This window comes from Limanda limanda, chromosome 12, assembly GCF_963576545.1.
Source record: "Limanda limanda chromosome 12, fLimLim1.1, whole genome shotgun sequence".
NCBI lineage: Eukaryota > Metazoa > Chordata > Actinopteri > Pleuronectiformes > Pleuronectidae > Limanda > Limanda limanda.
The window spans coordinates 9,783,921-9,905,816 of record NC_083647.1 but is presented as its reverse complement, the minus strand read 5'-3'; the positions used below and the strand labels follow the sequence as shown (position 1 = coordinate 9,905,816).

At 43.2% G+C, this 121,896-nt stretch overlaps 4 protein-coding genes and 1 long non-coding RNA gene across 5 annotated transcripts; 4 read left to right on the top strand and 1 right to left on the bottom strand.

Annotated features, from left to right (window-relative positions):
• Positions 1–948: 948 nt before the first annotated feature.
• Positions 949–9,112, bottom strand: qpct (glutaminyl-peptide cyclotransferase). The gene is made up of 7 exons (XM_061082710.1): positions 8,928–9,112; positions 6,272–6,418; positions 5,628–5,909; positions 3,291–3,458; positions 2,733–2,832; positions 1,762–1,878; positions 949–1,674 (listed from the first exon to the last, which is right to left on the bottom strand). Exons 1-7 carry the CDS (start codon positions 9,057–9,059, stop codon positions 1,457–1,459), a joined length of 1,164 nt encoding a protein of 387 aa, XP_060938693.1. The 5' UTR covers positions 9,060–9,112; the 3' UTR covers positions 949–1,456.
• A 1,013-nt stretch (positions 9,113–10,125) lies between these two features.
• mocs3 (molybdenum cofactor synthesis 3) lies at positions 10,126–18,152 on the top strand. Its single transcript, XM_061082645.1, has 13 exons — positions 10,126–10,351; positions 11,272–11,404; positions 11,519–11,611; positions 12,624–12,744; positions 13,585–13,663; positions 13,869–13,982; positions 14,050–14,158; positions 14,734–14,796; positions 15,306–15,469; positions 15,566–15,613; positions 16,160–16,256; positions 16,954–17,061; positions 17,966–18,152. The coding sequence occupies exons 1-13, from the start codon at positions 10,259–10,261 to the stop codon at positions 18,121–18,123; spliced, it is 1,380 nt and encodes a 459-aa protein (XP_060938628.1). The 5' UTR covers positions 10,126–10,258; the 3' UTR covers positions 18,124–18,152.
• A 1,081-nt stretch (positions 18,153–19,233) lies between these two features.
• On the top strand, positions 19,234–66,044 carry prkd3 (protein kinase D3). Its single transcript, XM_061082685.1, has 19 exons — positions 19,234–19,419; positions 20,546–21,165; positions 42,570–42,708; positions 47,891–48,022; positions 48,951–49,108; positions 50,247–50,442; positions 50,542–50,619; positions 51,274–51,460; positions 52,336–52,459; positions 52,688–52,765; positions 57,150–57,426; positions 59,050–59,102; positions 59,498–59,570; positions 59,674–59,780; positions 59,915–60,076; positions 61,268–61,366; positions 61,453–61,720; positions 62,843–62,928; positions 63,825–66,044. Exons 2-19 carry the CDS (start codon positions 20,899–20,901, stop codon positions 63,996–63,998), a joined length of 2,658 nt encoding a protein of 885 aa, XP_060938668.1. The 5' UTR covers positions 19,234–19,419; positions 20,546–20,898; the 3' UTR covers positions 63,999–66,044.
• Positions 66,045–77,446: 11,402 nt separating this feature from the next.
• Positions 77,447–80,145, top strand: foxa2 (forkhead box A2). The gene is made up of 2 exons (XM_061082393.1): positions 77,447–77,809; positions 78,521–80,145. Exons 1-2 carry the CDS (start codon positions 77,738–77,740, stop codon positions 79,697–79,699), a joined length of 1,251 nt encoding a protein of 416 aa, XP_060938376.1. The 5' UTR covers positions 77,447–77,737; the 3' UTR covers positions 79,700–80,145.
• A 1,703-nt stretch (positions 80,146–81,848) lies between these two features.
• LOC133015286 (uncharacterized) lies at positions 81,849–97,448 on the top strand. Its single transcript, XR_009681526.1, has 3 exons — positions 81,849–82,134; positions 93,877–94,084; positions 95,633–97,448. It is a non-coding gene; the product is annotated as an uncharacterized LOC133015286 (long non-coding RNA).
• Positions 97,449–121,896: the final 24,448 nt, after the last annotated feature.

Sequence of the window (121,896 nt, the reverse complement as noted above, 5' to 3'; positions counted from 1 at the left end):
CTCAGCTGTTATTAAACTTCCTGAGCAATGCATCTGTTTGCCGTCAGGCAAAAAGTCCTGGAAGCCATAATAGAGTCTAGGCCTATTACATGAAGTCCTGTTCAAACACGCTGTTCCTCCCCCTGGTTGGTCTTTGCCTTAGATTAGAGTTAATTAGAGTTTTTTTTTTAATAACCAAAATTTGCTAAACTGATGTTTTCTTTACAGTCTCTGAGCCAAGTCTCACTGGTGATGACTGACAGGTAAAGGTTGAAGCTAGGTAACACAAAACCTGTACTTAAAAGAAACAAGAACAAATGGAGTGAGAGTTGGATCGGCACAAAAGTATGGAAGTATAAAATGAAGATTAAAATAAACAAATGAAATGCTTCAAAGCAAGCGAGTAACATTATTCTACCAGGCAAAGGGAGCATGAACACAACATGTTGAACCATGTACTTTTAGTCTCCTTTAAGACAGAGATATACTGTATGCTGGTGTGCGTTGTTTCTAGGCTTCATAAAGATTTCTGATCGCAGCAAACGGGGGAGTCCGACCCACGTTCAGTTCTCATGGGAGGGGGCTGGATATGGAAGGGGATTTGGGTGGTGTGGAATTCAGGGGAGGTCCTCCCTGATAGGATTAAGTGAATCATGGGATTGTTGTTGTCGAGGTGAGGCTGAGGGATGGAGGGATTGTTTGGTCTGCTGCTAGGAATAGAGGGCCAAAGCTTCAAGGCTGAGAGAGAGGAACTGTACCTTCCATTCTTGTGCTATGAGGTCAAAATGACAGGAAAACGTTCACACTTCCTCAAAGGTCACCTCTCTGTATAATAATGACCAAGCATCAGAGCAGGATCAGCGTCTTTGCCCCCAGCGTACTCACATTCAAACAAAGACTTCAAGAGCAAAATTCCTAATACAGAGACGTATAAACAAAGGCAGGCATGTGAAAGATCAGCACAGGAAGTTATCCCCGTCGCTATTGTAGAGATGACAGGATATGAAGTGTTTAATATGTTGTGATAATACAAATACACCCACTTCCTGCCACTGACAGGTTTACAATCCAACACTGAGCTGATTTACAGGAGGAGAAGAGATGTCACATACCCTGGAGCTGAGGCACACCTTGTGACACATGTGCGTTGCCACATACTGTAATATTTCTTACATGTAAAATTCATGTGAATGACCTAATGCAAGTGTTCCCAGTCTGTTCCCATTGCAATTGTGGTAAAGCACACGTGAGCAGCTTTTGACTTGCTAGGCAATACTTTCATATTTTCAAATTGTTTCCTCAATATTGGAAAAGTATCGAGAAAAAGGAAAGACTTTTTATATATATACTAAGAAAAAGTCAACTTGAACATGGATTTGGAATCATACAGGGGTTTTTATACAAACACATTCTCTGTGGTAAAGAATGCAGTTGGCTGCTCTTTTCTGCATTGAAACATCAAAATAAACTTAAGCTTTTATGGAGCATTCTGTGGATTTGAAGGTACTGATGGTGCTGAAGTGATGGAAGTGATGGAAGGGACAGCTGGTCTGGCATTGAGGTACTCCAGGACAAAGACCTGCATGATCTTGTTGAGATTCTGAATGGCGGAGCGATCCAGGTTCTGTTCGTTGTCGTCGAACGTGTGCCACACGGACGGGAACGGTGAGGGGATGAGGTGGAGGACACGCACGCCTGAAAGAGGAGCACAGGATGAGAACCCAACAGATTTTACACGTCATATGAGATCATGTTTAAATGATTGTGTTAATGAGTGTGTACCTCTGTTCAGGAATGGTATATGGTCGTCTTGTATGTGGCCGACTGGTCGATCAGGCCAGAAATACTCCTCACTGTCAGGATGATCCGCGAGCTGGTTCATGGAGTGGAGACGCTTTTCTGAGGATACAGGAGGCAAATAGTGAAAATTTGTATCTGTACGTTTAGTTTCATGAAAAAACCCCACTATTGGTTTGGTTTGAGCAGTTAGTAAACATATTCCAGCATTCACAAAAGAAGGCACATTTTCGGTTCAAGACCAAATTCTGATCAGATATATCAGCTGATATATTTCTACATTTGTAAAAGAAAATTGGCAAAGATCCCTAAGAAGTTGATACGCTTGTGAAAAGAAATACATTAAGTCTTGATATTTTACCATTGAACCATAAACTTAATACTTACGATGAAAAATAAAACACAAATACCAAACCAAACATGGAACTTGTAAGTTTAAAAAGTGTAGATATAAATCTATTCTGCATCTGCTATTGTTCAATATATAAAATGCTAACAAGAATCCTCATACTGTATGATATATATGGTATGAGGCTTGTATTGTCCGATATGTCCAATGGGTGACACTATCCGCTTCAAACCAATGAGAACTACAGCGATGATAAAAACATTAATTAAAAAAGTTGAAATAAACTTATATAAAAAAGATTCTGATTATGCCAACCATTTGAATCTAGAAAGAAGCTGTCAGGCCCTTTAATGCTCAGTTACCATTTTAAATAAAAATGTAATGTCTCTAGTGCAGTCAGAGAGGAAGGGAAAGTTACAGGCTAATTCCAACACTTGAACTGTCAGCAGATTGGCACATTGGCCTCCGCACACTGACGACTGTCTGTAATGTGACTGGAAATTCATAACTAGTAATTACAGTACAATGACTCGTGGCTGAATTAGGCAGGCTGCCTGGCACATCTTCATCGTGCCAGGCAGCAATAGAAGAATGTTAGATCATTCACCAATGTTCTGCAGTCTGGTGAGCCAGGGCGTTGTGCTGGGGAACTGGTTGCCAAAGTGAGGGCTGGGAGCTCCGATCAGGTCCAACAGCATGAGCAGATCCTGGAGGAGAAGAGTCGAGGGGGGAGGACTGTGAACCATGCTGGGGAGAAACCTTTTTTGACATCCTGATGATAAATCCACACTCCACACTGTCCGATTTTATCTCTGTGTCTCCACACTGGATTTTCTCAATGTTGTGATAAACAGTAGCAGTATCTGGGTAGAGCCAGGATACAGAAATACTGTACATACCAATGAAAGATAATACATTATCTTTGATACCAGGACACCCAAGACTCCCAAATGATAAAATATGTGTCTTTGTGAGCTTAGGAGAATTCCTCTAAACCCACAACTGTATTAGACAATATTGTGTGTGTGTGTGTCTGTGAGTGTGTGAGTGTGTGTGTGAGGAGATCAAGCTCAAGCAGATTGTCCTGAAATTGATGAGGGTGAGCGAAGGGATGAGATTGTCATTAGGTGTTAAGACAGAAGGGGTGAGTAGAGGTGATTTGTACTATGCCGTGTAGCTGGTTGGTGTGTGTGGCGCCGGCCGGGTGTGGCGTGCTCTCCATCTTCTGGGCGAGGTGGCGGGAGCCGTAGAGGGAGTCCGTGGGCGTCCAGTGGAACAGGGCCTCCTCTCCGTCGAAGAAGATCAGCTGCAGGGTCAGGTCGGGGCTGGAGCGCTACAGTGGGAGGTAAAAAGAAAAAAGTTGTACAGCAATGCCCCAAAAAAGTATGTCACCACAGCTTTATTGAGATTTCAAGAAACTGACATCATTATCAATAGAGTTAGTTTCCTGTAGAAATAAAAAAAATCAATCAGATGTTTCTCCTTACAAAACAGAAATATTATCTTGCCCTTTGTGCTGTTCCTTGTTTAGTAACAATCACGGAAGTGTCATAAAATATATATGCACAAGGTTAAGGTAGATAGACAATATCCTTCTATAACAATTAAAGTGTTACCAAACAGCTCGTACAAGGAAAAAAACATGTGATTTAAATCTGGTTTTTCAAGGGTGTAACTTTGGGTTGAACATTCGGGGGGGTGGGGTGAGGTGGGGGGGCTTATGGTCGCTGCCCATTCAGCTTTAGTTTAGCTCAAACTAAGCCAGTTCCTACAGATTGAAATGCAGTGGTGAAAAAACGTGTAGGTATGCACTACAATTCTGTGGAACCACAGAAAATGAACGCACAATTAAAGTGAATGCAGATACTTTTTCATATTTTTCATTCTGCATGGTATTGAGATTATGGGGTTGTGGTTATAACCCCACATCCCTCCCCAAGCTTGTTTTGTAAATGTTCCAGTTCAGTTTTTAATACATTCCATTGCTGCCCTCTAGTGGCCATTTTAATGACAGCGACACAAAAACAGCTGCAGGGTTAAAAAAAAAAAAGTAGTTTTTATGGGGAACATTGATTTCATTCTTAAGATTTGTTACACATGTGCCTCTGTAATGCCATTTTAACCACGTCTCCAATGTGGTGAATCAGCTGCGCCTGATTCCGTGTCCTCCTCCGATGTGTTTGTATTCAGAGTGATTCCTATTCCTTCAGTGAGTTTTGTGACAGACAGCTGAGGCCGAGGAACATGTCCCTTGGTTGATCTCCACGTCACAGACTCTGTCACTGTCCGCCCAAGACTGGACTCTCAACTGTCACACGGGAAACGTTCAAGGCAGCAGGCTACATGAATGCTAAGTGTTTTCCCTCTGCATCTCTTGTACATGCAACTAAATATTGTTGGTGGCAAATAAAAGTTTACGACTATAAAAAAGAAACACTCATTTCAATGTGGGTTGTGTTTCAACTGAAAATGAGATTGAGTGTGGATATTTACGGAGGTTTGTTTAAATAATCAAATTTATACACAAAATTGATAATCTCTTATTGAATGACTCATTGCAAATGCTTAGAGGAAAAGGCTGGTGAAAAGAAATCACCATTTCCCCACAAATATCTGCAGTATTTTGTAAAGTCTTCCTGCCATAAAAACATCAATCATCAATATATTTATTTTTGTCAATACTGGTCTTTCCTTGTGATTTGTCAAAACCTAAACACAAAAGTCATCTTTTGTTGAAGCCTGCTAAATGGTGGCTTAATCCTCCATTGCGTTTTTTAAAATGAGCTTTGTCTACGGGGAAAGGTATTTGCTTCTGAGAACATAGGGACATGGACTATGATTATTATTATTAATATTATAATAACTATCCTGCAGCTTTAAATACTAACTGATGTGCCAAATGCAAATAGGTCCCAATAAATGTGCTATACTTACTCCTGTTTGAGTACTGTTTGCTACAACCTACAATTCCCAGGTTGTTAAGTAAATGACTTAGCCCTTTGTTAAAATGAAGCTTTACATTTGTGACCTATTTTTAAAGACAGACAACGATTTGTGTGATGGCTATGGACACTTGTTGACTAGCAGAAAAATATAGAGTAACATCGCAATAACAAAAGTCTTATCTACGAAGCTCAACTTTGTTTTCATTGCAACACTGATAAAGTGTCTTCTAAGGACGCCTTCTTCTTCTTACTCCTCAGCTTAAAGTGAAAGCTGTTTCCTATGTTTGCGTGTAAAAAAGGGATGTTCACCCAGTTCTAATAACGTCTGCCATGTTTGGCCTTGTTATTCGAGAGCTTACTGGTGTTGACTTTGTGTGTAGCACTTTGCTGTGATTCATAGCTACAATTCAAGTTATTACGACAGAAACAAACACACCTCTACCTGGCCTGCCTGTCACTGAAAATAATAATTAATGCACTCTGGAATGCGTAATGCAAAAGTTGTTTGACTTAATGTAGTGTGTTGGATATGTAAGTCAATTGTTAGCCCACTATACCTTCTGAGTCTTCAGTTCTTTATCCAGGGCTCGTGCCACCTCCAGCATCATGGCACAGGGAACAGCAGAGTCGGTGGCGCCCTGGAACTCCCGCCCGTGCCACTGTGGCGGGTAATACTTGGAGTCATAGTGACAGGCCAGAACCAGGCGGCGCTGGGCTGACGGGTTGAGGGTGGCGACCAGGTTGGTGAAGGGCAGAGGGCCGTAGGGGGTTTGTGACCTAAACTTGTCCTCTGTGACCTCCCAGCCTGCGCTCAGTGAACCAAGGGTGGTTTTGATATGCTGTAAGAAAGATGAACACACACATTGGGAAATATTACTAGTGAGCAAAGAGTAGTCCATCACTTATCACCACATGAGGAACTAACGGATGTATGTCTGTGGCAGATAAACTGTGAAAAGGAAGAATCGTAGATCTGTAGTGTTTGTAATGAAACAGCATTTTGTGATTATTGCAACAACAATAAGACATCAAATGTGTTTAAAAAAACAGTAAGATATCAGCTGACATCTGCTGTCTGTAGTTGAAGTAAAATAAGGCGTTCTCCACAGTCTAAGAGATTTTTCTTTCCAATTACTATCAAATATCTTTCACAACAAACTGCATAAGGTTGTGGTCTAATTCCTGCAAATGATGAACCCACCTCCTGCACAGCTTGGCTGCCTGAAGAGCCCGGGTACCTGGTGACCAGCAGCGGCCTCAGATCCCTCTGCCACATCTGGTCCAGATCTGTGTGAGACAGCGCCGTGAGAATCTCATCCTGCGTTAGTGTCACTGCTCGGTGATGGAGCTGAACGGGACCAGAAGAAAAACAACAACAAGTTGAGACGACATGGACGAGAAGAAGCATTTGTTTCAATTATTATTTAAAGAGGAAATACAGGTGCATATAGAGGATGTATTTTAAGAAAAAAGTCTGGTGTGTGATCTCGTTAATCACTGCTAGAATGCTATATAAAAACATAATCATGTTTACTACTTTCTTCCATTAGCGTTCAGTTCAACAACCTGTTACTAAGGGCAGTGGAGGTCTTCCTGTTATGGATTTAAATGGAGCAACAATGTGGATGACACACGGTGTGAATAATCACTAATGTTAGTGACTCACAACAGTCAAATCACATGTTTATTACTGGAAACCACAAATAGGGGAAGATTTATTTCAGTATTGAGGATTTGATGGTGACACTCAGGAGAATATCCATTATAAAACTGAAATACTTACAGTTGGCCACTACAACATCAACTCTAACAATGTGCAGAGAAACCAGATGGTATTTTCATGTAAACAAAAGCAATAATTAGAATTCACTCTAACATCTCCTCAGCGAGAGACTCGACAGCTAATTAAAGTTGTGTGAAATGAGACTGATTGGGTGGCTTCAAATACGCACAATGGCTGCTTTACAGAATCAGGGATCCACAGAATAATGAGGGGCTCTTTTTCTCTAAGACACAGACCCTTGCAAATGCAAATCAATGCATTTGTTTATCTTAAGCAACACAATATGGATTCAGATTCATGTTTCAAGCGGAGCGTCAGTCCGCTGTGCTCATGATTACGGTCACAGGTTTAAGAGAAAAAAAAACATATCGATCCTTCGATCCCATGGCTCTGTTTTCATTTGGTCTCAAAGTTCAGCTGCTAAGCACCACGGTTGTCCGGGTAACAACCTGAACTGACAGGGAGGATGGAGAACGGGGGGGGGCCAGAGCTGATTGTGAATGTCAAAGCACTGTCAATGCATGCGTGTGTGTTTGTGTATGTGTGTTTGCACAACTCCAGCCTCGCAGATAACAGAAATTCTGGGTAGTAGTGGTGGAAATGACAAACATATAGTGGAATTATCCAATCCAGATTAACAAACCCTGTGTGTTTGGTTATGGGTTTGTTTGTTTATTTATTTGCTTTTAAGCAAGATTACACAAAAATAACTAAACTGATTTCCACGAAACTCGGTGGAAGGATTCGAAATGGGTCACAGGAAGAACCAGATACATTTTTGGTGTGGATCTGGATCAGGTGGTGGAACATTTTTTTTTCCACTCTCTTCAAAATTGAGGGTTATTCGACATTTTCATTTATTTCCTAGGAATAATATCGATTAATCTGATTATTGGCAAGTTCAATTAATCATTTAGTCTTTACCGTTTCAGAAAACAGTGCAAATATAGTGAGCATATTTCCAGAACACGCAGGTATTGTCATTAAGTCCAAAACACAATGATATTCAATTTACAGTGAGAAAAGCAGCAAGTTATCACATACGATCGGACGGGAATATTAAATGTTTGGCAATTACGGAAAAACTTCAACAATGAACTGATTAATTGACTGATTGACTGACATCACATTGTAGGCTTGCTCAAGATACGTATGTCAGCTAAATTATCTTCTTTCAAAGGGAAATAACAGTAACACACGTTTGTTCTTCCTCCTCCACGTTTGTTCTTGTTCTTCCTAGTTTGTTGTGACTATCCTATTGGGGCACATTCCCTCAGTCTGTTCATTGACAACAGTATAAACCCTCACCTGCAAAACTTGGACCACACTACTGGCTGAATCTGAGTCCTGTTATTAAACAGTGGCACAAGCACAGTGCCTAAGGTGTAATTATGTGGTCGTGTGATCCAAAGAGCTGGTGGGGCTCACTGAGCTCAGAGAGGGTTAAATTGGGGGGTCCACTTAAAGGTCTATAAATACCTCAGACCTGCAATTGGAGGATCAATGATGAGGACGGTGCTGCCATAGCAACCAGGCAAAGAGAAGAGGAGGAAAACACAGATGAGGGAACATGAGTGGCCAGGCATGTACACCAGGTGCATCTCAGGAGGATTACACAAGCAGTGCCAATTATCTGAGCAGACGACTGATGGGATATCATGAATATTCATGTTTGATTCATGTAAAAGATGGATTCAGACATGTTATTGCCTATCTTATAATAAATAAGAGTAAGCAATGGTGATATTTCTCTAAAAAGGAAATATGCACAGACAGTTGCAAAATATCCACTGAAATTCATTGCATTTCCCCAAAGCTATTGCAAAAGAAATTGAGTACACATATATGGTATGAGTACTCAATCATATAGTATGATGCAAACTGCAATATAATTATCAAATAATTCAAATGTATAATTGGGAGTTAATCAAGCAACCGATCACATGAGCCTCGTAAAAAACACTGACTGTGGCAAGTTCAAAAAAGAAATGGCTCCACTTTTACAGACACTTATCTGATTGACTGAATGTACAAATGTGACTGAACCTGGTGAAGTGTTGAGAGTAAGTCTTACCTTTTCCTGTGTCCAGGGGATTGCAGTGGCGCAGTGGATGAAGGTGAAGCAGATGAACACAGTGTAGAATGTGTGCATTGTGGAGGCACCGTGGCTCCGCTCGGCCATCGCTGCTGTGGCTCCTCTGCACATTCCTCTCCCTCCTGTGTGAGAGCTCACAGGGCTGCAGTCATGTGAAGAGCAAGAGGGAGGACCTGAGGCTCTTTACACCACAGCGTCACCATACTGCTCTGTGTGTGGGTGTGTGTGTGTGTGTGTGTCTTTGTGTGGGTGGGTGTGTGTGTGCGTGTGTGTGGGGGGGGGACAATATTGACATAGTGATACAAAATAAGATAATTGCTCGTTTTCACCAGCAAACCAACAGTGTAAGGTCAAAGGACTTAATCCAGTGAGACTCATCGTGTCCTCTGATTATTGGACAACATTTTAAATGGGACCTTAAAATTTGACAAAATAATGTACATATTTGTCTCATAATGAATTAACTAACTAGCTAAATAAATAACTAACTAACTCTCTTACTTACCAACTGAATAAAAAACCTATTACCAAGTAATAGGTCGTTTAAAAAAAAAGGTTTTACCAAGAAATATATTACTGTTCATATTTTATGTTTCAAACAATTACGGACGAATATTTCGAAAATAAGATAAAATAAATAAATAAATAATCAAATACCCCATTACTAAGTCATATATAACTTTTTGGATCAAATATTTTCTATATATAGACATAATAAAACAAATAATGAATTACTAAAGTATTATCTTACTATTATGGACTTATTAGGTAAATTATTAAATAATATCTGCCATATGTAATTGTGAGGGTTCTTATACTGGAAATACTTATTTATTATCTATTTTCTTTTCTTTGTTTGACAAAATCTTGGTTCAACATTATGTTATTTTCAAGCAAATTAAAAAGTTGGGAACATCAACATTAATGTGAGGTAAATATAATGTAATGACAAACAATCAAGATGATGATAGAAAACGTAAAAACACAGTAAATTAAAATAAATTATCTACAATAATTTAACAAAAGAGGAAGACATTAATTTCGATTTATGGGAATTATTTATTTCATCAAATTTATTTTATTTTTACCTGTTAAATACATTTTCCGTTTAAGCCCCATCACAGCGCCTCGACGTCATCCACCACGTGGTCCCTTATCACGTGGTCTAACCCGGAAGTACGTTGCCTGGTCTGCTCCACACTTCAGACATGTCCACACTCTGATCGCAGATATAAAGTCTGTCCTGGTGACACGTTGTTGATAGTTTCCTAACAGAAGTGTCGTGCTTGTGTGGAGCAGCAGCAGCAGTGATGTGTGAGGAGCTGCGCAGTTTGAAAGCTCAGCTCAGGGAGCAGGAGAGAGAGCTGGAGGCTCTGAGGAACAAGCTGGCTCAGCTGGAGAAGGTATGGAAGTTTCATGAAAATTACCATTATTTAGACACGTGTTAAATCAAGTCATGCAATGTTTAAATTGTGTCATAGAGCAATAGTGCAGTAGTTTAGTTTGGTCATTTGAATAGAGCTACATGCTACAAAAAGTTAGCAAAACAGCTCGTTAGACCCAGGTTCTCCTATGTGTAGTAGAACATGGATAATCTAGCTAGCTAGTTATCATATGAAGTTCTCATACAGGTGGCAGTTCAGTGAGATCAGTTCTGGTGATGCTGTTCTAATATTCTCCCCCTGTGTGAAGAGGAAACTTAAGTTATTGTTCTCCTTCAGAAACCCACCTTCAACTAAGACCCCAGTAATGATGGATATTCACATGTTCAACCATGTCAACAAAATAGATCATTATCAACTGTGGGAACATAGGATGTTTTGAAGACAAGGTTGAGGGGAAGGGTATTCTACTGCAATATGCAACTTCACCAGTAGATGTCACTAAATTCTCCACACTGAACCTTTTCAAAGTGTTTGGAATAAGACGTCACATGTCATAATGAATGAGATGTGAGGATAATGAGCCCAGTTCTTTGAAAGGAGGCAGTGGTCACACAACACCCATGTCACATCATGTGATACATAAATACTCAATGAAAATAAAATGAGAATGTAATCTTATACTAATGTGATATAATAATAAATAGACGTGGTTTTTATCTAATAAATAAAAATATACTTTATCATAAAGGATAGAAAATAGACTCTCAAGTCCTAACTGGATGTTTCCGAATTAATAGGATGCAGTTACCAGATCAAATCTTGAGAAATAATCAAAGCTTGTGATGTTGTAGAGGTAGATTGATGCCAAATGGACCAAAGCTCCCGAACAAAGACGTGTCCTTTATTTTATCTAATAATTGTCTTGTGTTGTAATTCAGAGTCCTACCCCAGCACTGGAGCTTCACGACAAAGTGACGCCCCTCAGCCCACTGGAAGCCAAACCGGCCCTGAGCAACGAGGACATCATGCGGTACAGCAGACAGCTCCTGCTGCCCGAGCTGGGTGTACAAGGTATGGATGACCTGCAAGTGTCATTCTAGGACACAGCCGAGTACACACTCTGTCAAGTCAGCTCTATTTTATGGTGTGACTCATCACAACAGAGAACGTCTGGACTGTCCACAGGTCAGCTGAACTTATCCAAGACGTCAGTGCTGGTTGTTGGCTGTGGAGGACTCGGTTGCCCCCTGGCGCAGTACCTAGCAGCAGCAGGCATCGGTAGGTGGTCTACATGTGATATCGTGTCCAACTGATTAAATCATAACCCTTCTGTAATTTTCATTTTATACTAAATGTATACATTTAGTGTTATGAAATCTTGAGACATCAAGTGTTTTGTCTTGATCAGCAGAATCTAAAATAAGCATTCTGGTTCCACGGGCTGAGGATAACTGTTGGAGTTTGTGTACAGTTATGTTAATAACAGCATGCTGGTTAACAGTGATTGGATGTTACAAAGTACATTTACTTCCTCACTTTCCTTAAGAACATTTTTCCTGTGCTTTATTTAAGTAGTTTTATTTTGGGGTACTTTTCACCAAATATCTGTACTTACTACTCCACACAATTTTTATAATGCATTACGTTACATGTTCTCATAGTTTAAAAGTAATCAACAGATAAAGGGGAATTGATCCACTGATTCAACCAGAGTGAGCAGATATCATCAGAGCCTTTTCAATGAGAGCAGCAGCAGCATCACTGGCGAAGAAACATAACAAAGTATTTTTAGAAGTATTTTTAGTATCAACATCTGCAGCATTCTTTATTAATATGACGTCTGTGTTATTCTTGTATTAAACAGAATGTGTGGTAGACACAGCTGATGATGTAGTTGAGTGATGCATTAGGAAATAAGCTACTCTAGGCATTTACTTTTAATACTTAAAGTATATTTGAACGCAAATACATACTTACCTTTGCTCAGGTGGAAAAGTTAATGCAGTACTTTAATGCACATTTTTTTTATGATTTGTACTTTTACTTGAGTAAAATGTTTGAGTTCTTTCTCTACAACTGCTGGTTAGGGACAGAATCACTGGATTTGGTAAGCACATACATATTCTGAGAAAAGGCAAAGACCGAGTGCTATAGATAGAAAGTACCAGTGAAGTCTGCCAAACACATCCTGTTCAGTTTGACTTTAATTGTCACGATTCACAAGCGTTATCAGGGTTTGTCATTAATACTGAAGCATTTCTCCCTGACCGGTTCCTCTGTGTCTCTGCAGGGCGTCTGGGTCTGCTGGACTACGATGAGGTGGAGCTCAGTAACCTGCACAGACAGGTGCTGCACGGGGAGGAGAACCAGGGCCAGGCCAAGGCTCTGTCCGCTGCCAATGCAGTGAGAAGGTACTGACTGGTTCCTGTGCATACTTTAAAAAAAAGTGATCCTACATCGAATTACACATAGTGTCGTACAATATACAGTACATAGAGGTCAATCCTACCAATCCTCTAGTAGATTAAAAGTGTTTGACATAATGTATTCCTGCGCACTTGTGCCAAATCTTACCTGAAAGTATTATTAGTAAATTAAATATAAGTAAATACTCAGTAACAAGGATAATTGGTGTATTTATATGTCCTTGGGTTGCTGTGTAATGTATGCTGGCGCACTCCAGTCTCACCACAGATTATATTTGGTTGTGTATTCCTCCCCAGTCTGCAAATATTGTGTAAACATGTTATTTCAGAGGCAGCTTTTCTCCCTCACAGTCGGCCTACTGTGGTTAGCACACACACAGTGATGACTTACGGCCACAAGAGGGCGTAATTTCACTGACTTGCAAAGAAAAGGACAGTGTTTTTATGCTGCGTTACACGTACACTACAAAGTATTCCTTCTTTTATTGTTCATTGTTCATTAATGAGTTTAGCTGCATTCATAGTGCATGAGTCTTTATTAGTTTCCTCACCTCTTTGACAGCTGAGAGATGAACAGCACAGATTAACAGAGGGGCTGGGGAGGGAGGCGGCCGTCATGTGACTCAGATCCCATGTCCCATTCAAAGCTCACATGTTGTTGTTTTGTGATCTGTTCTTGCTTTAACTGAAACACCAGCACCGCCCTGATATGGGCTTTGTTTTTAAAGGTCAATAGTACTCATATAATACTGATCTGTCTGTGATGAATCAGACAATTATAGACGATCATAACCGACTTCTGTGAATCTGACTTTTTGTCTGCAGGTTGAACTCCACTGTCGAGTGTATTCCCTACCACCTGCAGCTTTCGCCGGAGAACGCCTTGCAACTCATCCAACAGTATCCTGCCGCCTCAGAGTCCTCCACCTACATCTGTTCCGCAGATCTGCTGCTGGCTAATTCTTTGTCATGAATATTTCTTACAGCTGCCAACCGCTATGTCCATTTCAGGCTTATTGTTTCCTTTTGGAATTTAGCAGAAACCTACTTAACTGATCTTGTTTATCTTCAAACTCTGGTGACACCTTAACTTTGCTGACGTCATGTATGACATCGTGGCCGATTGCTCAGACAATGTCCCCACTCGCTATCTGGTGAATGACGCCTGTGTCCTCAGTGGGAAACCTCTGGTGTCAGCAGGCGCTCTGAGAATGGAGGGACAGGTGAGGCAGGAAGCCTTCAGAGTCGTCACACTCTCTGATTTGTAAACCAATTTGTGTGTCTTTCTAGTTGACAGTATATAATTACCGTGGAGGCCCCTGCTACAGATGTCTGTACCCAGTGCCCCCTCCCCCAGAGACGGTAACCAACTGTTCCGACGGAGGGGTGTTGGGAGTGGGTGAGTGTTTTACGCCTAGGTCGCACTGGATGCGTGAGTGGTGCACGTGCGTCACTGAACATCTTACTTGTCATTTCGGCGCCCATGTTATCAGGTTGGAGCTTTTACACTGCCTGCGTGAGACACATTTCGTGCTGCTTCTTCAATAGAGTCGGGGTCTTACCTATTTTCGCACTACGCGGTTCACAAAATTTACAGTGATCTTTCACCACAGTGTCAATGTCTAACCGTCTAATTTGTCACAAATATTTAGCACACTTGCTGGACCTGTTGCAAAGTAAAAGCACTTCAGTGTTTCTGTTGACTGAATCCGTTCACTTCAAGTTTTTATTTATACTGCAGAACTAGGAGATGCATGGCTGTAAACACGAGTCTTGGCATTTTTGTTGAGTACTTATATTCAAAGAAATACTGCAGGCAAAGCAGAAACCACATGTAGCCGCTCCGCATTCGTGATGCAGCAGATCAGCTCCACAGCCGGAACACGCTGCACGTGCACCCAGTGTGGCCCGGACCTTACTTGTCATTGTCACAGTCTTTGTTGTTCATAGTAACGTTTTCCACTCTTCTTGAAGTTCCAGGGACAATGGGCTGCTTGCAGGCCTTAGAAGTCGTGAAGATCGCCTCTGGACAAGGCTGTATCCTTTGCTTTTCCATCACTCACTCCCACGTTGCATGCAGAACCACCCTTGACCAATTTGTTCAGTCGTTGCGATGAATCAGCACTCATCGACTGCCAGAAGGGATTTCATTGTATCGAAGACAGTAATGAGAAATGCTGATTTGTGCCGCTCTGATGTAACAAAACAAAAAAAGGAATATTTTAGTTTCCCTCCTGTGGAGTCCGCTCACTACTCGTGGGCCATTGTCTCCTGAAGCCTCTGTGGTTTCAGCGCTCACATGCTTATACGGAGACTTACGTCAGTGAATAGACTCACTCTGTCGGGCCTTCTGATCTGCATTGTGATACTCGCGCCAACACCTGGCTCTGATGCGTCAGCCCGGGGAACAGTACAGTGTTGTGTTCATACAACGTGTTGCTATGGTGTTCATACACGAATGGGACACACGCCTGCTGATTCTCTGAATCAAGCTGCGTGGTGATCCTCTTAACAAAGTGGCGTTTATCTTTGACTGGGCGTTCCAGCTTCCTGCGGCCAGACGCTGCTGATGTTTGACGCTCAAGACGCCAGATTCAGGTCCATCAAGCTGCGGCCCAAGCAGGCCGGCTGCGCAGTGTGTGGAGAGAAGCCCAGCGTGACCAAGCTCGTGGACTATGAGAGCTTCTGTGGGTCGGCCGCCACAGATAAGGTTGGTCATGAGAGATGAAACAGATGTGACTGAATATGTCATTTTCCCTTAATCATCGGAAAATTCTCTTATTTGCTCATTTTCCCTGTGTTTCAGTGCCGCAAACTCCACCTCCTCTCCGGGAATCAGAGGATCACTGTACAGGTAGGGAGTATATCCTACGCAGCAGTCAGCCATTGCGTGACTTCCTGTATTTAGCGCTGTTTATTGTATGATTACTCACACTTTTCTCCGTTTTCATTTGCATTCATAAACTGATTAGATCTCAGCTCTGACCCAGCCCCAAATGGGAAATGACTTAAAATGTGCCTGTAGATTTTCTATGGGAAAGAAAAACATGTTCCATTTGGCAGCAGGAGCAGCGGCGGTGGATTGCATCTGTTTATATTTCTGCAGAATTGGCACTTTCAAAGTCGCTGAGTCATTAAACACAGAGATGGGGATCGTGATTGATTGGGCTGTAATCGAGATTGGGCAAAGGGCCTCCAGTCAGAAACCATGTTGTTTCCTGTGATTTAAGGAGAGGCAGTTAAAACGCTCGTATTACTCCACAAATCCAACATTAAGCTGCAAGTCATTTTAGTTTCCCCGTTTAGCTGTGGATATTAATCAATGTCTTTTTCCAAAAATAAAGCCACACCTCTCCCCCTCTCTCTCTCTCTAAATTGTGCTGTTTTGATATAATTCCAGGATTATAAATCGATATTGGACAACGCTGAGCCCCATCTTTTGTTGGACGTGCGCCCTCTTGTGGAGGTGGACATTTGCCACTTGCCCTTCTCTCTCAGTATCCTTTTGATGATGAAGCCACAAGAAACTCTCTCACTGTGTCAAAATTCTGTACTTTGACTTCATGTTTATCAGAGCCTGACTGATACTTATATTAAGGAGTAAAATATGTCCTATATATATATTTGATTTTCAAGATTCTCAAACCTCTGACAAAGCAAAGTAACTGCGGTTTGATTTTTCACAGTTTCAACCATAAACCTTATTTATTATAATTAACTATAAATAAAAAGAAAACATTAATAATGAAACTAATATCTAGAGCTTTAATTAAGCAAACAAACTGTAAACATAAATGTTCATTATTTCCCATGAAGCACCACTAAGTAGGCGTTACAGGTTCCAAAGGCGAATGCTACATTTTTTAACATTTCATTTCAGAGGAACGTGTGATTTATGTTGGTCATTGTCCTTTTTGTGCTGGTTGATAGTTACAACCATTAGTGCGGTGGCTGTTACATTTCTTCCCTCAAACTGGATTTGCAATTGGTTATTTTAAAGTTAGCGTCTCCAAAGTCAGTGATGCTCTAAAACTTCTAAATGAATACATCGGTGCAAATTGGCAAAATTCTGACTGATGCTAATTGTCACCGACTCTGAGAGGTTAATATTGTCAAACAGATAAATTGGTCCGGCTCTAATGTTTTATCACCTTTTTTTCCCTGTTTGATTATATCCCTTTATATTCCTGTCAGACATCCCACTCTCCCGTCTAGAGGAGAGAGTGAGTGGACATATGCAGTTATTCCAGGAGAGAATCAGCCAGTTGAAGCAGCAGACGGCAGGTGACCGCCGGCCTCCAGGTAACGAGTCAAATCACCATTCAGGCTCCGTACCTGCTGTTTGAGATGAGCAGACACGTAGAGACCTCTGTGTCCTTTTCCCTGTCCGCTCTGTCGTCTCACACTGTCGGGCCAGAAGCTTATGTTGGACACCCAGTAGAAGGTTGTAATGAGGTTGCTAGGTGACCTCTTTTCCAAAACAAGTGGTCAAACCTGAGCAGCTGGCCTGCCAACGAGAAATAAATATTCAAAACGTTATTTTGGTGGTGGTGCTCTGGATTCACTGTGTGGAGCTTTCTGTATCAATGAGCTAAATTTAGGTTTGGGGAGTTTTATCTTTAATACTTCAGTCTTGATTATGAATTATTCATATTCCCATCTTGTTAACTCAGGTTTTATAATTTGTATCTTATCTGCTCATAAATGAAACACAGAATTTTTTGTGCAGCTTTCTGTCCAGGGTGCAGAATGGGTCAGGGAGGAACTCTTAAGATATTGGTCAAATCCAGGAATATCGTTTTTTACTTTCTTTAACATTTTGACATTTGTCAATTTTTTTAAGAAATAATGAGACCTTTATGTAAAACTTAAGGCGTGTTTAGAGTTCTTATATCTGTGAACAGGTGAAATTGAGATTTTTTCATTGAAAATTTAGATTTTTTATTAGGGATGATTTTAATTCTGTTTCCATACGTTAAAAAATCTGGCCTGTGTTTAATGTGAGCAGTTTTCAGAGGTTTCTACGTACATGGTATATGTATCTGATCTCAATTTGCTGAATTAGTGTTAAAGATGCTGATATGCCATGGCATAGTCTCTCTGTGCTCTTTCAGTTTGGAAGTTGAATCGAAAGCAAATTCACTTTATAATTTAGTCCCATCACTGTGACCAGACTGTGACAGATCTGTGTGTTTTTCTCCCCCAGTGTATGTGATCTGTAAGCTGGGTAACGACTCTCAGAAAGCAGTGCAGCTGCTGGAGGAGATGAGTGGATCTGAAGTGGACAGTATCACAGTGAAGGACATCCGCGGAGGCCTCACGTCCTGGTCAAAGAAAATCGACCCCACATTTCCACAGTATTGATCCATCAATAAACTTTTATTTGAACAATCGCTGCATCTCTGTTTTTTTCCCCCTCCTCTACAGTGGAGGGTAGGTAGATTGTGTTAAATGTCATCGCCGAGTTACAAAACCTCACATGTCGAGCGAGCAATTGACCTGTTCCTAAAATGTGTTGTGTAATCTGCTGTGTGTGAGGTCATCAATAACATGAGCGTGAAGTTAGATAACACACAAGCATCCTTGCAAAAATATTCCTGTGTTTTCTGTCATTTATTTAAATATGTATAACATTACACTTATACTTTCTTTTTTTTCTAGAACTGGATACTATTCTGAACACAATAAATTACAACTGACCCAATTTGCTAATTTAAACATCAGTCTAGAAAAACAGTCTTGCCCCAAACCTTCTGGGTCTGGGCTGTCTAGCCTTCACTTAGGCTCTGCCTCACTTTCTGAAATTGAATGCACTGCAAATTTTGGATGTGGCATGGATTCCCATGCAAAGGTGCATTTGTTGTGTGATTTTGTAGTTTGTTTGTTTTTCTGTTTCGTTATCTGTGTCTTATCTGTTTTTGTGATGTAAAAAGATTAACAAAATATTCAAAAAAAGAGTCAAGCTGTTTGCAGGATGATAGATGACACAGAAGAGTGAAATCTAAAATCAAAATCCTTCTTTATTTATTGTTTATGAGTGAATCAGTGTATTTCTTGTCATCCAAGGGGCCACGTGGATCCCTTCAGGGGCCCCTGCACACGCCTGGACTCCACTGTGGAAAGCTGTGTGTTTCAAACTGAACCGGGTCGTGTGTGGGATCGTTTTTTTTTTCCTCTTGGCATGACCAAGTTGAACTAACGGAAAAGAAAAAAAGCACATGCGCATTCGGTCCGAGCTCCAGCGGAGTCGCCATTGCCTCACAGGCGCTGTAGTTCAAGTTTTCCTCCCCACACATGGAAAGTCAGTTATGCGGAGATAATAAAAAGACTTCAAGCCCCAGCGACGGCCGCGGCTCTTTCTCCTCGTCGAGCAGAGGAGGAGGGGGGGAGTAGTCCCAGCTGGAAGAAGGATAATAAGATGCGCATGAATTTACAATCTGGAATAAAAAGATAAGCAAGACAAATAAATGGACGGCTCGGCTCTCCTCCGCGGTGTTCGTTGCGTGTAGGCGACGCCGCTGCGCTTTTGGCGTAAAACTACCAGAAGAAGAAGAAGAAAGGTGCAGGATAGTAAAAAAGTTCAGGCTCAGTTGATGGAGTTCAAAAGTTTCTTCAGTCCGCTCACCATGGAGAGGAACGCGCCCTTCGCTCACTGGGAAGGTAAAGTATCATTTCTGGATCATTTCCCCACTCGACGCGTTCGCTGCTTTGCTTTTCCTAACGGGTTCACTTCTACTGGGATGTGCACGTTGGGCTCTTGTATAACTTGTTTTGCTGGAGTTCTCCACTCGGCTCGTGTTCTGCCAGCGGAGCCCGATAGAAAGTGGGAGGGGTGCAGATGTGGAGGAGCCGCGGTTCCAGATGTTTGTGCAGTTTGACCCTCGTGTAAACACAGGAAAAGATGCGCTTTGTCAACTTTAACGCATCGGTGAGGCTTTACGTGTCATGTTTGACTCACGAGCATGGGTCGTGTAGCAGTTATACTTGTGACATGTTTGTTAAAGTCACTAAGAGCTCGATAATACACTTCAGTTTAAACTGTGGCTGCTTTAGCATGGCTCATTCACTTAAAGGCAGTATGGGTTAGCTGAAAGCTAACACTTGGAGGTGGCATGCACACAATAAAAACAATGCAAGGACACAACACAGCACAACATAGCACAACACAGCACAGTACTATATAGAACAGCACAACACAGAACAACACAACACAGCACAAAACAAGACAACCTAACTCAGCACAACACAACACAGCACAAAATAAGACAACCTAACACAGCACAACACAGAACAGCACAACACAACACAGCACAAGACAACACAGCCCAACACAGAACAACACAACACAGCACAACACAACCCAACAGCACAACCGAACACAGCACAACACGCCACAACAAAACAAAACATAGGACCGCAAAACCTAATTAAACCTATAAGTGGTTTAAGAGAGAGGTTATAATTGTGTTTTCAACCTATGACACAGAACACAGAATATATCTTGATAATTATACTGGAGACTTTATATGAACCCATGGCAGAGTGCCACGGACCCCTGGGGACCCGGATCCTCTGTTTGAGAACCACTTTTCACCCCCTTTAAGTGAAAAGCTGTTTTTTTCACAAGTGTTCACATTGTGAAGAGAAAGATCTGATTCATTCATACATCTGAGCTCCACCAGTCATCACTTTCTCCACTGTATTCTGAAAGATGAATCGTTTATTTCTTTGTGAAAACAGCTCTCTGTGTTTGTCCCTGTGTGTGTGTGTTTGTTTGCGGTGACAGGTTTCCTGTGGTCGGAGAGGATTACTGACTTCAGTAAGGAGAGGGAACACCACTGCAGGGTATGAAGCTTGTGGCGGAGATTCTACTGCACACGCCCGCGGATGGTCCCGAGACATTTCCTCCATCACCCTCCCACTTCATTGATGAGTGTGTGGTGTGTGAGCCCAGGTGGGCGGATAGGTCACTACCCTCTTCCTTTCTAAAAGAAACAATGTCACTTTGATAAAAAAACAAACATCCAGTGCTCAGTCACTGCGACTGATGAGGACCAAAGATTCCCCCGGACCAAGAGTTTATCCCCACTCTGAATCCTCCACTATTCAGCAGTTCACGTCGCCATTGGAAGAAACCCAATGTCTGCCTCCTCTCCCCCGTCCTTACCTCGAGCCTACCTCCACTCTCTCCAACCGCACCACCCGCCCTCGTCGCCTGGACCGCTCTACACGCGGCTGTCCAACGGCAGCCACAGCGCCCCGAGCCCCACCAACTCCCGCAGCTCCTTCCACGGAGTGTCCTTCCTGCTGCAGATCGGACTGACCAGAGAGACGGTCAACCTGGAGGCCAGTGACCTGTCGCTGTCCGCCGTGAAGGACCTGGTGTGCTCCATAGTGGACCAGAAGGTAAGGACGCCTTTATTATGAGTCGCACCGTACACATTTTCTTCAAATCCATGGAGACCCACAACAGTTACTTTGTTGTCGAACACTGGCATATTTTGGGGCTTCTGGTGTAGACAACAGATATCAAGGTCAGGATTTCAGCTCGCTCAATACTGTTTACAGTCAAACTTGTTTCTTTATTACATATATAATGCCTGGGTCGTGTGATAGGATCCTGACAAATCAACGAAGGCTACAGCATGACCGAAAAGGCCTGGTCAGGAAGCAAATGCAAGTGTTTCAAAACATCTAAGTTTCTTGCCGTCCAGACTAAAATGGTTTGTTTGGTTGTGTATTTTGTATTTATAAAGCGTTTTTCTAGTCTTGATGACCACTCAAAGCTCTTTACAGTACAGTTTTACATTCACCCACACACACACACATTCATACAGTGCATCTATTAGCAGCACTTTTGTTGTTCTATGAGGGCCAATTCAGGGTTCAGCATATTGCCCAAGGACACTTCGGCATGCAGATGGGAAAGACTGGGGATCGAACTACCGACCTTCTGGTTGGAGGACGACCGCTCTACACCTCAGCCTCAGCGGACCAAAATTCTACCCTGGACTTTTCAAAGTAAAACCAGGCCAGCAGCGTTTCCAAACTTCTCCTTTTTAGGGTCTCTAGTAGGAGAAGGGTGAACACCGGGCGTATCCATAGCAAAGATTGATGTGTTTTCTAACAAAAAAGTATCGTATTGCCTAAAAATTCAATAGCTAATACATTTCAGTCAATGTATTAACTCACAGGAAACCGAAGCATGTTGATCAAACTAGAAACAGAAACCAGGAAAAATACCAGCCCCTAAAATATTGTCCCTTACCTAAAGATTCAGCATTTTCAGTTGCAGAATCAGTTTGTAGAGATGCTCCTGACGGTAACAGAGGCAGAACATGACGATGCACTCTTTTTCTTTTTTTTGCCATCCTCTAACCTATTCATCGGTTAAGGTTTGTTCCCAGAGCAGACGTCCGGGCCTTGTGCCCCAAACATGACTCAGATACCGCAGGAGACACAACAGCACCGATGATCCTCAGGACACCATGTAGTAGCCGCAGTTATTTAGATTGCGGTGTAATGTTGCTGGACTTAACATAATGCAACTGCTCGCATACAAGCTCACATGCACAGAAGTACTCTGTGGTTTTTGCTCGGCCTCCTGTGCGATTTTGGAAGTGCTTCATTTTCCATAACAATTATGATGTGTTGTACAACCTCGGTATAAGAAGTGGCTTTAACCACATGTATAGGCCGAGTCATTCCAGATCATTTGCCATCTTGTATTTGGCCGTGTGAGAATATCTTAAGTCTAAATCAATGGCGCCAGCTTTAATTGGCAGGTTCTTGCTGGTTGGTGCTGAGTGTGGCCTGTGTCTGAGTTTGTGTGTGTGTGTGTGTCTGTTTATAAGTGAAAATAGGGATAAAACATTTACATTTTTGGTTTTCTGATTTAAAGACGCCCCACGCCATGACAGCACAGATGTAATGTCTGATGGGTGGGTGGCTAGCTATATAGGTAGGTGAGTAGATAGGTAGATAAAATGATGGTTGGATGATAGATAGACAGACAGACAGACAGACAGACAGACAGACAGACAGACAGACAGACAGACAGACAGACAGACAGACAGACAGACAGACAGACAGACAGACAGACAGACAGACAGACAGACAGACAGACAGACAGACAGACAGATAGACAGACAGACAGACAGACAGACAGACAGACAGACAGACAGACATATAGACAGACAGACAGACAGACAGATAGAGAGATAGAGAGATAGAGAGATAGATAGAGAGATAGATAGATAGATAAATAGATAGATAGATAGATGGATAGATAGATAGATAGATAGATAGATAGATAGATAGAGAGAGAAAGATAGATAGATAGATAGATAAATTGATAGATAGATAGATAGATAGATATTTCTCTACTTATGCCGGTGCTGTAAACCTGTGACTCAGTTATTTTGAGCCCATGGATCGGCCCTGCCCTTCATAGCTGTGTGGGATTAATGGTGTGTAAAGCCTGTTGGAATAATGAAATGGCTCCTGTGTGCATCCACACGTCGCTGTTTTAAACGCTTGTGAATAATGATGATTGCTCCACTTGTGTCTGTAATTATCATTGACTGGATAAAAAAAGAGGGTGATTAAACAAAGCACTTTTCATCAGCCCCCCAGGATCTGAACATTTAGGTCGGTCAGAGCTGCATTTGCTGCTTGAGGGTGCTTAAAGCATAAACAAGGGGAAAAAAATGAATGAAGCATAAACTTGTGCAGAGCAGCAAGTGGAGGATATTGAAGGAGCAGTCTGTGTTCAGCCTGTGTCCTGTGGTTCCATGTTGTCCAAGTTGGCATTCCAGAGGAGCACGGTAATGTTGTTGTTCTTTACGAGGTCTGCTGATTCTCACTAGCTAGTTATGAACAGTTCTGGTCCGCAGAGCAGAAAATCTCATCACTGCATATTTAAATGGATCCTGTAAAACTGGCACAGTCGCAAGAATCTGTAACAGGAAAAGAGTTGAATTGAAAGCAACTCTTTTAAAGCTACTACACAGATAAATGTGTTTTGTGAGCTGTGAACTAAATTATATGATTGTTGTTTGATGAAATACTTTTAATTCCGGTTTTAATGCCACATTTATTACCCAATATAAAAAATAAATCAACATTTATGGGTTGAACATGGCTCATCCCACCAGCTGTGTTTAAAACTTGCTAAAACCATGCTTATGTAGAGTTAACCATTTTGGACGTCTCTCTAACATGAAATAAATATATTTTTGAAAAAGTTAACACATCTCTAATCAAAGGTGGGCAAACAGTGGCTGCTTGGGAGTGGGAATCTGCAAACCTCGACAATGATGTCTGTGTAGATGGGGTACTGGGGATAAGGGTGGTAGGTAGGTGTGCCATAGCTCCGCCTTCCAACCCTACATTATATGGCATTTTTTGAATATCCAGGAAGAAGCACTTTAGCCAAAACTTACTGCGGAATTTACACTTTAAAGAAAAGCACTGAGGGTTGTTGGTAATCTGCCACAAAATGATCATGATCACATATCGCAACTTTATGAATGTGTATCACTTCATATCACATGCATTCATCCAAAGAGGCCTCAGAGTCCAATAAATTATGGCAGGAAGCTGTCTGATTTATGGCCCACAGTCATGGGAACTTTGAAAGGGCTATATCTACAGTAAACATCTGCACATATAGTGTATCATATACTGTACATCAGTAACACAGGAGAAATCCAGCCAGTTCATCCCCATTATTGTGCATTTCTTTTATTAAACGCTGCCAAATGCAGTGTTCTGCCTCAGCTATTTCATGAAATCAAGCCATATGGCTTTGATATCAATGGAAAATATGAGTGTGAGGCCCTCTGCGCTCTCCAACCCGGCCCTGCCTCTCTATCTTGTTCTGAAATATGTGTGACAACGGTGAGCCTTTCACTAAGTCCGCTCATGCCGGACAGCTTTTCCAGCTGAGGATCCCTGACCCCGGCTCAGCCCTGTTGACAGTCGTCCCAGGATGTCTCCAGTCAGCAGAACCTCAGGTGTCTGTCAGCAGCAGAGGCGAGAACGGAAAAGGGCTTTTAGACCACATGTGGTAATATCTGCATGGAGATGGAGTCTGGCTGGAAGTGTATTCCCCTCTTCATGCTGCTGCCGCTTCCTCCGCTGAGAGCTGGCCTGCTCCACTGAGTGACTCACCGCTCAGCCATGCAACAAACATGGATGCTCGTCCCCAACTGCCCGTTCAGTGTCAGGTCTTTTTCCGCTGTGTCAGCTGTTGTGAAAATTCACAATGGGATTTATTTGTATGCAAATCACATTAGTTATCATGCTGATACCTCGCTGGCCCTCAGCCTTGTATTACAGTGGCAGAGCAAGTTCATCTTCCGGCTGATGATCAGGGTCTCAGTCCCTGGCCAGCAGAGCAAGAGCAGTGAACCAGATTTACTTTCCCCAGTATTCATTTTCATGGGATCCCAAGCTACTTTTGGATCGACATGGAAAGTTAGTTTGTCCACTGTGCACTGTCTCGGGCTTTGGGGTTTTTCCCAATACACATTCAATCAACCTGCACTCCTTCACCCCTCACTGGCCAATTGGATTAGTGAAGCTGCTTAACTAAACACAAGAGTCCCTCTATAGCTTCTATCTGTGTAGGTCTGAATGTATAGTGGGGCGTCGGATTCCAGCTGTTGATATTACCAACACTGGATGAATGTACTGCACAGGATCAGACTGCATTGTCCACTAAGTAGCCTGTATTCCCCACGCCGACTGTGTTTACATTCCTTCATTTACTTTGTGATACACAGAGACGTTGGGCTTCACACATACTCACAGGACTGGAGTTACATCAAGGCCACTTTTCCTTGTGTTGCTACTGATTAAGAAACTGTTGCCTCATAGTTGCTGTGTGTAAGTTCATCGATTCATACAGAACAACCGTGGTAAAGGGAGGGTCTGCAGTAATAAACATGTGGAGTCTTCTTCTGTGTCTTCAAACAGCAACAGCATCAGAAACTTGGAGAAAGCACAGGCTGCCCATGCTGGTTGACCACAGCTGTTTTTCGCTGCCTTTGCCCCAACGTGTAGTTCCATTTTTACAAGAGAGTATATATAAAGATGGACGACGTGTCTCGACTATCTAGAAATTAAGCCTAAATATACCGGATATGAATGGGGCCATTGTGCATTAGGAGCCAGAGTCTTTGAAGCAGCAATCACCAATTCACCATTCGACCATTCATGATTGATGATCATGATGTTTCACCCCATTTATTATACAGCATCAAATAAGTATCTAGAATGGCACTTAGAGATCACATACTTACGCCAAGGTCCAACAGTCCCTTTATGAAACCACATTTAAATTCCACAGATTTTGATGGATCTAAACCAAAATGCACACACTCATAAATATCAGTCCCCTAAACATTCCTGTTTTTATCATCAAAATCCATGATCATACGATGATAAATCAACCAAAATGTTGAATGCAAAAGAAAGTCTTAAAAAAATCCTTGTTACGGCCCCTAAATCGGATACACACAAACATTTTGTGGTAATCTGGGCGGTAGTTTTTGTGTTATCTTGCGAACTCGCAAACAAACAAATGCAGATGAAGACTTGACATCCTCAGGGGAGGTAATGACAAATATATTTTTGAGAAAGGATGTGTTTTTTTGACCTGTTTATTTGACCATTCACTTTGACCATGTCCCATCCACTAACATGGAGGAGGCAGGATTTATGACCTTTACTGCTGCCAGCCCACCAGATGTTGATTGAAATGCTTTGGCTTCACTTTTAGGGAGCAGGCATGTCGTCCATCTTTATATACATCTTTCTATGGGTGTAACCTCAGAGCCCACGCACATAGCTGCTTTAGGTATGTGTGTAACCCTTTTGTACAGAGGCATGATTCCAGTTTTAGACGTATACATTTCATTTCAGAGAATACAACAACCCTGCCTGTGTCTGCAATCTCATTCTTCCACTTTCTTCTCAAAGCTTGTGACCGTAGCTTAAGGACAGAAAGTCTGTTGTCAGCTTTTTTTTGCTTGCACTGCTGCTGCTGTTGGTATCTTTGTGTTCTTCTGTTTTGAAACCTTTTCCGTCGCTGGTTTAACTATAAGATGTGTGAGATCTTTTGCTGCACAACATCAACAACATCTTACAAAACAACTCATGTCCAATTTTCAATGATCCTTTGTATCAAAGACGCTTTTTACTTGCAGAGAAGTAACTTCGCAGACCGGGCACACAAGCCTTTTTCTGCAGCTGCACTCTGGATTCAGTTGTGCAGCTGTAAAACTTCCAGATGTTTGCGTGTGCTCTCTTTATTTATATTGTGTCGTGGCTGTAAGGTTGACATTTCATATCTTTCCTGAACCCTTTGGTTTTCAATCAGTCTCATTGTTTGACGGGGGGTCATGCAGCCCGTTGTAATAGCTGTGTATTGTATAGATTTCTGTACAGCTCATTCCTCTTCCTGCTAAGGCCTCAACCGCAGAATAGATTTGCTTTCTCTCTGTTCCCCCTTACTTATCTGAAGTTTGTTTTGATAGCAGTGGTTGGGACCGCATTCACCAACATTTGTGGTAAAGGTCCACCTTAGTCCAGAACAGCTGGATCCTGATAGGCTTAGTCTCTTAGAGCAGCTACTATAGTTACAGCTCTTGAAATCTGTTGAATACTAAAGAATATTTTGATATCACCACTTGGCACAAGGTTGCTGACTGTTGGCTTGGCTCCTTGAGGACTGTGAGAAAGGATGAAAGGGGCCAGCCAGTGGCGGAGAGACCCTCCCAGTCGGGTACCATCTAGCCCAGATCTAACCCATGATGGCCCGCTGGCGGCTCCTCAGTGGCTCCGAGCAGGACAGCCCCGGTCGGGGTTTCGACTTCTCTGTCTGTTTTTTTGGGGGCTTGATGAATGGGCGCGAGATAAACATCCAAAGCTTCCACTTGTTGAGCACTTCCTGTTTGGTGTCGCCCAAGTCCTCGCGTGCAGCCAGTGAGGGAGCAGTGGCGGGACAAAAGTTCACGACTCCCTGAGAATGACTGCCAGTTAGCAACTCGCTCAGTCGGGACAGGCGGCCAGCTACAGAACATTCCTCCTCAACCAGGCATTTTTGGGGGATGATGTGATGTTGCTTGAGATGGGGTGGGATTAGACTGCTCGGAAACTTAAATATTTTGAAGCTAAACACTTGTTTTGGTAGCACTGAACATTTGCAATATTTGATGGATGCTATAATGCCAACTGGGCCATCTAAACCATTAGATTTAGCCTGTTAATGGGTCAGTATTTAAAAGTAGCTGTAGGGAAGAGAGAAATGTAAAGCTCTTCTCACAGGCTCTAGAAAAAAACAAGAAGCCTTTGAACTCTGGTTCTGCCAGTGCCTTGTACTCACCATGATGTTTGTTGTATTATAATTTATTTTATAAAGTAAAAAAGCCAAAAATCTGACATGTTTTTCATCAAATTTTGTACATTTTGTAACAAAATATTTCTTGAGACTCCAAAAGTTATTTGAATAATGTAAATGTTTTTAGTTGTTGAGATATGCCCATGCAACTCTGCTACCTTGTTACAACCCTGTTACAGCTCCGTACGTTTTCAACACGTTTTGCAACACAGGTTGAAGTAATGTGATGACGTCATCCAGTGCGCTGAATGTGATGAAGCAAAAGAGAGAAGCTTTAAGAAAAATTAATCTTAACTAAATTACTCAATAATTAACTTACTAAATATTGTAGTTATCCCCCGCCAAGGACGTTGTGTTCTCACCCCTGTTGGTTTGTTTTTTAGACAAAAACTACAGGATGGATTACCATGAAACTAGTGGAATGATGTGGTTTGGGTCTGGGAAGAACCTATTTCAATGCAGATCTGGATCAGGGGGCGGATCAAGGAACATTGTGAGATGCAATTTGATGCTTCGTGATTGAATTTAAGGGAACAGTCGGGCCTTGGCTGAGGTAGGAACTCTACTGAGTACCATTCTAGTTGTTATTTCAGATTCATTTAAAAATGATCTTGCCAACAACAACCTCCCTTGGTTAGGGGCCGGCAGCTGGAGGGTTAAACCTAAAATATTACTAGTTCCTTTGAGTACTTGTCCTTATAGGATGTTGCTGCATTGTCAGTGCAAATGAAAATGTTGTGAACGGCAGCTGCCTCAGCCACAGGTTCCTTTGGTCAGTGGTGCTGTGACTCCCAGGTCTGGGTGAGGGCTGTACATCTGCCTCTGTAATTACTAAGACAAAGGAAGTTTTGAGTCTGAAACATAGAGAAAAATTTCAGAGTGCTATTACCTCTAAGTAATATCACTTGGATGATGCAAGGTAACACTTGGCAGAGCGAATGAGATCGGCTCAACATTCCTCTTCAAGATTATTTAGACTGAGTTACAGGAAAGAAGACTGTTTAAGCCAAAGTTGTTGTGATTAGAACCAGAAAACTTTGCTTTAGTGATTATGGAAACAATAACTGACTGTAATCCCTCAGTGTTCGAGGTTGTGATCCATAATTTCAAAATGTGTCTATAGGCTAAGAGAGCAAGCGAGAATGAAAGGAGAGGAAACTGAGAAGAGAAAATAGCAAGAAAGGAGGGTGCAGATGGAAAATGGAGGGACTGCACTTCACATTGACCAGAGCGGACTGAAACACACGGGAAATAAATCACAGCCATCTCCCTCCCCCTCTCCCTCCCTCCCTCCCTTCAACAGTATAAGTCCACATCTGCATGTTCCTATGGAGCTGGCAGCCATATTTCACCCCAGAGGACGTCCCAACAGCACAGGGCTCTATGTGTGATATACATGGAGCCAGACGTTTCCTGGAAAGCACATTCAGCTCCCTCTCAAGAAAAAACAGGTCACCCCTGAATCAAAATATTCACTGTTGGTGTTGGTTCTGAATATGCACTGTTACAGCCTTAGGCCTTTTTCAAGCGTAGATGGTTTACAGTGTTCATTTGTAGGCATACTGGTGTTATCCAATGTTTTCTTTTCTGATATCACAATTAGGAGAAGTAAGTCCTCCATGTTCAACTTAAAAGACCTACTTGCAGGAATCTATCAATTTCCAACAGCCTTGGAGTAATTTGCGGAAAACAGAGTAAAAGAGAGAGACAGAAGAAAAAGGAAGAAAAAAAAATGTCTCTGAAGTTAAGTGAGCGAAGTAATTTCGACCATCTGCAGTGCACATTTCTGCCGCCTCGCTCTCCTTTAAATGTAAAGTGGCAAGGCAGAACGCAGGGCCCCGGCCACAAGAGTCAGCGAATGACAGAGTGGAGAAGAGTGGTCCCCGTCGGAGAGATGAAGAAGAAGGGGGCAGGGGAGGCTGCATGGGACGGCCCTGTTGGCAGGCCTCATGCGGGGGCACAGGGGGGGGTTGTGGCCGCTGTACTCCTGATGTCCGATGCCAAAACCATCGGTAGGCGGGCCGCTCCTGCCGCCGCCGAGTGCCGCTTTGCTTTGGATTTTCTGCGCTTCTAGGTTGCACCAGAAATGCCCTTCAGCACACTTGACTTTAGCCAGGGCCGGGTGATAATCTCGCATTACTCCAATCTCTGCTGATGCCACGTGAACGGGCTTTGATTGTGATTATATTGAAGTGGCAGGCAGCCGTAATTTCTGGCGACTTTGTCCTTGTGAAGCCAACCACATGTGGGGATTTCCGAGTACTTCCTGAGAGACCACCGTCAGTTTCCATTCACAGGTTTCTAACCATGTGCTGAACACAGATCCCTGAAAGAGGATATTTCTTTACTTTTATTAATTTACTCATTAACGGCTCGAGTTTCACCTCGTTCCACCTTCACTGCTTCTGCGAACGAACTCAGCTCACTTGCAGGACTTCAACCATGACCATAGCTGAATGGAGGAGGTTTAAACTTGGCTTAATGACAAGAACAGGTCCATATGAACCTATGCAAACTACTACCACGAACCACTAATACCCAATAACATCTGGCCTTTGTCTGTATTGGGAAATAATACAAAGGGCATTCACTCCCAGGTCAAATTACTCTGCAGTACACATAGGTTTTTATCGGAATGGAAATATGTCACCTGGGTGAAGTTTCTAATTTGGTAAGGCAGCAAGGCGATGTCAAAAACCTTCTTTTTAAAGGAAGTAAAAGTGGTTCAAGTGAAATAGATCTTGAATAATATTAATATGACATGAGTCTCAGTTTGCTTTGCACATTAGAAATGGCCTTTAGAGTAGAGAGTAATTTTAAGTATCTGTACTTCTACTTTAGTAAAGAATGTGTGTACTTTTTACACCTCTGCAAACAGATTCGCCAGACTATCATTGAGTCCGGTCCAATGAAATGATTGGTCGTGTTTATACCGTTTATACTGCGAGGGCCATTAAAAAAACCAACCCTGCCTTTAATCACTAATGTTGCTTCTCTGAACCGGACAACCCTTCATTTCATGCGCCCGGTACAAGCAGATGTTATAATCATGACCTCAGCAGATCTGTCAACAGCTACAAGTGCTTCCAGTGTCCGGCGATGGAGAGCGTGTCCTGTGTGTTGCAGCTACACAGTCGTATATGTGAGGAATTATCGATCCCGGCAGAATGAGCCGGTTGCAGAACGTCTTCCTCTGTGCTGTTTTCTTAGCACTGTTTGCCTTTCCTGTTTTTTTCAGCGCAGCGGGTGATCTGTCAAACTGATAGGAAGGTGGCCACAATATATGATACCACAAGTTGTTGACAGAATAAGAAGCCTTGGGTAAAAGGGCATATAAGAAGCAGCTTAACGAAAAACACCACCGGCCAAAATTGGAAGGAAGAGCAGTCGTGTAATAATCCTGCCTTTGTTTGATTTGTTTTTGGAACCCAAGCGAAACAGTCAGCCACTCAGCATGACCCCTTTTGTCGCTGTGTGTCCTCCTCCAGCCGAGCTTTGCCGCCGTTACGGTTAGTTCCCCCCTCGGAGCCGCTCCCTGTTTCCATATTCTCTCTGTGCTCCCGCTCTCCAATCTGCTGTGGTCGGTGGAGCAGCGCTGCCTGTGTGTGTGTGCCTGCGTTCAAATGGCTTTTCCCTACGCTGCACTCGCAATTACTCTTGTCTGTGTGTTTAAACACTCTGAGAAACTGCCTCTGCGTTGAAGACGTCGGTGACAGCCTGGGTGTTGGAATTTGGCCGGACTCTGGGTTTAGTTTAAACAAATTTTTTTATTATGTAGGTGCTATTGTATTTCAACAAAAGAACCTCTGTATAAGTAAGTTCTTGTTATTAATCATGAAGAAGTAGAAAGCCTCCAGCGGCTGTAGTCCCTGCCCAACTTATTACATGCAACGCAGAGCAATTATGAATATTTCGGTCAAACAACAGCAGTGTGTTCCTACATCTGTGTGATTACGGCCCACCCTCAGACCTCCTGCTTCACCAGAATAAGAGAAAGGGCCGTCACCATCAATTTCGCACAAATTCCCCCAGGGTCACTTGTTTTATTTACCCCGTGTGGCAGTGAATCTGGTGGCTTGTCCTCCCGCATCTCCAGTCCAAAGAGAGGGGGAGATGAAGTGTATCTCTGAGGTGGAGGGCCCCTGGTGGAGGATCGCAGCGGGACAATAACTCATCAGCGGCGAGCGGAGGCCCGGCCAAGCAAGCATGTCTTAGATCACACTGCTCTCTTCCTGAGAGGCTCTGGATCCTGTGACTCAGCCTTCCTCTCCTCTGCCTGATGTCTGGACACTGCATGCATTACTCACACACTCATAGTATATACACAGATGCGTGCATGCAAACACCCTCACGTGTGCGGCACATCGTCATCTAGGAAGGATGAGTAAGTTTCTGTCATGTGTGTAAAATAGAAATTATTAGAGCTATTAGGCCACAAGCCACCTGGCCTCCATTGGAGATACACAGTGGCAAGTAACCAACAAGTGACCTCACCGCAATTATCCTCCCACTCCACTTCAGTGCAACTGTACTTGAGGCCAAAGTACCACAGAGGAGTATTGTTTCTCTGGATCCAAATAATCAAAAATGCCTGTTGAAATAATTAGGGGCTTTTCTTTGGAGAGCTTCGCAGCGCCGTGTGTTTGTAGGAACACAGAGAAATTTGGCTGGAAACCCTGAGCGATTGTGGTGGATGTAAATTGGGTAAGTGGTATAGCTTTGTTAGAGTCTCCTGATGATTTGAAGAGGTTTAGGATGACAAGTGTAGAGTCTCCTGCTTATACGCTGTGGTCTGGATGTGGCCCTGGACCTGAGCTCAGCGGTCAGAGTTGTGATTCCACTTTGTCTGCACCAGAACTCTAGATGCGCTCATGTTCGCGAAGGCTGCAGTGACTCAGACGCACACACACACACACGCACACACACACACACACACACACACATACACACACACAGCTCTCCGCTTACAGTCAGAAGTTAATTAAATGCATATAAATTCTTGGTATTTTCTCAGACCCCTGTGTTTCTCATCTTACTGCGTCTCAGCCAGACTTCGGTGTTCCTACTTTTGTGAAACATGCATTCAAAGAATCCAACGTTGTCTTGAGAGTTCTGATGTGTTGGTAAAACAATAAGTGGCTTTGTCATGATGTTGACACTTATTCACAGGAAGCTGCAGAATCAGCATGTTGGCAGGAAGAGTCACAGCTGAGGCGTTGATAATAATAATAATAATATAATAAGTTTTCGAAAGTGCGTTTACATTGTGTTATGGACAGTAACTATATACTCCATTACTGAACATGAGTACACATTTGTGGTACTTGAACTTAACATTGGTATTTTGGCAACTTTCTACTTCTACTCCTCTACATCTCAGAGGGAAATGTACTTTGTCACTCCACTTGTCTGACAGCTTACTCTGATATTCATATTCTAACGAACCAATCACCACAAAGGCATTAAGCACTAGCCTATCAGACGCGTATCAGAGGTGATGGGTATATGTTGTGCACCCTGCACTACACCACTGACTACATTTGTCTGACAGCTTTACTTTTCAGATGTCGGGGTAAACCATCTCCAGGTGTATTGATGTTGAATGTTTGTGATAAACTGAAAAATGGACTGTTCCTTTGTTTGTTGAGAAAATTCTAAATCAACTCCTTAAAAAGCCTCTTGAATTAACTGTAAAATGCAGAATATAAAATAGTTCAAATGAGCTCCACCTTAAACGACTACAGCAGTAAAAGGCAACATACAGATGAATTCTGTAATATTAAACCAAAAACAACAAATAAAATAGGTTCACATTTAAGTGGACTGTCAATAATTTGACTTTTTATAATTTAGCTACATTGTGCTAAAATTGACAGGTTTTCAGACGGATTTGGAGTTAAGATTTATTTCACTCACTGAGAAGTATCAGCATCATTCACGCTGAATTTACACTCCTGACGAACAGACTGATTCGCTCTGCGATGATACAGTAGAAGAAAAAACAACCTATGAATGAGCAATGAGCCATGTACAGCCACATGGAAGGAAACGAGTTAGTCAGAGTCGAGTGAGAAAGTCACAGCTTCTCTCGCCGCACTCCTGACCACATGAGTTTCCTCTCTGCTGCTTTAGTTTGTTGCTTTTAGTGGAGTCTTCCTCCTGAGGTGGAAAAGAAGCTGACTTGAGTTAAGGCGAATGAGGCGCAGCACATATTATGAATGTCTTGTGAAGGGTGATGGGATACTTCATCCTGCATGTGTACAGAGATACTTGCTCAAATACAACCCATGTGAGGGGGATGCTTTGTCAGCTACACAGACTTTCCTCTTCCAGCTGTAGACTGTTTGTCTTGGCCCATGTCTGCAAACGCCGGAGCAAATAGTTTGATGTAATGCACCACTGACATAGAGCATGTATCTCTGCCTCTCTCTCTCTCTCTCTCTCTCTCTCTCTCTCTCTCTCTCTCTCTGAGCAGTGTAAGGCAACCTGCAAAATTATCTAAAATATATTGCTGACTTAATTAAAAGTGGGAGCTGTGGTAATCAATGTGGTCATCTTCTTTATAATGTGAAGGGATTTGTAAACTGTTGAATAAAGTTTTATTCAGCTTTATTTCTAGGATGATCTTGTTTGAATTAGAGCTAGCCACATTAATGAGCTGTGTATTGGAGTATACAGTATAATGACAGTTCATCTATAATCTGCATTACTAGTTATTATTGTAGTTTTAGTTTGGGTCTCTAAAATGCACTAGGTCTGGGACAGATATTCAAGGAATAGTGCAACATTTCGGAAAAAATGTTTAACTCTATTTAGCCATGATGTGAGTTTCATGTTTCCCTCACCCCCCCTGAATTCAAACAGCACAGTTATTTCATGCTTTAGATGTGGCATTTAAGTGGCCGGTCTGAATCTGCCTGTTTGGAATGGTCTGTTTGTTTGGCCTGTGGTGGCGCTGGTTGCAGCTTTTCTTTCTGAAACCGTAAAAGTGATCTGCAGTAATCGAGAGTGCAGCAAATAAGGAGCGACTGCAGGACTCAGAACTCCACAGAACCCTGAAAGCTGCACCCCCGCTGCTGCACAAAGAGCTGTTCACCTGTGAAGTCAGAGTTCAGTGAGCAGAACCCCTAACTGGAGAACTGGTTGTTATGGACACGCCTGTTGTCGTGGACTCATCAACAACTTATGTTGATGAGTCCAAGCTGTTGCTGCTATAGAGCACTTCTTGTCTGTTTATTGAAATTAATACTGAACATATCTAGTGTCCAGATGGCACAGAATTCAACACTGCACTTCCTCGGGCACTTAACAATACACATGACAAGTGTGAAGCTGATAAGATGAACAGTTCTCTTCATTTCCTCGGTTTCCTCCGGGTACTCCAGCTTCCTCCTGCAGTCCAAAGACATGCAGAGTGGGGTTAGGTCAACTGGAGACTCTCAATTAATCAAAGGAGTGAATATGAGGGTAAATGGCTGGTTTGTCTCTATATTGTATGTTGACCCGGTTCCCAACCTCTCACCCAATGTCAGCAGAGATTGGCTCCAGTATATACAGTAGGTAAGGATTCGCAAGAATATATGCTCACTGCTTAGCCCCTATAAAGTTGGGATATCAACTCTTCTTGATAGAAAACCTTGAAATAATGTCTTTGAATTGAATGGGATGTATTTTGGTTGTAATGATAATCAATACATTATATTGAATTTGCTCAATTTCTACGCCACATCGAGGACACTGGCACCATCAATGTGAATTATCCAGAAATCATGCAGCCAAATTATATGGAAACTGTTAAAGCAGGACCCGAATACCAGAGAGTTTCCAACATGCCGTCGCTGATGCCCACGTCTAGTAATCGTTTGATTGGCTGCGCATGTGTTTCTCCAGCGGCGCTGCGTGGAAACAACTTTTGCTGCGCATTACTTTAATAATATATAATGAAAACAGATACAATTCCAAAGTTGACTTTCATAAATTAACACAGTTTTCCACACTTTGTTTGATGTGACTTGAACAAAGTAATTACACAGCTCTCTCCCCCCCAAGGTTCGCGTGCAGCACATAATTGGATTTTCCAATGCGTTCGTTAGACGAGTTCTTGAAGTGGATTTTCCTCTGTTGTGGGCATCGACGTGCACCTCAAAGTCAAATAATGTTTCCCCCATTGTTTTGACACGGAATACTGTTTTCCTATTTGTGAAAGCCGCACTGCAGCTCAGTGGAACCTCTGGTTTCATGAGTGACTGAGGAGCACGTTGATGCAGCACATGTTATCTATTAAATCTGCTCTGCATGAATGTCACCCAGTCTTGCTCTCTGAGTTATTTACCAAGTTTGAATATAACATATGTAATTTGTTTCACACTTCTTATTGGCCCGTTCTTTTCTTCAGATGAATAAGAGGAAGAGAAGTCAACATCCTGTGTCTTCTGATGTAGGTCTCTGGGGCAGCAGTGTGATCTGTGTATCAGCACTGTTAAATCATTGCGGGGTTATTAGTCAATGGACTTATTTATCCGGTGAATAAAAGCACCTTGTGTCATTCTGATCTTATGATAGTTCTTTATCTTGCCACCTCAAGCTAAACCAAGCGGCGGCTCCTTCCTCCTGACTGTTTCACAAGAGCCCTGTACCTTGATGAAAATATTTAGGTTCAGACCTCTTGAGGGAGGTTGGTTGGATAATCCCTCAGCCTCTGCTTGTGTCTGTATAACAGTAGTCTTCAGTGCTGGCCTGAGTGCCATGCTCAAAGGCACATCAGAAGCATTTGCTGAGTAAGTCTGATGCTTATTCACTTGCAGAGTTTCCCAGCTGGACTTTGGATTTGAACTGGCGCATGGACAAGAACACGTCTTAAGTTTTCCATCCACTCCAGCATTTCAGGTTTATTTCTTCTGATGTACTGTCTGCAGTGAAATGCCAGGGCAATAGCAAAATGCTTTAAATGTTATATGAAGTACGTGATGGAACACATTGCATAGTGACAACTGTAGTATCTATTTAAATATATAAAATTCTGGCTCTCTCTGATTATAATTTCCAGATCGAGACTTAAAAATGGGGTGAGCCAGCAAGTGAACATTGTGAAAAACAAATCACATGATGACAACTTGCCAATGGACACATGACAATTATGCAGAATTTGGAAAAACTCTTTATATCCGCTCCCCCCCACACACACATTTTTAAATGCATCCACTTTGAAGAGTGTTATTGAAAAGCTCCATTGTTGGTGGCACTGCTGACTGAGGACATATTAAAAAAGTTAAAATGATCAGCCTATTAATGACTTAGTTGTTTGACAGAGAAATAAGCAGTTGTTCTGATAATCTATTAATTGTTTAGAGTCATTTCTTTAAAGGAGACATGTGATTCTTTTTCAGTGTTTCTTTACTCTAGTTTGTTGTACAGGTTTCAACAACATACTCAAAGTCTGCAGTTAAAGGGAGTTTAACTGCACACACACTCACACACAGAAAACACTGACACCTTTTTATCTTTACCCACATTTAAAAAACCCTTGCATACGTGCTAATTTCGATGGAAAAGCGGTATTAGTTCATCTGGCATGGCCCCTCACAAAGCCAGGTATGGTGAGAGCAGAGACTAATATGTTGTTCACGTGCTGGAAGGGGTTGACCAATCACAACAGAGTGGGCCAGCTGGCCAATCAGAGCAGACTGGGCTTCACCAGGAGGGGGGGGCCTTAGAGAGACTAAAACCAATAGTCCTCCACATGTGTGTGGCCCGCTGCCAGACTCAGAAAGGTGTGAGGAAGCCGGAGGTCAGGCAGCATACTTTTCCTCACTGTAATCACATGGTCATCAGTCAGAGCCGGTGCACCGCTCGCAGCGCCGCTTCCTCTTTCTGCCACCCACCTCCGCCACACATCACACACATCAAGCTCAGATGTCTAAACCACATAATCATGTGCACGCTGTTCTTTTGCAACGCAAGCTCTTGTTGTCCTCTGTGACTGAGAGTCTCCACACGTTGGATTTATATGTGTAGCTGCTTAAGACATGCACTGAAGTCTGTGCATTTTCCTGACATTTTTCCAGAGTATGTGAGGACGCAAATATCACGAGTGAGTTGCTCCAGACACTTTTCCTGAACTTTACCTGACAGGCCCCTATTAAAGTGTCCGAGCACTTAACAGCTCACTCACAGTAGCTGATGATAAAGGCTAACTGCAACACATATCGGACGCATAAAGGGACAAAAAGAATACAAATATGTCAGGATGAAAAAGAGGAGCCACAAACGTAGAAGACGCTGATGAAGATGTCCACTTGGAAAGACAACTAGATTTGAGAGCTTTTTGGGATAAGGGCCGAAGCTGGTGTCAATCTGCAGTAAACCAAAACACGTTTTTCTATTGCGTCGTGTTTTACCCCGGCCCCACCCCTCACCTGGATGATCTGTATTTTTTCATGTGTTGTGAACTCGTCTGACAACTGGACAACTTCCTGCTGCGTTCAAGTCTAAAGAAATTACGTACGTTTCAAGGTGATAGGAAAGAAATTGAGTGTGACATTCAAAACAACCCCAGCCCCTCCCCTCCGTATTAAAATCACATTTATCATTAGATGCAAATGGCGGAGTTATGAGTCACTTTCCAATGTGTTATTTTGAGCTTTGTCAAACAGCTACAATCACTTGCACACTTGATTATTCAAACCAGACTTATCCCACCCAACCCAGATCATCTCCCTTCTTTTCCTCTCCTCTCCTGCCTCTCACTCTCTTTCCATCTAACAGGATTTAGCATATCAATGGAGGATTAGTGCGTTTAACAAAAGCTTACTACAGCAAAGCCCCTTTCCACTCGTCTTTCCAGGCTGACTTGTGGACCTCACACACAGCTCCTCTGCGGCCGGGGTCTTTGGTGTGCGTGTGTGGTCGCGGCTGCTCCTCTGAATGGATTTGCGTTAGAAGATGACAATAGACATGCTTAGTCACTACGGGCCTTGGAGACCAACGTGCTAGCATGTGCGGGTGAGGGTGTGTGAGGGTGTGTGTGTGTGTACGGGAGCACAGTGGAGGTGAATGGTTTGTTTTTACACGCAGGGAGGAGAGATGTGTTGATTTGGGGATTTCTACTTCATATCCCCACAGGTTAGCCATCAATTATAACGTTCATCCGTTTGAACTGAACAACATATTGTTAAAGTGTGCCCCCAACCAGCCCATCTATTGTTCTTGTACCTTCCTCTTGCTTTAATGGACCTTGGAAAAAAGTAGTGCCCTCTGGCCCCGAGTTTGTTACGTGCCGGCCTGCAGATGCTCCTGCTCTGGAATGAGACCTGATCTCTTCACTGGAAAGTGTTTCACAAAGTGCCAACAGGAGGTGTTTTCAGCTGGCAAGATGCTGGCCTGGGCTCCAATTTGTGTGTGTGTGTGTGTGTCGGAGATCAGGCATGTCAGGAGAGTGGAGGAAAACCCCGGCATGACACTGCAGCCGCCTCAGGAAGGATGTTTCCCCCCCCGCCCACCCACCATCCCCGGCCCTTGCCTGTGGTGGTGGTGATGGTTTAGGCCACATCGCATCAATCACCTCAGATGGTGACAGGATTTCGGATGTAGCTGTGTCAGAAGCAGCCGGCGAGTTGGAAACGTTCCATCACTTGGCCACGTGCCTCGGTGTTGAGCTCTCAGAGCCGAGCAGAACTTTCTCCTTCACAAACTGTTTCCGTGTAATTATTTCCTTCTCCTGTCTTTGTGTCTGCAGCAGCTGAATTATCTTTGTACAATGGAGGTCAGAACCATTAACAAAAAGTAGCATTAAATATGTCTTATATCTCACAAAAACACAGCACAGGCCCAAAGTGCAATCCTGCAATGTTGATAGTTTTGGTTTTGAGATATGTGATAAGAGGTGAATTGAATTGAAAAATATATATTTACTTATTTTGAAATTTTCAGGGTGTGTTCTTAAGAAATAATAGTGCAGGTTACTGACTGACACTACAGCCTAATTACCTCCATCAAGGAGGTAATGTCTTAACCCTTCTCCTTTTGTTTGTTGGTTGGTAGTTGATTTGCTTGTTTGTTTGTCAACAAGATTAGACAAAGACTCATGAATGGATTTCCTGAAAACTTAACATGACTTTACGTCAGTGCACCCGGCTCCAGTTCATGACCTGGTTTGTCTCGGTTTGGTTTGGCCCAGACTTCTGCAATGACGGCGACAGATGCTGTTGTCGAAGACCTTGGATGTGCCAGAATGGCCAAAAGTGGATTTTTCTGTGTGCACCTTTATTATAACATACACCGAATGCAATACTTTACTGAAAAACATTTTTCAAGCATTTTTATCATGATTATTCCTGGTTTGCATTAAGATATCAATGTATTAATGGAAAAGTGGGAATAAAATACTCAAGATTTGAATTTAAACTTATATATTTACTTATTTTGACATTTTCAGGGTGTGTTCTTGAGAAATAATAGTGCAGGTTACTGACTGACACTATAGCCTAATACCTCCATCAAGGAGGTTATGTATTAACCCATCTCCTTTTGTTTGTTGGTTGGTTGTTGATTTGCTTGTTTGTTTGTCAACAAGATTACACAAAGACTCATGAATGGATTTCCTGAAAACTTAAAGATATAACTCATTAAATGAATAAACAGTTAAACATGCCTGAAACTCCAAAACTTCACCCACTCCCCATTGGCATAGGGCCGGGGGAGTAGTTAATAAATGAATTCTCATTTCTGAGGGAACTATCCCTTTAATGCAGCAGTTTCGAGAAGAATATATTATATATATATATACATTTATTATGATAATTATTAATATTGACAGATTTGTCATTTATTATTAGTATTATTTATTCATTTATCAAGTTTTGTCTTGATATAAGGTTTTGCCGGATAGCCCAGCCCTACTGTTAGCCCTTGGTGTAGCTATGATATGACCGATGTCTATGGTTGTGTGCAATACATTTTTTTATCGGATTCTACTTTACATCACATCCTTTGCTGTGTAACAGTTGTATATCATTTCCACTCTGAGGTTCTGATGCTATATATTGTTTATTTCGAGAATATATTGAACTGACATGAGTCGTCTAGTATAAACCCTGTGTTTTCCTGAGCGATTAATCTCTCTCACTGTCTCTGGATGTGTGTTTGTTGGTGGTCAAAGGGCTGCAGGTGTCTTCTGCGTCCCGTGCACAGACACCATCCCAGCCTCAGGGCTCCTGGGCCGCAGTGGCATTGTTCTTGTGTGGCCCATTGTGTGTGACCCGTGTTCAGGGGGAAACAGCTGGTAGATCTTCCAGTACCAGCCTGCTTGGCATTGATCCTGACGCTCGGGCTTTGGTGTAAAATGACAGTGCCCCAATTCCTGAATTCCTACACTCAGGACATCCATCTACTGATGATCGGCTTTTTCCACTGGTGTTCGAAACGGCATTCTTCTGGAATTTGTGTATTTGTAGAAGTGATATTTGCATAAACATACTTTCTTAGCTCTATGCTTATGATAAGAACCCTGCTCTCCAAGAGGCTGAGCTGCCCTCAGTACAGGAAGTGACTCAGTATTGACTGGCGCTGCACTTCCTGTGCGCTGATTCTCCTCTACTCCTCACAGGATGTTTACCTCCTCCTCCTCCTGCACGCCTCACTCTCCCGCCCTCCTCCCCGCCCCCTTCCTCTGTCACATGACTTTACGTCAGTGCGCCCGGCTCCAGTTCATGACCTGGTTTGTCTCGGTTTGGTTTGGCCCAGACTTCTGCAATGACGGCGACAGATGCTGTTGTCGAAGACCTTGAATGTGCCAGAATTGCCAAAAGTGGATTTTTCTGTGTGCACCTTTATTAAAACATACACCGAATGCATTACTTTACTGAAAAACATTTTTCAAGCATTTTTATCACGATTATTCCTGGTTTGCATTAAGATATCAATGTATTAATGGAAAAGTGGGAATAAAATACTCAAGATTTGCTCATAATGCTCTGCAGCTGTTTTTTACGAATGAAAATAAATGTCGGCCACTAATATTAATGGTGGAAGGGAAATTGAGTATCAGTTGTCAGTGAAGGGTCGTCTTCGTGGCATTTCCTCTAACTTCATGCTGTAGACTGTCTGAGAGACGAAAGCAAGTCTTAGCAGGAGCTCACTTCCTGAGGTTTCAAAATACTCCTCATACGGATTGTGATGTAAGCCACTGGATATGATGTAATGTGTGTGTGTGTGCTTGTGTGTATTTTGTGGATGTTAAGTACTGCACAAATTGTGAATATGAGTCAGACAAACTCAGTCAGCTTTCTTAATCAGATTCACAGTTTGTTGTATCACCTCTATAATCTTTGTTTTTAGCAGGCTCAGTGTTTCACTAGCATCTTCACTCTGCCTACATCTAATAACTCATATCTTTACTTCTCCACAGTTCCCCGAGTGTGGCTTCTTTGGCATGTATGACAAGATCCTGCTGTTCCGCCATGACCTGAGCGACGAGAACATCCTGCAGAGGCTGACCTGTGCAGAAGACATTCATGAAGGAGACCTCATCGAGGTGGTGCTCTCTGGTACGTAAACTGCACTGCAACTTTAAGTTAATGTGTATTGAAGTAGTGCCTCTTCAGAGAAGGCATTTGAAGATGGATTGTGGCGTGTTTTGGGTGTCCCATTTCTAAGGTATCCTCAAGATGTGTCCTTTCATTTGTGAGTGACAAAAGATCCAATTGGGGGATACTTCTAGAGGCAACCTATCCTAGGATGCATTGCAAGCCAGTGACAAAGCTAATGAGCTAGCTATGCCGGCAGTTGTGCAGTGGCTCAACGTAGATCGTCTCATTTCGGTTCCAACATTGTAGTCTATACGTTGCCCACGGAGGTCACCTGTTTCATGGTTGGGTCACAGAAAGAGTTTGTACCTCTTAAGCCATTTTCAGACATGAAAATCCGGAGAATTTGCTACAGAGTTTACCCAGAGTTTGCCTTTAACACATGCACAACACAGCAGGAGGTTTTTTGCACACACGCGTTCATAACAGCATTAAATCCTCCGCATTATTCAGACAAGAGGTGGTGCACCCGGATGCAGCAGAGAAGAGACAGGAAGTCACGTTTTGCTGCGTAGATCACGGGAGCCGACACCGTCATCAGCTCTAATCGCCACAAACTCTATATTTGTTATCTTTTTTCATTTTTTTTATTTATCATCTTTAAGGGGCTCCCTGAAGTGTTCACACATCGACTGCTCCTACATTTCTACAGACTTTATACGATGCTAGTCACACTCTGAAATGTTTTCGATCATAAATACACCTTCTCCAGAGAAAGTATGGAGGATCTGTGGAGTCCAGTGCATGTCTCAAAGCAGCTTTACTGTGATTATAAGTAGTCCAAGTAACTTTTTGCTTTTTGTCGTAAAAGGTTACGATTAGACTTTGGTGGGGGATGTTTAATTTAAAAATTTTATGTTTAATGCAGTGGCTTTTCAGCAGTTGCAAACTTTAAAATTGCAATTTTTAAAATATAAGAGAGACTTTAGAGCCTATTTAACCCACATATTTCTATGAGGAAAAAGCATTTCTTCAGTTATATTCTTAACTGTTTGTGTCAGCTGAAACACCAGCAGAGACTGTTTACAAAATGTAGTGGAGTGACTCTGTTGGCTCAGGGCTTCTTGCTTTCTCAGGGCTCAAAACCAACAGACTTAAGGTCACGCTTCTTTTCACTCCCCAAACAGGAGAAATATGAGAGTAAAATTCCACCAGACAGTCACAAACCAAGTGTTATTAAATTCCAAACGATTGCCTTAAACTAATAAAGTGGAGGAAGCTGGACTTTTAGTCATGGCTGACACACCTTCCAGTAAACACTGCCTGTGTTGTCTCGTTCAAGGGCAGCTCAGTGGATCAGAAACTGTCAGAGTCGTCTGTACTCGCTGAAACTACGATGCCTGAATGAAATGTTATTCCTGCGGGTGAATCACTCAGCACAACACTCACTCACTGACCTGCTTTTATTTCGTGATGAATTGGTGTTTTCTTTTGTTTTGGTTTCTGTCTCCCTCCTCAAAGTTTCCATCAGAGGTTTGAGACCTTTACTACCAAGCAGGATTTATCTTATCGAGGTAACTTCAGCTGAAACCCCGGGTGTTACATTGATGTTTCCCTTTTTACTGTGGAATATCATATATGCTGCACACGTACTCAGCCCCAGAGCAGAGGTGATGATCAAAACCTGTCAGCAGCCAAGCTCATGACCAATCCGATCAGTTGACTACCTTCGTCTTCGATGTCCTTGGGCAAGACACCGAATCCTATATTGCCCCTGATGGCTGTGCCGGCAGTGTGTAATTGGTGTATGATAGGAAAAGCATGAATGTGTGTGAATGGGTGTATGTCACCTGTACTGTAAAGCTCTATGAATGGCCACTAAGACTATAAAATACTATATTAGTACACACCATTTAACATTTGTTCACTCTGGATTTAAATCAGAGCTTTTGACAAATAGAAGGAGAGTCACACTATAAATAAATCCATAATACCTTTGAAATCCAACAGAATTGTTAATTCATGATAGGAGAGTGGTAAATGCTGTCCCTTCTGATTCTGACACCAGCAAGGCAAATGCCTCTAATACAGGAGTGTCCGGTACTGTTTTTAGAGCAGAGAAGAAGAAGGAGAAGGAGGAGAAGAAGTTGCAGTTCCACAAGTACAGCTGCAACGTGCACCATTTGCAAAACTTCCGTTTTGACCTATTTAAAGGAAGTACTTGGTACGAAATCGGTATAAGGAAAATGTTATCAAATCTCAACTTTATTTCTTTCATTCTTGCACTGCAGCTATTTCAGAGAGATTTTCTTAGAGAATGAGATTTCAGTGGAAAAGAAAAACTCTGACGTCTTTTATTAGGAAAATTATCCCCACACAGTTAAATATTTCCAATGATTATAAATAAAAACATGTCAGTCAGACTGACCCCTTCAGACATGAGTTAACTCAATCCGACTTGACTTTATTTTTATCCGTATCACATGTTGATAAAACTTTGATCATATCAGACAAAATACCAAAAATAATCAGTCAGTAAGAATTGTCAGAATATCCTCAACTTGGCTTCAATAGCTGGAAATGAAATCGTATTTTCTATTCTTTTTCAATGCCAGTAAAAAGATGTTGCTCCACACAACAGAACCCCACATTGTCCACCACGGTTACATCTACACAGGTGTTTTTCTGTGTCACTTCCTGCAATGACTGAATCAGCTTCCTGTGCGGGGCCGGGAGCAGCAAACGGCTTTAGAGTATCTGTTCTGCTCTAATCTGTTCTCCTGCTCCGTCTGCCTCCATGAGGAAGCACTCGACGCCACCTGTGCCGAGCGTCTCCTCCTCTCTCCTGAGCTGCGAGACTATTGTTTGTGGGGATTTATGTGGGATGATTGTATAGGTTCAGGATCTGAGGATACTTCGGGGCTGAGGAATGCAGACGAAAGACTGGAGAACTTCCTCCTTTTTGTTTCTGTTTGTCTCCTACGCTCCTTTGTGTCTCTCTCTCTCTCTATTTCTCTCTCTCTCCCTCCCTCCCTCCCTCCCTCTGCTGTGTCTTCTCATTCAAATCCATCTGCAGGTGTAATCCACACCTGAAGAGCTATAGACACTATAGAGATATACTCGCTAAGGAGATGTAAGATTTTCTACATATGCAAGCCGTTTTTTATTCCTTTTCTTTTCACCCAACGCTCCTTAAACGTGGTCCCTCCTCTTCAGAGGGGCTTTGCTATGTCACAAGCTGAGGGATCCACATCCCCAAGCCTTTCATTTGGTGCAGAGAAAAAATAAGAACCCTTTCCGCCCCACAATTTGTCCCCTGTCATCCCTTCGCCCTCTGCGTTCCCTGACCAACCTGCTGTTGGATTCCGCGGCTGTGGGAGAGAGAGACCATGTGGATATCTCTCTTGCTGCGGGAGGGAGGCAGAAGTGGCTTTTTCTTGGCTGCGGGCTCAAAGGCGAGGGCTTTTTTTGTGCTACAGTAAGTGATTGTAGCGGACCCGTGGAGTGTAAACAAGCTCTGATGTGCAGGGCGGCCCTGGACACAGCCGACGCGGCGCAGGCCATCTCAGGCCCCTGAGGTTTGAGGCTTGGCCCGACCGATTGTCCCTTTGTTCTGTTTTATACGCTGCCTCAGGTTCCCACCAGCTCTCGGTGTGAAATTGGCGTTTTAGAATACTCTCTGTTTATCGTGAATATGGCAAACATGTTTTTGTCAGATTGGAAACTTTGTAAACTCTCAAAGCAAATCATTGTGAGCCTCTCCGCTCGTGAGAAGGGCCGCGAAAAACAACGCGCCGAGCTTATGTTTGCCGTTGTTTGATGCTAATAAGCACGACGGGCAATACATAACACTGCGGCAGCTAAGAAGCAGCCGGTTGTTTTGCAGGCGTGTGTGAAAACGCTCATGAATGCTGCCTTTCATGTGCCTGTGCCAGGGAGCTGTGACATGTGACCCGCCTATGTGCTCTTTCCTCTCTCAAATCAAAACGGCCTGCATCACCCCACCATGGAAAAATGTGGCCAGACGATCCCTTCTTACATTAATGCTGCGCAAAAAATATCTCTCATCACATTGGTTCCAGGCCGCGACGCTAAAATTAGCCCTCGACCTATCATTTCTGTGGAAATGTTGCATTTTGTTCATTTTGTTCAAATCAAATTGATTCAATTTAACTGCCAGTGAGGATTCCTGTGACATCTAAGAGTTTTTTCCTCCTCTGACTGACTTTTTTTTTCTCCAAGCATGTTTTCTCTTTATTTTATATGGAGCATGTGTAGATTCCCTGACAAAGGAAATGCTCTTTTTAATTTATTATTGGCCAAATGTCATACTTTGTTGTGCAAGTCTGCACCTCATCACGGCAAACAACAGCTGAGAATGTTGTCCCCGCTCATCCCAGGAGGGAAAAAAAAAGTGATTGGTTGAATCACACACACGCGTTATGTGACACCAAGTTCACATTTGATTAACTATTGTGTTTGATGGTCACTGGTCAAAGGATTGCAGAGGAACACAAAAGCAGAGACACACACACGTGCAAACACACAAGTTTATCTTACTCATCTCCACATCTTTGATGATTCACAGTCATGATTAGCCGAGCCTCGGTTTCCAGCAGTGAGCTCAGAGCGTCTGTGTGAAAACAAACAGCAGAAACCCTGAAGAGAGGAAGAGACACAGAAAGAAAAAAACATAGCCACAGCTCTGTTTGATTTATTATTACGTGCAAAATAACAAAGATGGATTATAACAGGGTCACACTGTGGGTCTCTGCTCTCCTATGGGTGTGCCCTGACACTTTGATACAAGCAATGATGAAATTGAAGTCGTGCCAGTGAAGATGTGACGCCCTCTAGGGGAGCAAAGTGGAATCAGCATTTACAAGATAGCACCGGCAGACAAGTTCTTCTTTGCTTTCTTGTGTTGAAAACTTCCTTTAAAGTTGTTACCCCATTACAAGTACACATACATACACAGTAAGACTGTATTTTCTGCAGTGTTGCTTTAATAATGAAAACTGTATCAAATAGTTGTTAAATACATGTGTTAAACTGCTGTTCTTTTGCTTCCTTTGTCATCTTTTTCTCATTTTTTCTCTTCCAATCCTTCAGTTTCCTTTGCAAAACGTTTTTCCAGATTTATTTTGCTCCGGCAAGTTTTAGTTATACATCTTGTGTGTCGTATTTGTTTTATTTTTTTTAGCTCAAGCGACAGTTGAAGACTTCCAGATCCGACCCCATGCCCTTTTTGTCCACTCCTACAAGGCCCCCACCTTCTGCGATTACTGCGGGGAGATGCTCTGGGGTCTGGTGCGGCAGGGGCTCAAATGTGAAGGTCAGGAGCGCACACACACACACACACACACACACACACACACACACACACACACACACACACAAACACCTGGACAAACACTACACAGCAAACTGTTTCTCACCCTGAGCCTTTGACTTCTCTAAGACCTTTTCACTAGAAATCCAGCCTGGCTCCTATTGTAGCCACACAGATGCACAAACACATGACATCTCTGACCTCAAGAATGTATCTGAGAGATACACAAGCAAACAAGAAAGATTCTGTCCAAGCACTGCAGCCAGTGAAATGCTTGACATTCAGATCCCAGTGGAGTTAAGGCACGACGGCTCGCTTTCATTTTTTCGGCATTATTGGATCAGATTCAAATCAAACTCTTTCATGTTGTTGTCATACGGCAGCGCCTGAAGACCTCCCTGACTGTGAATTCAATTTAAAACATTAATTCATCAACCAGTGCAAACACACAAAGTCATAAATTGTGGTATACAGGCCTTTTTATGCATCTTGTAGCTAATTTTTCAAAATGATCAAATAAATCCTTGTTTTTAGGGCCTGAGCACTGACAGGCACTGGCAAGTGAGGCCCTATTGAAATTGTAAGGACTCTTATTCTTATTATTATTCAGGCAAATGAATTGGCTTTTTGAGGGCTTTAACGTGCTCAAATTCTTCCCAAAATTTGAAAATTAACGTATTCTGGAGGAATTTTCAATGGGCGTCGCAAAATGGCTCAACGGTGCCCGCCGAGACCCCCGGAACGTGTTCACATTGACCGATCTTCACAAAAATTGATACACAGGTGTATCATGACCAGACAAACAAAAAAGTCTAGAGGTGCAATTGGAAAAACGCAGCAGGAAGCCTGCTATTTTGCATTTAGTGGCCATTTTGGCCATTGTCCACATTTTTACTTGTGACTGATGTCTTCTGTGTTTTTGTTTTTTAAGGATGTGGGCTGAACTACCACAAGCGCTGTGCCTTCAAGATCCCAAATAACTGCACCGGTGTGAGGAAGAGGCGACTGTCCAATGTCTCCCTGCCCACACCGTCCCTCTCTGTCCCCCGACCGGCACCTGCTGAGAATGCCGTCGTCATCCTGGATGAGGTGAGACTGTGATTTAGTCCCTCGTATTCCTCACTTCCCTATGTGCCGACAGACTATCAGACTATAGGGAGGTTATGGATTACTCGTACTTATCAGCTGAACTTCCTGAAGTCCTCCACCAGGAGAGAGCTCGGCCTTCCCAGCTCTCTCCAGAGTTCTTTCCGAACCAGAGATCTGCTGGGACGCCATCTGGAGTCAGCTCCCGTTGCTCTCCTTGGTGTCTCAGGTGTGCTGGAGCCAGATGTGTTGAGGCACGAGTGAGTTAAGTGAGTTATTCCCAAAAGGGGGCGAAACCCAAACTACTCAAAGTAGAAAAAGAAAGTTGGAAAGACCTCAGTATCTGCTGATCCACTGAATTTAGGATTCGGCGAGTGTGATGTTTATTTTTATCCTCTGTGCATACACTGAGCTGGCTGCAGTTTTGACATCAACCTAAATCAGACTGGAAGCCAGGTGACCGAGCCAAGAATGTGAGGTAGCCGCTGTGCGTGCTGTTTCTAAACTTAGTAAATCTGGCTTTGTTTCCCTCCTATCTCCTGGGCCCGGTTGTGGAACGACACTGATTCAGAAAATTGAATTGAGTGACGCACAGCTCAGTGCTGAGAGATCCTCAGTGAGGTCTTATGAAACGGTTTTAGGATAAGCCCACAATGGAATATTCTCCTCTTGTCCATGTCCCCTCGAAAAGGTCATCAGGAAATATGATTATGCTAATGACATTAAAAGTCCTCGTTTGTGTATTTGCTCACTCGCTGGCGAAAATGAAAGATCACTCCCTTCCCGTTTCTGTCAGCAGCTTGCAGACGACTCAATTTATTCATATAAAAGCAGTGGTAAATGCTTATATGTGGTAAAACATGACAAATCTAATAACAGTGCACGGACCACCAGGGTTCTGTCGACGACGAAGTCATGCTAACTCAGTGTGACAGTTTTGCTTTTTCCACCGACTTCTGTCTCTTCTTCTACTGCCATCTCATTATTCACTGTCGTTCCCTATCGCTCCCACATTCCCTTTGAGGCCGTTCTTCGTTCCATTTTTCCGTTTGCTTCCTTCCAGCATATGGTTTTTAATTCCTCTGGACATCCCTCCATCTTTCACTTTTTAAAATGTTTTTAAATCCTTTCCAACCCTCAGCAGCAGAGGTCCCATCAGGAGGCGGGGAAGCGGATCCTGTCCTGGAGCGGCAGGCCGATCTGGATGGAGAAGTTGGTGCTGGGGCGGGTCAAGGTGCCGCACACCTTCGCCATACACACCTACACGCGGCCGACGATCTGCCAGTACTGCAAGCGTCTGCTCAAGGGGCTCTTCCGCCAGGGCATGCAGTGTAAAGGTATTAAGAGTGTGTTTCAAAGAGATCATTTGAGAACACCATGGCAGCTGTTTCCCATGATCATAAGTTATCATTGTTTTTTTTTATTTCAATGACCAGATTGCAGATTCAACTGCCACAAACGATGTGCTTCGAAGGTGCCAAGAGACTGTTTAGGAGAGGTGGACTTCAATGGAGGTAAACATTTCATCTTGTTTCACAGTGACAGTGTTATATCCCTTAGATCAGGGGTTTTCAACCTGGGGTCCACGGCCCCCTGGTGGTCCGCGACGGCATTGCAAGGGGTCCACGAAATTCGCTTTGATATTTCAACACATTTCCAGATTACTCCTGAACATCATGAAAAATATCTCAAATAACAAAAATATGTCTAAAATAATATAAAGGTGCTGGTGATCATGAGTTTAAACTTAAGTAGGCCTCAATTGTTTGTGTGATATTGTATGATTATCATTTGTGACATATTCTGCATTACTTTGTCATCTACCCTCTTCAGTTGTAGCCCCAGTTCATGTTGATTGTTATTGATCACCCTGACTTTAACGTTCTCTCAACATGTCAGCTACATGTCTGTACATTTAAGTCATGAATATATATATTGATGTGCATATGGTTCTGAGATGCAGTACAACTACAAACTGCATTTTAATTTTATTTTCAATTCTTAAGCACTGAAAATCAACCGTTTTTGTTGTTTTTTCACAGATTTTTCTAGATTTGTTTGAGGTTTTTAAGAAGATATATCTAGATTTGTTTGAGGTTTTTAAATAAAACCAGTTGAAAACCCCTGCCTTAGATATTTGTGATTTCAAACATTTTTCATGTGCATAGAGCCGGCCAGCCCCGGCCCGGATTCAGACACGACCATGGACACGATGGAGGTGGACAGTAGTGACATGGAGGGCGGCAGAGGACTGGACGACCCAGAGGAACCCTCGACACCAGAGGAGAGGATGTTCGACATGGACTCTCCCTTCTTGGATAGAGAGAAAGATGAAGAGCCCATCAAGATGATTAGGTGTGAAGATGCTGATGTAAAGAGATACTGCACACTCAAATGTGTTGTTGAGCTGTCTTACTATATTATAACAGTGTTTTTTGATGAAATACATTAATGCTAGTTTTAATCTCACATTTATGACCAAAAAATAAAGAAATAATGGGTCTAACTTGGCCCAAAACGCCCCCTGGTGTTTCAAACCGTCTCGGGCATTTCAGGGCCAATGCTTGCGTAGAGTCAACCTCATCATATTCATGTCATGATATTTATAGATATGTGCCATTTATTTATATACATCTATAAATCTCTGTTGAAATTAAACCCCCAAGTCACCACAATGTCTGCCATTCAGAGACGTCCCCCATCCTCATCTGCCCCTCGGCTGTCTCTGACTCATAAACCATTTGATCCGCTGGTGAGATAAGCTTGTGCCACTGCGCTCCTCAGACACAGATCCATGGCTGTTTGAAACCCTGCCGAGGCCACCTTCCCTAATTAGGCTTTTCTTTATATTACTTGTTTTGGATATTTCAGTGCCGAGTGACAGAAAACAGTGAGAGAGGGGGGTGAAGACTTGCATGAAAGGTCCCCGTCCTAATTGAAACCGGGGACTTTGTGGTTGTGTTTTAAACCACCAGGTCTAACTGGCAAATGCTTGAGTTTATTCTAGGCCAGCAGTGGAGTTTTTATGTTTGTTTGTCACCACGGCTGCAAACATTATATCAAAAATCACTCTCTGTGCAGGATTTCTGTCTTGGAAAGGCTTATTTAAAACTTTTTCACTAACAGGCTTTTAGTCAGTTAAAATGTTATCAATTTTTGATTCTGATATTTACCAATCAAATCGTATTATTATCTTTTGTGTGTGTGTGTGTGTGTGTGTGTGTGTGTAGTCCTTCCACCAGCAGCAACATCCCTCTCATGCGGGTGGTCCAGTCCATCAAACACACCAAGAGGCGGAGCACCACTGTAGTGAAGGAGGGCTGGATGGTACATTATACGAGCAGGGACAACCTGGTAAGACTGATAACCTCCCAAAGCTCTACAGAGGAGCCCAGTCTGAAATGGGCTGTGCTTAGCCTTAATGCTGGGGAAAACTCCCTCTCTCCAAAGCTGTTGAATTCATGTGTTGAATTCAGCACAGAAGGTATTTTGCTTGAGAAACTAAATAAATAGTAACTACTAGAACATTGGCTGTGTTTTGTGCAGTTTAACGTGGTGTTTGTTTTTCCTCCCCTTTAACAGAGGAAGAGACACTTCTGGAGGCTGGAAGGCAAGAGTCTGAGTCTCTTCCAGAACGACACTGGAGCCAAGTTCTACAAAGTAAGAATGAAACTCCTGTCTCTGTGTCTTGGCCTTTTTCATCAAATACAGGCCGTTTTTAGGCGTGAACTCCGGAGAATGTCCAAACATTTGGTTACTTTTGGTTTCTCTGGAGTTTGCCTTTCACGTGTGAAGATCGCAGCAGGAGATTCTCTGCTCATACTCATTTTCAACAACAGAGAAATCCTCAGAACGTTCAGGGGTGATGCTGCATGTAGGAGATAGAAAGACGTATAAATTGTACTGCCGAGATCATGTGGTTTTGTTTACAGCACATCAACACCGGTGTCAGCCATTATGACCAACAGCTCTGGAATCGTATTGTTTTTCTATGTCGACATCTTTGTCTGTGGCACATCTTTTCCATCCTAAGATATTTTTTTTTTTCAGTTTTGCGGATGTTGTGTGTTAAAAACATCATCAACTCACCCAGTCACCCATGCAGAGGATCTCTAGGTGTTTTCTAACATGGGCTCATTCGGACATTATCAAGGGTTTTTACCAAAGGGCTGCCAGGAGAAACTCCAGAGAAAGTCCGGAGGCTCTCACACTGACATTTGTGCTCTCCCATTTAGCCCCTCTGGAGAATGTGAGGAGATAATTTTGAGTTCAGTGCATGTCTGAAAGCGGCAATAGATTAACATTCATTAAAGTGTCAGAAACTTGAGCAAGGATATTCAGGGTTGAGTCTGGGGTGAAAAACTATCCCAAAAATCCTCATATAGCTCCACAGACCTGAAACTTTGCATCTGCTCTAATTTCCTTCAAATTGAAAATAAACCGTTATCAGACATGATCTCCAGGAAATGTCCGGAAACTGTTTCCTGGACATTTTCTAGCTGTTTTCACTTCGTCTACTTCTAGTTTTTAGACATTTTACCGGGGGGTTGGCAGAAAACGTTCCAGAAAATGTCCAGAGCAGCTGAATCGGACATTTGCATATACAGCCCCCTCTGGAACATTCCAGACCAATGTGCGTGCATGTCTGAAAGCATCTTAAGCGATACTGAACTCTGCGATGTGTTTTTCATATAATTACTGCCCGACACCACTTTGATGAGAGGTGTGTAAATAAATGTGTCAGCAGCAGGTTCCTGTGTGTTTGAAGGTCAGTTTGTCTCGCTGAAACTCCCCTTGGGGTTTTTCTGCTCTTCCTCCATGCAGTCAAGAGACACAGCCACTAACACTCACTATGTCTAACTCTTGTGTATCAGGTCAGATGGGATATAATCAGGGGTTTTGAGGAGATAGAGTTGAAACTTTTGGTACCAAAAAAGTGCATCTGCTGCGCGATCTTTTAAAATAAACGGATTGATTTCCTCACATTCAAAAACCAAAGATGATGATGATCAAAGAAAAACCATCTTATAGCACAACCTTTATCTCTGAGTTCACTGTGCCTGCGAGTGAATAAAAATGCCATTTGTATGTGTAGAACCAGTCGTGGAGAGTGTGTGACACTTCCCGCTCAGTGCCAGCACCGGAGTCAGTCATTACACTGCCGCAGGGGCTTAATAGCACAGTAATTACACACTGAGGAGCGAGGGAGGGAACTGCGAGGTAAAGACTTCCACATGTGTGTTGGTTGGTTGTCTTTATGTGTGTGTGTGTGTGTGTGTGTGTGTAGGGTGGGTGGGTTGGGTGTAATCATTTTATTGTTCATGTCGCTCTGTATGTTTTGAGACTTTGATACCTCTTTGAGTTGTGGTCAGAGTTATGAGTGTGTGTCGGTTTGCGATAGAGTTTCCAGAGCGAGGGGGTGGCACGCTCACTTTGTGTGTGTGTGTGTGTGTGTGTGTGTTAAAAAGTGGTGGTTTTGTAAGCAGCTGCTCTTACAGTCCTTCTTTTCTTCTCTCTGACACTGGTTGTGAAACTGACTGAAAAACAGCTCGAATCCCTTCACCCCTCTCCCCCAATTACCCTGTCACACCCTGCAGCCTCTGCCACCAAAGCCTCGGGGAGGAAACCTCAGCAGGGGCCGACTCCTCGGGTGTGTTTACAGGCAGCTTTATGTGGTTCTTTATTATCAACTTGGCCCTCAGCCTTGTTTAAGACCTTCAGGAGGCTAATTGAAGGTTTGCTGTAAAGGGTCGAACGGTTTGCAGGCCTCTTGCAGAGCGGCAGATTTCTGTCTGTGATAGATAACGTGAGATGATCTCCTGTGCAGTAGATAAAAGCTTCCTCCAGGGGTTTCTTCTTCCTCAGAAACCACAGGTTCTCCATCTGCCCCATCTGTATCCGGGAAATCGCCCCGGCTCGGGGGTTTTCTCTGAAGTTTTCTTGCCTGCTGCTCATCAGCGTGCGGCCACTGTCCTCCCCTTTGCTTTCTACCTCCAATCTGATTAGTGGTGGTCGTGCGGTGGCTCGCTTGCCAGGCATGGCAGCCATTTTCACCATTTGGAAGCCATAACAGCTTCCCGTTTGAAGACGAGACCCCTGTACTTGTGGCTTTCTCTGAAGAACCTTTCATGGGGTGAGGGGGCTTCTCTCTGTCTCTGCCAGATTGAGTGCTGTCACAATCAAAACACACACACACACACACACACACACACTCTACCCAGTAGAAGAATGGCAGTTGCAGGGTCTTTCGTCTCGGTGGCTAGCGGTAGCGCCAGCGGCTCATGCTCAGATGGGGCCCCTGGCTGGCCCTGCCTTGTAATCAGGGAACCGGGGCGCTTCGGCCGCCGCATGGCACCCCCCCCCCCGCTCACGTGACCCGGTCCCGCTAACCACAAGCACTTCATCTGATACTCCTGTGGTGAGCCACGCGGAGGGGACAGCGTGTGCCTCAGGGAGCCCCCCCATTGGCTGGAAGTTCTGTGTGTTTTCTGATTTTCGACCCTCCCTCCTCTCCTTTGATTTGACAGCGAGCTTGAAGGGGAAGGGGGGGAACTTTTAAAGAGTGCTGCCACTGTTCACTCTGTAGAGAAGAGGAAGAGAGAAAGATAGAGCTCGGAGTATAGAGTCAACAACTGAGCAGCTGAGTGTGGAGACTGTGTGAGTGTTAATACCTCTATTATTGTCATGTCATTGTGTAGGGTGAGCACTGCATCTGTAGAATTAGGTCGTTTTCATTTAGTTAAATTAGATGATCACAATTTATTTTACTATCTTTGCCCATTTAAGGTACAAAGAAACCAGCCAATTTTCTGAAGTGAGGGGATGTGATTTATTATCTTATCTGTTTTTTTATTTAAATTTAAATTTTTAGAAGGTTCCTTTCACCTCAATGTTTATTGATTTATGTATAATATTTATTTCTCTGATCATCCATTTAGATATTTTGGTGTTAAAGTACAAGCACAAGCTGTTTGTACCTGTTTGTCCGTTTGTTCATGCATGAGCAAACCCTTCCTTAGTTACCCTTACATACAAAGTATATTTAGCCATTTATCTGATTGTCCATTTAGATATTTGAGTGTTTTAATATCTTTGTTCTTGTTTTCTCCTCCATGTTATTCCTCTTTTCAAGCAAACACAACCTGTATAATGCACTCGTTCATTTGTGAATAAGCATGAGTAGGGGTGAATTCAGGTAATCTGGGACATTTTTGGCAATTTTTTACTTCTGCGACTGATATCTGCGTTACACATTCGATCAATATATTATACCTTTCTTTAATCCTTAAGAACAGAAGAAAGAAAGGAGCTAGCAGACATGGAACAGCTTTTAATGTTCTTTGGGCCGAAAAATAAAATTCTGCCTGACTAAGATATTTAACAAGAACATGAATAATATTATTGATTCTCTTCATTCATATTCACATGTAAAAGTAATATTTTTTCAAGAAGATGAACCTTATCTTGAATATTGAAAACATACAATTCATCTAATACATTCTATAAAAGGTGTATCACTTTTTCAATTAAAATACAGTCAACAGCAAGTAACAAGAACAGATTATTAATTTTATTGGGGCTACACAGTGAACAAACAGTCTTTGCAGGTGAGAGATCCATCATGATCGATCAGCCCATTGTCTCCTCCACGTGTTTGGTATAATGGCTGCAGACTCTTTTTGGATCATGTCTGTTCTAGAGTGCTGGTTATGTGCTTGTTATCATTTTAAACACACAGGGACAGACTGTATTTACCATCCTGTCTAAAAACTGCCGGGCAAAATGCTACATCTCTTCAGTTTATCAATTATTCTTTTCACTTCAGGAAGTCCCTAAATGCATATTCCCTCAATTAGGTAACTTAAATAACTGTCCCAGATTATCCAAATCATGCTGTCCCACATTATCGGCCATGTTAATAAAGTGTGACATCTAAACTATATTAAGAAAGAAAATATTTTTTGGAATATTTTTCATTTGAGAATTATAATATCAAAATATAATGTGATTTGCTGTAACCCCTCTCTCACCTTCTCCCTTACAGGAAATCCCTCTGTCCGAGATCCTCCAGGTTGAGCAGTCCAGAGACTACAGCAGTCTGGCCCAGGGCAGCAACCCTCACTGCTTCGAGGTCATCACAGGCACCATGGTGTACTACGTGGGAGAGAACAACGGCAGCCACTACCACAGCCCAGCTTTGGCTGCCTCGGGGGTGGGCATGGAGGTGGCCCAGGGCTGGGAGAAGGCCATCAGACAGGCCCTGATGCCCGTCACCCCCCAGTCCAGTGTGGCCAGTGGTGCCGGACAGGGAAAAGATCACAGTAAGTTTGATATACAAACAGCAGAAAAAAGCCCTGATGTTGTGGTTGAAATGGAATGAATGACATAGTTATGAATGAATATGAAAATTAATTTGAAAATAAATATTTTTTAGAATCAAGACTAATTGTGCACATACTTTTATAATAGGTCCAAGGAAGACCACGATTTTGATATTAGATATAATAGTTTCTTCATGGCTACAAATGATCAACCTAAAATCAAGATATTGAAATATTCAAAGGTAGATGATGAAAAATTTGTTTAATGAAGCATGAAGCTAAAGTACCGACTAGGGCAACAACAAATGTAGTGTCTCTTATCTACATTGTGTTTGTGAGAGGAAGGAGATCCGCCCCAAAAGATAGAAGATCTCTGCTTACACGACTTCGGTTAAGGTGTCATTAAAAAAAACTGGTGAACCGACTGAACTTTGGAGAGGAAGGGGAAGCCCTGTATAAGTGTCTATAGGCCAAATAAGTGTGAGTATGAGGCAAGTCACTGTATGACTGTCACTGACTGTGCAGAATCTGAGTCTAACACTGGTCAGAGGTGTTGTTTCTCTCACAGGTTTTTTCTCTAACAGCAAAGACAGGAGCCTGTAGAATGTTTTAAGAGGATCTTTGGTTATAAAATGACTATAAGATAGACAATGAGAGACCTGATCATTAGAAGCAAATGATTTTAAGTCTAGGCATCTCATTAGAAGAATCTGAAGATGTGGAACAGCAATTCATTGGGTCACTTCTGAAACCATGCGAGTGTTCAGAAATGACTGCTCAGCTCTGTATGAAACTGTCCATGCTCCAAAGATATGAACTTAAATGTCAGTTCGATTTATTTGGTCTTTATGGTTGGTTTAAATAAAAGTGATTTTCCCAGATTAAAATAAAAAACACTAACCAGAGGGTTGGCAGTTTGATCCCAGTCCCCCATTTTACCAAAGAGTCCATGGGCAGTGCTGAACCCCAAACTGATCCTGATGGCTGTACCAGCAGTGTATGAGTGTTGTAAAGTGCTCCACATAGATGCACTGTTTGTGTGAGTTTGTGCGTGTGTGTATATGTGTTTTTGTTTGTTTGTGTGTGTGAGTGATTGAATGGCAAAATTGTACTGTAAAAAGCATTGAGTGGCTAGAGAAGCATTGTATAGATATGCAGAAGTTACTATTTACCTTGAGCCAAATGATTCTAACATCATCTTTCATTTCTCCACAATAAGTAGCAAGTCAGAGATAAAAGCAAAAACAAATTATGATGTTGTGCTTAACATTAGCCGAATGATGACAACTTCATCCCTTTGCATTTGCTCTCGTCTCTGACTTTCTATTCATTGTGCAGAATGAGCTCCTGCATACATGCAACACCCAGTCACACATAGTTTCTCCGATTATTTCATAGCCAGTTTATAGTGTAATAAAATGCTTCATTACGAGGAGTTGTGACGTATTTCATGCAGCTGCGATCTAAGAGGGTAAAGTTGTGTAAGAGAAAAACACTAGTGTGTGAGCATCTGACCACAATCCCTTCACTGACTGATCGAGTGACCGGCGGCTTTATGCTTCGGTTAAGTTACATTTTTCACTTGTTGAATGTGGAACCATCATGTGTCTTCTTCTCTTTCAGAAGAGTTGTCCATCAGCATATCTGTGTCCAACTGCCAGATCCAGGAGAATGTGGTGAGTGGGGCAACTTTTCTTCTTTAAATCACTGTTGCACAGTTTCCCAGAACAGGGAAAGAAGTTGTTAAAGAAGTGGCTGTCACGCTACAATCAGAAATCAGAAACCCAGAATGTCTTAATGTGTTTCAACCAAAACCTCCGGTGGAAGCTTCCGTGCCGCACAAATGGGGAAGCTGCAGCCTCATGTTTTTGTTCCGAAGGGTTTTCGTCTCGGTTGCACTTCTGCATCGAGTGAAAGTTCAATATTTGCGAAGGAGCAGGGGTTTTGCCAGGATTTAGATGATGTAACGATACTGATTTCAATTGACAGCATGGAAAGTTTAACCACATTTTTCCCACAAGTAAAAACAAAACCCAATCATTGAGTAACAACGCAAATCCTCTCTGTGCAGGACATCGCCTCGGTGTACCAAATATTTTCTGATGAGGTGCTGGGGTCAGGCCAGTTCGGCATCGTGTATGGAGGTATGTTTCTACACCTGAATTTTATACACAATAGATCGACTGTACATTTTTAATATAGTTTTAGGCTATTTAAATAATTCCCCCATGTCCCATTATATCTTAGGCAAACACAGAAAGAGCGGCAGAGATGTGGCCATTAAAGTCATCGACAAGATGAGGTTTCCCACCAAGCAGGAGAGCCAGCTCAGGAACGAGGTGGCCATATTACAGGTAATGACCAGACTCCACCAAACAATTAAAATGATTTATAGAATTAAAAGAAGTAAAAACACATTATAAAGGATAGTGAGCTCTGCAGGTTCGAACAGGAGCTCGTCTCTAAGTCCTTGTCGGCTTTTCCTCAGAATCTGCACCACCCAGGTATCGTCAACCTGGAGTGCATGTTCGAGACGCCAGAGCGGGTCTTTGTTGTCATGGAGAAGCTGCACGGCGACATGCTGGAGATGATCCTGTCCAGCGAGAAGAGCAAGCTGCCCGAACGCATCACCAAGTTCCTGGTCACACAGGTGTGTGTGTGTGTGTGTTTCTGCAAAATACATTTTGTTCCGTCTTCATCTTTTGTCTTTTCTCAAATTTCTACGAGAAGCCACACTGCTATTTGCCTTGCCACAGAAGGCAAATTGTTTTTTAGCCTCCTCACTCTAACAGATTGGAAGCGTATGGGGGGGAGGCAGCCCTGCTACATTTGTGTATGTGTGACGGTGCCCTTAAGATTCCAACTATTACAAGCTGACCCAAACCAGAACGATCTGTAACTTAATGTTACCATATTCTCTCTGGCAGCTGGTTATCGTCAAATAAACTGATAATAACCAACTGCAACTATTATCTTTCCACACTTTTTAATAACCTGTTTCTTCAACTCCTGCTTTCATTTGTGGATCTTGTCCCTTTATTTTCCATCGTAGTTTCCCATCTCCTCTCTCTCACTGTATCCTTCCCTCTCTTTTTGGGGTGTGTTAGCCCACTGTGAGCGAGTCTGTGCCTCATCTCCAGGGCCTGTTTATTCTTGTGGTGAGCAGATTTGTGTGTGTGTGTGTGCATGTGTGTGTGCATGTGTGTGTGTGTGTGTGTGTGTGTGTCAGGGTTTGGGTTGTTTACGTGATCAGTCTGCATGGCATCACGGCCTCCTCCCTGGCCCTGTGGATCACAGCCTGCCGCACGCCGGTGGCTTTGGGGGGTTTGATTAGAAGAAGCAGCGGGCCCCCGGGCCTCTGTCGATCCCAGGTCCCAAACAGGAGCGGGGGGGGTATTATCAACAGCTGCATTAGCTGCGGCGGGGCCGGGGCTCTGATGTGGCCGGGGAGGACTTCTGTCAGAGCCAGGGTCAGGACAGGGGGAGCCAGGCGCTCTGTGGTTTTTGGTGAAGGGCCACGAGCAGACATGCGTGCAGCACGAGCTTAAACCAGCGTTCATGAATAAAGAAGGGATGAGGAGACGAGGACACGTGTCTTTATCTGAAGGCACCGGTCAGGATGGAAGTATTTAAGGGCATTAGCGTGCTGTGATTTTTCCACATGGCAGCACCGTAGATTCGACTTAACAGAATATATAAACACTCCCCTGTTTATACCTCACGCTGTTTACATGAAAACATTCATACGCTGGTCTAAACAAAACCTTGAGACCAATTAGACGTATAGTTATCTGGATTTCAGGAGCTCAATCTGTGTTTTTTTCACTTTCGGTTGCTACAGATCCTGGTGGCCTTGAGACATCTGCACTTCAAAAACATTGTTCACTGTGACTTGAAGCCTGAGAATGTACTACTGGCTTCTGCAGAGCCCTTTCCTCAGGTAAGATGAACAAAAATAAACACAAATGCGTCGGTGTTTCTGCTTTGTCCACTTGTGTATAAACGATTTTTTCTGTTTTCAACCAGGTGAAGCTTTGCGACTTTGGCTTCGCCCGCATCATCGGCGAGAAGTCGTTCCGGCGCTCTGTGGTGGGCACGCCGGCGTACCTGGCCCCAGAGGTGCTGCGCAGCAAAGGCTACAACCGCTCCTTGGACATGTGGTCGGTGGGGGTCATCGTGTACGTCAGCTTGAGCGGGACGTTCCCTTTCAACGAGGAGGAGGACATTAACGATCAGATCCAGAACGCTGCCTTCATGTACCCGCCTACGCCCTGGAAGGATATCTCCCCCGAAGGTAATCCGTCGGTCTGCTCCATATTCAACTATGCGTGATCTAGGGATGTCAAAAATAAATAAGGGACACCTCATTGGCAGGGCCGGCCGACCCGATTGCCTTCATCTTTCCTGGCGTGGTGAATTTTTTTAGCCCCTTTTTTTGTGAGTTAAACGATTTTTTAACTATTTGACCCTGAATTGAATTAGATGCATATTTTTGAGTCACATGAATACATGGAAAACAATTTATTATCCAGCAATTCACTTTAATAATAAACTAAATTAACTGAATAAAATAAGAATCTTTCTTAACTTAAAACTGTATATATTAATATAAAACAATAGATAGAAAGCAGAACATCCATCCTGAATTTGTGCATATTTTTAGTGCAATAACAAAACTTTGTTGTCTTCCACTATCTTCTCCTTATACTTACTTATCTTCCACTATCTTCTCCGCAAGGAACAGTACCTCCTCGACCAATGGGATGAGCGTATTCTGTATCATCGCTCGTGTGTGAATATGCTGTCAGCTCATTGATCCCAGAGCAGGACATTGCCTGGGAACAAATTTACCATAAATTTTAATATAAAGCGCCCTGTTATTCATTTTCTATTGGCATCTTACTGACCCTTTTTTAAATCCCTCAGTAATACGGGACGGGTGCTTTTGTTTCTAAATACGGGAGGATTCCGTTTTTCATGGGACGGATGGCAACCCTAGCGTGATCTGATCTAGCAGTTAGCATGTCCTTCACTCCTGTCAGAACATGGTGGCCTGGCTGCACTTGTATTCTCGTGCTAGACTGACACCCAGCAGCCTGGGTAATGTCCTCCCCACCTGCACGTCTGGTTTTCTCGGTCCTCTCTTGTCTACTCTCGTCTGCGGTCAGGATGATTCACTTCCAAACTCTCCCCAACTGCCCAAACTGCAGCTCCTCCCACACAGAGGAGGAAATAACTGTTGATGTGTGGTGAGCCCAGCTACTGTAACCCCCCTTCTTCTTCTTGTCTCACTGCTGATATTTATCTCTTGTTGTGAACAGTTTTTCCTCTTTAGGTGTCCGTTGAATGCTGTAATGCTGCAAGTATGAGACGATGTGAGATCAGTTTAGTAACATTATTTGTTTTCCCTTCACAGCCACAGATCTGATCAACAATCTTCTCCAGGTCAAAATGAGGAAGAGGTACAGCGTGGACAAGTGTCTCAGCCATCCCTGGTTACAGGTGACATATTTTAAAATGTATTACTGACAACTGAGAGCTATCTATCTATCTATCTATCTATCTATCTATCTATCTATCTATCTATCTATCTATCTATCTATCTATCTATCTATCTATCTATCTATCTATCTATCTATCTATCTATCTATCTATCTATCTATCTATCTATCTATCTATCTATCTATCTATCTATCTATCTATCTATCTATCTATCTATCTGTCGATCTATCTATCTATCTATCTATCTATCTATCTATCTATCTATCTATCTATCTATCTATCTATCTATCTATCTATCTATCTATGTATCTATCGGTCGATCTATCTATCTATCTATCTATTTATTTATCTATGTATGTATCTATCTAGATAGCTAGATAGCTATTTATCTTCTCATTGACTCCTTTTTTTACATTATACTTCCTGCTTGCATTCCCCACAGCATTACGGGAAATTGTTGTTCAATAATTTCAAACAAATCACCTCAGTTGAATTTAGAAGTAACAAATTTGAGAAAAAACATTTATGTCAGATTTGAGCAATTTGCCCAGTTCTCTTAAGACACGCTCTGACATTGTGAAGGCTCAGAAAGTCAAACATGGGTCTTGTTTCACAGGAACAATTACACACTCTTATGTTTCAATAACAAAACAACTATTTGAAGTTGTCTGCAACAGATTTTTCCCCCCAATAAAAATGGTCGCAGAGCAACTCCAAAGAGAAATGAATTCTGTGAACAACATTTAATGTTAGGTGTGTCTCGCTAAAGTGGAACTTAAAAGCTGGGGTTCAATTGGCTAACTATTTATTTGCAATCACTTAACATCAGGAACACCTCCCCACTAACACGCCCAACATATTGACTTAATTTAAAAGTCCATGTCTCGTTCCCTCAGGACTATCAGACGTGGCTGGACCTCAGGGAGTTTGAGACGCGACGGGGCGAACGCTACATCACCCACGAGAGCGACGACGCCCGCTGGGAGGAGTACTCCGACGAGCAGAGCCTCCTTTACCCCAAACACTTCATCATGGCTCCCAACCTGGACGACATGGAAGAAGACCCCTAGGGGCTCGGAGGACTTACTACACAGCATGTGTCAAAGTAGAAAGGCTTGTCACAGGGACTTTATTTGCATGAAGCTTTTGGGAGCGCTGGATTTCCCCTCCTGGACTGTTTGTTGTGGAAACAGAGAGGAGCCAATCAGACGGAGAGTTCCGCTCCGCAGGCTTTAAAAGTTGGGAAAACCCCGAAATCGTAGCTCGATGCTCCGCTACAAGAAGCAGGCGGGTGGAGACGCAGGCCACAGAGACGCATTAAACAAAAGGAGAGAAAGATGTTCTCTCCTTTTTGCACAACATCAAAACATTCCATGGATTTTTTTCTCCAAAAGCCAAAATATGCAAAGGTGAACGTTTAGTGAGTGTACATAGGATTTAGATGAATTTTGAGTAAGGGCATGGCTCTTATGTTCTGTATGTGACAGACGAGTTCAGAGAGAGATCTTACCCCGGGAGAAAAGGGCACTTTTCACAAGGGATTTAAAGCCTGAGAATCAAACGCGCTCGGGTCGGCTCCCGCGTACGAGCTGTTTGTGAGACTGTCCTTCGGCATGAAACTGGAACTATCACATGTATTTGTATGTTGTTTGTTTTTTTAATGTATTTAGTAAATGTGGTAGGTTTTTGCACTATCTTACCACGGAGGATAGCAAATGAATAGGAAACACTATTCGCTGCTACGGAGATGGAACGACTTTCCGGGTCGAGGTGCAAAGAGTCAAAGAAAGTTGATGCAGCTCACACAGCATCGGCCCCCGTGTACATCCCATCAGGTGTTTTCATCATAACATCCAGATCTGTTTTTAGTGTGTACGTTTTATCAACTTTCCTGACCCTGACCAATCATGTTCACAGAAGCTGTTCGTTTTCAAACTATTTATCTTAATCAGTATTGTTGATTTTAAGTTTTACAGGACTAGTAACCCTGAAGTCAAATGGAGCCAACTCCTCTGTTCTACATGAGGTTCAAATCAACGGTATGTTGGAGCTTCATGTTTCTGTGCCACCGCTCCCTGTACTCATGCAGTATTTCTGAATGTGACCCTAGATACTGAACTACAGTGTGTCCAGAAAGTTTGCATATCCCCTCTGCTCCCCCCTTTTCTTTTGTTGCAGCTATAAGATAAGATAAGGTTTGATAAAATAAGATAAACTTTGTTATACTTGAGAAATCCACTTGTTTTAGCAGCTTTAAGTCAGAATGAGGTGAACAACAGAATAAAATAGGCAACAAATATTTTTTAAATATTTTGAATGCTAAAATTATTTAAATTTAAAATGTCATCATCATATCATTCTACTCTCAACACCCACAATACCAAAGCAAAGCAGAGCTCTATACATGTAATACATAACTTAATAGAGTGCATACCTCAACAGTCGCCTTGTTTAGATCTGAACCATATTTCACACACTACAGTACATAAAAGAAATGTAATCAAGATTCACAATTTCTTCCTGAGAAATCCAGGGAAATGTGGAAGATCTCACAATGTTAAAGAAAGTTAACACACACATGTTGATCCAGAGCTGCACCAAAATGGAATAGGTTCCTCTTTGAGCCGTGTCCCACCCCTCCACTAGATTTTGTGGAAATTGGTTCTGTCGATTTTGCATAATCCTGTTAGCTAACAAACAAATGAAGACAAAAACATAACCTCCTTGGATGAGGTGATAAATAAGAAAATCAGTGAAGTGATCTGAATACTTTCTGAACGTACTGTATGTGTTTTGTCTGAAGCGTTGCATCGCCGCACATCATCTAAGTTTTCACATAGAACAGGATATTGGTGTCAATTGTCTTGTTTATTATTATGTCTGGAGCATTTTCACAGCCCCCCCCCCCCCTGTCTAGACAGCAGACATGGTAGAAAGTTCAGTATGAGTACAGTTCGGTTCACATGGGAGTTTATAGTGCTACAGTTTTACAGTTTGCTTTATTGGCGTGTTTTGGGAGTACATTCCTCTTTCCTGTTGTCCTTCTCCCTGTCTTCGTTGCCGCTGGATTGGCAGGTGTCAGTGTTTTGTATATTTCAGTTCATACCAATGGAATAAAAAACCCAACGTCTTAACTTGACAATGAAATTTCTCTTCCCGTCTTCCTGTTCACGCTCCTCCAGAATGTGGATTTCATTGCCCCGGCACGCATGCACAAGCAGCCCGGGCTTGTAGCGCTTGTGTATGTTGCATAATGATGTGTGTGTGTGTGTGTGTGTGTGTGTAGTGGTTTCACGTGTCAGATCCCATTCTCAGCAGCTGGATGTGATTGTTGCACCACACCAAGCGGTCTGCAGAGCCAGCCGCTCGCCACAAGGGAGTAATGACATAGTTAAAGAGGGTGGCGGTGATGTGGGGCTTTGTGGACGACTTTGAAAATCGCCCGTAACAAATGCCATCACGGAATCCCTTTGTGTATCAAACGTGCGTTGGGCTCCAGCCGTATGAATAAAAGGGTCCCGTTCCTGGACTGTACTTCTGAATGGGCCTATTGTCTGAAGGGACAGTTTAAAGATGTCTGTCATTGATTTAGTGAAATCTTTGAAGTGTGCCCTCCTTGAGTCCTTCGCTGTATTTACTGCAGATACAGAGAAACCACTGTTAACAAGCTATAGCCTTATTGTACTTGCCACCAGCCACTGATGAGAAGTTGAAGTTCCCCTTTAAAGATATTTAATAGTGCTCTCCTGTGTCTTTTAGTCTGAATGATTTCAAGATGTGGACTGTCCCTACCCCACATGTCCCCATTAACCCTGGAGACAGTTATGACTGTACAGGCACAGACACAACAGCACTAATAGAGAATTCAGCTAAATCTGATCTTATCTTTCCTCCATAAAATATTTTTGTGTGACTGGTGTTAGTCAGGTTTAAGGACAACATAGGAAAAGGGGGGGTTTATTCAGGAAATTCCGAGCTGAGGAAATGAGGTGCAATGTCTCCCTCCTGTGGTGGGATGGAGGTTTAATACTTACTTAACATATTTCAAACATGTTTAATGCTGTGTAATTTCATGCAAAACAATATTTCATTTTAGTGGAGAGAATTGTTCAAAGTTCTCCTCTCCCTGAAATGCTTTATTTTTTATTTTTAGTTTATTTGCATGTTTGATCTTCATTTTTGCAGAAAGATCATTAGTTTGACACTTTCAAATCAAATCAAATCCAATTTTATTCGTAAAGCCAATATTCACAAATCGCAGTCTGCCTCACAGAGCTTAACAAACCAGAGGTGTGACGTCCTCTGTCCTTTAGCCTGGACTAGGGGGACAAAAAAAACACAACAACGTTTTAAAAGGGAAAAAACCCAGAGCCTTCAGCAAGAGTAGCAAGTGAGGGATCGCTCTCTGAGGATGGACAGAGGTGTAAACGATGTTATCTGTAACAAAATAGACAGAGAAAAGTTTATGATTGTCTTATTTAAGATGATTCAGTGACATCACAGCTTGTTTAGCTTCGGTCATGGTCCAGAATACAACTCTGTGTGATGTGGAAACTCAAACCCTCCATTACACGTGCACTGAAAATTTACTTTTCAATGTAATTGGAAACATTGAGTATCTGTAGTTGGAGGTAAAACCCTTTTATTGAAGGGGAAAGCTATGTCAGACACAAATATGGGTGGCAGATCAATCCTTTATACATAAAACATATCAAGAGGGGACCTCTAAACTTTTTAAAAACATTTCTTACAATAAGATACAATACAATACAAAATTATTAATCCTGCAGCCAATTTAGTTTCGGACAATTAAAAGAGGACTAAAAAAACAAAATACAGACATGCACTGATGCACATCCACTGAAACAATAACACAATAAAACACCACTGTTCAGTTGCATTGAGCCATAAGTTCCATTTCTTAAAAAATAATGAATGTCATTAAAAATTATAAAAGGTTATAATGTTGACTAAATACACTAAACACTTGAAACTGCAGATAAGAGATTTGAGATTAAGTGTTTTGTCTCATTTCCCAACCTCAAGTGGCCGGCATCTGAGATGAATGATGCCCTGGGCTGGTTGGTTGGGCCAAAGACAAAATCTGAATTGTATATATGTACATGTATATTTTAATATTCATATTGGCCCGGACTCCTCATCGTGCTGTTTCCATGAAGGAAGCAATTCTCCATGCTGCCAGAAGATGTCACTCACTGTAGGTTCACCCACTGAAATTGTGGGAGAGCTCAGTGTGTTTGGCAAAACATTTGATTATCTTAAGGTGTGTAACTAAGATAATTTGTTGCCATCTTTATGAAAATAAATATCATAATGTAGTATGTGTTGTACTTCACCACATTTTGAAATTACCCGTGCAAATACCTGAATACCAAAGGTTTTCTCTTCTGTAAGAGGGTGAGCTCTAAAACCAGTTGTCGAGGCAGATTATTTACATGTATTAACACTGAGCTATCTGACGTGTGTCGGAAATAACATCTGTTTGAAGCGGAGACAGCGATCTGTCTTTGTTGCCCTGATCCTGAGCTCATGTGTGTATTTGTCGAGGAGCTTTGCCTGGTGGCTTCTCGGCAGGTCTCTCGTCACCTCAAGGGGAGGTCTGTTGTGTGTCGTGCACGCTTCTCCACCACCTCCACCACCTCCTTACCTCTCCTCTCTCCTCCGTGTCCTCCATTCCTCCGCTTCTCCTCTCTCTGCGCCCATGCTGGGTATCCATGGGCTACAGACCAAACAAGCAAACAAACAGAACAACAGAAAAAAACCATCAGCCGGACAGGGCCGGCCTGGGCTTGGGGGAGAGAGATGGAGAGAGATCTTGTTTGTTTTCTGGGCCAGTGTCATTTCACTGTGACTGCAGAGGAGGCCTCCCAGGACACGGCTACCCACACTTGTGTTTGACTTCCAGCGGGGATCAAGGTGGTCCTCAGTCCGCGCTGAAACCTCCTCTCCTGACCCAATACACAGCTGGCCGCGTCCGCAGGCCCGTAGCCTTTACCTAAGCTGATCCTGTTCTCTGTGGCTGTGGGCCTGGCCTTTCTGTGAGTGGCTTGTTGGTGTGGCATTCAGCTGGTGGCCTTTCATCCTCCACAATGCTGCCTCTCAGGCTCGGCCAGTAAACAGGGATTCATTTGATTGACTATTATTCTACGCTCACAGTGAATGTTTGCCTGGAATCAAGGGAGCTGCTGAACAATTTCTTAAGATGCGTGTTCCAAACTAAAACAATAAAAAACCACGACCATGTTTAATCAGTTCACTCTAGTCTGCCTGTAACCAACTGTAGCCCACACTGTTTTACTTTTTCTTCCTGTGTCCTTGACAAAGGACACGAGTACCGAGAAACACGCTATCTCCAATCTCTAATACAATCTCACAGCACACCGTGTATTTTCCCTGTCTGGGTTTTCCACATTATGACCTGGATGACACATGAGTCCAACTTCAGAGGGCGTTTACACCTTTAATGTGTGCACTGGAGACAAAGAGTCCAAAACACGACACATGAGTCGATGACAGGCTCAGCTTTCAATGCCCCTGCATGTTTACTTATATAACCAAATGGTGATCGGAGTTATGGGTCCATTTGTAGGGAGTTTCCACCCCTGTCCGTTTGAGAGTCGGTTTGTAAGCAAGATAACACAAAAAACAACACAACGGATTTCCACGGAACTTGGTTGAAGGATGTTGTATGGGTCAGGAAAGAAACCATACAACTTTGGTGTGGATCTGGATCAGGGGACGGATCCAAAACTATATTTAACATTGCGAGATCAGACATTTGTCAACATTTCATAAATTTCCCAGAGAATAATTCATGGATGTTGATAAAAAAAGAACAAATCAGGCATTTTTAAAGAGCTGGTATCTATGAGTGTGTGAAATTTAGGAACCTGCTCTACCATTCTAGTTGTGTCATTGTATTTGTTGATGGAGAGATTAATAATGCTTTATATTATATATGTTTCTAAGTCAGGGTTATACACTGTGAATTGCAGGGGAATAAAAGGTCAAATCTGCGTGTGTGGTGGCTGCCCGGTGACACCGAGTCGCTCTTTTGTTGTAAAAGCTGTGGAGGGAGGAAATGAAAGCTGGGAAACGGTTTCCCAGTCTGGGAAAATGCAAATGAGCCATATAGGTATGTTTGATTTGCTGACTCCAGCTGTGCCTGGAGAATTCCCCTGACCCGCTCTGTGCACCCGTTGCTGTGTGAAGCCACATGCACCCCTGTTGCAAAGCAGGCCGGCGCAATACGCAACCTCCTGAAAGCACTGGCCATTGAACTCTCAGGCAAGTGGCAATATTTGCTCACCTGATATACACACATCTGGTCGGGGTGGGCCCGGGTGGGGAGACTGGGGGGAAAGGACCCCTTGATGCAGCTGTGGCCCCCGGAGAAAGAGCAGACCAGGAAGTTTTGTGGCTGGAGGAGGTCGGGGGGGGGGGGCTGTCTTGGCGGGGTGCTGTTTAGCTGTGGTGGCCCCATTGTCCCTTTAAAGAGGCAGGGGCCGTATTTGTTCGGAGCCGCAGGAGGCTGATGAGGTGCTAATCTGTTGAGTGGCTGTGTCATTGGGCCCCTGTTCCCAATAGTCTGTTAGCTGTCAGGGCCTGTAAAAAAAAAAAGGGCACAATTTACGGGCCCCCGGCCAGGACTCGGCCACCGGCGTCCACGGGTAAGCAAACACAGATTGGACACTTATGTTGTTGCTCTGGTAGGGCAGGCTTTACCAGCAGGCCCCTGGGGTGACGTGTAGGTAGCTCCTTTTCAGCCGTCTTCATGAGTTGTCGGCCCCCTCCATGCTCCCGTGTAAACACTACAAATTAGCCATCTGCATATGGATGGGCCCTCAGCCTTTACAGCAGAGTCCTCGAGCAGCTTTTAATTTCTATCCTCGCGCATGCATAACAAAGATATAGAATCAGACGCTGGGATTTAAACAGCGCATGGAGGGTGTGGGATTCAGCTGCAGGAGGCTCTGAAGCGTGATGGTGATAGACGTGCAGGGCTCGGCTGTCTGAGATGGGTCTGGGTCAGCAGGCAGAGGTAATCCCAAACTTGAATTTCCCCATCAGCCCGGAATACAGATAAGACGGCAGCAGATATGAACCTCAACCGCTCGCTCACTGAGTGACTGATGGAAAAAGGAAATGGACCGAAAGGCTGGCTCAGATGTAGAACTGAGATGTGTGTGTGTGTGTGTGTGTGTGTGTGTGTGTGTGTGTGTGTGTGTGTGTGTGTGTGTGTTTTCTCAAGAGGCCTCTCCAAGCACATTTGGGGAAATTGACCATTGTGATCATCAGAAGAAGATTTGAATTGATTAAACCTATATTTCATACCATTGTGTCTATTCAAAACCAGATCAAACTAGTTGATTAATTATCTTAACTGACTTGGAAAGGATGTTGGTATTTTACCCTCATGTTTGAGCCAATTAGGATTAGGACGACCATCACTGATACACACATTTTTAATCATCAGTCCTGCTTTGTTCTCCTGTCCGCGCTGACAGGGACCTGACAGCACGGCGGTCGAGAGTAAACGGCGATGGCTCATCGTGGATTATGGCGTGGGCTCGATTGTACTGAGATTTTCAACACGGAGCTTCCCACGGGAGCCGGGCACTATAATTAACATAGCACCACTGGCCCCCCTCCTGTTTTAATTGCCTCCAGTCTGTGATTAAATGTGTATTGACTCTGCAGTTGGTCCACTAATGAATAACAATGTGCTGATTTGGTGATATTAAATCTTCAGGCTCTAATACACAACCCGGTCATGTTGGCTGTAAAGTTCAGACAGCGGTGACAAGAGATGAACCATGACAGAGTCGGGGTATCTCAAATAGTTATTTCTTTTCTTCTTATTCATCTTACAATTGAGAAATACTTTTGTATAAAGTGCCATTTTAAAAGGCTGAAGCTATTACAGCTTTATGAATGATTAAAATAAACAACCTTTTGGGTTGCCAGGTTTTGAAACATCACGTTGCCAATCGGCTTGCTGCTGCCTCACAAAACCACAGCTGTCCTGGCTCCTAAACGGTGGAACAAGCTCCCAATCGACATCAGGATAGCAGAAAGTCTACACATCTTCAGCTGCAGACTAACAACACATCTCTTCTGACAACACCTTGGTTAAACTTTATTTATTTTTAAATAAATAAAACAATTTAAAAACATTGGTTGCACTTATACGGCACTTATACTTTGTAGTTTTGCTATTTTGAAGCAAATTTACTTTCTTGATTGTTGTTGATCTGGGTTTGTACCCTCATGGTTGAATGCACTTATTTAAGTCGCTTTGAAAAAAAGCTTAAGCTAAATGAAATGTATTGTAATGTAATATAACGTTGGGCATTTGTTTTTCAGTTTAGTTGTTATTAATACTTTTATAAATATTGGTAATCCATCAATACATCTTCAATTGTGTCTCAATTTCAAATAAGCAATCAATTCTGTGGTTATAAGGTATATACGGCCTCAGTGGTAATTATTGTTCTATAAAGCATTTATAAATAAGTAATAAAGCTCTTTGTTATTTAAAAGCCCCTTTTTGAAAAAGAAAAGGAGATATTCATTTTATTTTAGAATTTAATACTTAATACAGCCTCTACTTTAAGGCACATACATTCTTTGGTGTCATCTGATCTGTTGATCTGATCGCTGTGGATCCCACCGTCCTCCCTCTCCTCCTGTGGTCCAATAGATAAACTGTCACCCTGTTTGATAAATGAAGGCCAGCGGTCAACATAGGCTCCTTTAACATGACAAGGGACGAATATTGGATCTGCAGCGGCCTGGATACAGTCAACATAAAGCATATCGAATGGCATTCCCGCACCGCATTCCTCTCAATATCAAAAGGTGCATATTTGAGGATATCCTTAGTGCGTTTACGCCTGTGTTTGCGCCCTGACCCACTGGGGCCAGTGCAATAACTCTGGACTCCCTCCCACTGCCCCTCGCTGCAATGGCCACTCTCACTTTTATTTAGCCGGGTTGTGTGCCTTCCCAGTCCAGCCGCTTTTCAGATTCATTTCCAGGTAAACACAGCGTGGCCAGCCACAAACCTGCGGCCAACAGGCGTTGTCACAGCTGTGGCAGATAATGGCAAGTCCAAACTCCAGCCCGGCTCTGGAATGTTTACTGTCACCACAGGCAAGTTGGCAGCAAACAGTTTTTTTTCCTGCACTTTCTAAGAGGAATACTACTCTAGTTATTAATTTTATTTTGATGAATAACATGCTTAACCCTTTGACCTGTGCTTTGTGCGTGTGTGACTTGGAGCATTGAGATGGATACAAAAGCAGAAAAAGGGGAATCTTCAAATTCAGAGGGAGAAAGGGGGTCTTACTTTGAAAGTTGAAACTTAAAGTTAACACATTCTTGCCAACAACTCCTGGGTGTTTGAAGGAATGTCCGAAGAGTTCCGCCTTCCTCACAGAGCGGAGAACAACCTGCCTCCATCCCCCTGCACCCGGACCCTCGGCAGCATCTGCAGCACAAAACTATAGTCGTATTGGTGTCATTATAGGGACCTGGCTCATGCAGGCGTTGTGCTATCACTTCTTTAAATGACTCATTAAACTTTCAACACTTGGCGTTTTGTCCCTATAATAACCAGTGAAGGGTGACGCCTGAAAGTGTGAAATGTAACACTGATCATCATGGAGGCTAAATGGTCAGCAAAGTGGAAGCAGAGATGCATAGGACACACACACACACACACACACACACTGCTAATATGTCAACTTCACATCAAGACATTGTGCCTGCGTGTGACTCATTCTTTTAAATACAAGCAAATGCAGTCCTGTTCTCATTTCCCGTGTTCACACAGGGCTGTGAAGGCATGAGCTGGGAACACAATGATCAACAGTGAATGAAGCAGCAGTTTGTGTTGCACATGTTGCGTTGGTGCTCGAGAAACATTTACAAGCACAACGCTGCAGTTAATGTGATGAAGTCTTGAAAAGAGACGGATTTCTCAGCTCAAACACTTCAGACTAAAAAATGCAGATATAAAAACCAATAAAAGCCAGAATTTTACCAGATATTTATGTTTCACCATCATAAGACTGTAATCAAAACAAGAGATAATTTTATTCTGCATTGAGATCTAGAATTTGATATGGAGAAACACTTTTCTGAAAAACAAGATCTTATTGTAGGTGAATAATACCAGAATAGAAGGTCATTGGAAGGGGTGAATATAAACCAGTTAACCTGGGATAAATATATATATATATTGTAAGATTTCAAACATTATAAAGTTACTGAGAAAAGTAACTGCCAAAGAATCATCAAAACATCCCCTGTTCTGTTATTACAATCAGGCATGCTAAAATTTAATTGTACTCTGGTTGAAGTGTTGTTCAAGTAAAATGTATTCAGCCATGCTGTGTACCATTGTTTTATTTTAATTTATTTATACGTTATTTGTGCTCTGTAACATGTGATCATGGTCCTCAGTCACATTAAATAGATAATGAAATAAATCTCATTAAAAACATTGTTTCTTAAAATGCTGCTGCTGTTAGTTTGACGTCTATTTGCATTTCATTTCAGCTGCAGTGATGCAACCTTACCATTTTGTCCTTCGGTAACAGGCCTGCACAGTTAAATCTGGGTATAATTCAATGAAGTTGCATGTGTGACGTTTAAACCCCAGAGAATCAGTGGCTGCTGCTGTTGCACATTTAAGAAAATCTGTTGTTGCAATAAGGCAAATGTAAATAGTGTATGATTTGTTCAAGTGGCCTGTTTTAAATGCAAATTAATTATCTAGTTTGGATATCCTCTCATGAAGGCCACACTCCCAACATCTTCAACCTCTTCTCTGATTACACACTTAATTTGTTGGTGTCTGTTATGTAAAGTGAAAAGAACTAAATAGCAATTGAATCATGGCACATTTTAAAAGTGGAAAATAACCGTTCTTTGTTACTCATACTTGACGATGATTTATCATTAATGACAAGCCAAACAGAATTGACAAAGGAGCCATGTTTCAGCTCTTTAGAAAATGTGACCCAGGCGAGATATTGTGAAACTGACACTGACTGATGTCCCTCTGTTGCCCAGGAGAGCTGTTGCCCAACTTGCTAGCACCCCATGTGAAGAGGTAATAATCAGGGCAGTCATTGGTTTTGCAAGACTCCCCTCGCCACCTATGGCAACTGGGGCACAGCGTGTATTAGTACACACACACTACTACAGAGCATGTACATGAAATACACACAAAATAGGGTTATAGAGCAAAAGGAGCCACGCTTGAGTTTTTTGTTTTTGAGTAAATCCAAAATGTGACCTTCACCCGTGTGAGAGGACTGAGGCAGGTTGATGATTAACTGTGGAATTAGCAACATGTCCCATTCAGGAACATAATGTCGAGCAGGTCAAGGACCATTTCAGAGAGCTGCGGGTTTGTGCCTGGTTGCTTGAATAAAACATATCATGAACCTATTTGAAAACACACACACACACACACTTACACACACACTGTAGCCTACATCTATTTGGTCATAAATTAGGAACAGTAAAGATTTCATTAAACATCCACTTGGAGATTCTTGGTCATGTTCACACACTTGATACGCACCTTGCTTGCAGTGCATGCAATAGATTTTATTCAAATATTCCTTATTTCTAAATGTGAAGTTCTCATACATTATTCATGCTGTCCTTTTATATTTAAAAGCCTACATGCCCAGCATCCCTGATACGTAGACAGCTCTACAAATATAAATCTATGATTACACGTAAAATATATATAATTAGTTATGTTTATTTTCTAATGTCTTTTATTCATTATTCAATTCTGAATGATTCGAATAAAATTGCTGTTGACTGAGTCCAGCGGAGAAAGCGCAGATTTGACCGCCTCCACCGGTGCAATCCCCAATCCTCAAACACACACGCACTCTCACACAGCTTTTTTTTTTCTCATGATCTCATTTCCAAGTTAAGCAGAGTCTGTTAGTCCCTCGTCAACACGACAGGTTTACTCGCCTTTACTAATGGGGCTCTATACTGATAGTTATGCTCTTGCGTAAATATGCAGTCAAATAGATGTACAACCACTGACACGTGGCTGGCACCGGACTGCAGCCTCACCTAGATGTTTGTGTCATACAAATACTACTGTACAGACAGTGTGTGGAGCGGACTCAACAGTGCGATTCCGTGCGGCTAGATCAAAATAAATAAAGATGTGTTATTTAAAGAGCGTCACAAAGCTAATATGGATAGAACTCCGTCTCTCCTCTCGTTGACGCACACTCTAAATTGACACCATTAAGGTTTAACCTCTATGTTCTGCTCAGTACATAAACACGTGGTTAATTGTGGTTTAAATCACTTGAATTATTGTCAACAATATTCAGAGGCAATCTCTCTTTATTGAATCGATTTTAAATATATCTCACAGGCGTTTAATTTCCGAGAATTTGGGCTGCGTTTTGTGCCACAGACAGCAAAGCCAGTTGGAGACGACAACCGAGAGAGGGCGCTCTGAAGCTATGTCTGGCACATTCAACACTAATTAAAACATTTAGAAACACTAATGCGGTCATACAGGTTTTGGTAAAGTAGAACAAAGTCTCACATGGTCGCAAATATCAGTGAAAATATGTTGGGGAAATTACGCACGATTTATCGGTGGGACACGTGGAGAGCGCAGCTAGAGGAGAAGGACAGGAGATCTCAAACATCTGGAGCAAAGTGAGGATCATAACTCACCTCTGGGTATCACTATATTATTTATAGTGTAACTATGACTATTTAAAGCATGTGGATGGATCAGAGCAGCACTGGTTGTCTGCATCTATGTATTTACGCAGGGCCCACATATACGCGATCAATTTCCTCAAGCGTTTGTAAATCTGGGCCTAGTATGAAACTCTAAAGACAGCTGAACGTTCCTGGATTTATAGCAGCACAGTCATGACAGTGTTATAATAAACAGTAATAAGTTATTAGCCTAATCGACCGTTTGTATTTGCCCTAGTATCGAATATTTCTTGTTAAAAGTGTGCGCATTTCACTTCCGAAACGTTGTATCAATATTATTGTTTTTATGTCACTGGTGTAAAAATAGATCTATAATTTCCTTGAACGCCATAAAAGTGGATCATGATTAGAGTTCAGACGAAGTGGAATGAGCAGGCTGTGCTTATTGAGGATGTGCGTAATGAAAGAAAGACGCACCAGAGGAAGAGCGCCACACATTCCTTTTATGGCTCTCTTCTTTTTCTTTATCCTTTTCTCTTTTTTCTTTTTTTTTAACCCCAGCCAAAATACAACAAGATTAGTTTATAATGGCGCTTTTCATATGAAACTGTTCCTTTCAGGCAGCGCAGGTGTACAATTGGGTTTTGGTGTCGGTGGGTGGGTGGCTCTGAGAGGAGGTGGGGTGGGTGGAGGAGGAGGAGGAGGAGGAGGCGGAGGAGGAGAAGGGGGGGGGTGAAGCTTGAGGAGTCTCGCATCTAGGTGCGAGGAGATTATTCAAATAGGGCCCAAGGCGTAGAAGTAGGGATTGGAGGCTTGCCTGGCGCACAGAGCTATATCACTGCGCTAACAGCTCGGAGCGTCAGTCCAACTCCAGTCACCGCACAGACGCATCGCAGCGGCTGGCTCCGTGCAGACACACCACATGCGCCAGTCCTCCACGACGGGACACGCCGGCAGACGATCCAAACACACCCAGTGGTCCCCAGTCACCTGCCATTAGAGATACTTTTGGGCTTTTCCTCGGCTGGGAGACGCTTCGTGGGGAAAGAAACGTTCCTCCATGATGCTTGGAGCGGTTAAAATGGAAGGACACGAGCACACCGACTGGAGCAGCTACTACGGAGAGCCCGAGGTGGGTACCTTAAATATATATCTGTTTTTCCCTCTCTCTCCCGCCGTCTAAAGCCGATCCCATTTTATACAACTCAATATTAGCCCTGAGATAATATTAACTTTGTGATCAAATATTGACTTGAGGCGCCTCCAAATCCTCCCCCCATCTCCGACGCGGCGCACTATCCTAACAAAGTTGCTTGACATGTAGAGGGGGGGTGGAGGGAGGGCAGGGAATGGGAAATACTTTTTGCGCCGGGATTATGATTTCATAAATCCATTTTTTTTTACTAAATCAGATTATTCCATTTGTCGCCTTTCCACTCGACAAACATCCAAATTGAGCGTGCGTGTGTGTGTGTGTGTGTGTTTTATTTTTACGGAGATTGATTCAAATATTTGTGCTCGCTATTTGCTGTGTGAACAGTCGTGTTAGGTGTCAACATTTTCATCAACATTATTTAACGGATTCAACCTAATATTAGCTGGTTATTCCACATGTGTAACTTTGTTTTGATTCTCAAACCAATTCATTCAAACGGCTTTAAGGTCGTTTCAGCCTTGATCTGCCAGTGCGCATTTAAAATCAGTCATTGAATTATTGTTGCGCCATAAATAATGATAATAATCTGTTTTTATTGGGCTTGAAGGAAATATGACTGTTGTTAAACTGTGTTTATTTGCCTGTGCCGGATGAAACTGACGATTGCTTCTTTCCCCTCCCTGGCAGTGTTACACCTCGGTTGGCAACATGAACACGGGCCTGGGGATGAACTCCATGAACACCTACATGAGCATGTCCGGCATGAGCACCGGTGCCAACATGACAGCCAACTCCATGAACATGTCGTACGTCAACACGGGCATGAGCCCCTCCATGACCGGCATGTCGCCGGGCACCGGGGGCATGAACGGCATGGGCCCAGGGGGCATGACGGCCATGAGCGCAGCCATGAGCCCCAGCATGAGCCCCATGACGGCGCAGCCCTCCTCCATGAACGGCCTGACATCCTACAACACCATGAACGCCATGAGCCCCATTTACGGACAGTCGAACATCAACAGGTCCAGAGACCCTAAGACCTACCGCAGGAGCTACACGCACGCCAAGCCGCCGTACTCCTACATCTCCCTCATCACCATGGCCATCCAGCAGTCTCCCAGTAAGATGCTGACACTGGCCGAGATCTACCAGTGGATAATGGACCTGTTCCCTTTTTACCGACAGAACCAGCAGCGCTGGCAGAACTCCATCCGCCACTCTTTGTCCTTCAACGACTGTTTCCTCAAAGTGCCCAGGTCGCCGGATAAACCGGGGAAGGGCTCCTTCTGGACTCTGCACCCGGACTCCGGGAACATGTTTGAGAACGGCTGCTACCTGAGGAGGCAGAAGCGCTTCAAGTGCGACGTCAAGAAGATCACCACGAAGGACTCGGGTCGCAAGGGAGGCGACGGCGGCTCCTCCAGCTCCGAGAGCTGCAATGGCAACGAGTCCCCGCACTCCAACTCGTCCTCCGGCGAGCACAAGCGGTCCCTGTCGGACATGAAGACGAGCCAGCAGGCCATGAGCCCGGAGCACGCCACCGCCTCCCCGGGGTCGCAGGGCCAGCACCTCATGGTCCAGCATCACTCGGTGCTGGCGCACGAAGCGCACCTGAAGCCGGAGCACCACTACTCCTTCAACCACCCCTTCTCCATCAATAACCTCATGTCGTCGGAGCAGCAGCACCACAAAATGGACCTAAAGACTTACGAGCAGGTGATGCATTACTCCGGCTACGGCTCCCCGATGGCCGGGGCTCTTTCCATGGGCTCCATGGCGGGGAAAGCCGGCCTGGATCCTTCATCCATACCTGACACGACTTACTACCAGGGCGTCTACTCCAGGCCGATCATGAACTCCTCATAAACTCCCCCCCACAGCCTCCACCTGGACTCTCTCTCCCTCCGATTTGTACATTTGTAAAGAAAAAATATAGAGTTTGTGTACAATATGTATTTCAGATATTTTTTGATGTTTGCCACCGTTTTAGTTGTCGAGTTTGTCAGTAGCCTAATTATTTCAAGAATAAGGGAGTTGACAATGATTATAATAATGATGATAATGATTAAAATGATAATGATAATGTGACGAGATCTGTTCAGCGGTCGGCTTCAGGAATGGACCCAAAGACAAAACATAAAACTTGCTGTAAAATAAAATTGCCTCCATGCGCATTGTTCTCCATGAATTTAAATGCCTCGCAGGATTTCTTCAATCATTTGTGTAATTCCTATTTATGGCTTGTATATGTGTATTCTTGTAGTGACAAGAACAGAATCTATATTAAAGTGTTATTGGTTTTGTTTCCTGAATACGATGTTGTTTGACTTTTATTATTATTATAACTATTATTGTTATTATTACTATTATTATTACTATTATTACTATTATAATTATTATTATTATTATACTGAGCTAGTGGTTAACTTATCTAAGAATACATTTTGTTAAGAGCAGGGTGAAGGTGAACTAAAGATGAGCGTTGCTTAATAAGGTTAAATGAATATAACAAAATACACCATAATCCAGTAAAAATAATCAGCAAAAATATTTCACATTAGATATATACATACATTTTAATTCGTTTACAAACGATACAAATTAAATGGAAACATTCTACATAATTAAAAACTAATGTTTTTGAAGAGGAACATACAACCAAGGACAGACATTTATTTATTGTTTTAAATAGTATTTTTGAACTAAGATCCACCTGTTTATGACATGTTTATGTATCCAGCTGGTTATAACACGCTGAATAATTAGTGGACGAAATTAGTGGCATAATAACGATTGTTTTCTTTTTAGATTCTGGGCATCAGTATGTTGTTATAGCGGGGCGCATATTTCCAGCAGGGATTAATAGCTTTGTTGGACAACACTGAGCACAATGCTCTCGGTTTGTCTTCCGGGAAAATGTAAACAACAGCAACACACTTTCATTAATCCCAAACATAAATTGGGATTTTTATAAAGTTTATCCAGCGCAGCAGCTGATTTGTAATATTTTCTTCAGACTGCAGCCGTGACGACTATGGAGAATATACTTCTGCAGAAAAATGAGTTTGGATAAAAAAAGAAAGCAAATGCAAACGCCTGCAGACAAAAATTAATGTTTTCTGCAGAGGATGACATCATGCAATTAACACACTCGCGCATATACACGCACACACAGGCTACAATTTAATGTTGCTGATATGCAGCTTACATGGAGTGTGTGAGGGGGTTCAATCAGCCATTTAAATTCCCCCACGCACACATACAGTGGATGATAGAAACTGTCACACACACACGCACACACACACACACACACACGCTGCAGAAGTTTTGGATCAGTGACTAAAGATTAAGTGTCATTGTCACATGGAACAGCCTCCCCGTGGCGCGGGAGAATGGGCGCTGGAAAAGGAGACTGATTTGGGAACAGGCGCCTCAATGTGCTGCCCTAACTTCCATCCCCTCAATCTGGGGGCTCCATTGTCTCACTCCCTATTTTTAAAGGAGCTGGACCCTCCCCTCTTGTTAGATAAGATAGGCGATGCTGTCTTCCAGAAGAATGCAGGACCCCCCTCTCCTCCTCTTCTTCTTCATCTTCTTCTTCTTCTCCTCATCCTCCTCCTGCCTCTTCATCCCTGCTGAGCTCAAATCCAAGGCCATGCAGGGGAGTCTTGTGTGTGTGTCAATGGGTGGGTGGATGGGAGTGGGGGGGTACGTTTCTGCTGCTCACCATGATGACACCCCTTCGCCTTCTGAACACGTAGGGCCTAAAAAGTGTGCGTTTATTCTCCAGACCCTCTTTACAGATCGCACTTTAAACAGCATGATCTGCGAATAAACAAAGCCAGTAAACAATAGAGTGGAGGCTATGCCCACATATAGGAAGAGTACACACACACACACACACACACACACACACACACACACACACACGCACGCATGCACGCACGCACACACAGGCACGCACGCACAAACCAAATTGCACAAGTGTAAACTTTGAATAGGACGCTGCGGCTCTGTAAATTTACACAGACATTAAATTTCGTTCTATTCATTTTAGACATATAATGCTAAGCTGATTTCTTTTTTTTATAGCGCACTGATCGATATCTCTGTAAAATAATCATTTTTTTTAACTAGCGGGGCAGTGAAATCTTTGCTTTGTGCTAAAGTCAACAGTGACAGAGTTTGAGCTCAAATAAATGCCGTGATGTCTGGAGCCCTTTGCAGAAGGCAGAAGGCGAGCTTCTACAATGGGCTCCTGTGTGGCGTGCCAGCAACAAGCACCCGGCTATTTTGCACAGGTATGAAGCTTTTTTTATTTTCTGTATTTCCTCTCTCTTTTCTTTTTTTTTTCTCCCTTCTTTGTAAAGGAAACTGAATTCATATTTTTGGAGGGTGTGATGGTTTCGGTTCTGGGACATGCATGTGAGAGGGGAGGGGGTTGGGGGGTGGTGGTGGGGGGGTGCAGGGGGAGAAGACGACGGGCAGAGGCTGCATATCCTGAATTGACGAGAAACGGATTGGGTTTCACGACAGGGTGGCGCAGAGCCGATCCGCGGGTCGTGTGTGGTTGCGAGGCTGCTGCGTGAGGGAAGTGGGATCCGGCTGCACTGCAAAAAAGAATATTCAAAATAACTTTAAAAGGATCCTAAATCATTGTCTTTTTGGGGGTGAGATCCTTCCAGATGTGCTCAGTGGCTGGTTTTATGACTTAAAACACCACGACATGCCAGTGACATCTGGAAAATGCACATTGTTTGCAGGCGAAGAAACTATCGCGGATCCTTTCACCTGTTCAGTGAAATATGAGACTCTGTGATGTGTTCTGATGGATATTTTTTGCAGTGTGCGGCTGATCGATATCATTGTTGCTGCAAATGCTGCAATGAAAACCAGCTTTGCTGCAGCTGCTCTCATATGAAACCAGTAAACTAATCGATTCAGATTTTTTTTTCCAGGGGGATTTTATATATATATTTAATATATATTGGTTGCATGCAACAAAAAACATCACATGGGGATATAATAAATTAAGATAATAGCCAATTCATTTTATTTCTATTTCTTGTTTTGAAATAGAAAAATCAATAACGTGTATTTTCAATTTATTTAGAGATAGCTCTGATATATGCTCATTGCTAATCTTTTAATCCTAATTTATAATATATATATAAAAATATCTTTAACTTATTAACACAACAACAATATAACATTATTATCTAATAATAATAATAATAATAATAATAATAATAATAATCATTTACATGAAATAATATTAAATCTTCTACATTGTGAGAGCTCAGTCAATGGTCCAGATGCGGCTCTCCCTGCGACCCTCTGAACGTGGTGTGCCCCCCCCCTAGCTGAGCCCTCTCCGCAGCGCACTGGGTTAGATGGGAATGGCCTTTCCCAGCTTTGCCGGTTCAAAGGTAGCCAACCTCAATCTGTACCGGCGGACACGAGTTCGCCGGGGCCACGTCTCCGCACCTTCCTCACACATCTCCCAACTTGGTGCAGCGGGATTTCCCATCAGGGGGAGGATGTAGTAGTCTGTCCTGCGCCGCGCCATCATACAGGCTATAGACGGGCACATCTGTTGTTATAGCAACAGAATAAAGGACGGTGCGGCCTGTTGATCCCTTTCTTTTTTTAACCTGATTTCGCTGCATTTCTTGTGGACGCATTTGCATGTTTCTTGATTAAGGCCTGGGAGTCACAGCGCACAAAGACGCATGGGCTCTCTGACGCGTCGCCCGCAGCCTGTGTGGATTCGGCTTCAGGTGGTTGACCAGAAAATATGCAGCTCGAGAAATATCATTCTGATAAAACAATCCAGGCATACAAATTAATACAGCAGACACAATACAAAATTATACAGTCATTCATCAATCATCAGTATTGTGACATAGCCTACCAATAAGCGATTTGGCCCATCTTCTGGCCGTGACTTTTAAATCCCATCTAATTGTACCAGACCTCCTAAGTGAGACATTTTCCCTACAGCAATATATTGCAATGCCTCGGCGAGTTTGGGCCTCAATTTGCAATGAATGACTCAGTACATTATAAGCCACGTTGCGCATCCACCCATGGGCGTCAGCTGAATACATGAGTGCCAACGTTTAGCTGCAGATTTACGCATGACGGCCATTCACAATAATATAAATGATAGAAATTATAAGAGAAATATGTGGAGGTTCCCATCAGAAGCAGTTTATTAGATGTCCGTGCAGAGTAGTGTGAGCTCCTCCTGCAGTGCTCCTGTAATAACGGTGGTGCTGTATAACGGCTCTCCTCCTCAGTATGTATGGCTGTATATTATAAAATCAGGTGTAATGTTGTTCTACACGGTGTCACATGGTGTTGTATACATACAACAGGGTGTCTGCAGCACCTATAGGCTCCGTGCATGCGCTGCAGCCCGAGCACTGGAACACCCAAGTAGCCGTGTCTCCAGGGCGACAGCGGGACACCGGTCCAACAAGCTGTAATTCTGTCTCAGCCTTTTGCAGGGGAGGGACCGTCCACACTGGCCCGACTTAACTCCCCTTTCACTAGAAATACTCCTAATCCCATATCTTAGCAAGGCAAACTGCCGACCCTCAGTATATTAAAGGGAGCACAAAGTCAAAACTCAAAAGCCACCCATGGTTTCTCAGCAGGCGGCCTCGTCCCGGTGCGTGACGCTGCGTCGGCCCGTCCATCCATCCATCCATCCATCCTCAGCGTACGTGTCTCCACTTTTCTCCTCACTGAATAAACCTGCTTGGCTGTTAGCTGACATTACAATATATGAAAAGAGGGGTAAAAAGCAGAATATTGTATAATATTATTTCCATTCAAGAAATCAACTTAGTAGAAAATGTATTTAAAATAAAAATATCTGTTTATCTTGGTTGATAAATCAATAATTGTTTTGTCCTCAGTAGAACTCTGTTTTATCAGCCTGCTTGAATAATTCCCTATGATTTTCCAATACTGGTAATTGGCCTCTTGTGAATTTTGGAGGAAAGCACTGCCAAACAAATTTTGGCTATGCAAATTTTAAAGTTTGTCTAAACATGATCCAAACATTTAATTATTATTCAATTTCAATTCAGATTAAATTAAGCTGATGTAAGTAAATCTATAGTCTTGTGTCTGTTGTAATGGCTAAACATTTATATTAAAGTTAAATGATAAATAGGATTCAATTAATTAATTCTGCTCATTGCACATTTTGTCAGTGTTTCCAGCTATTGCATAAATATGAAAATAAATGTTATTATTGCATAATTTAGGAATACAATTCAAACCGTTCTGTCACATTTTATTTTCCGCTCTTGTTCTCATCTTTAAAAGGCATCAAATGCATTTACACTGTAGTTATAGCCTGCAGCCAAAATCTGTAATTGTTTTACAAAAGGAAATCGAAACAAATGAAAACATTTCTAAATAAACGTGTGATTACGCTGCAGCCCTGTCAGACTTTGAAATTATCAAGGAACTCTCAGATTGGAACGGGCCTTTTCATAAAGACTTGTGCAAGCGGCCCACATGTGTAAATTATGTCTGTATAATTTTATATGACCAAAAAATACAGTTAATACCTTAAATATATGGTTATTGTTTGTTATGAAGGAACGGTATTTCGAAGAATATACAGGAGAGAGTATAAACTAACTTGTGGAGAGGTCTGCTCTTCGGCTCTGATCCCGAAACATCCTTTCAAAGTATAATCAGGGATTTACAGATGTGTACCAAAGACATACATATACTCTGCTCCTTTTTTCTCCCTCTCCTTTCTGTTCATACAACAATTTGGCACTTTCCCTCTTTTCTGTTTGGGCCATTTGGATTTCGGAGACAATTTACAGGAGGCAAATCTTTTCAGCATAAAAATAAACTTCCTGTCATTACTTGACTGAGTGATGTGGCTGTTATTTTGAAAACCTATATGAGGGCCAAGTTAGAACATGTTATGATGGAAAAGTGTGTGTGTGTGTGTTTGATAGAGAGAGAGAGAGGGATCATGAGAGACAGAAAGTGAGAGAAGGATGGCAGGATGGACAGGGTGAGAATGCGGCCGATGACAGTGATGTGTCTGCACTCTTCTGACACGACTATGTGACATTCCACTGCAGGACTCCTTCATGACCTGAGAGGGAGAGGGAGAGGGAGAGGGAGAGGGAGAGGGAGAGGGAGAGGGAGAGGGAGAGGGAGAGGGAGAGGGAGAGGGAGAGGGAGAGGGAGAGGGAGAGGGAGAGGGAGAGGGAGAGGGAGAGGGAGATAGAGCAGGAGAGAGAGAGAGAGAGAGCGAGAGAGGTCCATCAACAATGCCCATTGAGCACTGTGAGGCAGCAGCTGGTGGGACGTGCACTGACCTAAAGGCGATCTATTCAGGCCAGCACGGGGTGCCTCTCACTACCCTGCAGCTTTTATATGGCTGGAAGTGGATGGATGGTCCAGTGTTTATCATCGTAATGTATTGCAACGCTGGTCGGTCATCATACAAATGTAGGGGAAGAGGCCCCTCAACCTATCGGACTAACTTGCATGGGGATTCACTCGAAGGGGGTGGGCAAAAATCAAGGGTATAATGGAGATGATGTGATTGTCTGATGAAGAACCTTCCTCATGTCAGAGCGTCGGAGATAAAATGGAGATGACATTCAAAGCTTTCGTTTTGTCGCGACAGCTGAAGTGAGACTCGAGAGGAGGAGGAGGAGATTAGCTTCTCAAAGCGTGAAGAAGAAAGGAAAAAAAAAAAACTCCACGCCAGAGACAATATACGTGTGATCAACCAGGTAGAAAGAAACTATATTGGATGGAGATTAAAGATGCTCGAAATATGAGGTTATTGCTTGGAAACATTGGTGTGCATGCACGCATACGCGCTCATGTGCTGAGCCCCTCTCTGGTAATTCCTCAGGCATTTCCCAGTGGGTCTCATGGCCGTCTTGAGATCAAACCTTGTTGGGAAAGCTACCATAAAGCGATATGTCAGTCAGCTGTGCTAAAGGGACGCCTGCTTGGCTGTGATTGATCTTCCTAGGTTTCTTTATTCCCCTCGAGGCCCGACACCCTCAGGTTTTTTTTAGATTCAGCAGTTGCCAGTGCTGATGGATATCTTTGTGGGGCTTCTGCTCTTTGGACCAGTACCACGTTATATTTCCCTCTTTTTTCTCACCCATTTCCACCCGCTTGTGGCACATTCAGCAGCACATGGCACATAACGCCGAAGCCAACCTGCTGCAATATCTCCTCACTTCCCCCTAGGCTGCAGTTCCAGGAAGTGAAGGCAAAGAGCTGCCAGCCAATCACGGCGAAGGACACCCAACTCATTAAAAGTTAATGAAACCTATAAACGTGGTGCGCCAGCGATTCATTTAAACCCCCAATCCAATCTCCTCTCCCAGCAAAGGCAAACAAGCCCGGTGCCCCCGGCGCTGTCCTCGGAATAACAAACTACGGAATATTTTGTCCTGCATATGTTCCGCTATACAGAAATGTGCACTGTGATAGGCCATCTTACAATGGGACTTGTCCAATTTAGTGAATGCCAGGACGGTGTTCTGCAGGGGTGAATTCTGTAATCTGCGGCCGAGTTGAATTTAATGCCTTTACTTTACACCGCGCAGCTTGTCGGGAATGGCGGCGAGAGATATGCCATTTCAACATTCATGAGAATCACTGACATTCAAATAATGTGCTCATTTTAATACCGTATGAGTACGAGCCAAATCTGTGTGAAAAGACGTGTATTTACTTCCATGCGAGCATCAGGAACCCGCCTTGATCCGTGCAGATAGACAAGGCCAGATGTGAGGGTAAGCCTTAGCATAAGCCCACCTCTCTCTCTCTGTGTTCGGCAGCAGTCGGTCTATTTCAGGACCCTCTCGCACCTAATAGCATTGTCGCTCTCAATTCGATAACAGCCCATCAACAGCAATGAAGTGCCACCTCAGTGTCCAAATCCAAAGAGTGGAACAATATCCCCCCTTGTCTGTTAGACCTCCATTTCAGCGCCCCACAGTTCTTCCCTTGGGGGATTCAAATTAAATTCTCCCCATGTAGAGCGCCACTTTCAGCCCGCTAATGAATTCCCATACCCTGACTTGAATCAAATTAATCCCCAATTTAATCCCATATAAATGGCTGTGTTATTTATAATGGGGAGGCTGATGCTCAGTTGAAGGATCGAGGAAAGCTGGGAGTGTCTACAGGGCTGTCGAGCAGATTACGGTGAAGGATGAGGCCTCCGTGTTTCTCCACCCCCCCCCCCCCCACACCCACTGCAGAGTAGTCCCTTGATACACACTATTTAACCCTCGCCTGCTTGACGCTGACAGAAAACATCACGGCGTTCGTCACTTAATATCCTTTCAGATTAAGGAGTCAACTGGCATCTTTATTGGTCAGAGCTGGGATACCCTTATCTTGAAGTGGCCCAGCGGAAGGATAACGTGGTGTGAAAGGTGCATGTGTCGTGAGGGCCTGGGCGACAGTTAAATCAGCTGTGGGTCCGGACTCGTTACAACCGACCACTGGTTGAGGTCACGGCGCCAGAGACAGTTGTGTTTATGCTTTGATGCAAATTTTCCCACTGACTTCCATTCATATGCAAACTTTTCATACGTTGACGAGTGTGTTTTCTTGAGAGAGGCTCCCTATCAGTTTCTGGATCAGAGCACCACCATATTTTATTATTGAAGTCAGGCAGGGGAGAATGACAGGTAGTTTGTCTAAGAGCTTATTCATACAAATTGCACCGTACCCCGCCTCATGGTGAAATATTACTAATTCTTTTTAGATGCAAATACAATGGTCCACTATAATGTCAGATGCAAAGGAAAGATAAGTCCAGATGGCGGCTCCAGGTTATTGACGCGTGGCTCTGAGGACTGGAACTGTTGGGCCGCCTGTGTTGTTTTTGGCCTGTTTATCTAAGAGACATGCCAGCAGGGCGATATTTAAAAAGACTAGAGCAATTTTCTTACTTAAAAAAAAAAAAGAGAAACATTTGGGATATTTGGGATTGATACTGGATCGAAAAGTGTCTGAGCAGCCAAAAGATATCAACAGTATCAAATGTGAGACTTTCTTTAGCGCTTTTTGGAAATTTAGGGCAAAGTTTGTGCTACAACTGGTCGTTTTAGGTCCCAAAGTTGCCTTAAATGGAGTAATGTTGAATATTTGACTCGGAGACATACAGTGCATAGATTTGTAAATCCAAAATGTATGATATATTGTGTATAGTTATCAAATAAAGTGGTGGTGCAGGAGCATAATGTGGATGACAGACGGTTCTAAAGACACTTTGGCAGTTCAGGGGACAGTTTGGAGCATTTAAAGCTCGGCCCACCAAATGTCTGAACAGCTATGGTTTATTGAGGCATCTGTAAGCTTACTCATTCCACTGCCAAGCTTGGCTCGTGTACCTACCGTCATGGAGAGGGACGGGGGAAAAAAAAAAAAACGCAAAGATAAACACACAAACACACAAAAGTTTGCTGTTTGCCTTCATTTCACCAAATCCTTGACAGCCGCGCTATAGCCCATCACTATTCACACCATTGTGCTGTCACAACAACTAAACACATCATTCGTGTCGCAGAAACTCATCCTGCATGTATCCAATACCAAATGTTTGGCGACTTGAGACAAGGCAATGGTGCGTGGGGCGGGGTGGAGGGTGGCCACGGGGAGGGGGTGCATAATTTGCTAGGAAACATTTTACCGAACATTTGGTGATAAAAACGCCCGGCGTCGGCCCCGAGGCTTAAAGCAATTAATTCAGGATCCTGACATAAACTCTCCAATCCTTTGACAGCTTGGAGCTGAAATAAAAATGCTAGTTCTCCTGGGAACGGCAGGAGATAGCTGGCTCTTTTCTGGACTGTTTGCTCACTGGCCCTGAGAGCAATCTTCCCCAGTCAGAATGAAATGCAAGGACACAAACAATGTACCGGCGAGAGAATGGGAGATGGGGAATGAACAGTTTGGACTATTTGCTCAGCAGAAGGGCAGCCACAATGGCCGGCCCATGGCTTTCCCATGCATCAAGCCTCTTAGTCTTAGGCCTCCCTTTGTTGCCGGGTTTCTTCTTCCCCGGGCCAGATAAGAGCCCAGCTGCCCTATACTTTTAATTCCCATTGTAGGCCATACTGTATGGTCATTTATCTGTGCACATTGTGCCTGTCATGACGGTGTTGTCTAATTGCACGGGTTATCGCGCGTGTATCTCGGTTCACCTTAGCGTGTGTACTCGTTTATGGGGTTGAATCGCCACCACTTTGCCATAAAAGGCAGGGTGGCAGCCAGGGAGGGGGGATAACGGCTGACCCCTCTTCTCTCCTTAGAGGAGGCAGCACAAGTCAAGCACGCAGTGCGATAACGATACCCAAGCGTTTTTTTTTTTTTCCTTCTTGTGCCCGGGCTGACACAGAATTTCCATTTTAAAGCAATTTTCCATCATACAGAATGAAAATGAGAGTGAGCTGGACTTGGAAAGTGAGGAATTGAAATTTAAAAGTGTGTTTATAATGGAAATAAATGGCGAGGAGATCCCGACAAAGATGTACTTTTCCAGCCAAAGTCAGAAAGCGTCTGAGGGCTCTTGAGAGAGAAATGAGATGCAGCCATTATATGACCTAATGGCAGCTCCAGCCAGAGGAGAGGGCAAACACAACGAGTGTAGTGGCTCCGGCCCGAGAGAAGGATCCATATTGTGCTCTTTTGTTTTGGTTTGTTGGTTTGTGTTTGCATTTACATTGACCAGTTCTCCGCTGAATGCGTATTCGCACTCAATAGATGTGATGTTGTCTGCGGGGCAGGAAATGGAAGTAGCGTGCTCCCCTGCTGAAGTCTGCCGGGAATAAAAATAACAATAGTAAATGTGTCTGCAAGAAATAAATAAACAAACAAACAAACAAACAAACAAACATGGATGGTGGGATGTCACAGGAGGATCAATACACATAAGATGAAGGAGCATATTCATGCATGGGAGCAGACACTTGCCTAAACACAAACACACACACTCGCCCATCCCCCTCTGTAAAGGTTGTGGTGTCAGGGACCCCCTGGGTGGTCAGACTGAGGATGATTTCTACACAATATGATGTCGTGAAGAAAAAGAATCATTGTGTGTTTTATCTCTCTGTCACATTTGTATAACCACTAACATATATCTATATGTGTTGCCTTTATTTTCCTAAGAGTCATAATGTATTTGAAGAGAGCGGCGAATCTGTTACAAGCGGCTTTTGCTCTCAAAGAAACTACAGGAAAAACTGTTCTTTTTCCACCACAGTGAAAACACGACCCACGATGATTCCACGGTGGTTTATTGTATCAGCTAAGCTCTTAATCTGTCAGATCACATTTCAAAGTGCCAGTAGCTGTGCCAAGACAGGCCCCAGGAAGGACAACCCTTTTGTTTGGGGCAGAATTTTTAAAATTTAAGACGAGACTTTATTCACTAGGGCCCTAATCACACACACAAAAAGGTAAGCTATATGAACCTGTTACGGAAGCAATGCCTCAAAGAGAAACGTCATTAAAGAAACAGTACGTGCCTGTTCTCACATCCACCTTTCGAGCACCATCAGCGTTTTTACTCCACTGCCAGCCTTCAGGTATAGACGACGAGATAAATAGCTGTCCTATTTGTGCCTGTGAGAGCCAGGCTGCTTGCGGGGTGGTGCTCTCAGCGTCACGCTCCGCTAACGCTCAAATAAAGCTCTGTTCCAGGCATTTCAACACCGCTTAAGGTTGTCCGCGGCCGTGTAATTTATGAGTCGAGAGGACTCTAACTCTAAGTTCACTCTACGACCAGCAATCCTCCCAGCATTCATGGGTGCAGGGAAGGAGATGTGTGAGTCATAGGAAACTTACAACACTCCAATTACCTGCAGACATTGGTGGTCTGAGTGATACCTGTAGTGTGTTCTCTCTTTGCTGTGTGGGGTTCAGTTGCTAAATCTTCATGTGATGGGACTCAAAGTGACTGGATGTATACAGGCACTGTGACAGGTTAGGTCTTCTGTCACCTGCAGGTCAGTATGTGAAGCTGACGGGAGGAAGTCGGAGCTGCTCGGTTCACGTCGCTGCACGGCTCTCAGTGGGTGGTCACATGGACGGACAGGCAGACAGAGAGACAGGCAGACAGACTTGTACTTGCAGGCACTGGTAGCCTCTTTAGCAACCCACTGCAGAAGGCAGGATAACCTCAGAGTGACTGGGATAAGATTCCTGGTGTTTGCAACATAGCATTACTAAATATTAATAGTGGTATATATGTATTTTGTTAAGTTGACATAAATCAGCAAAATGTGTTCCAAGCATTAAATCTTTTAATTTATTTATAACATTATTCAATTTAATTAATAAAAAAATTGTGTGATTGGTATTTTTCTGTTTTAAATTTAAAATTTAAATATAACACATTTAATTCTATTTTTCACTGTTCTTTATAAAAAGAAATTACTGTAATCTTTATGTGCGTTAGAAAACCAACAATATCATTTTGAAAATCTGACTTTACAACCACAATTTGTCGAAAGATGGTGTGGTGACTTCAGCTGCTTTGTCGGGTTAAACCATTAAAGGTTTGTATTTACATATCTTGTGTTTGCTCTTTGTTACAATGAGCGGATATATGGCTGGATAATTGTGTTTTTATTGCTAAGCCGTCGCATAAAGGGAAATTAAACCACACATTATCAAGCTAATCAGTGAATCCACATATTACTGTCATTTTATTTACAATCAGAGTCCTTTTATTTTGTTTGTTTTATGACCACAAAAACAACAGGTTTATTATAAACATATGGGAAAGTCATAAAGACACTAATTAAAAAGTGTTTGTATAATGCTTGTATAAAAGGACAATAATTATCTTTAAATTTATGATTTTATTTATTTGTGGAAGAAATTAATTACCAACTAAATCAAACTACTTTTTAAAAGAAAAGCAGTTTACCTGGCTAATATTATTGATCCAACACTTTGTCACTATGGACATTTATACATTTTGAACACAATTAATTATTTTAGCCTGTAATGCATTCCACCGGTAAATGAATTAAAGCTTTGATGAATTATCAAAACATATGAAACATATACTGAATTGAAATAAAAAATTACATTTAAATATTTAAAAACATATAATTATCACTACTATAATACAATGGAGGTAAGTGAATTATTTATCAAAAAAACAAAGAAAAGAAAAAAGTACAACAAAAAAGAAACTGAATAATTTTTTAAACAAATAAATATGCTCTTTATATTGTTTATTCCATGATTTATAATTAAGGAGATATTATTTTGTGGCTTTTAGCAAAACAAATGTTTTCTGCAATAACAGTTTTATATTGTTGCACAAGTATTACATTACATACAAATAAATAGGTGTTTTAAAAAGTGTTCATACTGGAACATTGTTATTTCATATGAATTGTGTTGCACGTTTTCAGGCCCCTGCAGCTCAGACAGGCACACGGCTGCAGCGTTCACATTACCTCTCTGCTAGAGTGTGAATGTCAACACCCTGTAAACACCTTTGACACACATGCTTGAATGCGACGGGCGAGTTAACTAAACATTCCTGGGTGTTCCCCGTAAAGGTCTCCCACTCATCCACCTCACTGCAATGACCCGTCTCAGACACTACAAACTCAACTCATGGGAAAAAAAGAGCATGTCTCTATACATATATTTACATTTTTCCACATTTATATATTTTTAAATATATGATACTTATTAAATAAAACACATTAAAAGATATATAACCGAAATGGCAGTAATTTACCTGTTTGTATGGTCTGGTTTTGTTTTGTGCTGTGCAAGTGTCTTAAAACGCAATGGAGCAAATGCTCTGTAAGGATTTGGGAATTTGGGAGTATAATTCCCGCCTCGTGCTTATCGCCGCACCCAGACTATTTGAGTGTTTTGAGATGCGGGCTCCCTGAGGACGGATCGAAGGCGTCCTAGTAGAACTGCACATCAAATAAATAGGAGGATGGGATTTATATGGAGGTTTTGTCTCTGTCAAACAGGGCTCTGCTGACTGAAGTGATCCCCACGGCCCGAGTGGAGGAGAGGAGGGAGCAGACGCCTCAGAGGGAAGAGGGATGACTGCGGAAGAGCTGCACACACACACACACAAACACACACACACACACACACACACACACACACACACCGAAACACTCACACAATGTCCCTCTCAGTCCTGGGTTGTGACCGGCCCATGGCATTGGCCAGGTATGTCAGCTATGTTTGCCAAGCCATCCATCACCCATCCACCTTCCCTCCTGAAACAGGAACTTTTGTTTGAAGCATACACTTGTTAAACCCATCCTTTGACTCTGCTCAACCTAATTTATTTCCTCATGGCCTAGACAGGGATTTATTGCCACCTATGTTTTGTTCTTTATTTTCCTCGTATTGTGGGCAGCACAGTGCACATGTGTTGGTGGAAACATGGGCGTGCTGTCACTAAGAGAGATTGCGAGCTACAGTTTGGGGACACCGATGGCCCTTATCATCGGTGGCCAGGGTTAGCAAATAAACACGCTGCAGTGAAGTTGAGCCGCATGTAAGGTAAAGAAAGATTTGTGGCTGCATGACGTCTGTTCATTGAAAAGAAAAGAAAATAGTTTATGTCTCCATGATGTTTAAAACTGCGGTTTAAGTTATTTTTCTGGGCATGTTTTCTCATAGAGAAAACCATTCAATTATGCATAAACCACTTAGAACAAGGAAGCGTAAAACAAACATAGGAATCTAGCCTGTTTGTTGGTGGAAAGGTTGAGATGTGACGAGGTTTCCACAGAATTCGGCAAGTGTCATTCTGACATTGACGCCAACACAAACCTGAGTCACTTCACCATTGTTGGCCAGCCTGAGAACACATTGTGTGAGTGAAACTCTCACATGAGAACTGGCAGCAAACGTCTGCAAAGAAGCCTACGTGAGGGCCGGCATGTTTGCCAAAGCACCTAAGTTGGAGCCGTTCTCATTCCCCTGAAAACACAACCTTCATTTATCTTTTGACTTCTACTCTGTGCGAGAGAGAGAGCAGATATCGCTAAAAGTGCCTCGTTAATGATTGACTCCCAGTGCACCGAGCATCCTGAGTTGAGTGGCCACTTTGCCCGCTCTTGTGCTGCATTTTCAGCCGTAAATGTTTGTGGTCCCACTATCCTCTCCAAGTCCCATACAATATTATTAGCACTGGGGGAGGTGAGGGTGGGGTCGAGACTAACTTTCAATAAAGAACCATTGGCATGCCGAGGTAAAAGGGAGATAAGAGTTTTGTCTCTCACCCTTTTAGTGCTTAATAAGAATGTGGCTGTGTAAACCTAATCTCCCCCCTTTTAGATAAATTCAGCCCTGCTTTGTGAAAGCAAGTTCATGCATTGCCTTTCTCCCCCTCCTCTTCCAAAGCCCACTTTGACAGGCGTGAAATGAGTCCTGGACTTTTCATTGACAGTTGAAGATGGAGAGCAAACTGAGATTAGGGCATGTTAATTAATTGTGGGGCTGGAAAATTGGCCTCTCTTTCCATGGAAGACTTGTTCCGCTTATTGCCATCCTGCCAATCAGTGACTGTGGTGCAATCACGAATTTGTCGTCCATTTTTTGGGGTTGGAATCAAAGGATTTCTTGTGTGATGAAGCGCACTTATTAAGAATCAAGCATTTATTGATACTTTATAAACACTTTGTAGCAGTGATACAATTATATATTGAAAAAAACTTTGGATATTGTGTAAAATTTACGTGTGTGTGTTCTCCCTGTCCTCCACAGACGCACGTGGCTTCCACTTTAAGGAGACTTTTCCACTGCTGCTTCCCTTCTTCCTCCATCACCCTGCATCCAGCGACCTGAGAGCACTTTCCAGTCGATGTACTTGGCCATATCTGCGTCTGACCTGTCTGCCATATGTAATATCAAAGCCTCTGTCAGCACGGAGCTGAATGGGAACAAAAGAGAGACCTCCATTAATGATTAACTGTTCTAAAAGCCCCGGCTTTTGTATTCCCATGGTGCCCAGGCTATCTGGCCGCCATGTGACATGCTCGCAGCATTTTTCGAGCAGATTGGGGGAAAGCTAGTGAGCAAACACAGGTGCTTTGGAGCAGCGTTGCCGACGCTGTCAGGGACAACCACAAACAAGAGCAGCTATGCCTGGCTAAATGAATCCCCACCCCTCCCGACGCCATCACCACCTCCGCCCCCCCCCCCAACCCCTTCTCTCTCTCTCACTAGCTAACTTGTTTGCTAGCTCCTATAGCGTTCTCCCCGTAAAGGAGAGCCCCCACCACCACCACTGACCCCCCCACAAGTCCAACGTCCGCTCCAGCCGCGCTCCACAACTTCTCACACCCTCCACAGAAACAAACAAATAAAAGTGAGCACGGCCGGCCACTTCTTTGAGGTGATGGCATTTGCTGTGGTCATGACTAGTGGGAGAGCAAACAAATTAATGGTGTTCGAGTTTTCACTTTCAAACCAAACTAAATGTCTTTTAGTTCAAGTGGGGCAATTCCACTGACCCCGGTGTCACCCGCTGTGTAAGGGTTGCACACTCTTGCACTTGAAATGCAGTGAGGAGGAGGCCATAAGAAAATTAAACGGAACTAGAGTCCTGGCCTACGTGAGCTCGGTGTGGTGACACCTGACAAATGAACGTCGGATAAATTGTGTGTGTACTAAACACTGCTTATTTCTGCCCTTGATGTATTTTGACCACAAACTTTAGCAGGGGGTACGTGGGGCACTTAACCTTTTCATCCGGGCTGACTGATTGTTCCCAGTGACTGTGGGGGTGCCGTGTCACTCAACTTTGATAAGACAATCAGATGATAGGCCGGGCGTTATCTTAACACGGCTTTCCGGCTGGGGGACAAATGAACAGCGTGCGATAACAAGAACAAAAAGCTCGCCTCTCGTTGGCCGGCTCCTGTGAAGAAAGGGAAAATTATCAGGGTGGAAAATTCACAATAGGTGCAGTTTATTTCATTTTCAATTTTCTCCTTACCCCAGGTCACGAGAAGAGCTTTTTTTCCCTCCATCGCTCAAATATTTATATTGTCTCCAGTTGGCCTTTTGGTTTCACAGTCTGCAATTACCAGAGCCTGTAAAGCAGTTATCTCTAGAGGGATGATAAAAATGTTTCTAAACAAACTATTTAAATCAATGGGAGAGGAAATTAAGTTGTAAAAGTGAGAGACAGAAGACAAAGACAGGAAGAGAGTAAAAATACACCCTGTCTTTTTTTTGGGTATATATTGAAAATGATAGAAAAATGCTGTGTGTGTAAGAGGAAGAGGTGGAAGCATGGGGAAGGAGGAAGGTCAGAAGTAGCTTCCACAGAGACCATGTGTCTGATCAGTAAAACACAGCTTGTGTCTGGGTTCTCTGACGTTCGCAGGCTAATTCTCCGAGTCAGAGGAGGGTGTGTATGCTCAAGGATTCACTCAGGGTTCTGTTTGCTCTATTCCCGAAAAATGACTGGAAGAAATATTAGTGCCCTGCAAGGAAATGTTAGGACTTTGTCAGAAGTATAAAAAAAACGTTGGAACTTTGTAGAAAATGTATAAATAAAAAATTGTCGTTGCAATGGAAAGTGTTATGTGTTATTTAAAAAGTATGGTGTCCTCACAAAATAAATTACAGCCTTTTAAATGTACAGGTTCTCAATTTTTCTAAAATTTGCATATTTTAAAGTTGAATTTAAGCTGTTCTCCCAGAGTCTATCAGAGAGGGTTTAAAATGGGCAGAGACATACTCGGAGGAGCTCATCTCATCCCCTGCTCTGCCGCCGGCTCCCTGTAGGGATTTACCCTCCGCTGGTCGTGAGCTGAGTCTGATCAGAGGAGTTACAAATCCTCACTTTTAGGGGTCTTACTGTAATTCACATGCCTGTTGGCCACAGTGAAGCGTGGGGGCCCAGACTCTCGAGAGGGATTTGAGACAACATCTTTGTTGCCTCCTCATTGTGCCGCAGTGAAAGTCGTCCAGCGCCCATTGTCTGGCCAAACTCCGCTCAGACCTCAGCTCAATCAAAGAAAAAGTTTTCCAGTAATGAGGTAAGACATGAAAGCTCATTGAGCGCGGCGACATGTTGAAAGGGCCCTTTTGATCTCGCCAGGCACAATGGTTAAAAAATTGAAAAGAGCAAAGTGTGCTTTAAGCGGCGATGCACTGCATTAACCCCTTGTCTTTTGACAGGCCCACACCTACAAAGGCGAAATATTCCGCTCTATGGAAAATGCAGTTCATGAGGAACGGCCTCCTTGAGTGGGAGGAGACCTTTGTGCTGATTCTACCTGCTGCCTTTAGAGGTCGGCGGAGAGATGGCCTCAATTCAAACATTCGTCATAGCAACATTCACTAGGCTTGTACTAGAACTGTATTAGTACAGGTTTAATTAACTGGAGTGTTTACAGAGTCGCATGTCCGTGAATAAAGTCTAAAGATGAAATCTGTCTCATCGAGTGATTCAAGACCACAGAATCAACTTAGAGGTATTTCAAAGTTGCCTGCCTTATTTTATGAGAGCTTTAATGGCAGCATGATTCAGTGAAGGAAACACTCTGGTTGTTACTCACTCATTCATTACGCCCTACTCACTGTGGGGTTTCACATGAAGGATCTTGTAGTGATTTCATCGGTAAAATGAAAACTTTCCAAAACGGGATCATTTTATAAGTTGGAAAGTATGTCGGTGTCAAAACATGCCACATCAATGTTGGTAGGTTCATATCATACTGAGCATATTTTCCAAGATGAATAAACAGAATACTATTCAGTGTCACTCTCACTTCTTTTCAATCAAGGCTGTTCTGTTTGCCGCAGCTGATACTGAGTCCCATCTGAGGCTTTTTATGTGCTGCCCTTGTCAGACCAGCAAGATGTCAAATTGTGAGTGAAAAACTTACAGTTGATACTCGGCCTGTACATTTATGTTTACAATAGATATAAACATACATTACTGAATTCTCAGTGTGAACAACTCTCTATCTCATAGTATCATATTTAGAGCCTGACCAATACATTGGCCACTATGAACCTTTCACAGACATATCATTATCAGCATTTATGTTTGTCCATATGTGCTGATTTGACATTTTTTTACAGATGAAACACAAGAAAAGACGTGCATTTGAGTTTTCTTTTTATTTATAATAACGGTTGAATATAGTCATAACAGGCATTAATCTGTGCAATTGTGTTAAGAATAAAAAGTAAGAGAAGTAAAGTGACTCACTTGCGACACTCTCTGAAGTTTCTGTGTTTTTCACTTGAGGGTAACAAACAGAAGATGCTGCACTTTGTTTAGCCCTGTGAGGCAAATTGTGAAATCCGACGGTTGAACTCCTCACCCTGTAATAGTGCAAATAAAAATGACATGGCATGCCAGAAATCCATTTAGCGTCCGGAAACCAGATCATTAATGGGTGATAAATCAGGTTCAACAAACTGCACGTCAAATAACATCTGATCTGGCAGTTATCCAACCCAGTTCTGAAATTTGTCTGGGCCAGAATTTGCTGAGGGTCTGTGCCCATCAGACAGCTATAGTCGAATAACACAAATTAAATATACCTGTCTTCTACTTTGAGATGCAAGTTCATGTTTCTGTGAACTGACATAGGTTATTGGGATTGATGCACCAAAAGCTTTAAAAAAAATCTCCAACTTTAATGACTTTTAAAAAAGAACATTTGTCAGGCAGCAGCTCAAGGCAGTTCTCTCGTGAAACCACAGCACAAAGAGCAGGTGTTGCTTGAGTAACTGGATGTAAATGTGGATTTATGAAAATATGCCGGTGTGTTCTTGACAAACAAAAAAGGCATTACAGACAAAGAACCAGTCCTGTGGGATGAGGTGGTGGTCCACTCAGGTAATGGAGCACTCACACTCAGGTGGAAGACCTCTGTGCTGCCAGCGTCACGCCTGAAGTGCAGCCCAATGACAGACATACAGCCTGACGCCCCACTATAGAAAAAAGCAAAAAACTCAAAACCTCACATCAACCAAACTGCCAGAAGCTTCTGTTCCACTACACGTCTCTTCACTCACCTATCTCCCTGCCTCCTTTATGATTGCAGCCTTCAGTCCCTCGTGTTCAATTACCTGAGTCAATATGAATGTATTGAACCCCCAACATATGAGTCAAATCATAAAGTGTATATACAAGAGCAGGGATGTTATGGCCGTCTCGGAGGGGGCAGTGAAAATTGCATCGGTGATTTGCAGTCCAGGAAGTAAACAAAGCGGTAAGATATGAGGGTAATAACGCACAAATATGGCTCCGGGGTGTGGGGAACATCTGGCCAGCTGTTGCTTTCCACCATGTGCGTGGATATAGGTTGCATCATAGAATCCTGTAAAACAAATGAGACGATAAAATACAAGTCTATGCGCCACAATAATGCTTGTGTGAGAGGGTTCATGTGAGACCCTGTGTGCATTGCGTGTATGAGACAGCTGCTGCTTTTTGGCACGCACACGCACACACAGACACACACACACTCACACACACAGGTAGCAGCTGGGTAGGCTCACCTGTCATATTAATAAAACCAGACAATCCCTTCCATCAGCAGCACAGCGGCGGCGGCAGCAGCAACAGCGGAGGCCTGAGCAGACAGAGGAGACAGAACAAAAGAGCCGGCAGCCGCAGAGACGTGCGGGAGAAAACGAGCAGGATGAGATGATGAGTTGGTAACACTCTCTGTGACGCCCCATACCAATAAGACAGTAATGTTAACAGCCTTACAAGAGCTGCTGTAAGCCCCCGTGATGTATTGTCACGTCTCAAAGAGAATTTCAGAGGATTAAAAATACGGGGTGTGGTATCAGCACAGCACACGATTGATGCTCGAGTCCTGTCCTGATCCTTAGTATGTTTGCATCATATCATACATACAATACACTTAATTGTCATGGCATTATCATGCCACAATCTAATTCCATTATGATGACAACAGAGAATGTCATGGAAAACAGAACTATGGGAAATTATTAAGTTAATTATTAGGTTTTATATATATGTTGCATGTATAATCCTTAGGAGTGAAGTTGGTGAGGAACATATACATATTATTATCGATTATATTATATAAATACAGCAATTTCCACAATACTTTTTTTAATCATACATTATTTAGTAATGTCAGTAAGCTGACTTCACATGGCGGCCTCAGAAGGTTTTACAGATATTCCTTTATGTATTTTTTCACATAAAAACAAAAGAAATCAATAAATAAAAAAGATCAAATAAAATGTAGTAAAATAAAGTGGAAAGAAAACAACAGTGAAAAAATATGTATATAAAAATGAATAATACAGAAGGAATACATGTATTTACTCTGTGGTTTAGGCCTGTTTCAACTCACAAGACATTAGTTAGTTTTATCAAACAAGATGGTGACATACAAATACATAAATTCAAAAATGTTAGATTTTTTTTACAGGACAGGAACGTCTTATTATTCTAATTTATTTAAGCAGAAACTTATTCCCAATCTCATCCTGAGTATAAATTCTACTTCCTTTTTTTTGGAGTCAGTGTTCAATCAGACAAGAGGATTGGCTGCGGATGATAGAGCGATGACAATACTGATAAGATAAGAAAAGCTCTTTAGAGACTTTCTGATTGTGTGTGATTGTTCTGTGTCTGTCTTTATGTGTGTGTGTGTGTATGAGGGTGCATGTTGCTGCTTGCTTATGTGTGTTCTCTTGGCATCAGAATAGGCGTTGGACGGAGTGAAGAGAGGGCCCAGGGGAGAGTGGGAGAGCAAAAAGAGAGAGAGAGCGAGAGAGCGAGAGAGAGAGAGAGAGAGAGAGAGAGAGAGAGAGAGAGAGAGAGAGAGAGAGAGAGAGAGAGAGAGAGAGAGAGAGAGAGAGGGGTTAGAACAATAAAGGGGGTGGTTGAAAATGACAGGCCGGGTAAAGGAGGGCTTCCTGAAAGCCTCACGTCTCTGTGACCATCCGCCTCCTCCTCCTCCTCCTCCTCCTCCTCCTCCTCCTCCTCCTCCTCCTCCTCCTCCTCCTCCTCCTCCTCCTCCTCCTCCTCCTCCTCCTCCTCCTCCTCCTCCTCCTCCTCCATTAACCCCTGAAGCCTGGTTGCGCAGGTAGAGCTGATTCATTGAGGCCGACAGCTGCTCCATGGGTGGGATCCTGCGTGTTTACTTTTACCTGTAGACTCAGAGGACTCATCCTAAAGCCAATGAAAGCTCTAATGTGTCATAACTGACAGCGAAATGAAAACACTCTCATGGACCCACGAGCTCATCCGACAACCTGGTGAGATTGAAGCTGATTAATCTAAACCTATTGCTGTCAGTGTAAAAAAATAAAAAAAATAAAAGAACACTGACCGACTTTTACCCGACTTATTTGCATAAATTAAATTGGCAGACCATCCATATTCCAATGTGGCTGGATTGTTGGTTTCCTGGCAGCCTCAAAAAATCAGCAGCGTGCGATTAGGCTGATTACCTACATGGGTGAATTGACAAAACGTGTCCAGGGGAAGAAGCAGGAAATGCTCCATAAAGAATCTTTTGACACCGGCTGACAGCGACCAGTGACTGAGCACCAATTTATGGACGGAGGCACAAAAAAGAAAGTTCCCAGTGTTCATCGGAGGCCCGTGAATCCAAAATGAACTCTTTTTATGAGGCTGACTTTGCCTCCGTGATGCCGCCCGCACAAAGCCGGCAACAAAGGGCGGCAGTAAAAGGGGAGTTGTGACAAGATAGCGGCACAAAGGGAGAATCAACTTTCACGTGGCTGAATGCAGACAGGAGCCCGGCCCAGCTGTTTTTAATGACGACGCATTGACAGGAGGGCAGGCTATTTTTAATCGCGTGCACTGCTTTCAGACGCACACAACAAAACCCCCCTTTCACCGAGCTTTGTCAGTAACCTGCGGTGACCTGCATTCAAGGCTGCGTCAGGGTCCCGTGCACAAAAGACACCGGAGGAGAGGGGAAAGGGGACGTCTGCAGATGAATGTCCAGTCCAGAGCCTGGTGAGTGCACCCCCCTGCACCACCACAGACCACCACAGACCACCGCAGACCTCCAAAGGGCCACCACAGTACACTTCAGACAACCACCACAATCCACCTCAGATCACCTCAGACCACCACAGACCACCGCCGACCTCCTAAGGGCCACCACAGTACACCTCAGACCACCACCACAGACAACCACAAACCTCCTCAGACCACCACAATCCACTACAAACCACCCCAGACCACGTCACACCTCACTAGACCACCACAAACCACCTCAGACAACCACAATCAACCTCAGATAACCTCAGACCACCATAGACCTCCACCGACAACCACAAACATACACAAACCATCTCAAACCACCACAAACCTACTCAGACCACCTCAAACCACCACAAACCCCCTTAACAGCCTCAGACCACCATCACAGATGATATCAGGCCACCTTAGACTTCCACAAAACACCTAAAACCTCCACGGACAACCTCAGACAACCACAGACCACATCAGACCCCCATAGAACACCGCAAACCAGCTCAGCCCTACAAAAAACCTTGACAGACTGCCACACCTCCACAGACCTCCATAGACCACCTCAGACCACCACAATCAACCTCAGATAACCTCAGACCACCATTGACCTCCACCGGCCACCACAAACCTACTCAAAACACAACAAACCTACTCAGACCACCTCAAACCACCACAAACCCCCTTGACAACCTGAGACCACCATCACAGATGATATCAGACCACCTTAGACCTCCACAGTACACCTCAAACCTCCACGGACAACCTCAGACCACCACAGACCACCTCAGCCCTACAAAAAACCTTGATAGACCGCCTCAACTCCACTGACCTCCATAGACCACCTTGGACCACCACACCCCACTCAGACCACCACAGTCAACCTCAGATAACCTCAGACCATCATAGACCTCCACCGACCACCACAAACCTACATAAACCATCTCAAACAACCACAAACCTACTCAGACCACCTCGAACCACCACAAACCCCCTAAACAGCCTCAGACCACCATCACAGATGATTTCAGGCCATCTTAAACCTCCACAGTACACCTCAAACCTCCACGGACAACCTCAGACCACTATAGACCTCCACCAACCACCACAAACCTACTCAAAACACCGCAAACCTACTCAGACCACCTCAAACCACCACAACCCCCCTTAACAACCTCAGACCACCATCACTATCAGGCCACCTTAGACCTCCACAGACCACCTCGGACCACCACAAACCCACTCAGACCACCACAATCAACCTCAGATAACCTCAGACCACCATAGACCTCCACCGACCACCACAAACCTACACAAACCACCTCATATCACCACACCACAACAGACCAGCGCAGACCACCGCAGACATTTAGGATGTAAATAAGGATAAACAAAATGTAAACTAAAGGAATAATTGACTTAAGGCTGTGTGCAGAAACATGTAAAGCCACACTAAGTTTACTGCAAGCTAAATAAATGTCAAGCTAAATAAATGTCTAAAATGCCTCTGCAAACACACATGCACACACACAAAGAATGTACAAACAAGTTGGAAAACAAAAGGCTCTTGTAACAGGGCTCGGGATCTTGATGAAAAATTCAAACAATATTAAACGGGGAGTGTCAACAGCAGACACACTTCTGCTGAGGGCCCTTCAAACAAAACAGAGTAACTCGGCACACACATTACGCCGCCACAGTCCAACCTCTTAGTGTAATGATGATGGTGGCTTTAACTGGGGCACCGCTTTTAAGATCCCTCTCCTGCAAACACTCTCCCGAGGTGTGTGTTGTGTGTGCGCGGTGGGGGAGCGAGGAGTCTCTGTGTCCGGGCATGTTGCTTCCCCACTGATTTACCTGCCAGCCAAACGTCACGGGTCACCTGGATGGCCTGGCCCCCCCAACCCACTCTCCCTCCCTCTCTAGTGACCACTTCATCAGGAGTCGCGCCCCTGAAAGACGCAGATTAAGATTTCAGTGTGGAGGGATTCCAACTGTCCTCCCGCACGTAGACGGAGCAGTAATGCCACCTGACAGGCGAGCTTTAGGGCCCGGCCTCAGATTCTCACATCCGTCAGTGATCCCTCATCTCGGCGGGGGGGGGTCGGAAAAAGAAACAACTCACATAAATATGTGGACTTCAGTGTGCACATAGAGGAAGAGGTGAGTGAGGATGGGATGAGAGGCTGCCCAGCTGAAAGTTTGCATGTGGAGGTGGATGAAGCCCATTTCACTGAGGGTGTTTGATCAAGGAAGATTTAAAGCAATAAAAATGCACAGACATGCATTGGGCAAAAAAAACCTGAAACACAAAAAACAAGTAAATACATAAATAATTAATTGTGTGGAGACACAAACAGGTCAGTGGTTTGAAAAGAGTTCATATATGTTGTACATTGAGTGCAGTAATATAAATAAATAAATATTCTGCCATTGCTGAGAAATTCTTGGAAATTAAGGGATCATTTTCAATGGTTTATGGGATGCATAGTTCCTGTACTCATTAAAAATGTTGTATACAATTTTTTTTACCTTTGCATATTTCCTTTATGCTCATTCCAAATTTAAAACTGAGACAAATCCCAGAAATCATATGAATGTTGAAATGTTGTTACAGCTGTGTATGAGCTGGTAATGAATTAAAATGTCAGCAGCACCTCCACGTTTTCTCTGTGTGCTCTGCTCTGAGTTGTTAAAGGTTGGATGGAACTGGACTTTGTACCTCAGGCCAGTGACCTGTCAGTCAATAGTTTATTTTTTTGCCAAATTATATTTTTCGACATTTAGTTACTCTCTCTAAAGTTCAGCAGAGACGTCCCCATTGTTTCTACCATAATGCAAATTAATAGGGTCTTTAATGTGACATTATCACAATTATTTGTTCCAGACTTTGGAAAGCTCCCGACAACTTTTTGGAGCATTGCTAAATCTCATGGGTAGAATCGCTGCAGTGTTCCTTTACGGACGTATTTCAGATAGTTTACCTGTTTTTGGAAATGGAGGTCACTATACACAGTTCATTCTAGATGAAAAACAATTTTCCATAAATCTGTGTGTGCGTGTATCTGGCGCCACTGCAGGGTCAGCAGCTCCTCCGCCACCTGTAGGCACACACCACAATGCTGACTGGGAGGGGCTGGAGCTGTGGTCGGACACAGGAAGCAGAGACAGCAGGTGCACTGTTATCACCTCCATAGAAAGGTAATGAAGCCACATCACAATCAGCAGGAAATGAAGCAGAACAGCGGCGTGTGTTATAGCCCATACTCTGTGACACAGAACGTTTCAGACGCTGCATGTGATCAGACATCAACACTTGTGATAAGGGGAGAAAGAAAAATTCCCAACTCCTGTGCCCTCGCAGTTGTATCCCCATTGTTTATGAGCGCTCCACGTAGACTCAAAAGTGGTCTGACATTTATGGGCGCCCGCTTTGAAGAGGAGCCAACTGCTCTCCAAGCTGTAAAAGAGCCACCTGCCTCTCCTCACCTGCCCTTCTGCGGAGGCTTAGTGAATAAAAACTCCCCGAGTTCCAGTGTTAGCTCCAGACCCTGCCCACGGAGCTGCTGTACACCTTCAAAATCCCCCCACAATTTTGGCTCTTGCAACACATAGAGAAAAAAAAGGTTATAAAGAAGGAAGGCGGTTTTCTTTTCTGTGTCTCCCCTCGGCTAAGTCTGGGGTAAGCCCGCTAATCCCGCTCGGTGTGATGACTCACAACGGGTGTGGCCAATGTGTTCCCAAAGATATCTTCTCCACAGTGTGAATATCAATAGGAATGTTTATGCTGGCTTTGTGAATCATGTTGTGTGGCATTTAATAGTTTCTAGTGGCTGCCGCTCACCTATTCTTTCATTTGTATTTACTTAAACTACGTAAAACACAATACATTGTGTATTTGTCTTTTTTTTTTTCAAAATGTATGTTGTATGAGGGGCTCTGACACATGTGTGTGTGTTTGTGCACGTGCGAGGGAAAAGAGGGCGAGGGAGAGAATTGGGCCGGTGTCCCACCTAATTGTTATTGCGTCTGTGTTTGGCCTGGAGACAGTCGATAGGAATCAGCAGAGAGCCCGCTGGTGGCGGCTGCGAGGGGAGGGGGGTGTTATGGAGGGGCTGTGTCTTCCACTTCCCAGTGTCTTAGTTGTAATGCATCCCTCCACTAACAGGGATCAAGGTATTAGGGATTCAGGTTATTTGTATTGATTTTATGTGCTGTCATGCCGGGGCTCGAGGACGCCCTCATATTTGTGGAAATTGCAAATTCCGCCTCGGAAATGTCACCAGCGTTTAATCTCTTCCTGAGTGGTCAATATGGGACCCTCACTCTGGTCCGAATCCACGTTTATTAAACAGAGACCAAGCGTTGGCCCGGTTGCCATGACACTGCGCGGCTTGGAGCCAGATTGGTCCGGACGAGAAGGTAACAAGGGAGCGAGGAAGCCGAACTTCAACATTAATAACTTTTTATTAAAATGTAAGTCAATGGCTATGAGATTGTTCACGGATACAGAGAGTTGACTCTGGATTAGATTTCAGCACAAGGAGGCGTATGCGTAGTTAGGTTTATAAGAATATGATCAGAGGTCATTCTGTGGAATTGCAGACTTACCTTATGTATTGTTACCTATTTCCAAATAGGGTTTCATTTCCTGCTAAATGCATATTAATTTCCTGCCGGCAGTGCAGACCAAGAGAAGTGTGACTACGCTGTACACACCAGCGTCAGTGTCATTATTCCACGAGGACTCTTCAAGGTCTGTAAAAGCAAACTGCTCTGTTGCATCGGCCAACATTTGCATGCTATTATCATCTTTGCTTTATCCGTGTCATAGCAAATGTTTCTCTTTCTCCCGTGTTTACAGGAATGGCCGGGCCACCCCTCCTCTCCCCATTCACCACAATCAAATTTACTCTGGCTTGAGTACACGTTTTAGTGGGGACCATTTGTTTGAGGCAAACACTTAGGGCCCTCGTATGTCATTGACCAGTGTCCACAAATACAATACTATCATGTTCAATCTTAGGATGTTCTACTACGCTGCTGTTTTCCTAATGCAATAAAAGGAAATAATCCCATCTGGCTAGTTTTAATAAAGGGCTATCTTCGTTTTTTTAGTGAGTGCATTATGAACTTCCCCGAGCCGCTCGTCTATTTGTTCCAGCGCTGTACAAACCTTGTTGATGGTATAGAGATGTTTTTCACTGAAATCCTACTGTTGACATCCGCCACGTCGGAAGTATTTACGGTACAAGTAGAGCAGCGGCACAGCTGACAAACACCAACCTGCTGGGGGTGGACGGCGTGCGTGGCCGTACCCTTTCTTGCTTGTTGATAAACCCCTGCTTCTTACAAAAGCCCTCGGTTGACATGTACCTACAAAGAAAGCCTTAGCAAAACAAGCCGGACCCTTGTAAATATGCAGTGTCCAACAGTGGCACACACAGTGTTGGTTTACATACTGCTCCTGGTGTTTTTCTTTTTACCTCCAAATTTGCTCGGAAAACTAATCATGGTCTGATAAAGCCCATGGTAAATAACGAAGAGATTGACACCCACATGTCAAAGTTTACATAGCCGGAGCAAGTGTACATATGGGGCAGGAGAGCTGCAGGGCAGAGCGTGGCTGAACTGGCCTGATCTCGGCGAGTCCAGACCAGTGAAACAGATACTTTGTAAGAGGAAGAGGAGGAGGAAACATTCAAAAACCTGGGCCAAGGAGGGCGACCATGACTGATATAAATTCCGTCTCTGCGGTGACGATTACCTAAACACTTATTATATATATATACATATTTATACAGAATATCAGAATATCAGAGAAAAAGCTTTTTCATTTTTATCTTTAATAATTTAACGTGGTTATAACATTTCCGCGGGCCTCCATTCTACCCGTCCTTTCTGAAGACATTAAAATGAAGCCTGCGGACGGCTTTCCTCTCGGTCCTTCGCTGTCAGCCGTCCAATTGCTTGATAATCCACAGCAAAGACAGTGCAGCTAACAGAAAAGGTTAACCCCTGACTGATGTGTCTGATGTTAATCTATAGATCAATTAGGGAGAGGCGCACTGGGTCAAGCTACAGATATTGCGGTGGCTATTAGTTCCCCCTATCTGCCATTATTACACAGTCACATGCTCAAACATTGCGCCGGGTTGGTATGCTAGGCACAGATGCCTAGGGTAAACAGACAGGCCTACACGGCTTGCACAAAATATTGATCTGACAGCAGATGGGAACCTTGATATCAGCCGCTCACTTTGCTGCATGTGCAGTGTGTGTTCCTGTGTATAGTGCATGTGTTAGAATATTTATGGCAAATGTGTTTAGACACTGACATTAAAATATTTTAAAGTGCATATTGTGTGTTTGTTTTGTCTGTTGTAAGTCCACAGTATTTCACATGCAGTTTCACATGATGGTATGATCTGCTTGCCCATCAGTAATATAGACGAAAGCATGTGTGCTTTACAATTCCCTTTTTAATAATAGTATTTGCAATTTTACTCACCAAATTGATGATAATATATAATTCATATATGAGCTTAACATGCACTATGAGGTCCTTTGACTTTTTTTTTACAAATTTAACCTTTGCTCTCCTTCATAATCCAAACGCAGAGGGCATTTTTTTTTCGCCCTCAAAAATACCAAACAAAGCATGAAACGCATGCATCAGCTTCTTTTGTTGCATTAAGCTGCGTGTAAAAGAGGGAAGGGTTGTGAGTGAGAAAAGATGGATTGAAATTTTCCATGACTTCACCTCAAAGCTTCCCTTTCAGTTTCAGTGAATGAGCTGCGTGGTGCAATAACCGAGGAGATTGAATGATACCTTGTCTATCAGCTGAATGAGGGAATAAAGTTCCTAAATCCCCTGTTTCTTTGCGTCTAGATATTTCGGGGTGTTGGAAACAGGCTCCCGCTGGGAAAAATGTCAACAGGAATGACCCGTTTTATTGGCAAGGGCTGGTTTTCTTCTTCTCCAAAGCTGGCAGTGAGATTGAAGCACCACCTCATAATGAAGAAATGCAAGTGCTCTCAATGGTTATGAATAGAGAACCTCTACATATGAAATTTGGATTTTATTGAAAGGGTTAGGCTGGGTCACATTTTCTTCGGACTATACCCGAGTGCCACAATGCAGCCAACTTGTCCGAATAGTGCTGATGGGTAATCCAGCATTCCTCAATGCGACAATCTGGGGATCATCACAGCAGGGTTACGGAGGGATATTCATGACTAATTATGTTTCTATATCTTCCTTCTCTGCCTCTACCTTTGGAGCTCAATAGCGCGTTCTGACCCCGGGGATCAATCACCCGGAGATGCTTGGCCAAACACCACTGACAAGGCGGACGTGATGCAAAGCTGGCCCAGCGCCTCTATGGCAGACCACCGTTCAATTAGTCTTGGTCAGCAGGGGGCATGATTATTCCAAAATTAGTGATTATTTCCCTGGGTAAACAGAACACATCGGGCGGGATGCAGTCATACCTTGAGCTGATCACTGGGCCTCCACAAAGGGAGACTAGGGGCCAACAGAGCGAGAGGCCGGGGTACAGAAGACTGCTCCTCCTGAAAGAGCAGCCCGCTCCCACCTTCTCATGGCCGGACCCCGCGGCTCGACACAGCCCTCCCTGATAAAGTGGTATTTCCCGCATACAAAGGAGGCATCGGGCTTAATCCTCGGCCGGCCCACACCCCCTTCTTTCTTCCCAGCAAGACAGCACAAAGAGCGTGGACCTTGTCTTAATCCAAAGGTGGGCTATCACAGTAATCTGATAATACACGCTGATCAAAGTCCATTCAATGCTAATCAGGACAGCAGATCAGCATTATGGTCTAATTAGGGGACACCCCATGTGCCACTGAAGTGAAATGTCAGGGCATTGTAAACAGTAGAGGATGGCATTGAAATGCTACAAGTAGAAGAATGGGCTGAGTGTAATGCTGAGGCATTATGCATGCTCAGGCCCATAGAGCCAAAATAGTTAGACGAGACAGAGTTGAATTGATACCAGGATTACAGATATATAGATTTATCACCTTTGAAATTATCACTCGAAAATTACCTGATTTTATGAGGTTCTTTTAGCAGGTTGTGTGTTTTTTTGCAGTTCTGTGGCATCAAGAGGCCATTCATCACATAAAAGACGATGAACAGGTCAGAGGTCAGCCATGGTGGGGCACTGTCTCACAACCTGTCATATGCTCTGCCACCAGCCACAGGAGGACAAAAAGAACATCACTCTCCTCATCAGCTGGAAATTAGATATTCATCGAGCCCTCTCGGTCGTTTTTGACTTGTGTAAACCCATTCTGTGCTTTTGTTTGATTTTGCCACTCACGGCATGCCCAATTAGCCCAGAGCTATTAACAAAGCACCAAATCAATTACCCACTTGCCTTTTCGGAAGTTGATGTTCTCCTCTGGGAGGCGCATCAGTCACGCCCTGCCTGCAGAGTCATCCCCTGCAAGCTCCAGAAATCTGGGTGGCCACGGCTCTTTCAAAAGCAGCACAATGCAGCTCCTACATTTGGATAAACTAAGACTCCTGTAACAAGGCTGGCTGCAATGGCTAATCCTATCAAAATGGACTCCTTTTTTTTAGAAAAACAATAACAGCGAGTGCGCGCTAATAAGTTACGCAAGGAATGCAGGCAAGGCACAAACCGACGCACGCGCTCACGATGTTAAATTCCTCGCGCGGCGGCCGACATCCCTTCCACCTGGGCCTAAAACAACAAAGTCGTTTTTTCGAATTCAGCACTGTTTAGATACTCCTTAGCTACGAAAATAAAGGCCAGATGTGCGAGCTGCAGCCTCATGTGGCTACACGCAGGCTACTTGTGCAGCCCTGTCAACAGCCATCGCTTTGCAAACTGACTTTCCCTTTCAGACAGTGTACAAAGAAAGGTTTAACCCTTTAGTACTAACTAAATGTACAAACATCACTGACACCGTGAGAGTTGAACTTGGCAGAGCTTCAGACGCGCCGTGTGTACGTGTGTGCGATAATACACATTTAAATGGCGTTTTTTCAAAATATAAAATTTGACGCTCAGTTCTTCAAGGACATGTCTAGATAACAAAGTCGATTTATTGTATTTGTCATTGTGCAAATATGAAATAAGTCAAAAAGCAAAAAGACGGTGGTCCATCGTTTCAGTTCAACCCCAAAGCTGCTTCTAAATGTCTTGAACTTTCTACGTTGTCCTGTGTGGGTAAGCACAAGGCGCCGGCCCCACCCCCATCCTTAGTCCAACTCCCACACACAGGCAGGGACAAAAAGACCCACCTCAGTGTGGCCCTATCAATGTCACCGCTTTGTGCAGCGGTCTTTCAGGGTACATGAAGTGTCTTTAGCCACAATGAGATCAATAGCGCGGCCAACTGTGCAGCGGCTAGCGGCGGTGGTGGTAGCAGCGGCCGCGCAGAGCCGTGTCACAGAGGAGATAAAGCTGATCAGACTCCACACATTGTCAGATCTCTATCTTTGATCTACTTGTGCACGCTCTGCTTTTACATGGAAGTTTTCAACCCTGTCGCAGTTCCCTGTGCTAAGAGCGGTGGACTGCAGTCCAGCTGCAATATTGATGTGCCATATCTCCGTTTAGTTGGAAACGTCCCTGAGGACCTTTCAAAGTTTTCTGTGTACTCTGCTGAGCCGGATCTTTCCTGACAGTGACCTCAGTCAGCCTATAGGTACACTGGCCTGGACGGGTCAGTTCCATTGATTTCCCATTTCCCTCTTGGCACAATAAAGACTGTCAACGAACCACTGAGATGTGTCCTTGACCAAAGTGTAACATATGCTGTTTTATCATGTCTGCTTCGGAGCTTTTAAACCAGGAAAAAGCTTCCTCACGGTGCAATGATCCATTGAATAAAATGCAGATTTAACCCTCCATTACCGTCACTTTGATCGCTGCCTTCTGTGATCATGTAAACTGTGGATGGATATATCATTATGAATAAATGGGGACCACCAAGTTAGACTTTAGAGGTTTTTCCTCTTTTTCCCAACAGTGAAAAGCCAGAGCCTAATTTGCCATCATCAGCTTCTTTTGTTCACACAGGGGCTGGTATTTGGGAATAATCCTCCCTCCATAGATGAAAAAGTGGCTCGACAGGCAGCGGCAAGACTCTGTCAAAACCTTTTCCAGAGGCGAATCTTTGTGAGATCTGCAACGTTCGGGCTGAAATATGTCTTGTTAATGACAAAACAAATGATGTAAACTTGCCACCTGGCTTTGACAACAGGAAATGTGCAATTAAAGCTCTGGCAAGAAGCTGGATGTTTGCTTTGTTTGCTGTTCCACTGGATGATTTCCCCAAAGTGGAAATATTCTTTTTCCTATTATACATAATAATTAATGCATGTTATAAACAGTTTACATTCTTTTTACAGATTTTCTATTATTCAGAAACTTGAAACAAGTTGAACTAAGGGTGAAATGGATGCCTTATTTTATATTCAGCGTCTAGTTATCCTTTCAAAATGCCACGTCTAATGTCATGCAATATCTGACAAAATGACCTTAATTTAAAGGGCCAGCATTGATGTCAACAGCAGGTAAATACCAAGTTGCAAATGCGCATTGATTGTTTAGATGCTCCAGTGACACCGCGCCAGCGGAGACAACTTTTGTTTACCTCTCAAATTTCACAGAATGTTGAAGTGGCACTAAAATGTTATTGACGTATTGCTAAAGTGTCGGCGCTAAACGGCAGAGTGAACAATAAATCTCACACGTCGAGTTAAAAGCTCTTTAAAAAAATCTTGTTGTTTTTTCATTGTGGAGTAAAAACAGCAAACATGCCCTCTATAAAAATGTGTTTTCCAGCACATTGTCAGTGATGTTTCAGTAGTTAGAATAAAACCCAGGATTTAAATGTGCATACATACAGAAGTATATAGTATCCAGGCATCCTCACTATTCTCCTGGCTGTCTCATCAAGAGCCAAGCTGGCTGCTGCACACACTGCAATTCAATAAGTAAATGAGATGCAAATTACTCCATACGTCTACAGCATATTTTAGAAACGTTATTCAATGTTTTGATCTGGACAAATCCTTTTGTTAGTTAAAATGTACAAACTATTCAAAAGATTTCTTTTGTCCGTCACCTTTGTTAGAAAGAGGAGAAAATATTTGGAATGCATTAAGTTGTGAAAACCGCCTGTCATGGCAGACAATAAGGGAAGCCTAATAAATGTTAGCATTGATGGTGAAGAGGACAAAAAGAAGCAGCTCTCTGTTGTGCACAAACTGCCTGGCGCAACTAAAAATGAATCCATTTACTTCAGACTGTTTACTTTGTACTTTGGCTGTAAAGGCAAAGAAAATAAGGGGAAAAAAAAGGGACCCAATTCAGGAGGTGCCGGAGCCAAGGCCTCAACTCCTCTTTCACGGGCCACGTTTTTTTAAGCGTTTTAAAAACTCACACGCCAAGCGCCCTGGCAGCCGAGCGCTGACAAGACGCAGGGGGGAGAGAGAAAAGACGGAGCGAGGAGACAAAACCAAACAAAAAAACAGTAACATCTGCAGCCGCTTCCAGCCAGACAGTTTGATGTGAATAACTCAGCACTTTGTGCCCTGACCTTGGCGAACAAAGGGGGGGAGGGGGGGTGGTGGGGATGCCTCAGGAGCAGAGCGGGACGCCCCGGGAGGCGAGCACCCACAGAGCACCCCGGCTTGTTTCGCTTGGTGTCATTGCACCCCCCCTCCGCACCCCCACCCCTGGTCAGGGCGGAGAGGTGCCACCGGGGCGCCCAGGCACTGCATGCCACATGGACCGTCATCGCTTCAGCACAAAGATGGCTGCTTGTCAGCTGAAGCCGAGCGGTGCAGGAATAAAAAATGTTCAGACTCCCGCACTGCTGGGATTCCCGGAGCCACATGAATGAAGATCAGGGTCAGGCAAATAGCTATGGAAGCGCCGGATAAATTTACCAGATAAATCAGTTGAAGGGGGCGTCGATGAATATTTATCAATCCTGTCAGAGGATGCTAATATATCGAGAGATTTATTTCACCTCAGTCCAAAGTTAGAAAAGGCAAATTCCTCCCCATCAAATCAAAGGAAGACCCAACAAAGCAACTGTGTACTTCAAGACTTAAATCTTACAAGTTCCTAATCCTTCTGAAGTCCACACGGGACCTTCTGTCTCCATGGCGACGGCAGGGCATTCAACCAAGTGATTGCCTCCAATGAATTTCAGATAAGACAAAATGGAAGAGAATTGATGTGATTTTAATGCAGAAGTGAGCGGGCGGAGGGGAGGTCCACTCGGTTCATATTTGAATAAAGCAAACAGAGCAGACAAAAGGCTGACAGCCGTAAATGACATTGTCAGTACAAAAATTATCAGCCAGTTTACAATCTGTTTGCTCATGTAGAACAAACAGAATGTGTGTGGCATCCCCGGGCTTTGTGGACGGCGGGGCCGGCGGCCGGCGGCGAGAGAAAAGCAGATATCAGCTCCCCCTGCAGCCCTGCAACAATTAGATAGCAATTTGACAGGCACACTCAAAATGGGAGTTTGTTGTTCTCGTCCAAGGGCACCACATCGCTTTTTTTCTTTTTCCTTTTTTTTGGGAGGGGGGAATCAAAAAGGAAATACATAATTGAGGCATAGGGAACAAAGACAAATTGTGTGACCTATGGTCGCAGGACTCGCAGGGTGGGATATGACCAGAGCAGGGAGACGCATTCCAAACATAAGACCCTCAGTTACCTAGCAAGGACTCGAATCAAGGTCCCCCTTTTTTCCTGCCTTGCCCTCCTTTGGTGGATAGGGGGACAGGCACGGAGATCCTCCCTAACAGACACACCCGATAGGCCCTGTTCACTCCCCACTGCCCTTTGTTGCATTTTGTCACTTGTTTTGTTTTGAGCTTGTTAACTTCTCTATAGACGCACGGACAGGCAGCAGCTGGTGGGCTTGCGGTGGGCCGTGAGGCATCAATTTTACCCCGGGGACAAGGAAGGGGAGAAAACAGGCCCAGCTCACGTTTGATGACACCTTGAACCTTCTCACTGTAACGTCATCCGTCCATGTTGCCGAGCAGCCGTGGGTCTGGCTCAGAGTTCTGACTGGCGAGTGGCGTCAAGGTGCTAAAGTGCCATGAGCAATGTCACCTGTCATTAGTAAACGCAGAATATTTCCCATTAAAACCAGCTTTGTGCAAAAAATACCCAATGTTTTTAGATGAATTTGCACAAAAAACTGCTTAAAAAAGGTTAATTGATAGTGGCTCCAGGGGTTCACAGGAGTTCGGGCGTGTTTGAGTCATGATGGGAAAATGCAAAATAAAAGGCAAATGGATTTAAACGACGTCAGCAGCAGACTCCTCTCAGTGAAGGTGTGAATTCAGCTGCAGCAAACAAAGCAGCTCTGGAAGACGTCCAGCTGAAAAAGTCAAGTCCAGTGATGTCGGCTCTTTTCTCGCTGATGAGCGCTAAGTAGCCTGATGTGCGAGAAGCGCCGTGGCCTCGTGGAGCACAGCTTGCCTGACAGATCTGACAGCGACAAACAAAGTCAGCTGAATCTTCTTGATACTGTGTCAAACTTCTCATCGCGGGGAAAGCGGTGTCAGGGCGTTAATTGATATTCATCCCGAGATTCCCCCCCCTCGCTGTGCCGTGAAGCCTCGCTCTGTTCTCTGGTGCTGGAGATGCTGTTTAGTCTTATTAAAAAGTTGTTTGATTAGCCGGCCCTGGAATGGAGGCTGTGGAAAGGTCTGGCAGCAGCAGATAAAAGAGGAATGATAAATAGGCGAAAAGCCAGCCGATTGCCAGTCAGCCACTAGAGCATCAAAACACATCCATTTCTCTGCAAAGTTGATCCAATTATTGTCGGCCTGCGCACAGATAGCTACTATGCTTTACTCCTTTTCATTCCGGGCTAAATTGCTCTTCCCCTTTTTTGCCGATACGGCAATCGGTCATAAAGGGCCAGCCATCATTAGTGATGTTTGAATTGGAGCCCTGTAGTGTTTGGTTAAGAGGGTAAATGCAAATTTGATGAAAGAATAAGGCTGAATTTACATATCAGCCTCAGCTCACATGGGGAGGGTAAACATTCTGTTTATCTCAAGTGTCAATTTATGATTTCAGCCGAATATAAAACCGACCTTGGCCAAGTCGGAGCAAAAGACCAAGGAAATGTACTATTGTTTAAACACAATTTATTCAAGTAGAACTTGTCAACAAATCTTCTAGAAGTGGACAAATAAATGAAGAATATCAGGATGTTTTTACACAAAAGGTGGATTTAGTGATATCCTGTTTTAAAGATCAAGTCTTAATAAATGTTTCCATTTTAAATAATGCCCTAATTATAAAATAATATTCTTATTTGATACGTCTACAAATATACATGAGAAAATTATACCATGTTTAAGAACCCCTTTAATTTATCATATAACTAACTTTCATTATAGCAAAAATATACAATATTTTAAAATTGAATAAAATAGACAATTGCCACAATTATAAATTATATTTCCCACCATTAACTCAGGGGAAACCACAAAATTACACATAAAATAAAATAACCTCTAAATAGGATAAATAGTGTATGATCTGATATTAAGATGTAGAATATAAAACATGAGACACGTCAATGTACCACGTGAAAATTACTATTTCCATTTATTAATTATTTCACAAATGCAGGAAATGTTCCTTATGAAGCGTACAGAAGAGCAGACAAAAATCTCAAATAAAATGCAAAGCTCAACCAAAAATAAAAACTCGTAGTATTTCACACAAAGAATAGTTAAATTCTGCACAGCCCCAGAGCTGAGTGGGCTGTTAAAAATAAGGCAAAACACTGCCATCTATGGCTATGTTCCTAGGACTGCCGAGGTCCTGTGCACCCAGCACAAAGGCAATCAACTCTTCTGAGGAGAGAAAAGAAAACACTCTCACTCCGTATTTGTAAATAAGATTAATAAAATATAATTGTTATTATAAAATTGTAAACACATGCCTGACAATTCTCGATGTCGTAGAAGTGAAAAAGTGTTTTGGAACAGCGTTTGCACCAAAGTTTCTCACGTCGCTCACAAAGCTGACACGTTTTTGGCTCCCGAAATTGACAGATTAGACTGAAACCTAGATTTTCATCCAAATGGGCATCTGGTGGCCATATCCTTTAAGCAACGCAATTCTGCACAAATCAGGGGTTCTGTCAGAGATTTCCGTACCACCTGCTGTGTATCTTCCCCTCAAAATGATTGAGCCTGCCTTCATTGTTTCATCATAATTTTATCTTTACACTCCGTTGGCCAAAACGCAACACACATTGCACATTTTCTACTTAAACGGGCCATATAATGAAGCACTAAGCATCATATACTGTGTGTCGGTATAACTTTACTGTAAATCTTAAGGCGGATACTTCACATCAAAGAAAAATTGATATTGGCAATAAAAACACATATCAGGACTAAAATTTGACAGCGATTCAAAATCGCATTAAGGCACAATAATGAAGTGCATATAGCTGCCAGACTGGGGTAGCAGGTTGGCGGTGAAGCATAGAAGAAAGCCAGATGTCAGGGCTTCTATAGCTTAGGCCTTGACCAGGCCTTCGTCTGCGGCGGCCCTTTATGTAGCTCTGTGTGTGATGCACTGGTCCCCTATGGGAGCCTCGAGGCTTTATTGGTGATGAGACGCGATCTGTCCCGTCTGTCACCTCTCTGCAAGTTATTCATACGCCATCCATACAGTCAGTCCTCCAAGGCCTCTAATCCCCGTCTCCCGAGGTGGAGTATAGACGGGGAACCAGACAGGCGGGCGGGTTGCAAGTCTGTTCATAAGATGTTTAACACGCCGAGCATGACGGGGCATTTCACATTTACAGAATTACAACAAAGGGTATCAGCAAGAGGCTGCACAACAAGACGAGTGGAAATCCAGTTTTCATACAATAATGCATGAAGACTCACAAAGGAGGCATTCTGCAGAGTGGGCTTCTCGTCTCAGTTTGCAGATGCTGTGTAGCTTTAAGGGTTCAGGTTGGGAGAATGTTTCAGAGTCTAACTGGGCACCCCCTTTTTCATTAATCTGCTTTTTTATAAGTAATAGAAATACAATAATTTCCATAGTCAGTGCAGAAAAGAGTGACTCCACTTAATTTTCCAAAAAGCCCAGATTGAGCTGGTCCACAATGTTTGCACACTCAATCTCCAATTTATGAAAAAGAGCCGAGTCCAAGTGGAATCTTGAAACGGCGTTGTGCATTAAAGTCCCCCAGCTGTGAGGTAGCATTATGAATTGGAGCTACTTCAGCACCCCGCCCCCCCTCCCCCCACCCCACCCCCCCGTGACCACACACATGAGTAAATTTGCTCAGCACGTCATCTCCTGATGTTTACAAACAAATACAGAAAGAGTTTATGTAATGCATTTATTTAAACAAGACCTAAGAAATGAGCAAATAGATCATTCTTAGGGATTCTTTGCTCTGCAAACACGCCTATTATAGATTAAAGTTTGACAGTATGCCAAAGTTATCAAGGTAAACTAGAACTGTGACTGACAACTGAAAGTGGTTTCTCTTTGTTCCAGTGTGTGTCCGTGTGTGTGTGTGTGAAAGAGAGAGAGAGAGAGAGAGAGAGAGAGAGAGAGAGAGAGAGAGAGAGAGAGAGAGAGAGAGAGAGAGAGAGAGAGAGAGCAGCAAGAGAGCAGCAAGAGAGTCAGCAAGAGGAGCCACTGAATAAAGAGGTTCAACCAGTCTCACTGTGTGGCGCTTGCTTTACCTCCCTCCTTCCTGGAAACACCATCAATTTACCGGGGACAACTTGACCACTCCCTTCAAGGATCAGCACAAAAAGACTGACCTGGGACAGACACACAGGGTTCACCTCAGAGCCCATTAATCAAGTGTCACGGTTTGGATGAGGTCAGATTCTGGCATGTAGTGTTGCAACTGCTGTAGGTCATGAGCAGGGCACTGGAGTACGCCCGCAATGTCTTAATAATGCACCCAAAAAAAAGGAAAGAAAGAAAAAGTGTGATATCTGTGCGGCAGTTTCCCTGTTGAATATTGATTCACTATGTGTGATCAGGGCTGTTTGTCAAACTCAAATAGTATTGTTTTTCCTGCAGAGATTAACCTGTTTAATGCAGAGAGCAATCACCCATTGAGGTTGCACTGTGTTGTAGTTTGTGTGTGTGTGTGTGTTTATGAGAATGTGTGTACGTGAGCGAACTTGTTTGTGTGTGTGTGTGTGTGTGTGTGTGTCTGTGTGTGTGTTTGTGAGACAAAGACCACCTGTGCAGTGGAGGGAGCCAGTGAATTTGGAGCCAGAGTGCGCTCTGTCATTTGGCGTTTGATTTGTCACTCTGCAGACCCGGGGCTCCGGCCGAGTCACTTAGCAGGGCCCACCCGCTTTTCTCCATCTCTCTCTCTCTCTCTCTCTCTCTCTCTCTCTCTCTCTCTCTCTCTCTCTCTCTCTCTCTCTCTCTCTCTCTCTCTCTCTCTCTCTCTCTCTCTCTCTCTCTCTCTCTCTCTCTCTCTCTCTGCCTTTCCCTTTTTTCTTCTCCCTGCACACAAGGTGTATCTAAGGGTTCACCTGCAGGCCAGCACTGTTGACACACATACCTCATTGCGCGTGGCTAACACCCATGTCTCTCAGAGACTTGTGTTAAGCTGCAACGAGAAAAAAAAAAAAATCACCATAGAACGTAAACATAAAGCTGTTCACCATCTAGATCTGGTCATGATCTGGTGTCGATTAAGATTTTCTGGAAGATTATTCGGTGTTGTGCAGATCGATTGGTGGAGCGGCGTGTAAAAAACTCACCTATTATTAATTCAAAGGAGACAAAAGAAAAAAATGTTGGTCTTCCAGTGAACTTATATTCTCCACTGGTACTGTCCGATGCGGTAACTTGTGGATCCACGGATAGAAGAAGTTCTTCCTACAAATATTTGGGGATCTATGTGGACGCTGCTTTAACATGGAGTGCACTTATGGACTACATTTGTGACGTGATACAACAATATATCTATTTCTTCGGACACTAAGGTCATTCGGAGCAAACAAACACATTATGTTATTACTTTTCCCATCTATTATCCAGTATGGAATCAGTGCATGGTTCAGTTGTCTTTCTGTGCAACTTAAAGGCTGAGTGACGAGACTGCTGCGTATCTGCTCAAAGATTGAGGGTCAATCTCTTCATTCGAGCTTTCAAGCAGAATACACAAAAAGAATGTCGTCACTGGCATGAATATTACATCCGACCCCTTTAATGTTTTTTCAGCTCCTGCCATAAGAGAAGATTCCCACAGGCTCCACTGAACCGACTGAAGAACTCTTTTGTTCCTCAGTCGGTCAAATTGTTAAATCGAACTTTGAGCTCTAAGTAGGCCTTAGTGTTCCAGTGTGGTCCAAGCACTGAATGTTAAAGGAGCTGTTCGATGCAATGTCTGTTTGTGGATAATGTTTGTAGAAATCTTTTTTTTTCTGTTGTGTAATCATGTGTTGGTCTCTATCCGTGGCAAAGGACGTCTTGGGATGCGATGACAATTTCAGATGAGATTCTGACCATAAAGTACGATCTAAAAAATATTTTTTCAATAGTGTATGCCAAAAAAACCAACACACAATTTATACTTGTGACCCTTTTTAAATGATAGAGTTCCCAATCACATTTACAGGACCCGGCATCTCTGGTATGTTGCTGTGGCTGCAATGTGACCATCTGCAGTTACACAGTCCTCAAATCACAAGAGATTGCATGTTGCAGAGGCGGCTTTTATTCCACCCCGCACCTACCAATGTAAGGCACGTCTGAGTCTGAAATAAGAGGACCATGGCACAGGTATTATAGTAAAAGCCACATCTGAGCGGCACTGTGGGGATGCAGGTGGCAGACAGAGGCAGAGAGAGAGAGAGAGCTGAATGGATATACCACAACCAAATAAGAACACAGATGCACACAAGAGCCTGTTTATTGTTCACGTCGTGGTTTAGAGAAGGTAA

Excerpts from the sequence above, each read along its gene's own strand:
- mocs3 (XM_061082645.1), top strand. The coding sequence starts at position 10,259 with ATGTGTGAGGAGCTGCGCAGTTTGAAAGCTCAGCTCAGGGAGCAGGAG. Across the intron at positions 14,159-14,733 it reads CGGAGGGGTGTTGGGAGTGG|TTCCAGGGACAATGGGCTGC; the intron begins GTGAGTGTTTTA and ends CTCTTCTTGAAG. Across the intron at positions 14,797-15,305 it reads GATCGCCTCTGGACAAGGCT|CTTCCTGCGGCCAGACGCTG; the intron begins GTATCCTTTGCT and ends TGGGCGTTCCAG.
- foxa2 (XM_061082393.1), top strand. The coding sequence starts at position 77,738 with ATGATGCTTGGAGCGGTTAAAATGGAAGGACACGAGCACACCGACTGG. Across the intron at positions 77,810-78,520 it reads GCTACTACGGAGAGCCCGAG|TGTTACACCTCGGTTGGCAA; the intron begins GTGGGTACCTTA and ends CCTCCCTGGCAG.
- prkd3 (XM_061082685.1), top strand. The coding sequence starts at position 20,899 with ATGTCTGCCTCCTCTCCCCCGTCCTTACCTCGAGCCTACCTCCACTCT. Across the intron at positions 52,460-52,687 it reads ATACGAGCAGGGACAACCTG|AGGAAGAGACACTTCTGGAG; the intron begins GTAAGACTGATA and ends CCCCTTTAACAG. Across the intron at positions 61,367-61,452 it reads CTGCAGAGCCCTTTCCTCAG|GTGAAGCTTTGCGACTTTGG; the intron begins GTAAGATGAACA and ends GTTTTCAACCAG.
- qpct (XM_061082710.1), bottom strand. The coding sequence starts at position 9,059 with ATGTGCAGAGGAGCCACAGCAGCGATGGCCGAGCGGAGCCACGGTGCC. Across the intron at positions 3,459-5,627 it reads AAGAACTGAAGACTCAGAAG|CGCTCCAGCCCCGACCTGAC; the intron begins GTATAGTGGGCT and ends CTCCCACTGTAG. Across the intron at positions 1,879-2,732 it reads CACCAGACTGCAGAACATTG|AAAAGCGTCTCCACTCCATG; the intron begins GTGAATGATCTA and ends CTGTATCCTCAG.